Source organism: Pagrus major, chromosome 11, assembly GCF_040436345.1.
Source record: "Pagrus major chromosome 11, Pma_NU_1.0".
Classification (NCBI taxonomy): domain Eukaryota; kingdom Metazoa; phylum Chordata; class Actinopteri; order Spariformes; family Sparidae; genus Pagrus; species Pagrus major.
In genome coordinates, this window is record NC_133225.1 from 24,770,572 (window position 1) to 24,899,039 (window position 128,468).

Genomic DNA, 128,468 nt, shown 5'->3' on the forward strand with positions numbered 1-128,468 from the left:
CTCCTCATTCATCTGTTTCAATGTGTAGATACAGTTTTAAAAGATCAATCTTTACCCAGTATATATATGACTGTCAGCATGACAATGTCTCACTTTAACCTTTCTGGTACTGCACAGTCATCACAGCACGAGAGCAGTTATTCAGAGCAAATTAAGTGTAAGAAGGAATTTTATGTTCTCACTCAAGAACCCTTCAACAGCACAGAGGACTGTAAAAATAATTCTGTTGATTCACACTTAAGATGCATAAAAGCAACTCTGCTTTCTCTCTCTGCATACATAATTATAGCAGCTGACATACATCTCAAGCTGAACACACAAAATACTGATTTTGTTCAGAGATTCGTTATCAGAAATTCAACCCTGGTATATCACTATGTGGGTCTGCATAATGTTTAAGCAGAACATGATGTATTATTGAATAACAGTTAACTAACACACAGTAAAAATTCATTTTGCTTCTAACCACCAGAGTGTGGACACAGTGAAGGTCAGACTCAGTGATCACAGGAGCCACCTAGTGGTTTAAACGTGGCTTCAGTGTCCACAGTGGAAAGAAAGACAAAACAGATGTTCAGATAATGTATAATCATGTGAGCCAGGTTTATTTAAAATTTTACATAACATAATAACGGATGACACTCTGATCTAATGGTCATAACAGCTTGAGAGTTTGGTATTGTAAAGGAGAAACAATGCATGTGGCTATTTGAATAAAGATGAATTATAACGCTTAAATCTGACAGAAGCTCAAACCTTGTGCGTAACAAGCTTACATGTTTTTCCTGTTACAGAAACAGGCTCAGATGTTACTATTGAGCTAAAGGAGCAGACAAACTGACCACTGCTATGTTTGGTTTAAAATAAGCAGCAGTGCACTGAGTATAAATTACAACAATGAGTTTATTGAGTTCCTGCAGCTCTACATGGAGGAGGAGCAGCGCTCCAAATGAAACCAGAAATACATTTACATACCAGATACACACACATATAACACATTCACTTCCGATACCAGATTGTCATCTTCTTCTCACGCTTGATTTTCCTCTGTAGCTGTAAAGTGCCGTAGAGGAGAGCCTCTGCAGTCGGGGGACAACCTGAGGACAGGAACGACTCTTTTATGTTTGGTGAAGACTTGAATTCACAGAGACATGGTGGGAAAAAAAGCTCAGCCTGACTTGGCTGCTACTGTCACACACTGATCCTATCAGTCTGTAAAACACAGCTGAATGATGACTAATTTACTAAGTACTATATGCAGCATGAAGGTTGCAGGCAGTAAGACAACCATACAATGCTTTCATCATGTTATTCCACTATTTCCCACAATAAAACTATAAACACTATTATAACCAGTATTTGGTAATAATCCAAGTATTCAGTAATATATCTACTACTGGTTCATTACAGCTGCTGTAACAACAATAATAATAATTTCAACTGAGAAATTTAGATGTGGTTTCTATCAGGCTCCAAAATGACAATAGGCTATTATTTGCACATGGAAGAGGATGAAAAATGTCTCCATTGCAATTACTACATCTACGTATAGACCACATTTTGCCTACAGTGCAATATGACTTTAGAGAAATACCTTCACACTTATCAATATTGTCTATTTTTAAGCCTGAAACTGAACAAATGATCAAAATGACTATAAAAATGTGTGTTTTTTTGATACGATGTTGTAACCACATTTCAGCTGATTGAAAAAAAAAAGTGAAAACAGCCAGTTTTCAACTAGAAACCCATGTTGAAATCCTGGTTAGTGCCTACTGGTTAATAATATAATAAGTCGTACTGATAGATAGACCACCACTGTTAATTTAATCCTAAGAGATGGCTTCATTCAGCACATGGCCAAAAGTATGAGGACATCCGTGCATTACACCCATTTGATTGTTGACCATCTTGTTTTAAAACCATGGCTTTTAATCTGCTGCTGTAACAGCCTCCCCTGTGCTGTGAAGGCTTTCCCACAAGATTTTAGAAACTGTCTGCAAGGATTTGCTCTTATTCAGCCACAAGAGCATCATTGAGGTTGGCAACTCATGTAGGGCGATGAGGCCTGATTTGCAGTCAGAATTTTATTTTTTCGTAAAGGTGTTTGATGGGGTTTAGGTCACGGCTCTGTGCAGACCACTTAAGTTCTTCCTCACCAAATTGGGAAACCATTTCTTCATGGACCAGGGCTTTGTGCACAGGAGCATTGAAACAGAAAACAATCAAACTTGCTACAAAGTTGGGAGCACACTTAAAATATCCGTTGTTACAGTAGATCTCGAGTCACCCCTGTCCAGGTGGCACTAGATCAGCTCTTCATCCAAAGGGTCAGGTATACTGTAGGATTTCTCTTATTGGAAATAAACTACTAGGACCTAGTATCCAAAAGATGTCCACATACTTTTTGCCATAACATGCATGTACACAATTCCTTAAATTGAATGTACAGTACTTTCCATTTCCATTTATAAGGATTGTACGGTTCCAATATTGTGCAGCAAAGTTTACCTGGAACATAAATGTCCACTGGTACGATTCGGTCACAACCTCTAACAACGGCGTAGGAGTAGTGGTAGTAGCCTCCTCCGTTAGCACAGCTGGAAGAGGAAAATTACAAGTTGACTTATTGAGACATTTAATGAGAAGGTTACACTCTTAAACCTAAACCCACACAGAGTTAGACAACTATAAAAGTGCAAAAAACATTCCACTTGCAGCGCAGGATGACTACAATTTAAGACACAATGACTCAAGCAGTACTGACTGAAACTCTTAAATACAACAATGTGAGGTGTTACACTTCATGTAAATGCTTGTGGCTAGCAAAATGAGGCTTGTGGCCATAGACAGGGAAGGAGAACTTTAGACAAAAGCAGGAATAAACAAAATCACAGCAAAAATGAATATTAAGAAACACAGAAAACATTAATATCAGATCAGTTGTGGTAATATAATTAACTCACCTTCCCATGGAAATGACGTATCTGGGCTCAGGCATCTGGTCGTACACCTGTTGGGAAGAAGTCACACTTATATAATGTCTGACTAAGAGTTAATCTGTCTTTTCAGCTGGAGGAAGGCTTTGTGCCAGTCTCCGAATCCACTGACAGGCTGGTCATAATCCAGCCAGCGTTTAAACAGCTATACTGTTCTCAGCGCTCACATCCCGCAGACAGAGAAGTCTGACAGAGAGAGAGAAGTTGCAACTGACAATGTCTATGAGCAGGGCAGAAAAACTGTTTTTTCTACATTACACTGAATCAAACTAAAGACATGATGCAAGATGCTACCGTTACATCTCACCCTTTCCCTCCCTCACCTTCCGCAGAGCTGGAGCCATCTTATTGGTCAGCGTTCCTGCCACGATCATGACATCAGCCTGTCGGGGACTGGCTCTGAACACCACTCCGAAGCGGTCCATGTCGTAACGAGGCGCCGCCATGTGCATCATCTCCACCGCGCAGCATGCCAGGCCGAAGGTCATGGGCCACAGAGAGCTCTGAGGAGGAAGCGGAGAAGAGATAAATCAATAAAAAACACAACCAGAGCAAAAACATTAACACAGACACAAAGCTTTCTTCTAGGGCTGGGTAAAAATTCGATTCAAATCTTCATTTGACTGATCTGATATCAGTTCATAAAATCCAGAGATCCATCTTTTATATATGCCTTTTCCTGTGGATGCCTGTCAGGGTCAGAAATTGGGTAGATTTTCTGCTTAACAAATAAACCATTTAGTATATTAAGGCATTAGTTTTCTTCGAATCTCCTTCATATCCAAGTAAAATTGGTATTGTAACTGACACATTTCTAACTCAATCGATTCCAAATGGAAATCTAATTAATTTTGCACCTTGTCATTTGGACTTGGATTGATTAAGAAAATCAGTGGTGATACCAGACCAGCAACATATGAAGACTTGAGATGCACCAATATATCCGCTTTAAAAGCAATGTCAGTACATGTTGACATTAATCTCTCTGCTATTTGGCTGATTCTGTAATGAATTATTTTGTTTAATTAGTTCCCATATGGAATGGAACAAATACACCTGAAAATGCCACAGCCCAGCAAAAAGAAGTCAAGCTCTTTTATTGAAACTGAGGTCACAGTTTGTGGGGTTTTTAAGTAAGTGCCACATAACTATCAGTCCTACCAGTCAGTGTTTGTGAGTTTGGCTTGTTGTCAAACTGTCTGAGGTTTTCATTTTTGCTACATGACATGTGCTGTGTTTGCATCTACAGTCACAGAAATTCATGCAACAGCTCTCTATCTGACTGTCAGACCTCTAGTACAACTGGTACATACTGTTCAGTGGTATGTGCCAGCTCAACTCAATGACTCACAAGGTAAGCTGCCTTTGTAATTATCGCCTTAATTGCTTGTGTGAGTGTCAAACGGTGCCAGCGTGCAATTCATTTATGAAATCATTTTTCTATAATTGCAAAACAGAGGCAGCTGAGCAGTTAAAAGGTTTGGATACTTGACAAGCTCAGAAAGATGAACCTTCACATGACTAAGAGATGGAACAAGTGAAACTACACCATCTACACAAGACAAAACCACCAAACTTGCAATATTTTAGACCAACAACAGGTACTCATTACATGTTTCATCACACATCTCTAGATAGAGGACTCCAATACCAAGAGGACTTTTATTTCCATGTGTGAACCTGAGATTAGTCTTATTCTCAGTTGAACAAATGAGGGAGTAACACTGCAGAATTTAATTAATCCACACCACATTAGTGCGTATTAACACAGCCAGCATCTTCTCATCTACTCACCCTGCGTGCCCAGTTAACCAAGTCGTCCAGTTTAGTGATAACATACTCCCCCTTGCTGCTGGCTACAGCTGCTGGTTTGGCTGCTGCCACTGCCGTGCTCTTCTCTCTGACAGGAATCACACTAGAACAGAAGGATGGAGGGGATCGTGACCATGCGCACAGTGTTTACCGAGTGTCTGTTCTGAGTATTTTTGGCAAACTCACGTCGTGGAGGCATTCTCGCTTTTTGCACTGCTGTGCAGACTCTTCTGTTGAACTGCAAACACTGAAATAGGCCTGTTACATGGAGACACAACAGTAAACGCAAAAAAGGTTGGCAATAAATAAATGAATTGAATGAATTAAAAGGACATGAATAAAGTGGATGTATGACTATTTGATAAATTATGCACATGTTGAAACAGTCAATTCCACAAGAGGGAAATAGTGAAATACTACAGTGTGAAATTGAATCTCCACATTGTATGCGATGGACAGATGGGAAGATTTTTTGTGGGATACGATGAGTTTGTCTGAGCTTCCTAAACTTGGTGACGCTTTAAAGGATTAACTCGACTGTGCCTCTGAACAGCATACAGGCTGAGGGCTCCCGCTGCCAAAAGCAAGCCGCACAGCCTGTCAAGCTCAGCAAATATTTCAGCACTTGCTTTTGAGTGAGGACCCTTTCTTTTCTTTGCTGAAGAAGATAAACTGAAATCAAAAATTTATCAAACTTAACAATATAAAAACTGGGTAGGTTGGAAGCCAGTTGTTAGAAAAAAAGAGGCTATATGTACTTACCAGTGTAAATGACCTACTGTGATGTGGTAAAGAAATCTATATTTTTAGTGGATATTCCACCCTGCATTTACTGCCTAGTGAAGTTGAATTCAATTAGTTGGACCTTTACAATAGCCCATTAACAAATGCGCTACTCCACATCTCTGAGGGGTATTATACTTGGACAGCTGTTGGATCAGCTGGACCAGGCTGGAGTAAATTACGTTTCGAAACAATGAACAGCATTATAAAGGTTCTTACCTTGTTGAAAATGAGCCAAAATAGGCCAGGCGAGGCGCTGCAAAAGACAACCCATTTTATTATACTGACATACAGTGTAAGTACTTCACATATTTTAAACGTTGTATTGTCTCATCACTGAGCAAGAGGTGATCATACTGAATGCTATGTGATACCCCGTTTAGCTTAGTATTGTGCAGTTGTAAAATGTTATTTTTTTTACTAAATTAAGTTTTGCTTGGTGTCATTAATGCATGCCGAAATGGTGAGTAACCCCTGGCGATTTCTAAAAGCTCTTAGATGACTATACACGGAACAACTTTCGCAAATGCAGAGGAGAACCCCAAATCTGCAGTTTTCAAGGGGAGTTTTGTTTGACTGCATCATTAATAGCGGGCGACACGCACTGGGGCCAACGACATGTTTGCTATGATCTCTAGTCGAGATTAATAAAACACAAGAGTGACACACTCGTCGGTTAGTTAAAAGGTGGCATGTGTTTACGTGTATTAGCTAATGCTTGCCTGCGCTTTGCTCATGTAAGCGCTACCGTTAGCTAACCTGGTTAGCCTCCGTGCTAACGCAGACAGAGCAAGGTCAGTGTGCGCAGTCAGTAAAAGTTACAAATCCGACTACCGACACAGTAAAACCACATGGCGGTGCACTTTTACGTGCTTAATTTTGTAGATATTCTGACTCACACAAGTCTGAAAACACTGTGCTGTTTGTTAAAAGCGAATCATTTTAGTCAAAACATCACTTACCAACCAACGCCGCCATCTTTGAGATTCTGGTTACGTCAGACTGCTTCCTGTGCCTGTGTGAGCTCGTGCTGCAGAGGGAGCTGCTGTAACGTTGAATAACCGGAATAACCCAAACAGAGAAGAAGAAGGTCAAAACAATGTTTCTTTACTCATCATAAAGAATGTTTTAGGTTAAAAGGCAGTATGAGGTTTTATAAAGTAAATGTCAAATAGCCACATGAGGAGTTGAGGACAGTGACCAGACCAGAGCAGATGACCAGGCTGCCACTAAGCTTATTCAATGACAAGGCAGTCCAAAAACACCATGACAACATTGTTAAGAGAAAGTTAAACTCAGGTCATGAGTTCAAATGCCCTCAATCAACTAATCTCAGATCAATCTGACCGGTTAGGATACCACAAAATTACAAATATTTCATTTTTCATTTGTCATATTTACTGTAAGATTTTTTGTTCTTTTTTTTTTTTGTAGGTCTTATTTCCAAACATGAAGAACTAAATGTGTTTCAGTACAGTTCTTTATTTTTGTGTTGGATTACAGTTAGACTTAATAGACGTGTTAAAATTGCAGAATGTAAATTCCCAGACAGATTCCAGAGGACAGGTCCTCGGCGTCAGAAAGGTATCTACAGTCCTGCATGTTTGGTTTCTTGGTTTGCAGAAAGGAGCCTCCTTCATATGAGAGGTGGTGGGGCTGTAGTCAAGATTTTAGAAATACTGATGTTTGCAGTGCAGTGGGACCAAGACCCACTTAGACATTTGACCCAAAAATAAAAAATAAGCCAAAATAAGATCTATATAATGTCCAAATCAAACATTTTGACTACTTTGGGGTATTTAGCTGTTAAAATAAAGGTTACTTTCTCTAAATGTTATCTCATACATGAAGATTTAAATGCTGCTTCAAAAATTTCTCAACAAGTCCATAAAATACTAAATGCAAGTTGCATATACCTGTAGAAGATGAACATTTTCTCAGGTTGTTAAAACTGTACGGCCCACTGACACTGATAACTGGTATATAATATTTATCATACAATGTAATGGCAAACAGATGCACCAAATAGATGGATAGATACTCTTCTGGTTATATGGCTCCCTCCAGTGGAGTGACTTTCATGGTCCACATTTTATTTTTCACATTTTTTATTTTTCAAGCAGATGTTTAAAAGTTCTCTATGATGACAACAAAAAAGATTAAACTAAACAAGACTGCCAGGTGCTACAATTTTATGGAGGTTATGTTTATATAGTGTCTGCAGAGGTGTGCAGGAAGCTACTGAAGTATTGGCAGCCGGATATCAGGATTTATTATTTTTAAAAAATGAAACATGTTTGCAGGATGTAACAAAAAAACAAAAAACAAAACATAAAATGACTCCATTTAGCTTGTCCAGCGTCATCCAAGTCAACAGACGCCCTGGGATCCCAAATCTATTTGAAAAGATGTCATTTACAGCCCCTTTTTAAGCAGAAATCTTCACTGTATCTGCTAAGCTAAAACCAATTGCTTGCACCCTGTCTGTGGGAGCGAGAGCTTGAGCCTGTCGAGGGTGTAAATAACATCTTCTTCAAATCAATTTGGGATCCCCGGGCTGACGAGTTGAACAAAGCCATTTAATTTTTTTATTTTGGTTGCTTTTCTCACATTTTAGTCCCCATCTACTTCAGTTGTTGAGGAGAATGCTGGAACACTGTTTTGCTGTGAGGCTTCAGAAATGTTTTGTAGACTACATACATTCACATGACTTTCCATCAGCATGAGCGTGAGTAGATAATAACAGAATTTTCATTGATGAACTTATCCTTTAAGATGGCACTAGAGTGGTTCATGTGCTGTGCTGCCCTCCAGTGACCAAAAGCAGGAACACCGAGAGAAACATAAACCCTGCTGAACACTCCACACCTCTCCTGTTTTCAGTTTATTTATTGTTGTGCACTGCACTTGATCATTATGTACATCCTGTAACGGTCAACATAACTGAAAAGGAGCACATGAACAGAACTTTTACACAATTTAGTAATACTTGAACAGCAGACAGGCAAACACATAACGTACAGTAGTCTGTATCCAAATCGGACCACTTCCATACATACCACGACTTCAAACAACACACATCCATTGACTACGATATAGAGGTTAGCTTTTTAACATAGCCGTAAGATTGCGGATAGAGAACTCGGTCAGCGAGGGAGCTAATGGAGGTTATTTCACATGTAAGTCCTCAGTGTAAATAGAGAAGCAGGTACTACACACCTCCTGTGTCTGTAAGTCACCAAAGAAAGCCTTTAGATCAGACGTTTTCAGGCCCAGTGTCTTATTCAGGGATGTGATCCAGCTGAAGAAACGGACATACTCTTTTTATCCACTCATCAGTATTCAGTTCTTAATGTAGATAAACAAACTGGTGATCCTGGGCGATAATGAAGTCCAGCAAAGGGGGGAAACATGATGGTTAACATGGATTAAATGCAAAAAAATCATCCAATTCTTCATCTAAATCTCCAAATTAGAGAGATAAAGACTGAAATCAGTAAAGAAATAAAGAACAATCACATGAAGGCAACAATTCTGCTGAATTTGCATGTGTTAAAACTGATTATTAACACATTTTTGAAGTGATAACAGCTGTCAAACATCAGGATAAAACAGCTCAAGAAGGTTTTTCACTAGAGATCTGTCAGTAACACAAAGCTGGAAGTTGAGGATGTTGTGAGATCGAATCAGTGTCCTTCCCTCAGTTTCCGCTTTCTAACAGGTAAATACATACATTTTGTTGTTGCATATGTTTGTCATTGGCCCACGGACCTAATCCTAGGACTATTCAATACTTTTCCACACAAGAAGATAATGTCAGAAGTCAATTTCCATCATACGGAGGATCACATCAGTCAGCTTATAAGTGAAATTACATGGAGAACAGCACCTGCAACACTCACAGCTGATGCTTTAAGACTGTGGGTTGTACCTCACTGTTGATATGTCAGTATTATTCATCCAGAGAGAAAGCTGCATGATAATTATAAATAAAAGTGTCAGTGGTGTGACAGAGATGTCAAACAAACTTAAATAAATTACATGAAGTGATACAAAAAACTTTCAATGGGTGCAAATCAGTGTTGCAATGACAGTAGAGATACAGTATGTAGGATATGAGTGAAATTAGAGATATGAAGCAGTGAGATACAGTAAAGCACATTAATTCAATCATCAGTCTTACAGTTTACATATCATCTTATGAGATACAGTTCTGCAAAGAGAAAAATCAAAGGTGCAGCATTGCAGTGTTAAACCCTCAAAGACCTGAACAATTTCTGGGGTGCCTGACTGTTTTTTCTAACAGCCAGCATCAAGTGCCGAACATCATTCGATTCAGGAGAACCTTAAGTTTTTGTCTTACTCATTTAACGTCCCAATTTTACATCTGCTTTGTCTGAGAAGGGATGGCTTTACTGGAATTTTTAAAAAACACCATTAAAAATGGGATGTTTTCTTCACTGTGAGCTCAGACAGAACGTCAGGAAGTTCAGTTTTTTGAAAAAAAAAAATGTGTAGATGGTCGTTACAAAAGTATCTTGAAACTTGTGTAATTCTATATTTTGAATTTACAGATCATGTAGATGTTCAAAGAGAGTAAATAGAAAGGTTTAAAATTAAAACAGAGGACACTGAAGCAGAAGTGACTTTTTTCAGAGCAATATATTATTCATTAAACATAAACAACAAAAGTAGCTCGGCTGCTGGTGGGTGTTCTTGACGAGTCAATGCTCAGAACGTGATGCGTATTCAGGTTCACTATGGTGCCCTGGAATGCCAAAACAAGAAGTGTGTCACCACGCAAAAGCTGAGAATCTCTCATTTCAGAGCAATAGCTACTTTTAGTCGTCGATGGCTGTCTCGGTCTTTGAGGGTTAAACACATTCGTGCAATTTCAGTCAGATGGAAACAAAAATTGTAAATGTTAATGGCCTGAGACACTGAAAATGTCCTTTACATACATTAGCTGATGATATGTGCAGTTGCTTTCAACCAAAATGCAGCAGGTCTATCACACAAAGCAACAAAATGAAGATGAACAAAACAAACTAATAATAAATAAATAACAATGGCATTCCTTCAAAGCTGCACCAGGTAAAGTTTGTGCTTTCAGCGCTACCTTACAAAAACACACATATGAGTGAGTACGCATGAGGCTTTGATGTGCTTCATGTTCGAAACTGTAAACGTGCTAATCCTGAAATACAGCGTACAATCCCCAGTTCCCCAGAAACACACACGGCTTGATTACATCACACACACCGGTCAAAGATCTTTTTGTTAATCTGTCGCATGAATATTAAGTCAGGAATTTAAACTGCAGCAGCCTTCTGACCTGTGTTTTTTTAATTTTTTATTTAAGTTTAATTTTCATTTATCTTTAGCGACTAAATTCGAAAGTTAATGATGATGAAACCAACCTGTAATCAGAGTTACAGTCAGAAACAGTAACAGCACTTTGCTTCCCATCTCTTTGCACTTTCATAACACTTCTAAATAACACAATAACAGGGACAGACTGATTATCAGCCTGGCCCATTATCAGGGCTGATATTCTGCATTTTTTTGCTAATTAGTAACGTTGTTTTTGGTGTCCGATTGCTGATAATTGCTCTGTGGTCTCAGTCAGTAGCTATGTTTACATGGACAATATGTCTTCAATCCGATTGAAGATTTTGGGTCAACTGTTTACGTAGGATTGGATCAACAGGTCTGGTGTTTACATGCAGCAACCGATTTAATAGGAACAGCTGTATGACATGCTCAAGAGATATGTTATGTCATGCATTCCTTTTCCTCATTCGATATTTGACCTCTTTCGGCACATGTCTTTATCAGCTTCCTGTCCTGAAGGTGAATATCTATTGTCTAGATGTATTTAGAGTTCTTAAGTATTATCTTAAGTTTGTATTAAAAACAAACTCGCTGCAGTCCAATTCACCTTAGAAGCCACCATCTCTGTAAGTGGAGAAACGTATGTCACTACGCATTTACGTCAAGATGATGGTCATGAGCAGAAAGAACGCAGCCAGAGAATATTCTGCTTATATCATTTACATGGGACAGTTTTCATTTTGATCAGTTTATGAAAAAGCTATGTAATGTACAATGTAATTTTGGGGAAGAAATTTTAATCAGAAGACAAAGATCTTTATTGGCTGATTTTTCTGTGCCTGTTTAGGCTTTTAAACCGATTATAATCAGAATACATGGCTACTGTCTCACCCACAGCACTATCTGATTGGTTACATGTCACAAGTAATAGCCAATCAACACTGAATAATCTGAATCTGTAAAGTAACTAATACCTAAAGTTATCAAAACAATGTAGTGGTATGGAAGTACAAAGTAGCAGAAAATGGAAATATTCAAGTAAAGTACCTCAAATTTATAGTTAGTTACATTCAATTTTGACACAAAGAGTTTTTTCTCTTCTTTACTAATAATCTTTATCAGTCGATCTCTAATTAGTTCTTTCTTTTGTGCTTGATTTTGACTGAGAACAGGTCTGGTTTTAGTTCACTTCCACTCCAATCAGTGAAAAACATTTAATAAATTAATGCTGCTGTTGTTTCGTGTATTTCTCACATGTTATTGCATTAAAATATGTATGACAGAACTGATCACGGACCCAATTTTCACTCAAAGTACAAATCAAAATCTATCTCCCTAAAAGAACGTGGATTGATTGCTGTTAAATGGTTTTTGTGCCTTACAGACTATCTGGCGCTCTGAATCCCGTCTTTCCAGCAGTCTGTGAAAAGCTTCTTCAGTTTTCTCCCTGATGTGTTTTTCTCTTATCATCGTCTTCTCTCTCTGTTTGATCTGACTCCTCTGAATCAAGCCTGTCTCTGTTTCTCTAGACATCCCGGTGACATCTGCTTTGATCGGAGGGTTGGTTCAGAGCTAAGGACACTCAACAAGGAAGGACAATGTTGCACCACATACATACAGTAGGTTGGTACATCTGAGCTACAGGGAGTCATCAGTTCAGTTACACTGTTAGTCTGGAGTTCTGTAGTCTGTTGCCGTCTTTGCAGATCAACTGGATGTTATGTGTGTGTGTGTGTGTGTGTGTGTGAGAAGTACGGGTCAAAGCACAGGTATGAAGGCAGATGTTGTAGGGTTTGGTTGTGGTATGTTGACCAGAAGTGGTGACACGTTTTTTAGGATTAGATGACAGAATCAGCAGGGACGTCCTCTCCTCGCTCACGTCTTCTCACTGTTTGTTCAGTAGAGGGGTTTTTGTCCTTGGCTTTCAAATTCTGACCAGGCGTCATTTAGTTCCATGAAAATCATCTTGGCATATTGTTCATAGGGCTGTCCTGTCGCCTGGGCGGGAGAAACATAGAAGGAAATCAAATTAAAATATGTTGCACTTCAAACGAGTCATGCAAAGCAGGTGTTTTACCTCTGGCAAATCACTTGGATATAAAACACCTGCTTTGACATATCATCAAGCTGCATGTGACGTGAAAAAAAAGAGGAACCTGACATACAATCACCCACAATATCAATGTATTCTCACACAGGTGAGGAACCACTGAGGGAAAAAAGTAGGTGACAAATAACTGTGGCTTAATACAAACAATTCAGAGAGGGTGAAAACAACCAACAGGTTTAAATAACAGACTAAATAATGGACAAAAACCTACAAAAGATTCTCAAAGAAAGCTCACAGTTAAAACTACAAAATGCTCAAAATTGTCTTCAATTAAAAGTTTGAAGAACCTCCTGTTCTTGGCTCATTCCATGAAGTTATGAATGAAAAAAAAAGTCTCTAGTAATTTGTAATAATTTCGGGGGTAGACTCTGATGGATGCAGGAGGATGCAGAGGTTGTGTGATAATATTAGTCATGTGCAAATCAAAACGCCGGTGGTTCAGGGTTATTTCTTTTTAAACATCTGTTGTCAAAAATACTTTGCATATCTGTGTGAATATGGGACATGAAATCACATGAGGTCCCCTGTGGATATTAGTCCTGTGTGACGAGGGCACAGGTCACCATTATTTTCTTATACCTGTTTTGTTTATTACTTTTTTATTGTGTTTCTATTTTATGCCTTACTTTTTAATGTGAAGCTGCTGATGACTTATTTAAGTCTTCATGTTCTACATTTTCCTCTTGCCAATAATCAACGTGTGTGTGTGTTTAAATGCTGGGAGTATAACTATAAATGTACCGTTTGTTGCCTGTAAGTCTGAGTGAAATCCTGTTTGCTTGTAATGATTGATTAGCAGGTGTTTATCTTGTGATTCACTCACTGGACACCTCTGGATTGGGTGCATTTTGGGTGCTTGTTCTGATAAAGAGGGGATGAATAGAGGAGTGAGAAGTCCTATATTTTCTCCTCGCATTCATGCTGGTGATGTCTACCTGCCATGAGCTCACGACAGATCCTCGAGACATAACCTGAATCCCCAGAAAGTAAAAAAAAAAAGGCTGCTCTGAAGACTGAAACCACAGGTGAGGTTATTTTACGGGCTGCTGTTATGATGTCTTTCTGTTGCCATTTGTAAGAACTTAGGTTTTCTGAGCTGTTGTGAGTGATTCTCTGTTCTCTGTATTCTTTCCACAGGTACAAACTGCCTTCAAGATGATGTTGATGGTGCTGGTTTTCTGCTAGAGCCTCTACATGACGCAAACACATCCATAAAAGTGCTCTAGCTTCCTCCTCTAACTGTGAAGATCCAGAGCCTTTGACTCCTATTGCAAGGATGCCCCTGATCATACCTGTCCTAACACTGATCTTGGTGGAGTCCATCCTGGGAGCTCCACAGGCGATAAAAGCACCAGACGTACGTGTAGACGATATCAATATTTTCCTGACTATGGCATGGCAAGTAGCCAACCACATAAACCCAAATTCCAGCTGTTATGTCTGCGGCCTAATGCCCAACACAGCTGGAGAAGGCTTACCTCTGATGGCCTTACCTGCCTCTGACTGTGACACCTGCCGCCTCATGCATATTCCCTCGCCTCAGTCTTATTCTCACCCTGATTGTACCCGAGTCTCCAAAATGAGACCACTTAACTGTTCTGGACGACACACAAACTGCAACAGATGTCTCAAATCCCCAAAACCCGTTCCCATAAATATGATGCCTCAGCCGTTCCCGTGGTGTCTCGAGAATGATGGCAAGACACCCGTCGGACAATCCGACTGCCTGCGTACATTCAAATGGCAACCCAAACACACCAATATGGGCTTTAAGTCTCTGGATTCTGCACCTGAGCGCTGCTTGGCGGCAGCAGGCCAGGCTCGCCTCAGCGCTCTAGCTCACCGCACTGCTACCTGCTCCATCTCCTCTCCTGTGGGAATGTACTGGGTATGTGGAAACCTCGCATACCCGTATCTTCCTGTGGATTACAAAGGACGCTGTGGCTTGGCATACATCATCCCGGCTATGAGAGTGGCTCACACCCTGCCTCACAAAAGTCCTCCTAAACGAGCACGACGTGGAGTTTCAGACATCTTTGGGACTCATCATCAATCGGCTTTCAAGAATGCTCTCGGCCCCCTTCTTCCTTTTTACGGAGTTATGTCTGCGTTGGATCAAATCGCAGATCTGTCTCATGCAATTGAAGTCATAGCTAATGAAACCGGTAAGGCTCTCATGCTGATATCGAGTGAACTTGCCTCTGTTAGACTTCTAGCTTTGCAGAACAGAGCAGCTTTGGATTTTCTTTTGGCAGCTCAGGGAGGAACTTGTGCTGTTATCGGTTCTGAATGTTGTACCTTTGTGCCTGACTATAATGCTACGATTGGTGATATAGTAAATCATCTTCATTCAACTGCTAACTCCGTTCACCAGGAGAGTAGTTCTTTATTTGATTGGTTGAAAACCACTTTTGGATCACTGAGATATCCCCTTACTGAAGTGATAGTTATTTTTGTTGTTATCATTGTTTTACTGTCTTTGTTTATATCATGTGTGAAAAAGTTCATATTCAACTGTTAACTTTGACAACATTAATGATCGTTGGATGTTAAATGTCTCTTTGATCACAGTTAAATCAGCCTGAGACTTCATGACTTTTCCTAATTTTATGAGAATTGCTTATAAACATGATTTTAAACCAAAAATAAGATGTCTGCCACCTTTTTCTGTTTGGGTTCTCAGAAACCAAAGGTGTAAACATAATAAAACATAAATACACTGGGTGTTCATTTGCTCTGTATCTATGAATGGTGTTGAAAGAACTTTTTGGGCCACACAACCCCTCGGTTTTGCAACAGTTTGAAGTCTAACCTCTCAGGCGTCTAATTGAAACCAAAACATAAGTAATGTGCGTTGGCCCTGGAGCTCAGCGCACTGCAACTTAATAAAAACTATAGGTAGGTATAATGGTATACTATGAAGGTTATTCGGTTATTGACTGTGAGAAATATGTGTGAAATGATTTTGTGTCTTGTTAATGCATTCTTTCATTCATTCATTCATTCATTCATTCCAGGAAACCATTGATAAGTAATACTATGCCAGAATGTTTGACTGGTCCTGGGTTTGATACTATTTCTGTAATAAATCATCTGAAAGTAAAAACCCTATTAAATCAGGGTCTGTGGTTTAATTTGCGTCAGTTTGGGGCTCCTTGACCTTTGACAACCACTGCCCCATATAACATATAAACATTTCAAACTTTTCTATTTCCTTATTTGGTATAATAGCACCGCTTTATTATTAAGGGTAGAAGAAAAGAAAAGAGTGTCTGTTGGACCCTGGACAACGAGGAAGTAAAACCAACATCTACAAAACATGAGGGTTAATAAAAGAGAACTTGTTCGGACAGAGACGCATTGTTTTCTCTCCCTTTATGCATACAGTTAAAGATCCTCACTTTCAGTCGACTAGTCTTTATCTGTCTCACCTTATCTGGGTGGACGACCAGGACTGCTTTGCGGTAGACCTTCTTGACCTGCTCTGGAGTAACCAGGTCAGCCATGCCTACAGGCTTCCAGCGCGTCTCCCCCTCCCACAGAACAGTATGCATGGTGGACAGCAGAGCACGGATGTTACGCTCCTTCCCCTCGATCCAGTCCAGAATCTGGGTCACAAACAGGAGAGGGAGAGAAGCCATTAGCTGTTGATGACCAGATTTGGAACAATAATTAGCAGAAATGCTGTCAGTGATTTTGGCGGGTCTGGTGAAATGCTTTTAAAGGAGCAATTAGAGCAACCAAGTTTGGTCATGGGAGACCTACATTGACCGCTTCGTTAATTCTGGAATAAACAGAAAGGCTTTTACAGCCAAAGGTTTTTGAGTGCACCACCCTACTTTTGGGGATCACTGAATCACTTCTATTGTGCAACACAGGTTCAACAGATGACAAAAAACCCACTGAACTGAAGTCAAACTGTAATTCTGCTCTGATGTCGTGACACAAGTGTCATGGGACTTTATGTTGTTTTTACAGAAAGTTCAACAGCAAACACAGATGTTACTCAGTATCCCATCAGAAACACAAGCCCCTACCTTTATTTTCTCAGGGTCCATCTCTTTGGCCATCTCCTCCTTCCTCATCTCTGCTATAGTCCTGGGCCCTTTCTTCTCTTTGGTGCCTGCAAAACCCTGACCGGACAGCAGGTCGTCAAAGTTGGCATCCGAGGCCTTGGGTTTAGTACCTGACAGAGAGGAATACAAACAGAAATACAGAAAACATTTATTTAAACTACTCATCAACTTTTAACCTTGAACTATTAGATGAAAGATCCTCTGAACGACTGACTGAGTGGGTCTACAGTTAATGTGTATTACAACTATCTCTCTGCTCTCTGTCCTCAATATATCTATTGTTATCTATTGCAGCTTATGTGACGTCGGGTTGAATTTATTTAAACTGTAAACTCTCATTCCTACAAAAATGTAACAACTTCACAACCTGACAACATTTGCATCATCACAGACAATATGAAATCTAATCTCCTGCTCACCCATGCTAGCCTGTGCTTTGACTCCTGCGCTGGGCGAGCCCCCTCCCATTGCGGAGAAGCTGACGTTGTAGTTGGGTCGGTTCTGGGGCGATGTGTGAGGCATGGGGGTGTGGCTGGGGCTGGGCTTTGGCTGCGGGGCGGGTCCCTGTCCTTGGGGTTGCCATCCTCCAGCACCTCCAGCACCTCCAGCACCTGGCTGCCAAGAGGGGAAGCCGTGCTGGGGAGACGGAGGAGGTCTCGATGGGGAGCCCATGGGAGGGATGAAAGGGGTAGATCCAGTGGGAGTGGTGGGTTTGCTGGAGAAGCCAGAACCTGAAGAGAGAAAGGAGATTATGAAATAAAACATGTCATGGAAATAATAAAGATATCAGTTCATGTACTTCAGTATATCTTCAGTGACTGACCTCCAAGGCTTCCTCCAAGGTTGCCTATGTCAGCGAACGGGTCCAAGGTGTTTGGCTTGGTTTGGTGGGTGGGGGTGCTGTGGACTGAGCTTGTGGGACTGGTAGTGGCTGACCGACTGCCCATACCAAAGCCTGCTCCTGGATAAATCAACAGTGACAAGAGAAAACACTTGAATTTTAGTTCTTTTGATTTTTAGCATCCAGTTCCAAAAGCTTGCACTCATGTGAATACATACTTCAGTGTTGTTTAAGTGTATGTGTGTGTGTGTGTGTATGTGTGTATGGTTGGGTTACAGGTTTCACCTGTGCTTGTGGTAGCGGTTCTGTTCCAGTCCCATCCTCCCATGGGGTTTTGCTGCTGAATGTTTACGGTCGGGGTGGTGGGTGGGACGGGGGAACCCCGGCCTATTGAAGCAAATAAAGGTTTGTCACAGACTGAGCGCACAGTGAATGGGAGCTGAGCAGTGTGAACCCACACAGCCGGAGAAAATAATAGCAGGACTGGGTCTCATGTGAGGCGTCAGAGAGGCTGTCGGATGTCTAAACAGATCCAGTTGGTAGTTCTTGAAAATAAATATTTCTATGGATAATTTCTTGCTTGCCGTAAATAGCAACCTTTAATTTCACATTTAAAACATAATTGTCTCATCTGTATACTCTCTTTGTTTATCTAGCTTTTGTTTTTGCTTTTATGTTTGTTTTTTGTCTGCTGATACTAGATTTTCTTCCTCAGGTTCTCCGTCTTGTTACTTTTCTTTTCCTTTTTTCAGAATACAAATATGTATATATATATACTCACTGCAAACAAATGTAAAGGCCTACTGGGGTGGGCCTTGTTGGGTATTAATTGGGTTTTTTGTTGCCACTGGTCTGTGGAAAAATGTGTTGCCACCAATAAAAAAAGAAGAAGGATATTTCCTTGCTTAAAAAACAGCAAAACTATATATACATACAAGTTTTAGGCCCAATCCACACTTGTTTTAGAAGCTTTACTGTGAGCTTAAGGTAGGTTCAGGCCAGCAATAAACATTAAAGGTGCAATATTTAAGTTATTAACTTAAAATTTACAAAAATTATCACCAAAATGAGAAGAAATTTTGATATTATGACATTTATGTATTGTGCTGCAGAGATCCACTGATGTTAACATGCCAACCAGCTAGCCCCAGCCTATCCTGGTCCAAAGCTCCTGAGCTAGCAGTATAAACATCTACATGTCCCCAGTGCTCCAAGCCACCAGTCCGGACCTGAGCTAACAAGCTAATGCCAGCTACAGTTAGCAGCAGTTAGCGGTTACTTGAGTGATATGCTGCCCGTTATTTGTCTTGGGTTGTGGCCAAGTTTTACACATTGAACCTTTAAATGTTACTGTCAATTTTACAATCCTACACTGATTGAAAAGCCCACTGATAATTTTTGCTTCATCGTGCACACACTGCTCTGTAACAAAGTGAAGTCTAAAGAAATGTCGACATCTAATGTAGAAGAATTGTCCTGCCATGTATGAACTTACAATAATGGCTGTGTGAGGAGTTCAGGCTGATGGGGAATTATTCATGCTGGAAGTGAAATATGCAAGCTATGCTAACAATGCTAATCAGACAGGCTGACATACATCATGCAAACCCATTCATTGCCAAACATACAGCAGCAGTATAAAAAAGACTATCTCTAGCAAAGCTGGTGTGTGAGTAAGCTTATCAAAATGAAAAACTACATTAAAAACAGTGCAGTTAAATGATTCTTTGGACAACAACAAATAATAAAATGTGTTTCATGAGCGGAGATGATCACGATGCATGAGGCATTGCAGCAGATACTGTACAGTATAATGTGCCTCACCCTGATGTGGACTCCTTAAGGTTTTATTGCATTCATAATGCTGTGAGAGAGTGCAGCAGAGCAGCAGAAGCATGCCTTACCCAAGCTTGTAGGCTGGAGGGTGGGTGATGGAGAGCGAGCAGCATGCAGGAAGGGGTCTGGCTGCCCCACGTTACCTGGTCCAAGGAATGAACCCATCATGTCCTGAGGTTTGGGCATGGGACCGGCCCCGAAGGGATCAAACGCTGAGGGAAACAAATATAATCACCTTTGTTATTGTCTTACTTGTTTGATTTTATTTTCTTTGCATTTGCATTACAGAATGTGTCGCGTTTCTTAGTGTATTTTCAAATACTCTAGTTTTCCAAATGAAACAAGCAAAAAGAAAATATGTTAGTAGCGTGGGATCATGGGAGTTGCTGTCCTCATTTTTAAACAACCACCACTGCCGATGAAAATCTCTCTATGTGACTCAGGCAGAAATGTTCACAGACGAGTTCATGTCTGAAAGTTTTATTGATGTTACTTTTAGTCACGTTTGCTGACTACCTTCCTCACTCTCTGACTTTCTTCAGCAAGTTATAGTGACAGGTGCCCAAATCAAACACACCATTGCCCTGAATAAAATATGATATCTATACCTATAAAAAATGTTTAAGGTCCTCTCTAGAGTCCGTGTTTAGTTTTTCCTTTCTGGGCTACTGTAAAAACATAACACACACACTGGACCTTTAAGATCCACTTCAGCTCTCATGAAGACCTGATTGAAAGCACCAGAAAAATCCAGTTGGTGGACCTTGACTTAAGATCACTTCGTCAGGCTCTTTTTTTTAATTTCACGAATGATCTTTCATGCTTCATGAACTTATTTAGTCTCACCTGGCGGCGCAGGAGATGGACAAGGCGAGGCAGTGTTTGGGGCTACTTTATGTGGTGTGGACTGGGCCGACGACGGCCCACTGGTTGGCTGCGGTGGCCCCCCGAACAAGTCCCCCAGGAGGTCAGTGGCTGTGGCTGCAGCCTGCGGGGGCTGAGATGAAGGACACCGGGGGTTGATGTCCTCCCCATCGAGGCCAAGAAGATCCACTTCCTCAGCGGGTGCAGGGGCGGCCTGCGCTGCAGCAGGAGGGTCGGGTTTCTGGGGGGCCGCGCTGGCGTTGCTTCGCTGGCTGGAGAGAGAGAGCATCTCGTCGTCGGAGGGCTCGCTCTCCTCGCAATGGCCGCGACCATCTGGACCTCCGCCGGGCCGACTCGGCTCTGCAGAAAGAAAATGAAAGAGGCAACGAAAGAAGGAGACAGAATTGAGACAGAAGCATTCAAAGTGGAGATAGTAGAGCATGGAAGAAATAACAAAGCAGGAAATTAACTGGAAAGTCGACATAAATACAAACTAGTAGCTACATACGTTACCTCCACCTCCTATTCTCCTACAGTCGTGTGAGCACATATTTCCAAAACAACCTTAAAAAATCTCTATTCACAAGAATCCAATCAGTAAAACATACAGTATGCGTTAAAAGAAGGGATGGGATGTACAATATGACTATAAACCTCAGCTAGTAGCAATCTAGAGCGATATCTCACTTTGGTAGAATATTTTAAAGTTGTCTTCCTTCAGCTTTTAAAGCCCCCCCCCCCCCAGTTCTTTGTATCCACAAGGTTTCTTAGAAACTTTTCTCTGGATACTGAGTTGAGAAATCCACTGGTCTGCTTTCGTCGGATATCAAGAGACGTGTTTAAGGGGAATTATTTACAGTAGTAATTTATATATGCCCCCACAGAATAAAGATAGAGAAGAGAAGAGAAGAGAAGAGAAGAGAATAAAATCATCCACCAAAGTGATATATCACTCTGTAACAAGGATGGGGTTCTTTTCAATTCAATCGATACCGATTGTAAACGGACACAGCCAAGTGATTTTCCAATAACAGACGATGTATTCGTCAATAGAGTCAATCAGTATGATTGAATTGAGCCAAACCTGGTTAACTACTGTCACTGTACTGATCAGCTTCTCTAACAGGTCTGTGGTCTCCTCTACCGTCTTACCCTCCAGATCCAATCCCTCCATCTCATCTTGTAGGAACAAAAGTGAGAGTTGGTTCATTAGTTTGTTCATGTGTCTACATGTAAACATATGGCAGTGTGTTTTTGCATGTTAGTACTTTACTTGAGTATGTCTATTTCATGCTACCTTATAATATAATATTGCACCATATATTTTACTTTACATCTCACTTTTAAGATTGATGTTTTACACAAAAATGATATAATCAGTTTATAAAATATGATGGATTATTATAGATTAAACTACCCAACAGTATATGAAGTAGCCTAGTTCAAATTAGCTCCATATTGACCCACTTAGTCAGAACATTAAGGTAGCGATTACATATTGATTCATCAATAATGATCCAATAATATAATATAACACTGATGGGTGGCATTCTGCATAATTTGCACTTTTACTTTGACACTCTGAATAACCTACTTTTTTTTTAAATAGTATTTCTACTTTTACTTAGGTGATTTCAATACTTCTTCCACCACTAACTATCTTACAAATTCATGCATAGAAATGTGTGGCTGTGTATTGTTCACTTCTTTCTATCCTGGTGAGAACAAGTCTATTTTTAGGCTGAGTGATAAAATCAATTATCACGATATTTCTGACCAAAATGCCTCGATGTTGGTACTTTCACAAAATATTAACACAATGAGATTTCTGACCAATAATCATCAGTAATGAGGATATAATGACTAAGTAGGTAAAAGCACAAGGCTTTTACAGCACTTTTGTGTCAGAACCAAGTAAGATCTTTTAATTAAATATCAACAATATAATCACTGTTATATTTTTGTTTAAATTCCAAGCATTTAGTAGCCACTGTGGACGTGGATACTTAACGAGCTCCCTGTATCATGATTGAGCTTTTCAGAAAGGCAGATGACAGAGAAAAACACACAAACGCTAATGACTCAAGTGTGTGTACAGCATGTTGTTGATTAAACATTATGTGAGCAGAGGCAGTTTGTATAGTATTGTACCAGCGATTGCCAGTGCATCCTGATGCTCCTGGTGGCAGGAGAAGAGCACGTTGGGGCTGAGGTCTTTACAGGGGAACTGCTCCCATGGCGGCGTCAGGTCTTTTTGTTTGTCCACCCCCTCCACCTCTATATCCAGTATCACGTGGAAAAGCTGAGGATACTTCTCAGGAGAGTCGCACGCATCCAGCTCCGGTCTGAGAGGAAAGATGGATGAGAGAGAAAATGGAACGGGCAGTGTTGTTTTCAAAATATGTTTCTCTGAAAATTATGATTTTAGTTTTTCCTGCCATTTTCACACAAAACTGTGATTAAATAGAAGAAATGTCCTCACTTGTTAAACTTTAACATGGTGGTACCAGGAGCAATGAAGCCAGTGTGGAACTGGATCTGGAAGATCTGGGTGTTGGACACCTGACAACAGGAGAACAAATGTATTTAATATGTCTGCTGTTTCTCCCAGTGTTTCTGTTGGAGGAAAGCCACATCTTTCCATGAATTCAGGATGAACAAGTTCACTCTCACTTCTTTCCTCCTGACAGTTTGTGGGTTTGTGTTTGGATTCAAGATGCACAAATATTCAAATAAGTTGCAACCACATCCTGAGACAGTTTGATGGCTGATACATCAGCTTCTGGTGCCAATTAGATTATTTTCCCCACCATTGTCATGTTGTTTTTGTCAAGTCTGATCAAGATGTTGACTTAATCAGTACACAGACATGTTTTGTAGAACACTGTTTCTAAACAAATGGGACGGGACGCTGTATAAAATTCATTTTCAAACAAACTGTTGGCTGACAATGACATTCAGTCTTTTGTTGCCCCTGTCTCGACTTGTTTAAAACAGTTTGCTGATATCAAATTCAGAATAAGCATATATTAACAGAAACCAAATGATGTTGATGAGGAAAAACATTAAATATATTGTCTTTGTACTGTTTTTAATTGTGTAAATGTCAAAAAGGATTTGCAGATCACATTCTCGTTTATTTATGTTTTACAAAGCGTCCTAACTTGGAATTAGGGTTCTAGTTTTGTCCCTCCATGGATGCTGCTACTTGCAGTCAAAATACTCAGTAGGATGCAGAGTAGAGCACATGAAGTTTACCTTGGCTTGAAGACGCCCTCCAATGGTCGACCTCATGTGGTAGACTGAAACGACGACGTCTCCTTGCACACTCACACCCAGTTGGAAAACGACCTTACCCTCCTGGACCCTGTGCTCTCTGGACATGCAGGGTGTGTAGGAGGGAGGAACATGGATGTTACTGTAACAATATCAGATATGAATGTGTGTTTGTTCGCAACAACATGAGCAATCCTCATCCTACCTCATCCTCTCGTACTCCTGCGCCGTGGTGAAGATCTTTGTCTCTCCGATAAGGACGTCGCAGAAGGGCCGACAGCCGCTGCGCTGCTTGTTGAAGCAGGGGACCGGAGTCATGGTGAGGCCCTTGATCAGCAGGGGCTTGGAGTGTGGTAGACTGGGCTTCTCTGATACCATGCTACAAACATAACCTATGTACCTGCATGGAGAGGAGAAAATATTATCATCTTTTATCCTGTTTTCGTTGTCACTGTCCAGTGCATCCCTCACTTTGTGTCCACATGTAAGTTGTTCTTGTGATATGTACCAATCATTCACAAACTGACAGATGTTATACATACAGTAGCTGTTTCAAGACAACAAGCAGAAGCACAACCCAGTCAGAGGAAGATGATAACACACTGATAAGTGCAGACAAATCCATTAAGGACTTGGAACAAAGTCCAGAATTATGTTACTACTTCCGTTTACATAAACCTTCGGTCAACTTGCACTAAAACTCTGGCTCAGGATGGAGCTCCTGCTGATAAATACTACAGCTACTGTCTGGGAGGGTAATAAAATGTGTGTCCTTGAAGGTCTGCCAGCTCTGCAGCCTAAGATTCATGCTTAGGTTGAGGAAACTGAAGAGTGGTGGCTGCACTGTTTGGCGATCACGTTTTCTACCTATTCTGACCAACCTATAACAGCAAACATCGCTAGTTTATGAGACTAGAAATTATGTTCTTATGCTAGAATTAAAAAAAACAGGCATTTCCTCATCAGAAGTCAACTGACGTAGATATGTTAGGGTTTAAGTGTGTTTCTCCATGCATCTCCCATCGACTCCAATACAGCTGACACCACAGTCTGGCACCAAAGCAAGATTCAGTGACGTAATGACTCTTCCTTCTTTTTTAGGTTCCTGGATTGCTGCTCAGCCTCCACACCTGCTCACAGCCACTCATCTGCAACTCATCAGCGCTGCAGTATATCCACCCAGGTCCTCCAGGCATTGGATTGTTCAGTTTGCCTGTGTTGTACTAACGCTTCAGCCGACTTAATCTCTAGTTCTTTGATTCCACATGTCTGTGTTTTACCTGTGTCTAATGCTCATAATCTTCCCATGATCTCTGTCTGCTTGCCTCGCCCTGCACCTCGCCCTGTCTCTCTTTCAGCCGACAGCTCATCTGATTAATTTCTCAGTAAAACAACACTTCTTTTAGGTCCAAAATCAACACAACCTGACAATATTTACTGTATGTTTCAGTGCAACAACCTCCATCAGTCATTTCAACAGCAAAGAAATCAAATCTGCTTCGAGGTAATCGACTATGTCCACTCCCAACACACACATAAACCAATGACTTGTAACTGACCATAAATCTTATATGATAGGTCTCTTTCCTCTGAAATCTATCAAAGCACTTTCCTTTTTGTTTCTGCCTGACTTTACCCACTGAGCACAAACACGTCCAGAAGACGTCAATTCAACATCTTTGAAGACGTTGAAAAGTTGTCCATCTTTTCAATTTCAGTTACAGACATCTGAAGAACTTCTTGTGGTTAAAAAGTACAGTTTTAATGATGGCCAAATTTTTTTATTTTTCCATGCACCTCAGTAGCCTGCATGAGGCATGCACTTTGAGAGAGCCATGTATCAGCTTCATTAAATACCATGTTTTGGTCTTTCAACCTTCATCAGGTGGGCTAATGTTCCAAGGTTGGATCGTCAAATCAAACATCACAAAAACTTTCATTCTGGCTGTCCACTGGACGTCTTTTCACAGTCATCAATGAATTGACGTATTTTGCTAAGGGGGTAATTTTGCTCTCATGTCAAATGATTGTAGGAAGGAAAACGTGTAATAGGTGTTACAAAGACATCTTCAGCAAAAATGTAAGTCTTGTGTGTATCTTCTATAGATGCCAGTTTCCTGACCTTTCTTCCTCTCACTTCCCCTCTTCTCTTTCTCTGTCAAACCCACATGCACACTTGTTCAGGGATGCAAACCTGCGGTGTGAGGGCCAGAGGCCAGAACCTGGTCTCTTGGCGCTGAGCAGCTGCATAGCAGGAATCGGGTTGTTGAAGAGGTGGCAGAAGCAGAACATGGCACAAACCAAAACACCCGAGGGAGCACGACCATCCTGAAACACACACAGGTAAGGAGACACTGAGACACTTTGTATTTTAAAGTTTCACTATTTGGCAATGCATGTTAACCCCTGCACTGTTTATATTACATCTTAGCATCACAGCAATGACAATATCAAGTGTGAGCATGCACAAAGCCACTGAACACAGCAACTCATAGCGTCTGAAAGCTTGCTGCAGATTTGCACTGTAGCTCCAACTCCGACTGTTAAAGTAGCAAAAATCTATTTAATTTACTAAAAGTTAGAGCTCAAAGAAGTTAATATAAAATATACAAGTCCAAGGATATCTGATGATAAACTCGTGTGCACAAATAGGTCATCACAAAATGCAAATGTTAGTAGAGATTTTTGCTCACTGAATGTAGTCACTGTTATAATTTTACTCTGAGTTCATTTCAGGTTACAGGCAGACAAAAACATTCTTGTGATCTGAGGCAGAGAAAACAGTTTTTAGAAAGGAGTCGTTTGGTGGAGGAGGTTATGCAAGATGGAGCAATTTGCCAAGCCACAGCCGAACCGCACTGACTTGGCAATAACACGCCCTACCACATGCCAGTGTACAGTATTGCTGTCACTGAATCAGAGCACACAGCGAGGCCGGTTTCAGTGAATACTTCAGTAGTAATTGTACTGCAAAACGTAAGTGTTGAAGAGCATTTAGTGTTTTAGCTATGCTTCAAATGCTGCTGACATAATTAAAGCCTTATGTGCCGTTATATTCACACTCAAGGTGCAGCTGGTTGATGAGGAAACATGCTGAGTTTTCCAAACTGATCTCTGCCAATCAAAATACATGTGTTTTGTGTTAGAAAACGTCTTTATCTATTTCTTTAACTGTCTCTTTTACCAAACACAGACACATAAATAAGACATTCAAGAACATATCACAGTGTGCCATCTATCCTTTCCAACTGACCAACATACCAAACATGACTCACATCCACTAACTGAATTTCTACATCCAAGGCCAACACACTGGACTAAAGCTCTGTTCTCTTCTACTTTTGTTTCCTTGTTAAGAATTCTTGTCTGTGTGAGATCAAACTCTTCATTTGATGGACACAAGAAAAACAAGAAGTTGAAAGTTGTGTTACTTGAAGGTTTGTTTGAAACTGTCGATGTAAAATCACAAAGTTTCATTCTGTTAAAACACTTTATATAATGCATGCTGACAAATTAACCGTTTCAGCGATTAAATGTGCATTAAAATTCATTCTTGTGCCTTGGTGTCCCTCGTAGCGCAGAGACTTTAAGTGTGTTAAAAATTAGTCTTTTGCAGCATTTTAGGAGTGTTGTGCATAGTGCTGATTGTTGAGTCTCATCCCCAGGTTGTCAAATACTGACGCTTTGGTATGGCAGCTTGGATTGGCATCAGTATTTGGCGACAATTGACTGTCTTTCTCAAGGGAGTTACGTTTTGCTTTAAAAGACACCTCAGAAAACTTGGAGATGTGTTGTGGGACAATCAAAAGAAGTCCCTGCTCAATAAATGTATCTGTACTTCGTATTAAACTGATGGAATCATGGCAAAGCACGATGTTAGCAGAGTAAAAGCTAGGCTGCCAGTAAATCCAAAATTGATTTGGGTAACTTGGCAGAACTTATGTGGACAAGAATCCAGACAATTTATTAAAAAAATGAATGTTGGACAGGGATGAATATGATGAAGCTTGTTTCTGTGAGCGTCTTCTTACCGAGCAGGTGATGACACACACATTCTTGGGATTCTGTTTGAGCCAGTTGTGCATGTTCTTACACACAGCAAACAAGTTGTGAAGGCTGGGAGCCTGGCGAGAAGGCCAATTACACTCTGAAACCTGCGAAAGGAGTTGGCAGAAGAAATAAGAGAGGAAGGACGAATGAGGAGAACAGGGAGAGACATAGAACCAGATATAGAAAAAAGGCAGATTGCAAATGAAAAAGAGCAAAGACGAGCAGAGAGAGAAGCGAGGGAAGAAGAAAGGTTAGGAAATAAAAAAGAAAATCAGGAGGGGAGGAGAAAGGAGAGGTGGAGGTTAGCAACAGCACTGCAGCAGCAGAGCAACACAACACACCAGTTACCACGATGAGTCATCTGCTAGAGATACAGCGACCTCCACATGCAGACAGGGGGCCATCTTGGCTAAGTTAACTCCACAGCTTGACTCCTCAGCTTTTCTTGGGTGTTTCTGCTGGAGGGTGGCAGTCTTTTATCTGCCTTCACTTGTATTATGGTTTTTGAATGGTAGTTCAGCTTTAATCAGTGACCCCTCAATTCTATTTTTAATTTAGAAACATCTCTGGTCACAAGTGTTATTGCTGTCGTGATGAATGTAGACAATACACTGCATGTTGACTCACTGCTCTGTTACGTTACGCTATTAAAAATAGCAGAAATACAATAAGTGTATAAGCATGAAAGGCTATATGGGATTATTTGACTCTACATTAGGTAGTAGAAGCAGTAATGAGTTTGAAGTCGCAGTAACAAGCTGTAAACACAACATGAAATAGTAGTTCATATTAACATTAAAGTAAGTAAAGTAGTAAACACAACATTGACAAAATTTTAATTATAAAGTTGATGTTATATTGGAGACTAACATTAGTTAAACAATACCAATTCAGCTAAATGTAGTTTATATATATATATATATATTTAGGAAATTATGTGAATGTGTGTAGATTTATGTGTTTGCTCTTTCAATAGGCTGTTTTTCCACTTTTTTTGACTATTGTATATGTGTAAATTAGTGTAAATAAGGAAATTAAGAACTATAATGAGTTTTTTAAGGTCACAAAATGGCATTATTTTGCCAGACGCCTGGATATTTCCTTCGAAAAACACATGTTAAGTGTTCATTTTCAGTGATATTGTTATCTAATTATACTTTGGACCATGTAAGACTATATGATGTGGACCTTTCCAGCTAAAAGATAGCTTTAGATAGATAGATAGATAGATAGATAGATAGATAGATAGATAGATAGATAGATAGATAGATAGATAGATAGATAGATAGATAGTTAGATAGATAGATAGATAGATAGATAGATAGATAGATAGATAGATAGATAGATAACTTTAATAATCCCCGAAGGGAAATTAGGTTATTGTAGCAGCGGGTACATTCAAATACAAATACAATCAAACAAGGGCAAATATAGAAACAATAACATACTATATACAATATAAAAAACAATAAAATACTATTTACAATAAAATGCTTAAGTAGCTATAAAATAAAATAGAGGAACATAAGGTGCGAGAGGTTAAGGTGCAGTGGCAGTTGCAGGTCATCTGCAGGCTTATTTTTGCATTAAAAAATGTAGGCAAGAAAAATAAAGAAATAATTCACTCCTGTTCAAACTCCTATAGATTAATGTCAGAAGCACTTACAGAACTTCTGACAGCTTATAACCTTTCAAAAGAGCCCAACACCATGCCTGTACTCCGAATGGTTCAACAACAGCTTTGAATTGACTTTGGGCTGGACTGGGAATGACGTTTTAGGATCATTTTACATACATTTCCAGGAATAAGAACAGATTTGCTGCTAAATGCTCCACTGCATTCACCAGCTAGTTGCCAACTTTATCTACCTGCTGTTTGGTGCTGGATGGTAGTTTTCAGCAGGTTTAACAAAACTAAGCTTCAGCCCATAAAACTAAAACAATAAGAACGATACTAAAATGCTCTGTAGAGCTAGAGTCAGGTTATAATTATCTGTGGATTTGCTTGCTTGCTCCCCAGTTGACAAAATGTACTTACTGTAGCTTTAATGACAGAGGAGTGGCAAACAATGAAACGTCCAATCAGGGAAATCTAATTAGAGGCTTCACACTGGGTGCTGCCATAGTTTATGAGCACGTGGCAATGGTCTCTACTTAAAACGCTGTGAAGTGTAAGTAAATCCTCAAATCTCACTCTAATCTGGGGAGTGAAGATGGTGCAGCAACCGCAAACAACTGTGTACAAACTAATAATTCTGCCTCATCTGTAGCTTCATGAGGCAGTATCACACTCACCCTGTTGGAGAATTTGGCGCCGCGGTAGTTGCGCTGTGATAGGTTGAAGACAGTGTAATGGTCGGCATGGCGACTGTCAAGGAAGGAGCGAATGTCCTCTACGTGGTTCTGGTAGCCAATCTGCACTGACTCCGCCGGGTAAGTCATCACTGGAAAAAATTATTCAATATTTAGTTGCAGGATGAGACATTTTGAAGTTAAGCTGGTAGATATTTGCTCACACTCTGAGAACGTCCTTCAACTTTCACCCTGTTCTAGTATTCGTCTGCAATATGTGAATTGAAATTTGGAGAGTAGAGTAGGCTCTCATTCAAGCATGACTATCAGCAGTTTCACACAAAGCATAATGGGATTGAAAGCCCTCAGGTGACAAATGTCCAGCTGACTGTGTTCTCTAAATGGCAAACTGCTTTAAGCAATTTGAGAATGAGAGGCGAGGACAGAGGGAAAGCTGAGGGTGCAGGTGTCTTTTAATACAGTCTTCAGATTCATTCTCTTACATTGTGAGGATATAACACAAGTTAAACTTCTTATTTGTAGAGTTTTCTACATTGTAAGTAGTGCTGCACAACTGATTTTTTTTCTTTTTTTTGCCATATCGTGCAGTCCAAACTCTAAGTTTAAAGTCCCTGAAAGCTATTTTCCCAGTCAGCTTCTTACTCTGAGAATAAGGATCTTCCCATGGTTTTCCCATGCACCAATCAGAATTCAGCAACATTTTAATTTTAATATTAACCATTAAGCAAACTGCCAAAATACTTGGCGATTTATTTACTTTCTATCTAATCGACTAAGTGATTAATTGACTAATCTTTGCAGCAACAAACTTTTCAGTGGTTTTAAAATGAACCCATTTTTTAACTCTTAGTTTTGTGCACCAGACAGATGTTTCCCATGTTTATTATTTTTTGGTGACTATGTTAGCATACATCTATACACACAGCTCACACAGTATGCACACAAGGTCCATTAGCTACAACAAAATGCGTTTACCTATGATCCGTGATGTGATGTAGGCGATGTCCAGCTCCCCTTTAGTGTACCTGTGAGACAGAAGAAGAAGATTTGAAGATGACTTTCAAATATTTGTCCATCAAATCCTCATGGCACTGACAAAGAAAGAGCAATACAAAGAGGAGAAGGTTACGAGCAAAATCTCTGGCGACCTTCAGCAGTATTTCAGCCACCTGACACCCAAAAAATCTTTAAGATTTGCTCAATATTTCTGAAATGTGTTGTATTACAGGCATACAGCAGGCACGTGTGTTGATTGTTTTCTGACAAACATTCGGTCAGGACGGTGAAAAGATTCCCTTTCCTTGAAAAATATCAACTCGTTAAAAAGAGATCAATACATGACTGTCTAGCATCCAAAAGGTTGATGCACTTCTCTGCCTCTCGCTGCAGCAGGCTGTATGTCATGCATATCCAAGTAATCAAACTCAACAGGCTTTTCAGCAGCAGCTTCCACATGTCTGGCTGTGGGGAAGTTGTCTTTTTCAGGCTCACCACATTAGGAGCTGAACTGCTCGAGATCAAAGGAATACCATATGTGAATTCTTCATTTGAGCACCATTGCCTTTCATTGCCAAATTTAGCTATTCCATATGGAGATTTTTTTTCACAAAAAACTCTGAGAGCAGCTGCAGTGCACACACATACAAGCAATCCACTACTGCTGCACCATGGAAGTGATGGAAAACATGAAACAGTAGGAAGCAGGTGCAGGGTGAGGTTTGGGGTTGGAGTAGGATTTATTTTAATGAGCTACAAATTCATTTATTTCCTCTAGTTTTCAATCTCGTTTTCTCTCAATAGACATCCAGAGTATGAGTATGACTAGTATGTAATCCAGGCTTTCAACTTCTTTCTTGTCAGTTGTCCAGTAGCTGAATAAAAGATAAATAAATATCTTTATAACTATAAAGCAGTTACCTTGAAACATATTTATTGAGAAATTCATCCTGAATCAAAGTTAGCGGAAAAATGTTTTTCCAACAAAGACAGTCAGAGAAAATGTTGGTGCATGAGTTGACATCATGTGACACTGAAACATGGCAGACGAAAGTAGACATTGAGTTGATGGTGTGAAACTTTTAATAAAGTCACGTACTATATGGTCACTGTATCATTGCTTTGCTCTTCCTCATCACTCAATTACTGAAAACATTAGAAATTCCAGAAACTCTGGAGGAATGAATGCCCAGAGTCACATTGGATTCTGCTATGATCTGGAGCCAATTGCTGACGGGAGGAGAGCTCAGAGATTATTTCTTAACTTTTAGGCTTAAAAGTGGATTTATCTTCACTCCTGTTTATCAACCTGACTGTAGCAGCGATCCACGAAGGTAACCATCATTGTTGGGTGTTTATGTTCTGTAATGCTGACTGCTGAGTGGAGCCGGAGGGAAAATGTACTTTACTTCATGATTGTAACATTAAAGGAAGGAGAGGGGAGAAGGAGAGAGAGAACCGGAGTCTCGAACACACAGACACACACATCCTGGTCTGTGCCATTGCCCGCAAGCTAAAGGCCTTTGTACTTAAGGCAACAAAATGAAACGCACCATTACCTTGGGCAAACTTGTGCATTTGTCTGAGTTTGAACTGGTGAAAACGTTTGGAATAATGTGAAAATATGTCTCAACAAAGTATATAACAAAGTTCTAGTTGCTTTTAATGTAGATATCTGACACATTATATCTTCCGAAAGTTATTCACAAAAAAAATGTTTTCACCCAGCAGCAAGCAGCAGGAGGCTCGACTACCCACTGCAACACAATTATCATGTAAAACACATTAGCAGGCTAATGTGCATCAGATTGAGTTGAGTTGCTGCCTACTGTGAAAATCCCTCAAGCAGAGCTGATCTGGGGCAGTGAAGTCTGTGTGGTCATGGAGGAGTGCCATATGGCCCTGATGCAATCCTAGACCTGGTTATGTAACACAGTGCTACTCAACTAGTCTGCTTTGGAGTGAGAGAAGGCTAAAGTGTGTCTTGAGATTGTCGGGGCTATATATTCTGAAATATCAGCATCAAACATGGAAATTCCCCCAAAATACCTAAATGTTGAGAAAGTAGGCAACTGCTAATATAACACACACAAACACCTAGAGTTAAATCCATCAGAGAGAAAAGAGGGAGGAGGCTGCTGCTGCGTCTGTAAGCCCTGGATAATGAAGTAATTGGACCACAGTTCGCGTTTCTATTTTCATCCAATTGTGTGTGTTTAACCCAGAGTCTAAATGCAGAGGGCAGGTTTCACAGTGACACTAAAGCTAATTGCATGCTTCTCCTGAAGCCAGTATACAGATTATTTCATGTTAATGTGAGGTTGCGAGGGCACAAATTGCTTTTATACCTTGAAAAAAAAGAGGAATATTTCAAAAAATTCTTAAGGAACTGAGAAAAAAACACATTCATTTCTACAATTTCAGCCATGAGATTTCTACAGGGTTTCTTTGCTTTTACCTGCTTCTTTCCTTAAATAGCTGGGTGGCTTTTAGAGGAGAGAAGCAGGTCAGGTGTCAGGTTTAAATGGCCATGGCCAACAGCCACTGAGTATGCAAATGAGCAGTCTCCCCGACCTGTTGAGGTTAGAGGTGCAGCCAATTAAAAAAGTACTGCAAGGCACAGAGAATGAACTGAGGGGAAGGACACGGCTGGAAAAGAAGAGCAAAGCTGACACTTGGGAGTTTTCTTCCTTTTTTGTGGAAATTGTTCAGTAAATGGTGTCCTCCTTCAATATGATGAACAAGATATAGTATTATGACTAAGATTTAATACTAGAGTGGCTTTCTATGAGCTGTGTATCTGTTATATTTATCAAACCATTTTTCATGAATGTGAAAATAAGCATGATAGTTGAAATCACTTTTCTGCTTGACGGAAGAACACAAAACAAGAAAAAACACTGACAAACAACTGACACTGACTTTGACAGAGCAAAGCAAAGTTGTTGCACTTGGTCTCTATATTTCCAGCTTCCTGGCAGACTAACAGCCAGATACTTTGCAGGTGACATGTTGTGACATAATTAAACATTTTCTTTAGAGAAAAACTGGAAAAAAAAGTGAAAAAGTACGCAAGCAAGTAATCTATGTACCAAAATTAAGCGTGCTTGTGTGTTTGTATAGTTGTCTGCCTATTCTGTCAACAGCAGTCGGGTTCAGTCAGAACATCCTGTTGCTTATATTTCATAAATAAAGTTGAGTCGAGTTGCTATAGCAACCTCTACTGGCACAGTTCAAGAGAACGAATCAAAGTGTTTGTTTACATTAACTTTTGGTTAGAAAACCCCTGTATCATGCATGAATTTACACACAATTCAGTTGTCTTTTTAATCATGTTATTTCAAAGTGTATACATGTAATTCATCTTAAATGCACGTTTACTGCTGTCATATCTTATTGTATAAAAACAACACTTTCATTAATGTTAGTTTGTAGACACCCCTCCCACCCTCTCCACACATTCTCTGAACTGCTCCCATCAGGAAAACGGTTCTGGAGTCTAAAAGGCCGAACAAAAGACTAATCAACAGCTTCCTTCCACAAGCTGTTAGATTGTTGAACTGCTGATCTGGAGCATGTGCACTACTGCACTTCATGAGCCAGCAACAAAAATAAAAGGTCCGGTGTGAACGCACCTTAAGTCATAGTTTTAGTTTTAAATTATTATTGTAATATATTGTGTGTATTTATTGTGTTCGTGTTGTGGGATCCCGGAGAAATGCAATCTCATTTTTACTGCACTGCTTTTGTTGGTACAGCTAAATGACAATAAAGCTTTGATTGATTGATTGATTGATTGATTGATTGATTGATCATTTACCTGTTGGGCCAGAGGCTAAAGAAAATGGCAGTTTGAGTTTGCCCATAACTAGCAGTTAGTCTGAGATGTCGCTGATGCTTAAGATGCTAAGCAAAACAATATTGAGAGCTGAAGTGACGCCTCCACTGGTGGACCTCATGGAAGTGCAGTTTGCATAAATAAAGTAGAATAACATCTAGTTTAGTGATAAACCGCTCAGTGAACTACATCGTCTTGCTCAACACACGTCACCAACACCAACATGGCCGCCGCCTCGGCACAGAAAAGGTCAAAATAAATCAGGTCATATTGACAACTGCAGTTATGTGAAAGTGTAGTCCAACAGTTCTGGGAACAGAAACATCAGAGAGGTCGGACATATGTCTTGTCCACGACATCCCTTTGATTCAGTCTATTCTGACAACAGCAGGTGGTTCCAGTTGCTATAGCAACCCCTACTGCCTCAGCTCTATGGCAGTTTAAATTCTGTCGAAATGTCCTTGGTCGACCACTTTCTGGAGATGCTCTTTTTATCACAGCACTTTGTTTTTCTTTTTTTTCAGTGGTCTGTTTACTGCTAGCCAAACTAGCTACTATATACTAGCTGTCTGAGGCTAATGTGTTGCTAAGTGGTCTACACCATTCTAAATATCAGTTGAAGCCCCCCTCCAGTCTTTTCCTGGCAATGTTGATCAGCCACACTGTTTGCCAAATAACAACTTAATTTTGTGCTCAGAGTCACTACATTTAAGCTGTTGCTATTATGGAACAATGATGTATGACTATAGTAGAATCTGGGAGTCAAGTCATCCGCCAAGGGTTATAAAAGTGTGTGAGTGGCTGGAGCAGAGGGGAAAGTTTAGCAGAGAAGTTGTCTAGTGGCAGTAAATGTACAGTACAGGTTAAAGTCTGACCAGGAATAAACTCTGTAGCTCCTCAATACACAAGAAGAACTTCTGTTTGAATGACAGCTAGCACTATCCCTGCTAATACTCATGCTGCTTGTCCATGCTAATATCGATGCTATCGCTAATCCATGCTAGTGTTGTTGATCTTGCCAGAACAGAATTCTGGTTGCGATGGTAATAACTACGTATGACTATTCACCGCACAGCCATCCTCTGTTTGAAAAAGAACATTGACGGTCAGACAGGAAGAAACACTGACTGGAGGGGAGCTTTAATACTTGGTTGATGTTGGGCTAGCTGTTATGTATTGTACTCTCTGTTCTTTTACTGCTGTTGACTCTATGGGGACTTTTACTGATGATACTTTCTCCGACTGTCTTCAACTCTTACTGGAAGTGTGTTCAGCTTGCTGTTAGCTGTATGCTGCTCACACACATCGGCCTAGTGAGGCCGGAGGAGTGACAACAAACACATACACACATGCAGATGCCCACCAGCACCACATTGCCTGTTGTTTATGTTTCCTACTGGAAAGTAAACATCTGGAACACAAAAGCCATTTCAGGCCAGATTGTATCAGTGGTGGGTTCTCTAACAAAATCTCCAGTGACTATAAACACACACTCACACACAGACACACACAGTCAAACAAACACAGTGTAAGTGGGTTAGATCCCGATGGATGGAAGATTTGGCTTTTCTGCATTCCCTCCATGCTTCTCTCCAAAATTCACTCTTTTGACAGAATTGTTGTCTTTTTGAGGGCCATTCTTATAGCATATCTGCTTCATAATGGATAATTTAACGTTGAGAATGATGGCCGATATAATAGACAACAGAAAGGCACGGGTCGTATAATGTCTTCATGACAATCTTCTAACCCGAGGGACTGATTTAACATCTGCCACTCTTAACAAAAAATGCTGCCAAAACTTAACACTGCACCAGATTTTTTTTCCCTAGTTGATGCTGATTTACTTCATCTCAGTTCTCTAAAGCAAGAAAAGCCCAGACAGGACAACTGTTACAGAGACAATAAGAGAGGTGTCTGCCTGCCGGGTTCAGTGTTAATGAAATGGGGACAAATGAGAAACAAAAATGAAAATAAATGAGAAAGGATGGATGGAAACCAGTCAAAGGGAGAGAGGCTGAGCAGAAAGGAGAGAGAGATGAATGTGTGTCTGGTGGGGAGGGTGGTGGGAGGTTGGGGGGGGGGGGGGGGGGGGGGGGGCGGTCTGGGTGCAGACCAAGGACACTGTGCCTTTCACAAACCCAGATCAGCCACCCAGACTCCATGGCCGTTGTGTTTCTCTCAGACGGAGCAGCACACAGTTGAGCGTTGTTGCCAGATTGGTTTCCCTGCAAAATTTCTCTCCAGCCAGGTAAACAAACAAGCAGGCTGCTTTAAATAATTCAGCAACTGCCTTTTGCCTTGAATATAGATTAGACAGAAGCAGAGAAGGAAGCCAATTGAGGCTGTTAAAAGAGGGCCTGGTTAACAACTGTACCCGCTAGGGTTTACCCTCATATCAAGCATGTTCAGAGAGTCGGGGGAATTTCTACTGAAGTGTTCCAGCAGTCAATAAACTGGAATGAAGAAGTCACGCATACTCAACCGCTGGCAGAATTTATGCTTCTTCCTCTCCTAGAAAACCTTCAAGCTGCAAAAAAATCCCCTTATATTTAAAGCAGAGACATTTCTGCCAAAGGGGTAAACAAAAAAACAGAAAGTCTTATTGACACTAGAATAAAAATCAAGTCACTACAAAGCAAAGCCTGACACTTACACATTTTATTATATATTACTCCTGTAAAGTTAGTAAACAGTTCCCTATTTACACATTCAGTGTAACCATTTATCTTGAATCTTTTTCCAAAATTAACTCTTCAGTTTGGTTTTGGTCTCCACTGACTCCAAAGGGTACTACCAGGCTTTTTAGCTGTTAGACGCCCCACCATGTTCACCAGCTAGTTGCTAATTTTGCTGTTTGGCACTGGGCAGATGAGTGTCTGCTGCAGCTGGAAACACGGTTGATAAGAGCAGTGAGAGTCAATCAAAAGAGTAAAGTTTCAGACTGTGAAACAATGAGGTGAAAGACATTAAATGCTCCTTGGAGCTGAGGGGAATGACAGATAACAATTCTCTGTGAGTTCATCACTATGAGCAACCCCCTTTCTCAATAGACGTAGTCATTTTATCCGTTGTTATTATAAAATTATTAAATGAGAGCAGTTTTAAGCAATTCAACAAAAAAACAGTAATCTAGTGTTCTCTCAATAGACAGTTATGGAAACCACACTTTAGTCAATTTTCTTGTCAGCTCTGGCTGAAAAAAGAAGATTGAATATCTTATGAAGAAAAATCAAGTGCAGTTGTCTTTGAGAGGTTTAATGATGGGTTAACCCAGAGGTGACAAACATTTTCCCTTCGAGGGCCCAAACTGAAACTTAGTGGTGGACTGTGGGTCAAAAGAAAGCACCTACTGTATTGTATTTTTAAGATACAAAATTGCTAGATGCACTGATCAATCGTCCAGAAACCAAGGGGTTATGAATGCAAAATAACAGCCCAGAATCATAATTGTTAGAAGCAGGCAGCACTTTTAACTGCAGCACATTAGAGACTCCTTCCATATTTACCTTTCACAATAAGAGTCTCTACACACTGTGTAAATGCTTATCAGGGGAACTTTGAGACCATTTTACAAACAGGCCACTAAATAAACTTACAACATGCTAGATAATGTGGGATATAATGTAATTCATTTTAAATTGGATGTTAATTGTGTCCAGTAACAGAGCCCTTTGCTTTGAGACTTGTTTGCGTGAGAGAAGGTCCTGTCACGGGTTAAACAAAAAGGGACCCAAACGTAAGACACACATGCAGGCAGGTAATGAAACAAAAAGTGAGCTTTATTAAATAAAGCTGAAAACCAACATCTAATAAATCCAAAATCCAGAATCCAAAAAAGAAGCAACAACACAAGACAGGCAAAAAGCAGAAAAAAAACAAAACCAGAGAAATCCAAGAAAGAAAAGAAAAAAGCAAAGTACAAAGCTGGAATCAAAAGCCAGAAACACACCATGGGGAGATGGGACAGGGAGACACGGGAAGAGACAACTGACAGAGAGAGCAGGCAGCACACAGACTATATACACCAGGGAGGTATGGATTATTGGACACAGGTGAAACACACCAGGTAGGTGCAGACAATCCCAGAAGCGGGAAAACAGACAAAGGGAGGAAGTAGAAAGTGAGACATGACACAGGAGGACGTAACTTCAAAATAAAACAGGAAATAACAAAACCATAAAATAACAAAACCACAAACTCAAACTATGACAGGTCCTGTAACCTAGTGCAGTTTTGTAGGTTAATAGTCTGTGTTGTATTTTAAATGTGCTAATGTTTGTGCATGTTGTCAGTTATAGTTCGTTGAAAGAAAATCTGAATCAGCATGTCAGAATTTTAAAAAATTGGAATCGGCCAAGAAAATTACAATCAGTGAATGTCTACAGCGAGCCGTAGTTTGGGCAGCCCTGGTCTAAAGCAAAAGCAATGGGGCATGAGAAGATTATCTATTTCTGATAATAAAAATGATTTCATAATTCTAAAATAAGATTTTATGACTTCCTTGAGAGGAGTAGACCTCTCGGGAGCACATCATTAGATCCTGCAGCTCTTTATTATATCTCTCTAATTAGCTGCTGACTTTGTCTCCAAGTTTCTCCCTCATGGGGACAAACAGGGAAACCACCAATGAAGGTCAACAAGCAGGACCCAGAAAAACATCATATATAATCTTATCATCATGCTTCAAACAGCTCTATAGATCTAGCATGATGGATAGTCAGGCGTGTAGCTCAGTTCGCAAGATGTTTATTTATTTATGAGAGCAATAAACCACAGAGTACACACTCAACCTTGGGAAATCACTTGTGTTGTCATCGTTTCTGTCCTTCCCTTTTTTAAATGAATCTATTAAATGTTACACAGCAAAATCAAATCGTCAATGTGCCGGCTCACAGCAGGATGGCTAATGCTGTCACAGAATCAACACAGAAACCTTCCTGAGCAGTTTTAAAGTGAACTAAACTGTGGCACATTATTTCACCTCTGCCCATCTACCTTTCCTTTCTGAGGCTTTCAGCCGGTTGCCACAGCAGCCTGCCTCCCACCGCCCCATTATCCCAACCACCCACTCACACATTCATATACAGTCCACACAAACACACACCAACCAACACACACAGGGCCCTAATGAAATGAATCCTTCTGTATCAGCAGTGCACTGGCCATTTGGCACAATGAACTGCTATGAATAATTCAGCCAGGAGAGGAGACAGCAAAGAGAGGAGAGGGAAGGTGGAGATGAGAGAGGGGAGAGTCGACCGAGAAACACGAGGGAACCACAGGACAGGAGAGGTGGGAGCTTGCCAAGATGTGAGCTGCAGAGGAGGGGAGACACAAGAGATGAACAATCACGATCGAACTTGCTGAGTCAATAGTGAGAGAGGAGCTAGCGAGTGTTTCTGACAATACAGAGGCCCCTTTGTGCTGCCCTGTGCAGATGCCTGTGAACAAACACACTGGGACGACCGAGCCGTGCCAGACTCTGCTACCTCCCCCTTTCCTCCCTCCCTCTGCAGTCCACACTGCTCTGTTTCACTTGTAATCAACAGCTGAAATAACATTCAAGTAATCATTACACGATAGTAATCAGGTGAAAATGTGCAAAATCCAACTATGTCACTATGTGAACCAAGAGTTAATTGCTCATCATTATCATAATTATTAATTATGGTGATCTCATGTTAGGGATATTAAAAAAAAACCCACAGGAGATAAAATATAGTGCAGAAATTCCCTCAAGGTGTTCCTCAGATATTCACAAGAATGGGACAAACAGACAGATGGACTACCCAAAGACACAATGCCTCCGGCCATGGTTTTTGCCGGTGGGGAGGCATAAAAATCTATGATGAAGAGTAGGAGAGTGTGGAAATGTTTCTCAGCAGTAGCATTACACCAGCTCACCAGTGTATTCTGGTCATTTCCTGTCTTATTCTGATTGTTTGGTTTGTAGATGTGGGATTGTCTTTGGTCAGTGAAGCTCCAAATTAGAAGTCTGTGTACGCTATAATCTAAGACCATCCTTTCTTATTAAAACACCAAAGGTTTTACAACATTTCCAGGCCCAAAAATATCATCCAGTGGCACAGCTGTTGCAAACATCTGGACCTGTATGTACTCTCCAACCTGTGCCATACAGCCAAGCAGACAGCAGGTGACAGCAACAGTTTAAATTGCAAATTAAGCAATTGTGCCACTTGTGCCATCAGCAGGCAACGAGTGTCAACCTGTGTCCTTTGTCCTCTCACACTGCCCTGATGAGGAGAGGAGAGACAGAAAGGAAGGAGCTTGTGAGCGGACTTTATTTATCTGAGAAAAAAAAGGGGACAGGTGGTCAGAAACTGAAAGAAACGAAAAAATAGAAGAGGATGCATTGTGTGCTGTGTACAGAAACCTAAACACACTTTATCTTCAGCTTCTGCCTTTGCAACATCTAGTTATCCAATTTTTCTTACCTTGCAGATGACACACACACACACACACACACACACACACACACACACACACACACACACACACACACACACACACACACACACACACACACACACAAAAAGGCCTTAAGGTTGCTGGACAAGAGCAGCACACTGTGTACAACTTATACTGTACAACAAAGAGGAGAGCTACTGAAACACCTGGAACAATTTCTGGAAATATTGGATTAAATGCAGGAACCCACTCAGACAAATAGCCTCAATTATCTTGTATTATGCCAAACGTCTCCAAACCTCTTTTGGACAAACCAGAAGTAAAGATATGTGCCATGTATACAAAAACAGGATCCAAATGCAGACGCGGAAGCAGGCAGATTGACAACAAAAAGCAAGCTTTAATAAAAGCTGAAACCAGTCCAAAGATACCAAAATCCAGAATGAGTGAAAACAAAAAGGCAGGTAAAAAAAAGCTAGCAATGAAGAGAATCCAGATAACATAACCATAAAACTGAAATAGAACAAACAATGAATCCAAAGGGAACAAATGCAGAACGCAAGATGACAACAGCAGTGACGTGAGGATGAGAACTGAACAGATGAACCAACAGTGAGGGAACAACACAGGCTTGAATACACACTAAACTAACAAGGGGATGAGGTGCAGGTGGAGAGACACTGGGAACAGGGTGGTATTAATGAGACTGATGTGAGACAGGTGCGGGGGATCAGTTAGTGTGGGGAGAGTAACACAGGAGAGAAACAGAACAGTGGGAACACAGCTGGGAAAGAAGCAGTGTAAGTAACAACAAGGCACGAGGAGAAAACTGCAAAATAAAACAGGAAATCAACAAATCATAAGTGTGGTTTGATTAAAACAAAAGTCGATATTGTACGATTGAATATAATTTTTGTTGGTAACTTACGTGGAAACCTGGTGCATGACCTTGGTGGACGTGTCTTTCAGCGTGTCCTTCAGGTTGTCCTTGAAGTTGCTGAAGAACTTCCCGGCTCCTCCCTTCACCATATCCAACAGTCCGCCGCCATAATTGGCATCCATATCTGTGGATAGAGGACCGTTAGCCAATCACAGTCCAGAGGGAAACAAACAGTACACACACTGAGGATGCCGACAGAGATACACATGTCCAAGAAACGTCCTTGTAACTTTGTCGGCAGAAAACACATTTCTGTTTTCCATGCAGATGATTTGTTTATATGATACCTGCAGAATAAATGTGATGCTTCAGTTCCAGACTGGAGTTAAGAGGTTTTCATCTGACATCAGTGATCAACATACAGTATGAGTCACAGCACAACGCGCCAAGTACACACGTGTGTAGGTGTAAAGGAATGATGGACAGGGACACAAGAGACGCAAAATAAAATGCATACCATCTGGACCAGTGTGTGTGTGTGTGTGTGTGTGTGTGTGTGTGTGTGTGTGTGTGTGTGTGTGTGTGTGCTCTGTAAAGAGAGAGCAAATGTTGGAACAGACTCAAGTGTCATATCTTAGTCAGCAGCCCTCTGGTGATTTTCTCTCCCTCTCCCTCTCTTCCCTTCATACATCCACAGTGGCATCACATGAGATGTACTGTGGCAGTGCTGACAATTTCAAAGACAAAAGGGATTTTTCAGCATTTCCAGCTCGAGTCTCCTCTGAACACCTTAATACATAAAAAACTTCTTGTACTCTTGTCCACGGGAAACCACGGACAAACACACGATCCATCATTTCGTGTTCTCGTTTATCATCTGACAGGAATACATGGCTCTGTGAAGCTGCGGTTCTCATAGTGTGTGAGTCCTACCTGACAACAGCAGATCCCTAGAAGGAATCAAGTTTTAGTTCACGCTTGGACTGTTTAGTTGTCAAGAGCCTTTTGATTATTTTCAAATATAAAACATGCAATACTGAATTATTACTTTCTGGGTAGTCTGCACATAGAATAACATACATAACATACATAAAGAAACGCTCTGGCTTGTTTGCATTTCTTTAAACCGAAAACAATGGTCCTTGGACGGTGCAAAGCCCATGCTGCTGCGACTGTGCTCCTGCAAAATAGCGTTCAGGGGGACTCAGGTGAGCCCTGACGTGAAAATATCTTACTCCCTTCGTTAGAAAAGGTAACAGCTGCTAGCTTGTTTACGTTCCTACTGTTAGCAACCAGGTTTTGTCATGTCTCGCCTGCTCTAAGGTCATGTTTTTGTTTTTCAGTTCTGTTTCCTGTTTTATTTTGGTGTCTAACTCTCCTCTCATTTCAGATCCCTTTCCTGCCCTTGTGTATTTCCCTTGTGATTGTCTGCCCCTCCCTGATGCGTTTCACTTGTGTCTAATTTTCCCCACCTCCCTTGTGTATTGTGTCTGCATGCTCCCGGTCTTCCCTGCCAGCTCTTCTTCGCCCCTTGTTGCAAGTGTTCCAGCATTTTCCTATTGATAGCTTTTGACGTGTTTTGGACCCTGTTTTTGGACCTGACTTCTGCCTCTGTCTGACCCCTTTTGTGTATGTTAGCCATATGTAGCCCATGTGCTGCATTAGCCTGTAGAGCTAAAGCCAGATTCAGCATAACAGAGGGAAAGATTGTTAGAAATCCACAAATCTTGGCTGAATTTCAGCAGCCACATTAAGACAATTACAGGCTACTGTCACCTTAAGAATGTATCGAGGATTAAAGGACTTATGTCTCAGCAGGATTTGGAAAAACTTGTCCATGCATTTATCTTCAGTAGACTCAACTTGGGTCCAACCAAAACCTCACACCTGTCTGTCAAAGAAAAGATTTCAAAATCCAAAGTACATTTCTGATCTGCTGCTTTGTTATGAACCATCCAGACCTCAGAGGTCGTCGGGTACAGGTCTGCTTTCAGTCCCTAGAGACAACAGGGAGAAGCAGCGTTCAGCTATTATGCACCACATATCTGGAACAAACTCCTAGAAAACTGCCGGTCTGCTCCAACTCTCACCTCTTTTAAATCAAAGCTGAAGACCTTTTTGTTGGCTGCTGCCTTTTATTGAATCAGTTTGTCCAGTAATCTCTTGCAGTTATGTTATCTGTGTGAGTGTGTGTGTGTGACTGATGACTGAGTGTGTAGGTTATCCCTGGGCGCTGACTGTTTCCAGCTTCTCCCACTTCCTGTGTGCTCTCCTCTCCACTTCCAGTCAGACTGGCAGCACTCCATTTCTTTGTCAAATGTATTTTAACTTAACCTTTAAAATGACCTAATACTTTGTTGCTGGTGGTTCGTGGGAGCTGGGAAGAAGGGCGTCTCACTTTTCAGAGCATGATATCAAATCATAACAGATGGTTCTTCCAGAGCTTTTTCAGAATTTAAAATGAAGTGTTGGGTCAAGCTCAGGTCTGACAGATGTGGGTGCACGCTGGCTTCATGCTCATGCCACACTGAGTATCTCCTCAAATGCAGTGCTAATGTTATCAGCTAGATTGATAACTAACAGCAGACTTTCACACTTACACACAAAGACATTACAAACACTGTCTCAGAGGAAATCTATCTAGATCCTGGCTGCTGCTGCTGCTGCTGCTGCTGCTGGGACAAACTTTCCTCATTAATCATAAACAATAACTCCTTTATATTCGTTCGCTGTGTTTTCTCTCTCCACTCACTCCTTCACAGACTTTACTCGTCTACTTCTGATCCCTTCATTCCTCTCTTTCCCCATCTGCTTCACTCCATCCTGTCATCGTCGTCGTCCTCCTCCTCCCTGATGGTTGTTCACTAAATTCCAAATTTAGACTTCTCATCTCCAACTGCACAGGCCTGAAATGTGTGACAGGGATTTATTTTTTCTGAAGAATAAAGCTCCTGCTTGTTGAGCTCATATGATCCCCAAATATTTCCCAAAACTCAAATAGAACTTTGCCCACGGCAGTCGAAACAGATGCTGGTGTCTGTTTAAACAAACTGAATCACACAAAGTTTTCTCAACTAATTGTTCACTCATACAGTGACTGGAGTGTAGTAATGCTATAAAAAAATACACCATCTCAAAATAAATGTGATCAGGGTTATCTCAGATTGGGCTTTAGACTTAGACATTTTAAAAGAAAACCTGTGTTATGAACTTGGGATGTGGCGTTCATTCATTCATTCACAGATGCCAGTTGCAAATATCACACGTGTTTTGAAAATATTCATGAGCACGACTGTATCAGAACATGTGCTTTATGTTTTTATCTGCCAGTCTTTCAGTACCAACTGACCCAGACTAGAATACAGCTGGTGCAACCTGATCTCATCAATCACTACAACATTGCTGCACCTGATATGAATGGCTGAAAACTAATCCCATTGAAGTTTCTGGGTTTTAAATGAAAGCACGAGCATGGAAACACAATATAAAAGGGACAAAAATAGAATAAAAATCCAAATACTGCACCACAGACATTATCACATTTATGGCCTTAAACCTTAAGACCTGACAGCTGGCCTTGTTTTCTACATCCTGATGTCCTGACGTCCTCAGCTATTTCAGGTGAAATTTTGGAGCGTGCTCAGGTCATTTCATCTTTATTTATCTCTACAGCAGAGAATGTCAACACTTGGTAAGAGAAAAAGGGAAGACAACATGCAGCAAACACTGAGCAGCTGCCTGATATACAGAGAGTAACCCAGTTAACGCTGCTGCTGACTGAATTAACTTCTGAATCATTTAATTTGTTGGCTGTTTCCTGGTCTAATGCCACACAATCACCATTTGACCTTCATCTGAAGGAATAGTTCTACACATAAGGAAATGTGCTTTTCCTTTCCTCCGAAGGGTAATATTAGAGGAGTGTTTGCCAAAGTGAACTTGTCATTGTGATCTTTGTGACCCTTACAGAATTCTGTATAAAAATTAGCTCCAAAGACAGAACCAGGCTAGCTGCTATTCCCCGTTTCTGAGATCAATCTTAGCAATCCCAACTCTCAGCAAACAAGAAAGTATTTCTTAAAATGTTGAACAATCCCTTTAATATGGCAGACATATCAAAAATGTCCCTACTGACGACACAATCTGAAATGCTCCTCTTGCATCGTTCAGGAAACTCTGGTCTAAAGTTCTGGTCTATTTTTAACCTCCTTGCGATGCAAATTTCCCAGCCGGTGAGCATGACAGGACGTATTAGGAAAACCTGGATCCTGTCCTGGCTTGAAATCAGGAGTTATATGAGACCTGCCAGGCATGTTCAGATGTCTGCACAGGTAAAGAGGCATCTGTGATGATGAAGGAAAAAATATGCTCCAGAGAAATCTCACTACAGGGAGAGCTGCTCCACGAAAACAGGACCAGGCAAATAACTCCCCCCCTCCTCCCTCCCTTCTATCGCTTTCATAGAGTCGACCAATAGAAACAGAGAGAGAGAGAGAGGGAGAGAGAGAGAGAGAGATGACTGTAGGTAAGAGAAAGACAGCTCTAGTTATGTCCACAGCGATCAGTGGGCTGTCTGAATATGTCTCCCTCCTCCTACAGCTCCAAACCTATCTCCCACAATAACCGGCTTGCTGTGAATGACACACAACAATAAAGCAAAAACCCTGCGCTGCACTCGAGGTGGTCCTTGTCATTTCCTGAACCTAAATGACTGTGGCGTAATTCCGGACTCTAATCTGCTTAATTATGGATGCTGCTGATGAGACAACGGGCATGTGATTAATCATCGACTACTACACGGCTTAACCAGATTTTTTCCTGTGCGACCAATCCTCTTCCAGTTCAGCACGGTGAGGTGGTCGTGTGGCTACAGCTATCTGGAGATATTATCTGTGTTTGCAAGCTACCACATGATGACATTTAGGAAGTTGATATAAAGTCTGGACCAATGGTTCGCCTTTTGGCCGGTGGCCCCTTGAAATGAGATGGTTTGAGAGGTTGACTGTCTATTTTTCTCACTGGAACACATTGTATTTTTGAGGTCTGTTGTTGAATGCATGTCATTTCTTATAAAACATCTGCAAAGTTTGTTTGCAGGAAGCAGGGCCAAGCTTGGATGCCAATTTGACACAGTGGCCAAACTGTGTAATTACAACATCAGGTGATCCACACTGGCCCAAAAATAGTTTCCCCACCGGCTAACAGCGGGAAAGAAACAGGGACACAATGAAATGACTTATTTCATTATCATGATGTTCGATAAACATTTAGAAAGCCAAGAAGAGCTGCACCATTAGATTATTTTCTTCCCATTTAAGTTAGCAGAGGCCTGAACCAGAAGTTAGCTAGTGTGCACGCTCTATTGGACGCACAATGTGGAAACTACACAGAAGATCTGAAAATGTTACAGTGTGGTCAAACCATGTAATTATGTCACGTGATGTACTGGGGCCCAAAAAGACTTTTTCACAGAAGCTATCATTTTGACCAAACCAGATATAAAACTTCACAACCCATCACAACCCCAACAACATATCTCATTACACTATCATAATTTTTGGTTGAATAACATTCGGAAAGTCTGGAAGAGCCACACAATCAAATATTTTTTATCCCATTCAAGTTAGCCAGGGGCTAAACTAGAAACATGCTCAATGGGCCCCACAGCGCACAGGATCCGGGTTATTTTATACACGGGAAGTTGAAGTTTTTTGGCTTCATGTGTCACCAAGCAGCTTTCATAGGAATGAACAGGGATCCACTTGTGATGGTGTATCCAGATTTTCCTTGTTACATCTCCAGAGTAAGACCAGCTTCTTTGGAGACCAATACAAAATAGCTAACTGCTAACTTGCTAGCATTACACATATAAGCAAAAATCAGGTCATACAGTGAACATTATCAGTCTTGTTGCCAAAGCGATGGATTTAAACCGTCTTGTCAAACTGTGTTTGTCTAAATGGTACTGTGCAAACCCACTAAATTTCAGTTTCTGTCCTCCTTTTCTCATATGCTTTGTCTCAGTGTGATGTTGTATCTATTTCTCTGCATATCTGAGTGAATCTGCTTGCCTATCTGTCTGTAGGCTGGTCCCTGTGCCTCTGTGTCTGTGGCCAGATGGATGTGGGAGTGTGCAGACTGGTGAGCCAGTTACAGTGACAAACCTCACTAATACCGACACCAGGGGAGGCTTTGACATAGGCTCCATCAGGTAACTACAGCAGCAGAGAGCCGAGCCACTCACAGAAAGAGAGTGGGACATCAACAGAACAGAGAGCCCTTGGCTTTGCCAGAAAGATCAATGGTTTGTTTGAATGTGTCTCCCTCCTTCTGGAGTGCCAACCTTTACCCCTCAGTATCAGGCTGTGTGTGTGAATGGGACACACACAGACAGGGGCAAGCACACATACACACATGAAAGAGAGCATCCATAAGGCCTGGCAAACCAGACAGACATCTGACACTGGAGCCCATCCCCCCACCCTACCAATCACCAACCCCAATCCCCTGCTTCCCTCACTGACCCCGCCACTCTCCTCATCCAGCTTCTTTTGTTTCACACAAGTGCTCATCCCTGGAGGCTGGCTGACTCCACAGAGCACCATAGTGAGGTGAACACAGACTCCACAGACTTAACTGACTTTAAACACCTAAAGTAACATATATACAAATAATACACAAATAATTTATGTAATACTGTAGAAGCACCAATTGTGATAATAGAAATTGTATTGAACATCGGTATCTGAAATTTTGTCCTTATTGAATGCTATCAGCCTCTTCGAGAAAAACATGACATTCTTTTACAAGATATGGCAACACTTTTTGGATTATTTGGAAAACCTCCCATTAAATCAGATTGATTGAACGCCTGTTTAAGCTTGATTTATGCCTCTGTGTTAAATCGACGCCCCACTGATGGCATAGCCTCTGCGTAGGTGCTTGCCCTTCATCGTAGCCTACATCTTAGCCTGATGTGCACCTCCCCAGAAATGTAAATGCACAGTCGCAGCAATACGGGCCACAATGACTGTGATTGGTCCACTTGACAGCATCACATTTCCTGCTTCTCCTCTGGTGCTTAGCAGCGGTGCTAATAACGGGGATTGTGACCTGTAGTTTCCCCAGTAAACAAAACGCCCTCTTCGGCTGTTGCAGTCCCTCCTGACCGACTGGCTCCATCCATCCAAAAATCCATCCATACATCCATCCATCCATACATACATACATACTGATAAGAATAAGAAGAATATAAATTATTTGTGATCATGATGTTTGATAGATAGATAGTGGTGTCTCTTGTAATCCCAGACAGGACAGGCCAAATGTTTGGCATGATACAAAAATAAAAAATTAACAGTATGAGGAGTTAAAGTTAAGCAGTAGTATTTATAAAGGCAGCAGGAATTGTGGCAGTAGTGGTCATAACATTAACTCTCATCATACAACTTTATTCTTCTCCTGCGGCTCTGTTACAGAGGACAGAATTGATCTCATCAAGGATAAAGTGTCAGAACAAATGACTTATTATGACTGAATTCAATAATGCATGTAGAGGATTTGTCATCAGATTAATTATAAACAGATGGATTGTAGCTTCCGTGCCCCTTTATCATCATTGAAATCAAGTTTTTTGGTTTTAATTTGATACATTAGGCTTATAATCCATCATTCATGGCCAGTTGATTAAATCTCTAGAGATCTATGTGCTTTTGTTGACTAAAACTGAAGCAGGATTTATTCTAATGACCACAGAAGAAGTAAATAGGCTATGAAATGTGGTTATCGTGGCAGATTTCATTGAAGATTTTTCCTTTCTTCTATTTTTTATATAGTTTAAAACCTCATGGATACAACAATAGAGTATTATATGCAGTTACACATGTGTATATTATCTCAGATGTTATGCACATTTGAAATGTATCTCACCCGAATGTCTACACATATTTCTTTATTCATCAGACATCTAAAACAAACCTTTAAAGGATCAGTTCACCCAAAAATTCAAATTCAGTCATAATCTACTCAGCCCCGTGCTGATGGCCAGTAGGGTGAAGTTATGAAGTCTATTTAGTATTAATGGAGCTTTACAGTAAAACAGCGATGCAGCATTCTCCCAAACAATTGACGTGAATGGGGACTTGTTTTAAAATGTAAAAAAAAAAAATTTAAAAAATAACAAAACAACTAAAATAGCATGAAATGGCTCCATAGAGCTCGTCTGGCGTTATCAAGGTCTCCAGTAGCCCTCGATGCATGGTCAAGCCTGACCTGACCTGAAACCTGACTCTTCCTCGGCATTGGGGTTAGTGGATAATAGTAGCTTTTTGAACTTTTCCTTTAAGTCTAGTAGTTTCCTGATGGCACCTTATTTTAGTTTACACTCATATGACAAAATAAGCTGTGTTTTGTGTCAAATTAGAAATAACATGTTCTTTATTAGACAATAAACAAACACAGTTACACAGCAAGTTCACAAATTTACTACCAACACAGACCTATGATGGTCTAATAAGGCAGTATATGTGGTTTCTAATTATAGCATGGTTAAGGTGTATAAATGAAGGTATAACTGTGTTTGTTTACTGTCTAATAAAGAACATAATATACCCAGTTTTTGTCTAATCTGACACAAGTTCATCTTATTATATCTTATCAGTGAACTTAGGGTATAACTGTTTGTTTACTCTCTGATAAAGAACACATTACGTCTAGTTTTGTCTCACAGTTTGTTACTAATGGATGTATCTTTATGATATCCAAATATATGTAATATATATAACTGGGTTTGTTTACTGTCTTATAAAGAACATATTATTTCTAGTTTTTGTCTAATTTTATACAAAATTCAACTTTATTTGTCTTATTAGTGTACTTAGTTTATGACTGTGTTTGTTTACTGTTAAACAAAGAACATGTTTGTCCAATTTAATGTCATGTTTGGCTTGTTATGTCTTATTGGTTTAATAGTATTAAATATAATAGTATAATTGTGTTTGTTTATTGTCTAATAAAGAACATAGGCCTATTATTTCTAGTTTTTGTCTTATTTGATACAAAGTTAAACTTTATGCCTCTTATTAGTAAACTTAGTTCATAACTGTGTTTGTTTACTGATGAATAGAAAACATGTTATGTGTTTTTGTCTAACTTAATGCAATGTTCCCCTTTTTATGTCTCATTAGTGGACTTAAGGTATAATTGTGTTTGTTTATTATCCAATAAAGAGTATGATATTTCACATATTTGTCAAATTTGATACAAAATTCGGCTTATTGCGTGTTATTAGTGTAGGCCTACTTAGGATACAACTGTGTCTGTTTATGGTGAAATAAAGAACATATTATTTGTAGTTGTCTTAATTTCATACAAAGTAAGGCTGAAACGTCCTATTAGTGTACTCTAGAATAAAGTGGGACCAGTTTCTCTGATATGAAGATGGCAGCACCTCACACATTATTGTACACAGAGCAGCCTGCTGTGAATGAAGCAGCCCAGTGTTAGTGGTTTAGGTGCGGTCTGGAGCCACTGTGAGCCCTGCACGGGACTCCTGGAGGTGCGCAGCCTCATCATACTTCCACTATTGTTAGCCATTGTGTTACAGGCCACGTTACTCGTACCTAAAGTCGTCGCATCTTCCTCAAGCTCTCTCCACCTCAGCCTACAACCACCACCCGAGCAGCCGGAGGCGGAGGAGTCTTACCTGAGCTGTCCATGGTGCTGCAGTCCTCCTCTCTCAGCGGGCCTGCCTTCGGTCCGAGCGTGGCCGCTATGGAGCCTGCGAGTGTGCCTCCGCCGCCGCCGCCGCTGCTCCCTCTGCCGACACTGAAGCTGCTGTCTCCGCCGCTATCGACCAACTGCAAAGATTCATAGCCATCGTAACTGGTCTTTTTCTTGTAGGCCCCCAGTAAGCTCATTACACACACACAAAAAAGAAGGAATTAAAGACAAAAGAAGCCCCGAAAGACGGAGTAGGCTACGCCGCGCCACCACCGCCACAGCCACCGCCGCCGCCGCTCCCGCTGCTGCTGCTAGTCCTGCTACCACTGCTGGGTGCACCACATGTCCGAGGAGGAGAGGACGAGCGGTCTCCTCTGCTTTCTGCTGAAGGAGATATTCTACCGGGAGGTCCCTCTCTCTTTCTCTCTCCCTCTTCCTCTCTCTGTGTTTCTATCGCCTCCTCTTTTCTCAGCAGCACCGCATTTTACTACGACGCTGCTGCTGCTGCTGCTGTCGCTGTCGTCCCCGACTGAGTCCAACACACAGCCCTGGAGGTGATGTTAGTGCTGCATCTATTATTCACATACTGTAATCTGTACTGTGAGCACGCCTATACGACTACGTCTCCTTAAAGCTGCTCATTAAAGGACAGCTTCGTGTCAAAGCTACAAAAATAGTGTCCTATAGAAGTATTTTCATGCATCCATATAATGTGTTTGCAGATTAATGATGCGTTTTCTGCAACTTTGTGATGTATTAACATTATTTAAGTGAAGGCCTTCAGATAAGCCCACCTGGTTTTCTGCCTCTTGTTATTGTGTATGTGTGTATGGATGCATGGATGGATGGATAAGTTAAAAAATGTAACAGTGAACTCAATATGAAGTACTTTTACTCAAGTATAGTTTTAAAGCACTGATTTGTTATTGCTGTATCTGTTTACATACTGTAAACTGTAGTGTGAATACACCTAAAGGACGATTTTTCCTGAAATCTGGACAACAAAGGACTATTTTGTGTAAAAAAAAAAAACTAAAATAGTGTCCTATGAAAGTATTCTTATGCATTTATATAGTTAATTATGTGTTTTTTCTGTAAGTTTGTGAGATCTTAACAATATTTAAAGGTGCAGTATGTGGTTTGGGGGAAGAAATTTTAGTCAGAAGAGAAAGAACTTCGTTGACTGATTTTGTTTTTATGCCTAAACAAACACAATATGAATTTGTATATAACTGACCTTAAAGGACAACACAATGTCATACTTTGTTTATATGTGGTGGACCCTGCCACCTTTCTAGCTTCAAACAATGTTCTGGGACCTTATTTTCCTCTGAGAACAGCTTGTTTATTCAGTTATGGAAAAGATAAATATTTCTCAGTTTGTATCATTACCTCATTAATATTCTGAGAAAATTGAATTTCAGTGTTGACACTGTTCCTTCTCAATAAGCCGTTGATTGGCATATTCATGCTACTTTATTCTACTCCACTACATTTTTTGAGGAGGCAAACATTGCTTTTTACTCCACTACATCTATTACTCTTTCCGGACTAATATCATTAATTCAAAACATAAATCAACTAATAAAATATTAGACATTATTAAGTTACAGATCGAGACACCCAGCAGTAAGATAATATATATGATTCTGAAATGGGTCATTCTGTATTATGAGTACTTAACGTTTGGTACTTTAATTCAACAACAGTAATAATGCCTCATCTACATATATTCCCTAGTAAATTATAGGAATATCACAGTAATACCAATATGAACATGCCTCAAAATAGTACCAACACAGACAAATTAAAATCTGAATATCATAGGAATATTAAAGTTCTCTTTAGTTGTGACGCCAAGAATCTCACATGTGATGCTATTAAAGACGCTCACATTCCCCTGGGTAAAATGAGTGGGCTCCCAGTTTTGTGAATAATGTCACAGTTCCTATTTTGTCTGGATTTCCACTTTAAAGGCACTTTTCTAAAATGTCTGTGGGCTGCTAGTCACTTATGATCATCCTATGAGGAGGTGGTGGCTGGCAATTCTTCCATCCTGCATCTCATTAGTTATTTTCAGTGAATATCCTTTTGCAGGATTAAATAGGCTTTACAAATATTTTCGTTATCAGTTGATTGATCATTTTCTTGATTAATCGTTCTGTCTATAAAATGTCAAATAATTGTGAAGAATGCCCCTCACAAAGTCCAAGTCTTTAAATTGTTCATTTTGTGCAAACATCAATCAAAAATGATATTAAATGAACACTAATGTGAGACAGATTAAAGCACAAATTACTCAGTGGTACCAGCAAATGATTAACATTTTAACTATAAAAATGACTAAAAAGAGTCAACAGTGGATCTTCTGTCAACAAATAATTTCATTTTTACTATTGACTAAAGTTACTTCTCCTCTTAAATGCAAGACAGACGTATCTGAGATGTGTGATGGAGTCTGCTGTGACCACAACACTGCCTGGTGAAGAGACACGGGTGTTTATGGCTTAAAGAGTTCTAAAAACTAAAATCTGCAGCATCATCCATTACAAATGTCCTCAGGGATGAGCGTAGAGAGATAAAAGAAACTTTGAGTTAATTTAATAAACCTCTACTTCTATGACCTGCTTTCTTGGGTATAAATAAGGAGCTTATTATGAGTCTGACCCATAATAGAGCAAATTTCTTGCACCGAAAATTAATGGGACCCCTGGCCTCATCAAAGATTCAAATGAGAGGAGTCTTGCAGTCAGGATTGCAAGACAACAGCACCATGCGTTGTCAGAAAAAGGAAACTCACTCTACATCACAGGGAGTTTCTCAGCCTGAACAGCATGAATGTTAATAAGCTCTTTGTAATATAATTAAAATCCAACAGATATTTTAATTTTAGCTCCAATTTGGTAATTTTAGCTCCAGTTTTTGGGCAATGACCCTGGATCCATGCAGGACAAAACAGTGACCACTGATGGCATACTTCCTTCCTTGGCCTTGTCCCCTGGCAACAGAAACCCTGCATGGTTCTGAAAAGAGGACATGAGCCTGGGAAACTCTTTTAGGAGAGCAGACGGGAGCTCAAAGCCCAGCGGGAACGGAATGTCCAAAAGAGAGGAACGACACCCCCGCCATAACCGGACGCAGAGCGCTGCCGCTCCATTGTAACAACGGAGCTTCCTGTCTTGTTCCTGACCGTGCCGACCATTATTTGCCCCTTGATGCCCCTCTGAGCGTGACTGTTCAGGATACAGCAGGTGCACGATCAAGGAAGGACATAATCAAAGGTTTACACAGGAAGACACGAGCCCAATCAAATATTTAAATAGAGCTTCTTTAAAGGATAAATTCAACAAAAAAATGAAAATTCAGCTCGAGCTCATGCACCCGCAGTGATGGACTCAGGATATTTGAGGGGCAGGGGCGACAAAAACATAAAAGGGCACCAGCTGTATGCAGTGGGGCACCCTAGAGGGCACTTTATCATATTTGATCTATCATAGGTGCATCCAAAGGGCACTTTTGCAGCGTTTTTTTCCCGAACATTTTTGCCTCTCTGCACCTCCCCTGAGTCCACCAGGGTGCACCCTCTTCATACGGGGTGCATGCTAACACTTTTAGCTTAGCAGCTACTGTGATGATTTCATCTGATATAACAAGTCTTTTTAAAATGAATTTGGGATTTCGGGCCTCCTTGGGAGAGCTGCATGGAGCCATTTTTTTTTTCTGGTTGTTTTTTCTTGTTTTACATTTTAAAACAAGTCCCAATCTACCTCAGTCGTTTAGGAGAATGCTGCAGCGCTGTTTTGCTGTGAAGTTCCACAGATGTATTGTGGACTATTAAATTTCACATGACTTTCCATTGGCATGGGGGAGAGAAGATAATGACTCAAATGAACTATTTTGTTAGCCAATTAATCATTTCAGTCATCGTTATATAGTAAATATTGATTGCACAGTGTAATGGCTAAAGAATAACCATCACCATCTGTGTTTCGATTGGTTCCCTGAATCTTACTTTCACTGTGCAATTCTGTCCGCACAGCATGAAATCTCCTGGGAAAATAAAGGCTGACCGGGGATCATGGCATGTTTACACTTTAATCAATGATGAAAATTATTGTTAGTTACAGAACTGAAAGACATTACTTCCAACTTGCACAACATTGCAGACTATACATAAAAAAGCTTATAGAATAATATACTGAGGCCAACATCAGACCTCTGATATTAGAAGGATTTCCAGGCATTGTGTCACAGTGTGTCACAGTTTCACCTTAATGGGTGTAGTCAACCGTTGCATAATATGTGCAACTGGCTCACAACAAAAAGTAGAGGCACATAATAAAGCTAGTGTACCACTTGCCTGTAATGATATCAGAGACACTTGATGAACAGGTTTTCTAAGTCTAAGAAGAGACTTTAAGATGACTTTTGAGGCTTTCCTTTTCATCCCTCTTATAATAATTCCTGAAAGTCTTTAAATGCAATCCAAAGTGCCATTTTTACAGTTTTATGACACTGCTGTTATCTGACACTGACTGACTTTACAGAAGCTGTGTCACTGGTTTTTACTACCATTCTCCAGGATAGATTGAGGATTAATGATTATCCCCATAACGGTTAGAGCAGAATCCAGGAATCTGCTGGATCAGCTGAAGGGCTCGCTTCACGACACAGACGGTGGACTTGAATCTGTTAGACTTTAGATCCTGTAATCCAAGGATTCTTGTTCTCTGTAGTAAAAGCTGAAACATCACAGAAACACATTGGCTGCCATGTGTCTGCGTAGAAAAACGATGGCATCCATGTTGTCCTGGTTTGTTTCCTCCTCTGAGCTGGCAGGTGGCCTACTTCAGTGACTGAAAACCATCCTATCTATCCTGGTGAAGTGCCGAGCATGACCCAGATTCTCTACCTGTTTACTGCCTTCTACCCCTTGTGCACCAGCTCATTTAAATGCACCATAAACCAAGGCATTACAAATAGAATAATCTTTTCATTTAGAAGTAAGTTCTGAGTCTCATTCTACAGAAGCCCTAAAGGGCCATGCATTCATACATTTTATTTCCTCCGTTTTCCCGTGATAACGAGTTAATTTCATTTGTTTTCTCGAGATCTCGAGTTATTATCTCGAAATAACAACTGCCGTTTTCCCGAGATGACGGGATAATTTTCTCGAGATCTCGAGATAACAAAACTTTGTTTTCCCGAGATAACGATATAATTTTCTCGAGATCTCGAGATAACGAAATAATTAATTTGAGATCTCGAGATAATGACTGTGATATGATAGGCCTGAGATTATGGAGACGCCCGGGACCTCGTAGCTGGTCAGCTATGTAGTTAACGACGACATCAGGCTCACTTAGATTGCGCCGCCGATATAGCTGAAGCCTTGCTAACCGTCTTTTTAGATTACGCACACTAATGTGTATATTATCTGTAATAGCAAGGCATAATGCTATTTCAGCCTGTGTCAGGCCTTGATTGAAAAGATATGTGACGTGGTGAACGATATGCTCCTGTTCCTCTGACATTGCTACACTGAATGACATTTCCTGCAATGATTTAATATACTACACTATCGTTTTGTTTTCCCAAGATCTCGAATTAATTATATCGTTATCTCGGGAAAACAAAGTTTTGTTATCTCGAGATCTCGAGAAAATTATCCCGTCATCTCGGGAAAACGGCAGTTGTTATTTCGAGATAATAACTCGAGATCTCGAGAAAACAAATGAAATTAACTCGTTATCACGGGAAAACGGAGGAAATAAAATGTATGAATGCATGGCCCTTTAGGGCTTCGGTACATTCCCAACTCGTCAAATAATGACACTTTGGGATTGGGGCCAACCTGTTCTACCATGCAAGAGTGTCAGTTTTTGACAAGCATGTTTATATTTAAATCTTTCTCTTTTTTCTCCTTGTAAAACATTGATGATTCATCTTGAACTCGGGCGGTTTTATAAATGTATCCAGTCAAATATGATTTGGGGTGACTTGCTAACTCTGTCCATCATATAAAACCAGTGGGCTAGTGGAAAGTAACTAAGTAGATCTGCTCAGGTGCAATTTTGAAGTAGCTGTACTTACATTTTCTGCTACTTTGTAATTCTATTCCACTATAATTCAGAAGCAGATACTGCTTTTTAATCCACTACCTGTATTTGATAACTTTAGTTACTTGTTACTTGCAGATTCAGATAAAAAAAATAAATAAATAAAATTCAGTGTAGCAATGTCAGAGGAGCAGGAGCATATCGATCATAACGATATAATTTTCTCGAGATCTCGAGATAACGAAATAATTAATTTGAGATCTCGAGATAATGACTGTGATATGATAGGCCTGAGATTATTGCTATGTAGTTAACGACGACATCAGGCTCACTTAGATTGCGCCGCCGATATAGCTGAAGCCTTGCTAACCGTCTTTTTAGATTACGCACACTAATGTGTATATTATCTGTAATAGCAAGGCATAATGCTATTTCAGCCTGTGTCAGGCCTTGATTGAAAAGATATGTGACGTGGACATCGATATGCTCCTGCTCCTCTGACATTGCTACACAGAATGATGTTTCCTGCAATGATTTAATATACTACACTATCGTTTTGTTTTCTCAAAATCTCGAGAAAATTATCCCGTTATCTTGGGAAAACGGCAGTTGTTATTTCGAGATAATAACTCGAGATCTCGAGAAAACAAATGAAATTAACTCGTTATCACGGGAAAACGGAGGAAATAAAATGTATGAATGCATGGCCCTTTAGGGCTTCCGTAGAAAATGAAAATACTCAAATTAAGTAAAATTACTTAAGTAAAGTGCAGTACTCGAGTAAATGTACTCAGTTATTCCATCACTGCATTCGTGTGTAGATGTTTAACACTGCAACTGGTAAAGGCTGGTAAAATGTTCTGCTCACTTTAATATTTAGGCTATGTTTTCATCTAAATCTGTGAAGTAACCTAAAGTCATCAAGTAAATGTAGTGCAGTAAAAAGTACAATATAGTACAGTACTTGAGTAAATGTACTTAGTTACAGTCCGTCCCTGCTGATAAGGCAGGTGTGTGGCTGACAGTGAACAGTGCTGCAGCTCCAAAACATGGAGGATTAACTAAACCCCGCCCACATCAGACTACGTCACATTACGGAAACAAACAGCCCTGACTTCTGTCTAACTGCACCTTTAATTCATATGCCTGTGTGAGTTTTTTAATGCAGAGCAGCCTGATGCAGCAGAAAGTCCCTCAGAGGCTGAGGATGATGATCACCACATGAAACCACACCAAGCTGTTTAACAGCTCACGTGACGTGCGTGACATGCGTGACGCTGGCGGTGATGTGACGATCCCTATTGGACGATGCGAGAGAGGAGCTCTCCTCTGAGCCCTGCATGATGAAGATGGTGATTCTGATCAAACTGATGATGAAGATTAAAGACACATCCATCACGTCCTAATGCCATATTTAGAATAAAACCTGCCATCTTGGGGGGAAAAAACCTGCTGCGTCTATTTTCGGACAAGAGTGCTGTGCGCCTTTAACTGGTGTCCTGAGATGCCGTTAACGAAATCATCAGCTGACAGAAAAATCCAGCTGAAGGGGCCACCTTTCTACTGCTATTTCAGTCTGATCCTGGAGGTGTCATTTGTCATAAGAGTAAAGAAACAGCAGCATTCATTCTCAGGACACAGGAGGGAAAAAACATCTGCCATTACGCGTGAAAAAAAAAAAATCGACACCTGCTGAACAAAAATAACCCAAATGATGTCATTCATGATGCTCGCGTGCGCATCCAGCCACACGCAGGCCCCGAGCACACACACAAGTTTGTTATCATCAAGAATTATTAAGAATTTGTCTCCTGATTTTTCGTATTCCCCCGCTGGAACAAGACGATCACCTCTCCGTCCACCGTGCAGAGACGCACTATGAGGGGGGGAAGTGGATTTCCAGAGGTAGCCTGAGATTATGTAACATCCACACACAGATCGCGATGCTCTCAATACGCCAGTAAAACACGTCAAATGAATCACAACACACTGAGTAGAAGGGCGAAAAATCAGCGGGTGGTTTTTACCTTTCGGAGCGGTTTCTAGCATTCTCCTCCCGAGAGCGCCGTCCTGTGCCGCGCTGGAGATGCGCTCTGAAGCCCGGCTCCGCTCTCACACACCGACCTTTGATTTGTCATTCGCTGACAGTCAAAGGTCAAAGCGCTAAACGTCCTGTGAGACTCTTTCCTGCGAGGAATCCCCCCGGTGGTTAACCTGTCTGTGAATTTACAGCTCCAGCTACGGCACCATCATATAATCACATTTTGGCATATATGAGCAACAAACAAGATCCCGCGATGGCGATCCGTAGATGTGTAGAAGATGTGGGTGAGCCTGAACGTGACTACCACAGAGAGTGGATGTTTGTGGATCTGTGGAGTGGAAACTGCGCCGCTCAGCGCATCCTGCTGTCAGTGACACCAGCGGGTAAATCCTGGGATGGACTTCAGAAACAGGCTGAAAGTGGATTTTGCTGCAGAAAATCTCTTTACTCACCAAAAGAAAAAGCTGCAGAGAAATCAACGCTGGTGATTTTCAGCAGGTGAAAAAGAAATATACTTAAGTTGTATTTTATCATTTATCATATTTTAATTGTACCTGTAGTGGCCATTTGTCAAAAAACCTAAATCAAACTTTAAAATGCAAATCAAACAGCCACTGCTGCACCATGGGATTGTGTTGTATGCAGGCAAAATAAGTAAAATATGACTTTCTTAAAATGACTGAGACAAGTAAATCTGGCACAGATTGTTGAATTAAAAAAAAACATAGGCCCACAAAACTAAACAAGAAAATGATGAAACTGAACAAATAACCAGCAAAAGAAAATGCTATCAAACTCTAAATAAACTAAACATCCAGAATAATCATAAACAAGAAATGAAAAAGTTATCATCAGCAAAAAATAATGACAACAACAAACAAATAGCTCCAACAGTAGATTATATGTGTATTTTTTCAAGTTTTATTTATTGTCACTCCGGTTGTACAAGGATACTTTGGAAAATCTTTGCCTCGAAACTCAGCTACAGAAATGGTAAATAGTAATTAGTAAATAAAATGTATATAACAATATTAATAATAATACAATGATAAATAAAGAAAAACAAAAACAGAGTATGCAGAATAAATATATGGACAGCAGGGATAAGGTAGATGTGTAATATGGAATGTGGTACAACTTAAAGTATATTTAGTGCTCCAGTTCAAACTGAAGGCGATCACAGTTTATTTTATTAATTGTGTTAAAATGGAACAACTTTAAGAACATTTAGTGTAATTCAAATGCATTACTTTATATTACATTTAAAAATCTCTTTCTACTCTTTCTTTGAAGTACTCTCTGAGTATATCTTAAATGTCATATAAATTTGTCTCCAGGATACTTCCAGTAAGATTTCACTTCACTGGTAATTTATAATCAGTATACTCCAAGAGCCACTTTAAATAGCACACTTTAAGTGCATTACTAATAATATTATTTATACATATAGTATATATGAAGTATACTTAATTTTCTAAGTTCATTTTAATTCAATTAGTCTACTTCCCAATGCTAAATGTACTAAAAATACCTTTCAATATAATTACATTTCCACTAGTACATTACAAATATAAAAACAAAGACTCGTACCATCTGTAAATGAATAAAAAGTTTACCAACATGATGCTTTTAACAAACTTTAAAGTAACTACTATAGTACATCCACTTTAAGGCCTGTAGTTATTATGGAGAATGAATATATTTTTTGAGCACCACTTTCCAACAGTAGAGGTCCCCATAAGAACAGAGATCATGCTGCGATTACAACACACCAACTGTGCTGCATTCAAGGTTTTAGATGCACAGAGTTCTTTGATATGTAATTGAGAATACTGTAAATCTGCATTATGTCTCAGGCATGCTCAAACTGCAGCTCTGCACCTCCTGTCAGAGGTAAACACAGTAGATGAGTCAGTAATCCCTGACAGAGGAGCAGGAGATCCAACCAGCTCTCCGGCACATGGGGTGTATTTACAGATCTGAGAGGATTAGACAAGAAGAGGGGAGGAGATATAGATGAGGTCCTATTTACGTGCATGCCGTGTGTGTTGGTGTGAAATATCCACCATAGCTTTTGTGTTTAGTGCCAGTTAGCAGCACACATCCTGCTGCTTCCTGTTTCTCTCACATGATAGGAAAGCTGAAAGAGCAAAGGAGGGAGGAGCATAGCCTGTCTATTATTTTTATGTTCGCTGGAAAGCATGAAAGAAAAGAAACATATGGACTCTCGATAGATTGGTGAATAGAAATAGAAATAGATAAATAATAAATATTAAAAGCATCAATGCAGGAATCTGTCCACACCCAAGCTAAGTATATTGATTTAGCTGGTAGCCTCCCACAAACAATGAGGGGAGAAGCACTCACAAGCAATTCAAGAGCAGCAACACTACAGTGCAGAAATACACTGCCACTAGTAGAAGTCCTGCGGTCAAAACCTTACAGAGGCTATGAACAAAAGTATCAGCTGTAATATACTTAAAGTACAAAAAGTAAAAGTACTGATTATACAGATTGGCCCATTTCAGAATCATATTTGTTATATTTCTGGATTATAATTAGTGATGCATTCATGCAGTGTTACTTGAGCAAGACATTGTGTATTACTTTGGTAGAATTACAGTACTTAAATACTTGAGTAAAAGTCTTAAAGTGGGCTATCTGATATTAAATTTATTCATGTAGCAAAAGTACAGTAAAGGTGAATTATATATGTATTTACATCAGTGTGTACTCGACGTTAAAGTATTATCCGTCTGCATGTTCTGATTATTGGAATCAATGTTTTTTCACTGATTGAATGTTACTAAGTACATTTTTTCAAGTACCGTACTTCAGTGAAGTTTTGAGGTACTTGTACTTTACTTGGTATTTCTATTATCTGCTACTTTGTACTTCGACGCAGTTACATTTTAGACGTAAATATTTACTCCACTACAGTTATTTGGTAACTTTAGTTACCAGGCACGTAGGTGATTACATGCTGAGCCGAAGCAGCTGATTCTGCTGAATATCTGATCTGATAATCAACCAGGCAGATAATCAGCCGCACCATAGTATTTAGTACATTTAAATTTACTTGTACTTTTTATACTTAAGTACATTTATTGCCAGGAAAATTACTTTGATGCTAAAGTACATTTAACATCAGATTTTTACTCTTTCACTAATTGTTCGGGTGAATTTCACGTTTGCCTAACTAACATTTTAACACAATTTGTAATTTTACTCAATTATGACTTTTGGGTACTGACATGAGCTACTCTGATGTAGCATGTAACTTGCAAAGTAACTATTAACTTTAGATATAAAATAAATGTAGTGGAGTAAAAAGTGCAATATTTGAGAAGAAGCATAAAGTAGCAGAAAATGAGAACGCTCGAGTAATGCACAAGTACCTCAAAATTGTACTTAAGTACAGCATATGAATAAATGTAATTAGTCACATTCCATCTCTGCAGTCATGTGTACATCTTGAATATTGCAGCTGGTAAAGGTGGGGCTAAATTTAACAAACTAAATCTGCAAAATAACTAGTAACTAAAGTTACCAGATGTAGTGCGGTAACATTTTGGCTTCCAAAATGGAGCAGAAGTAGCATAAAGTGTTCAAAATTGTACTTAAGTACAGTACTTGAGTAATAGTACTTTCCACCACCACCCACAAAATATAATTTTGATCTTCAGACACACAGTCACTGAATAATACAGGTGTGTGCATGTACAGCAGACTCTTTAATCCCACACAAAGTCAGTAAACACAGTCATAGAAACTAGTTTTATTGTTCTTGGTTTGCAACATGTTTGGACAGCACGGTTTAAAAATAGGGAAGAAAGAATCCAATGTGGTGTTTCATAACAGCACAACTTAACCTTGACTCACACCACGCCCATTCATTCAGCAACACTCACTAAGTATACAGCCAAACTGTGCTCCCCAACATGAAACTAAAGACTAACTCAGAGGCAGCTCCTGCAGACACATCTCATCTTCATCAAACCTCCAGCTGAGGACACTGCAGACCTTTTGCATAAAACGACATTTTATCCTCTTGTCACTAAAGCAGAAAATATTATTGCGTATCTTTGGTCTACCATTGTCTCAAAGCTCATTCTATACAACACACAACACCCACTATCCTTCAATAAGGAAAACAAAAACTCCATCTGAAAACTCTACAAGGCAGTTTTGACCTCATTAAAGCAATTATATAAAAAGTACATTTTGCAGCCGATTGGTTACTTGCGCCCAATCCCTGACTTAGTGTGCATTGCTATTTCGAGGCTTCATAATCATTTTCATGCGATAACATTTGACTATGAAGTTTGAAATGTGAAGAGGCAGCATGGACAGAGCTAGACAATACAATTACCTATTGTTTGTTTTTATTGCACTGTTTAGTCACTAGTGTGCTTACTGCAAAAGGTAAACTCACATGTTGGGCCTTTCAGTGAAAATATATGGAAGAGGCTACTCTGGTGAGTGTGAAAGTGTGACAAAAACTTTACATTTACACATTGTTCACTCTGCAACAGACACATTTCGTTTACATTACAAAATCTACTAAAGTTATATCCAGCAAGATTGTTAAAGTTGGACGAAGCCTGCAAAACATAACATTTTATAAACAATCATCTCTGACATTTTGATGATTTGAAATCTCAAGGCAATGGTTTATATTTAAAGGAGCAATTTGTGCAATATGGCCAGAATTTTGGTTTAAAAAAAATCCCCCCAAAAATTAACAAACATCATCAAGTGTAAAGAAACAACAGTGTTGACATAATGTCAAAGATGTCTATGTTCTAACTGAAGTTAGCATGCTAGCCAGCTAGCCCTGTCCTCTCCTGTAGTACCACTTTGTTCCACAAGAGGCGCGTTTCAACTGTGTGATATGTGCAAGTTGCAGTCGCTATGTTGTTCAAGCTCTCTTAGCTCTTAGTGCGATAAATGAACAAAATAAAGTCACAAAATGCCAAGAATGAAATACTCTCACTTCTATCTTCCTCAATAAACAGAAACATACAACCGCACACCTTCTGAACTCAAGTTTCTTTCTTTTACTGATCTATTACGAGCTTAACTGCCTGATTAACTCAACGTGAAACACATTTCATTTAACATTCTCAACACAGTCCGTCTGTTTTTCCACAATCACCTCTGGTTCGGTCAAAATAAATCCTCAATTCACAGAGTAAGATGTGAAAATATTCCAGTTCTACATGCAGTTTTTGCTCGCTGATGCCCGGCTTTTTCTCGCTCCTCTCTTGCCACACACTTTTCTATGCTTCCTGCCATGACCTGTCATCCTGGTCAGAGTTGCTGTAAATCACCTCTGTACTGTATTCCCTTTCTTCAAACTGACTTCAGTCGGTCTTGGAGGCTGTGTTTGGACCCAGTTCGGAGTCCAGCACTCTCAGGCTGCTAAACTCGGCTGAACTGTGCATCGCTGCTTGTGGTGACTCCCCCTGTGATCGGACGTCTTCAGGCAAACTCTAGGGCCAATGGCTCCACAACTAAATGAGTCTTAAGTGGATTGGCTAACAATCATGGATGCAGGAACTACTGGTGCGGCAGGGGCTGCAGCACTCCCTAAAAACTACAGTAGGCTGTAACATATGCTGAATTTACAAGAAGGCCCAAATAATTGAGAATTTGTCAGAAACAGCACTTCACAGAGTTTAGAAAGTTTATCCAAACTCAACAACTTACAAAATTGACTGATTTCATAAGGGAGTCTGGGGAACTTGTCTCCCTCTTCATGTCCTTGCTGTTGTTGACTGCAGTTGATGTGGCTGCTTCGACCTATAGTATGTTTGTTTTCAAGTTTGCCATCTGCTGTCACGCAAAACATTCTCAAATTGATGTGAATTACTGTTAATAATGATTAGATACATTCTATCCAGGCAATTCAAATTAATACAAAAAAACATTTACAATGATGTCATTATATAGACTGAAGCCTCAGCACCCCCAACTGTGTCTGACTTCCTGCTTCCCTGCTAATGATAGCTAGCTACAGCCAAGGATAGCTGGCAGCGGTTGCCTGTTACTCTGGTGATATAGTGCCATCTATATTTTTAGAGCTACCTTTGAATTCTAGCCATATTTTACAAATTGCTCCTTCAAAGGAATGTAACAATATTGAATGTGGTCTGCATTCTGTGCATTGGTCTTCATCCCGGCCACAGAGCGTGCTGTAGAATCATCTTCACCAACCAACACCAGCCTATAGGTTCTCCTGCATGTTAACATCAGCAGAATGCAGAAAACATTCTGCGGCATTTCAGCACAAAGATAAAGAGTAGAAGAGTAAACAGTGCACATTTTTGTTTTTTTGATGGATAAATTCTACAAACACTGAGCTTATAAAAAAACAGGCTCTGCAGAACAGGCACATGTAACAGCTGACTTGTAGGCATTATATACAGCATATTACATGGCACACACGTTTGCATAACTTTCAGCTTTTTAGAAGAAATGGGCCTAAATAATGTCTACAATGCATCATGAATCTGTCAGTTAAGGCTGTGGTGAGATTGAATGTAATAAAATATATTTTGTTATCATGCTCAATGATAAACTATAAATCCTCTGTTAATTGTTTCACTCCAAACTTTGTGTATTTATATTGACAACAATGTGAAATTATTTGCTTGAATTTAGAAGTAGAATTGAAAGTGCAATTAATCGAATATGTTATGAAAGATTGGTATCAAATATCTAATATTGGAGTGAGACCTTTGTTATTTTGTTTTTGGTTTAATATGTTTTGGAGTGCCTGTGTAAAATTATGATATGCAAAAATGATCAGTTTGAATATTCCTGAAGGACGTGAACATTTCACTATGATAAAGCAGAAATCAACACACTCAACAAAGCTTGAAAACAAACAAAACAACAAGTGATTGAATCACAAACATATTGGACGACTACCGTTTGGATCAGTGTCTGTGTCCGTCACTCTAAACCTCACTGTTAATGAGGAAACTGAAAGCTGAGGCCAGCAGGAGGAAACATCAAACCACTTCTTCTGGCAGCTTCCTGATGTTTCCCTGTGCTTTTTTCATTTGGAGGAGTGTCAGGGTGTCTGAGTCTGGAAGGCGTCTGATGGCTGTGTGTGCATCTTTGTGCTGAGGAGGGAGTTGATATAAGGCCAAATCCGGTCCGTCTCCGTGCCGGAAAATGAGTGCATGATTCCCTGTGACCTGAGCGAAGAAACAGGGGCACAAGAAGGGAAGCTAGTTAGAATTAAAATGGGACACCACAGGTAAAGAGGTTGAAGAGGTCCATTAATATGATGATTATTTTTGGTATTACAAGGTTTCTGAAATGTCATGTCTAAATGTGCAAATGAGACATTATCTAATGAAATGTGCACTAATTTAAACATTTCTAGAACAGAAATCTGAATATTGGATGAAGGCAGGTTCTTTTTGTTGAAATATTAAAGACACAGGGTTTTATGGAGGGAATTTTGTATGTCTTTCATTATCACTTCATGAATCAGCAAATACAACAACAGCCATAAAAATTTTTAAAGAAAATAATGTTGTATAAAACACACTACAATATATCATGCTCAGAATATAGATAGTGTGAGTATGAGAAAAAAAAGCCTTTCAACATGTGCATTTTTTTTAATATTGCCTACATTTTTAGACAAAAAAGGTGAATAGGGTAAAAGTTTAAAATAACTGATATCACCATATACCACCACACCAAATTTTCTGATAGTTTAAGTTTACATATGCAGTGAGGCATGATATAATTTAATAAACACTCATTTGCGTACATTCCCAGAGCAGATATCAGAACTGAAATAAACACTGTGTGTATATATTTTGGAAGTTTATTTTCCACTAGTCCGACAGAAGTTATGGGAGCAAAAAAGCCCAAAATCTCAAAATTGACCTGTGCATAAAACAATGTTTTCACCTGTAGTGTCTCACATTGATTGATCAGTTGATTGAATGGAAGAATGAGGCTAATTAGTCTATTAATGTTAAGGAAATATTCCACTAATGTAGCATTACACTTCACGATCAAAACTGATGCATCAGAAACAAAGATATCATCTTTTTGTTGCAAACATTCTTCTTCCATGTCAAAAACTCACAACTACATTACCCACAGTGCAGTCGGAGAGTTGGGTTTGTTATTGCTAGTAGCGGCTAATATAACCTCGCTAGCCTTGAGCAGCGATGAGGAGCGGGCTACAGAGGTCAAGTAAACTGACTTTTTTTTCACATATGCATTCTTCAAGATCTGTGACATCACTTTGACGTATTAGATTGGTGGAGTTCCCCTTTAAGTACAGCTATCTTCATACAGTCTAAAGTGTAGTCATAATACACAGATGTCAGCTAGCTCAGCATCTACAGAAGTGTAATAACATCCAAGAAAAGGGAGTGTTGTGCTGAATATTTTGGGTTTTTTTCAGTTATAAAATGTTAAACTATCGATCACAAAAAACATCTAAGACTTGGAAAAGAACATTTCTACTGCAAGAAACTACCAAATTCACATGATCTCATTTATGACGTCCATGTTTTGTTATTGTTTGATATCTAGGTGGATTTGTCCAATCTCAATTCCCTTATAATAATGATACTATGACACTGATCAGGTTTTTATATGTTCACAACAAGAACTGTCACATTATCTGCCTGTCGGAAAATCATTGCTCAAATGTGCAGACACGAGAGGGAGGCATTTACTGACTTGTATAAGTCTATGACAGGCTTGGCCACATCTTTGTAGTGTCTCAGTCGGGCCATCAGGGCTTCTGGTTTGTCATCATCGTGTTGAATCAGCGGCTCCCCAGTGATGTCATCCTTACCCTGAGGAAGGTAACACAAGGTCACATGTGCAGCATCACAACACAGTCCAGCTAGAGACAATGCACTGAAATAACCCGAGCACAGAGGATTACAGCACAACACAGTCAAATAAAAATGGTCCAGTTGATGCCTGAACATTCATTCCATTGTTAATGGTTAATTGTTCCATTGATGGTGATGGTCGTATCTTGGTTTTATGTCTCCTTTGTCACATAAGATGTCCTCCATTTCTTCTTTTTGGGATTCTGTTATAAAGAAAATTGCTGCAAAACAACTGTATTGTGTGACTGACTTCTAGTGAGGCCATGTAAGCTGATGCAGATGGTACACATAGTCAAGTAACAAATAAGTGGTATACTGGAGCGAGAGTGTTGACTGTCAGTCAGTATTAGGTGAGCAATAATACATTTAATTTCTTTGTTTATTTTTATTCATCTAAATATTTCCTCCAGACACAACCTTTAAAAACACTGCATTGTATAATTATTTGAGTCTGATTTGGTTTTTGCATGACAATTACAATTCATCTTTGTGAAAAATCAAGAATCTGTAAGGACGAAAAATACAGGACACAAGTTGTCTCCCACTGCATGTTGAACTTGTAAATGTTTATGTTTATTGTGAAGACACTTCCACCTGTAGGCAAGGTGGCAACTCCAGGTGTCTCTCCTGGCTGCTCTGCTTGTTTTTGTGTTGTCGGTGGCAGATCGAGGTAGCCAACTCCCTTGCCAGCTTGTCTTTGTCATGGTGTTTGAGCCAGGCTGTGACATTATTTTATTTATTTAATATACTTGTACATATGTTTGTTGTTTACTTAGTCCTTCTGCCTGTGAGGTGCTTTGTAACGTTGTGTTTGAAGAGTGCTTTTAAAAAGGATAATACGTGTTTACTACACATTTTGGTTAAGAAAGATAACACTATTAAATAGTCAATGAAGTTAGTGTTACAACAAGGACCTTTAAAGCAAAATAAAAAACAGCAGGAGTGTTGTTGCTGTGCAGGAGGGCGGGGTAGTGGGTCAAAAGATTGTCATTCATCTGGTTGCAATCTCACATTCTGACAAACTTCCACCCTCCTGAAGCCAGACATTAAATCCCTCCCAGCTACAGAAGACTCAAATCCTGCGGGGAAGGGATGTGAAAGGATATAATTTCCTCCAGAAAATCAATAAAGTGCCACAGAAAATATATAAAGAGAAGCAGAAGCTATACTGAGACCTTGACTCGAGGTGGGTTGAAGCCCATGTTGTAGACTCTACCGCTGGCTGGATGGATCCAGCGGTCGCTCAGTCTCTCCCTCAGAGTCTCATAGGGGATGTTGAGACTGATGACCAGGTCGAGCTGACACAAATTGTTCAGGGCTTGGGCCTGCGACAGAGTCCGGGGAAAACCTAGACAACCAGCGGAGGGAGAAATAGGAATGTGTGATCCATCGTGAACCAGGAACAGGTGTTATACAAAGATTTACGAACTTCATTTTTTCCACAAACTACATTTAAACACACAGTATGTCATTTCTGCTGCTAGGGGTCCCTCAATCAAAACAAAAGATGTGAGTAGCATGAGATCATGGGAAGTTTTTTTCAAGTAATGTGTAGTCACGTTCACCTTCTTCACTCTCTGACTCTCTTCTGGAAGTTGGAAGACAGTTTAAGCTTCAATAAAATTACAAATTTCTCTCAGTTTGAACATTGTTGGAAACATTTGGGATAATATAAGTATACAGCTTGATAAAATATACAACAAAGGTCTAGTCATTTTTAGACATCTAATCGATATCAGTCATGAAAAGCAGGAAGTTCTCGCTATCGGCTGAAAAAAATCCATATCATGCATCTCGAGTAATATGCCGTTTTTATACAGTTTCTCACACAGCTTATTTTCTGTTCATATGTTTGCTACTATCAGTAACTGACAGCAAGTAAACTTGGATTCAGACTGTTTCAGTTTGTCAGTCTCTGTAGCCGTGACATAATAACAAGATTATGAACATGTGAATGAACTTGAATGAAAAACCCAATGCTCTCAGTTACATGAACTGAATGAACCAGCAGTTATAACAAGACAAGACAATCTTCAGTCACGCTAGCAGCTCTGTGAGGCACTACTCATTCACTGTGCTGCTATGAGTTAAATGCTAAAAATCAGCACGCTAACCTGCTCACAGTGATGGTGCTAATGTGCTGATGTTAAGCAGGTAATGTGTACTACGGTCACGTCTTGGTTTAGCTTGTTAGCATGCCAAAATCTGCTAATTAGCACTTAATACAACCCACAGCTGAGGCTGATGGGAATGCCATTGGTTTTAAACGTATCTCATCATAAACCGAAGTCCTGACATGTTGAAATTTTGACCTGATGATGGTTTTTTGAGAAAAAGTCTCATGATCACGAAAGTTATAACAATTCTGGGCCTGAATGTTTGGACCAAAGTTCATGTAAATGACTCATCCAATAGTTTATTATTTCACCAAACCACAAATGTGAGGCTTTTGGTGGCACAAGAGATAGAGTCACAGAATTACCAAAGTCATGAGGAGTCATGAGCTGGGAATCGTTCTTACCAATCCATTTAGATATTGAGATCTTTACTGGATAAGTGAAAACTTTGACCTGATAATGGCGTTTGATGAAAATTTAGGAGATCACCAACGACAGCAGAAATGATCCTCTGAGGACAATCGACATCTATCATAACTTTAATGGCAGTAATCAGCATGTTCACTGTTTAGATATTTCACAGAAACTAAAATCTCAACCTGATGCTGACACTTGATTCACCGCAATCCATCCTATTAGCATTACAGATGTCGCTGTTTTGGTTCCTTGGAGCCAGAAGTGACCATATTTGGACGAGAGGGTTGTGCTGATATCCTGATTGGATCTGACTGAGAACCCGAGGACATGCCTTGTAGCGACTTGCCAATCACAAGGTGGCCGTGCCCTGAAGCATACCCTGCTTTATTGTCTATTGTACTCTAAATGTGACCATAACTTACAAAATGAACATCATGCTGTGTTGAAGCAGACTTTAAACTAACTATCGAGAAAATGAACTCATCAAGAAACTGTTTACTGAGGTTAAATATCAAGTGAGAAGAAGAGTAATTTTCTCATAGGCTTACACACAATCAGACTTCTTTTGAAACCAGTGACGTCGCCCCCCACTGGTGATTAGAAAGAATGCAGGTCTATTGCACATTCGCATTGGCTTTTCAGACCTGGAGGCTCCACCGACCTTCCCATTCTACTGGAAAATCAAAGGTCAAGTGACCAACAGTAAAGAAAAACACCAGTATAGTGGGGTTGATAGGTATTCAGTGCCCTGCTCAAGGACACTACAGCATGACGGGTGTTCACATGGCAAGCTTGTAGCGTAGTTCCTTGAGGTTTAAGGCCATTGTCTCTGGCAAACTACAAAATTCTCTCTCTTGCTTTTGTCAGTGTGCTTTGGTATACAAACATTCAGGCTTGTCTTCAGTTTATTGCTTCCTTATGTGTTAGAGCGGAAACTGGCAACCACTCTGTACGCTCCTTTGTTAAGAGCTGCTAAATCTCTCCAACCACCACAGTGTCATGCTGCCCACAAATGAGTGATGTGAGGGTGCCAATCAGAGGTTACAAGAAGGATTGAGCAGGAAAAGAGTTACATCTATATATTACGGTATATTTTGGGGGGATATTTGAGTCTGGGCTCGAAAATGTGAAGAAAACCATATTAATCAATATACTGTGCACACAAATAACTCAGCCTATGAGAGACATGAGATAAACATGACAAACTGAGGTGAATGCAAGCACGTGTGTGTGTGTGTGTGTGTGTGTGTGTGTGTGTGTGTGTAACCTCGGCTGCCCTTTTCTCTTGCTAAACCAGAATTATTTGTTTAGTGTTTTTGTTTCAAGGTTTAAGCATGTAATGTTCCAGTACCAGTTTGTCTCATCAATGTTTGTCATCTCTCTTGGGCATAGTGGATAATATTTAACTTGAAAAGGGACATTTCATACGTTACTAATGACTCAAACTATATATGTTACCAGATAACAAAACACGCAGTTTTGTATTTCATAACTGCAACTCTCACTATTGACTTTGTCTCTTGTGTACTGTTTTTGCAGTTTTATATTCCTCTTGTTCATATCTTGCTTTTTACTTGTTAATTATTATCTATTCTTTTGTTTTTATTGACATTCATCTCTATTTTGCTGCTGTAACAATGCAAATTTCCACGTTGTGGAGCAAATAAAAGATTTTCTCTTTATCTTATCTCTTATCACATCTGATGCCATTTCCATCCAGTACTTTTACTTTTTATGAATGCAGGGCAAAAATGTGAATTGTTATCATTACATACACAAAAATAACTCTTGTTTATTATACTTTCTGAAATCCTTCTTTTGTGTCTGTGGCAACTGTCAAGCAAAAATGACCACAACATTCAACATTTAAGTGGCTCACATCCTCACCAACAATGCAGAATATATATTCCGAAAATGCAAGTGACACCTGATGTCACAAGGATTTGTTTAACAGAGCTGTACTGGAAGGTATGAAGGATCTTTGGGCACGTGAAGTCCACAAAGTTGGAACCCTGTACTTCCATCCTGATGGTAACAACTCATATTCACCATAGAGAGTTTGTGATACAGCACTGAGGATGGTCGCTCCTTTCTCTGCTCCCACAAAGCAGTGACATACTGGGTTGACCTGAAATCTTGCTAAAAACCAAACTATCTATTCAGTCTGGCTTTTATGTCTTACAGTTTTATGGTTTAAGTGTTTGAGTGTACTTATTTGAATTCATTTATTGGTCTTTTAATCATAACAATTTATTTTTGAGTGTAGTATTTTATCATTTTATTTTTATTGCTTGTTTTATCTTTTTTTCATCATCTTTTATTCTTTCCATTATCATATTTCATTACTGTCTTTGTGTGTATTAGTCTCTAAATCCATTTTTGTTTTGTTAATATCCCATATTTTATTTGAGTCACAGCACTTTGAATTGTTTGGAAGGGGGTAAAGATTGATTGGTTGATTGATTAACATTTTAACAATTTTACTGAGTTTGTTGTTGTTAACATCACAGAAAGTTAAATCTCTCTCTACAAAACAGTGTGATGTCACAAAGTCACGAAATTAAAGGCGGGACTACTGATGAGGAGCTTCTGTTGTTGCGGACTTTGATCCTTTTAACTTTCAAGATATTTTACATGCACAAGAACCGATAAAACACGCTGGAGGAAAGGAAAAAATGAAAACGCACAACAGGTCCCCTTTAATAAATAGTTTATAAAGCATTTCATTGTCAAAATAGCTATTAGAAAAGTTCATTTCGCTATAAATTTACCATTTATTGATCATGATTATCTGGATATCTTTGACATATCTTTGATTTTTTTTATCTTCGATGTTGAATATGATGCTGATCCTCTATGTCTAATCTAAGTTGAGTCACACGCTAGAGCTTGTACAGACCTGCAGTACTGGATTCAGAGCAGTAATTACCCACAGATGTAGGATAATGTAGAGCGCTTAATTACTACACTTAATTACTCCTCAGACTCAGTAAAGGAGGCATCACAAATGAAACCTTTCAGGCCATGTTAGACATATAGAAGTCTTTCCTGATGTCCCTTCCTTTAACATGAGTCTGGAGATTTTGGGGGGAGGGGTGGGTGGGTGGGCGTGGGGGTGGGGGGGTGTCACCGGGGGTGACCAATCAGATTCGAGGGGTGGCTGGCAGTTCCCACCACTGGCCATGACGCTGCATTATGAAGAACATATTCCCTCCGAGATCAAGACAATGGAGGGAGGCTGTGAATGCAAAGCTGGTGTACCAGTAAAGCACAGACCATGTACAGTGTTTTCATACCGTCCAGCAGCCAGCTGTGGCCGCTCAGCTGCTCTAGTCTGGGCAGCATCAGTCTGGTCATCACATGGTCCGGCACCAACATGCTTCTTTCTACGTAGGTCCTGACCATCACACCTGCCTCTGATACACAACAGACAGGTAGAGAGTCAGTGCATGTATGTTCAAAAATTCAAAAACTCTTCAGTGTACCCAGGGCTTGATTAAAATAGAGATATAAGAGATAGTGAATGAGTACAACTGTTACTGCAAACTGCTGCCTTTAATCATTTCAAAGAACACTGGGAACTCTGGGTCCTAGTGTGGAGAGTCATGAATGATTTGTCACTGAACAAACACACTGAGTGGACTCACAGGTTTTAAAAAAATCCTCTTAACTTGTTTTAAAAGCAGAAAGAAAAGGAGGTCTTATCCAGCAAGTTCCAACTGTACAGAAATCTTTCAAGCACACATGTTTTTACTTATGCTCTCCGCTGTCAACTGCAATTTTATTATCAGTACACATGAAGTTGGCACATGCTGGGAATTAAATTGATTCCAGTTGGGCAGCAGCAATGAGGAAGTTTAAAAAAAGACACACAATCGATGGTTTAAATGTTTGAGAGAGTAATTATGATAAAAACCTTGATAAGGGTTTTTTAACTGGAGTAACACTTCTACAACTTGTGCAAAACTGATATAAAATAAAGAAAAATCAACATTTCTGTCAAATGAGCTTCTTAGAAAAGGCACATATCATATTATACTTCCTTCTGCAAACTTCCCATCTTTTTTGGCAGCATTTTTGTGACTACATTAAAAATATGAGGGGAAAGAAAATTGAGCAATCGTCAAATTCAGACATTCTTCTCTGCACTCTGACTCATTCTGTTTTTGGCACCACAGTATTGACATTTGGGCAGATGTTTCCTACCTGTATTCGCTGCTATGCAATCCCGGAGAAAGTGGCCACTGGACAGATATTGCAGGCCAAATCGTTCTGCAATCCTCTTAGATATCGTTCCTTTCCCTGATCCTGGTGGACCCATGATAGCAGCTCGGAATAACTTGGCCATGTCTTCCTGAAACGCAGGCTCCGACTGTAAAACCTCTGGGATGCACAACAGTTGTTCCTGTTTGTGCGCAAAGAGTCTCTCTCTTAATTCAACTCCTACCCAGTCATATGCGATCAAACAGCCTGGATAGCTTTTAAACTTGTCTCAAATCTGAGTTTGTCTCTGGAGTCTGCAGGTCTTTACGCAGAACCCACTCACAGTGGGGCTTTCCTGCTCTATCACTCGGGTCAGCTCAGTACGCCTTTCCCGTTTTCTTTTTTCTTTTTTCTTTCCTCTCGGCTCTCGTGTTGATACTTTACGCTCGCCTACGTCTTTAAGGACACAGATTTTCTCTGCGAATGAATGACGGAGACGCCACAACGCCCTATTTTTCTGCGCACATCATCCAGAAAAAATGCGGATGACGGATTCGCACGCATCTTGCGGGGCAAACTGGTCACTGTAGTTTTTATACACAAGTGATGAACAACAACAATGACTGTAGTCTGTTACTGTCGGTGACTGGCTATAGTTTCCCTCAAGAGACGGAAAACTGTGGAAACGTCTAATGAAAGGAGGAGGGGGAGGAGGAGGAGGAGGAGCAGAAGTTTTGAAAATTGGAAAATCAAACAAAAACACTAAAATAATACAATTACATGGAATTGCACAGCCAATTCAATCTACCGTAACATATTAATAGTTTAAAATAGTGAGGAAAAACCTTTCTGTAAGCCTACAGAGGGACAGAAGCAACACAAACGATATAAATCTATATTATTTTGATCAACAGCAGCAAAGACTGTCGTTGGAAATCAGATAATCCTTCCTTCAGTACGCGTCGAGGCTTGTTCTTGTGTCACTTCAGCCAAATTATGTGTCACTCTTTCTGCCTTCTACACAGCTCTAGATCACTTCCCAGATGTTCTTTTTTCATTCACAGCTAAACTCACTACCTCAATCACTTAAGTTCACCAATAACAGAAAATGTAATCAATGTATGAGGCATTTTAAAACGTTACAGCCAGAAACCTCTGTCTGATGTCTATGTTGATCCATATATGTACCCATCTGTCTGTCTACTTACTTTATTTAATTTTCATCTTGTGTTTTCTACTCATTTTATTTGTATTCTCCTTGTTTGGTGTCCTTATGTAGCTTTATTTCCGCGTATATCTGTTGTGTGTGTGCTCCTCTTTGATTTAATTCTTTGTAAACTATTCTCTTTTGAATAAATGAAAAAAAACAGAGCTGTGGCTCTTCCGCTTGGAGGAAATGTCGTACACAGTTAAAACCACAGGGTGGAGCAGTTGACCTACACTTACACTAAGACGCCCTCTCACAGCTTGTTGCGAAGGTTTCCAGGTGATAGTGTCATGCCACTGATTTATTATGAGCCAAAAAAAGGCGTGTCTGGCAGTTTAATGTCACCGGACCCCTTAAAAATATTAATTCGCGTTTTGTAATTTGTAAGTATCCCTCTAGAGTAACTAACTTTTCTAATTATTTAAGAAAAGTTGGAGATTTTGCAGCAAATAAAATATTATGAGGGTTACTGCGTATCAAGCGTGCTCTTTCACTAATTTATCAATCTTGGATTCCTCCACTTGTTGACAGCATTTGTTATATCCGGTTAACATTTCTTACGTTTCATGAGCTCGTGTCTTCTGTTTTGTTTTTTTTCACTGCTGGCATCAGGCGCAGAAAAAGCGCATGAGTCGCTGTCATTCCGCGCAACGTTTGCGGACGGGAGGAATCGGGCGAGTACTTGTTGCGAGCCATACGGCGGCGGCAGCGTCCCGGAGCTGTCAAACATTGCGCACAGCCTTCAGTCTTCAGTCAGTGGAGAGTGACCAGACTAATCCATCAGACAAACAACTCGGAAGATTAACCTTGTTTAGCCTCGCGAAACTACTTCTACTCTCCGCACCCGGAAGCCTGTTTTTAAAAACCATTATCAATTTGTCACATGGCTTTGGAGAATTCAATAACAACAAAAAATGGCGACAATCACGTTGCTCTGTGTGGTCTTGCTGCGTCATTAAAAATATTCATGTAAACACGGGGGATTAAACGGGAAAATTGCAGGTAAGTGACACGAATGCTTGGTTTTTATTCACTGCGGACTGAATGTAATTAAGAATAAATGGTTATATTTGGATCGAACAGCATGCTGTTTGTTTCTGCGTTGGAAAGGGGTGTGTATGCAATGCTGGGCGTTAACATTTGGCTGCACAATATTCAATACGAACATTGCATTTATGTTTTTGCCTTCAGTCGCTTTTTAAAGAGCACAATTCGCCGTTTTAAAGCAGCTACGCGTGTTATTGTGTAGTGACATAAATAACTACGTTGGTTAGATTTGGGCAACTTTTGTTTATTTGTAGAAAATAGCTAAACACGCGTTGGCACAGTTGTGGCTGCTGTGCGTAATGATCAGAGCCATAGATGTACTGTTACCCTCACTGTTTGTATGTTACAGGCTCAGCCAGTCTCCAGATATTTACATTGAGGGTTTTGCAATATGGACGCGCTCTCTCCACTGGCTCTCCTTTTTTTTACACGCGCTCATGACAACAAACGCACCGTCGAGCCTCGACAGTGTGTTTGTTTGTCCTCTGCCCTGTTTGGTGATCACACATGTTGCTTTTGCTTTTCACGTCCGACACGGACATTTTTGGCCGGAGCCCGAGCAGCGGGGCTAATGGAGTTGTTTACATGAAGAGTGGAGGGCGGACTGACGAGGAGGAGCCAGCGACGTCACCGGACTGCTCGCGCCGAGAGGGGCGGAGCCGGCGGGGAGAATCATAACAAGTCTGACGTCACTCGGCCTTGTGGTTGGTATGAATAATATACAGGAGTTTGTCTCGACTAGGTCCGAGCAGGAAAGTGTTGTGTGTGTGTGTGTGGGGGGGTCTTTGTACCTGTTGTTGTTTTTGTGGGATGAAACATTAACGAGCTCTCTGCGCAGGAGGAGACAACGAGATCATGGAAAACTGATTACTTTTAAGAGATTAAAATACAGAAGACTGCCAAGCAAGCATCCTCCTCCCATTTCCAAGAATTGTGCCATTTTGTTTGAGTTCAAATTACACTTACAAAGTGGTGCGTTATTATCTTCCCTCCCTACAGACACAGGTAGATGTTTCATCATATAACGGACAACAGATTCTGACTATTGCAGGACAGAATCAACCACTTTAGCTCAAATAGCTACAATACCCCAAAAGCAATTGTACAAATGCATCACAGTTATAAACCTGACATTTGCATATTCCTCTTGATGTTTACCCTTTATTCATTGACGCTTTGGATCCATTAATTCATTATTCTTTACCAGTGTATGGGCTATAATCCTTTATAGCTAAAACTAATAACTAAAATAAGGTATAGTTTATACAATTTAAAGACGAACTTCACATTACAAAGACGCTGACAGACATTAATAAAGAAATAATTACATATGTACAATAAGGTATACTTTTTCATTGGATAATCAAGATAAGGCAGAAGGACTGACATCCTTTTTTAAGAATTGTGTGTGTTTATTTATCATCCCCTAATCAGACTGTTCAATATAATTTATGGGTAACACTTTATAATAATAAATAATCATTAATAAATGGTAAGTTTATAGTTAATTCAACTTTTGTTCATTGTTAGTTTACTTTTAAAAATGCTTTATGGATCATTTGTCAGGCAATTGTTTGTTATAAAGATGATGTTACACAGGCCAACTCAAAGTGCTTTTACAGTGACATAAAATTACATTTAATGACATTAAATACAAGTGGGAAGAAATTAAAAAACAAGTTAAAAAATTAAAGCTAAAAATAGAAAAATAAGCTAAAATAGAGAAGGTTTAATGTTTGTAAATAGACATTATTTTGATGTCCATTACAACGTTGGAAATGATTTCCATAAACCTTTACAATTGCTTAATGTTTATAAGGCATTTTATTATTGTTAACAGTGAAATAACTATAAAGTTTTATTACCAGTTTAATTTACCGTTTATTAATGATGGTTATAATAAAGTGTTACCGATTTATGTTTTGTATCTTTTTCACTCTGCTTTTGTTAGTTCATGTTCTGGTTGTCTTATTATATTTTCCCAAAATGTTTTGGAGTTTTGAAGGTTTCATAGTTTTGATCCAGCAACATCTTTCTGATGACCAAGTTGTAGCCACATTGCAGAGATAATATGGTGATTTTTATCGTTATTTTTCTCTTTTTATGGCCTGATCATTGGAGCCTTTGATGGATGGATTCTTTTATCGTGTTTGTCTGTTGTCTGTGTTTCCGTGTGTCCTGCAAACCAAAAAAAACTTTGTTGTCGTTGCACCTCTTGACCGAGAGCACAGATATTATGGGTGGGTGACGAATGGAGCAACGCCCCAGACCGGACTGCTAGATTTGACAGGCTGCCCTGGTTCAGTTATCACAGTGCTGATGCTGTCCCCATCGAAGGTACAGTACTGTGATAACTGAAGGATGGCTGCCAACTTGACACGAGTGCAGTGAATCAAAGCCTGTCGTCTGAGCTAAACGAGCCAGAGGACCAAAGAGAAGAAAGAAATTGTATTAGTCGGCATTTAAGTGTAAGAAACATTCAACTCAAAGTCAGTAAATTTATATTATCCTCACTACTGATGTAACTTCTGCCTAACTGAAATAAATAAAGGGAATTTTATTTTATTTAAATGCCTGTGCTCCTTTGTGTCCATTTTTTGCTACTTGATACTTCCACTCCACTACATTTATTTGATAACTTAAGTCTGAAGATAACATGCTGCGTTCGAGCCAAAGCAGCACATTTTAATTTGTTTTGATGGCAATAGGATTTTAAAAAAACAAAGCATTGATTGTGATGATCAGAAAATGCTAAATATTGGATCTGATACTCAGTCGGCAGCTAGGATACATGTAAATATGTGTATAATTCACTTTTACTTGTACTTTGGTACAAAAGTACATTTATTACCAGATACTTCAAGACTTTGACTGAAGGACTTTCACTTTTACCAAAGTAATATTGTAACATGAGAGCTTTACTTTTACTCAAGTATGATTTTTGGTACTGTTTACAACACTGCGTAGGCCTATTTGAAAAAAGAGACAAAACACAAGATACATTTGATTGGTAGCACTATCTTTTGCTTCAAATTGTCCTTTTATTGTCAGTTTTTTGGTCACAACAATTATGTAGTAAATATTGACACTGAATACTGATATTGAATACTTACACCCTACATAATACCTTATAATAAAAAAAAAAACATGCATTTTTTCTGGACTGCACTATTAGGAATAAGGATCAACACAAGACATAAACTTGCCCTTATTGGGAGTGCTGGTGTACCAGTCAGCCTGTCAGGGCATGTTTGCTGTATGCACAGTCTGCATTTGTAATTTCAATTAGCATTTAATTAATATCATCCAGAGAAATAATTATTCCTGCATTGTTTTTTTACTGTTGCAATACCTGCACTGCTATTCACCCCAGAGTTGAAGTGCCAAGAGACTTTTACATTCCCTCTGTGTGACCCGTAAAGCTCAGGTTCTAAAAAGAAACGAAACATGTTCAAAAGTACAGAACAAAATGCAGCTTTTTAATCTTAGAAGTATGCTGTTCATTTGGTTCTCATAACCTTTTAATTAACTCTATCTATCTATCTATCTATCTATCTATCTATCTATCTATCTATCTATCTATCTATCTATCTATCTATCTATCTATCTATCTGATGTGGTTGTTTTGGTCCACATTGTTGTCAACAGGGGGAGCTAAAGATCTATTATTGATGTGCACTGTGGGCTACATGACATCGCCTACAGCTCTATCCCTGTATGTAAGCTGTTTATGAAACATTAATAATCCACACGTTGATGTTAAAGTTGTGAAAACTATTGAAGTGCTCATTTGTTATCATTCATGTTGAACATAGTCTTGATAACACTAAAGAGAAGCTCTAATTATTTGTGCCATTACTATGTGAATTAGGCTTTTTCAAAATAAAACAGTTGATCCAAGACACCTACAGTTTGTACGACAGATACAGTCTCCACTTTGTTATAAATTGCTAAGTCACTGTTATGTAACGTTCAATATATAATATCAATCAATCAAAGCCCTACTGTGATCTGTGATGTCAATACGCAGAAATGAATCATATTTCTCAGAACACTGTTTTGAATAATATATGCACTGTTTGAGTCATTGTCTGATAAACCACAGGTCACTCTGCACCTGTCCCTACTGCTTCGTTTAAAGGGTACATACTGTAGCTGCTGTGGAAATCCCCAAAGAGTCACGATACATATTTTGTTTTTGTCTCACTCTAACCTCAATCTGCTCATCTCGCCTTGTGTTTTTCTGACTCACTGTGTGATATCTAGATACTTTGTTGTGAAGCACATTTTTGATAACAAGATACAAAAAGTCAAGTGAGGTTCACATTTATTCAAAGAGGCAGTTTTTAATAATAACATACATTCAAAACCACTCAATTTAAGGATGTAACTGTTTTTGCAAACACCCAAAACCCCACTTGCCACTGACGGTCATGATTATGGGGAATTTCTGCCACACTTCCTTTAATTCGAGACCATAAGCAATATCTGGGACGTGGCATGGGAGGTCCCTTCCTTAAAATGAACCACCCATTTTTTTTTTTACTGCGTTCTAGTCCATGTTCTTTCATTGGAGGAAGTAAGAAGTTTTCCATTTCATCAACAGAGGTCCCTGTCCGTTCTCTGAACTGTTGAAACAACAGACCAAGTGACTAACAATTGATAACTGCAGCAGTAAGTTGGTGCGGAAGGCAGAACTGTTGTTTGATACTGACCAATGCAAGCTGGGGCTGCTGTGAGGAAACTGGGCAAGAAAATACAAAAACACCAAACTCAGTAACACTTATAGTAAGGTCCTCGTGATTGTGTTTGTTAGTAGGTATTAAGGCCTTTATAAGCCCCTTTAAGATTATAAGATGTTTATTAATATTATCACATGTAAATAAGTGTTAATAAACAGTTTATTATAAGATTATAAGACATGTATGAGTACTTAACACTAAGAGCTTGTAGACTGATAAGAATGTTATTCGTATGTTCATCTTATAAGGCACTGTTTTAACTGTAGATCCATAAAAAATCATAGTTAACTGTTAATAATTGCATAGTTAAAGTAACATTATGTAACTTTTTACCTAAAAAAATCACCTTCAAAATCATGCTGATGGCACAGTGTCTTGTAATAGAGTGAATGGTGTCTCTGTCTCTGTCTCAGCCACTCCACCCCCCATCACTTGTTTCTGCACTATGTAACTTCAGTGAGAGGGTAGGATCCCAGTGTTACATACATGTTTACTTCAACATACAAGTTTTCAAGACATAACATTGTTATGAAGTAATGAGTTTTGTTTGTAGTTAGCACCTACATTACATCTGACAAACTGTTACAGTCCTGGGATTTGTTTTTAAGACAGCGGTGTCCCACTCAGAAACATTATTCTGCATAATGTTGCTTTAACTGCAAAGAGATGCATAATTAAGTATGTATTAATCTTGATAAGGCAATAAAAATGCTCTGTAAACGTTTAATAATGACATACAAGTTAAATCAGTTATACTCAATAAATGTGTTTGTAATGCCATTAAAATTTTATTAGCGTTCTTAAACAATCTATAAACTGTTAACAAGTTCCCTAAACTTTGAAATGTCTTAAAGTCTACCAATAAATATGTTTATATATATATATATATATATATATATATATATATATATATATATATATATATATATATATATATATATATATATATAAGTGGAGGCTGGTGTTGTAAACAGTTAATTAATGACACTGAAAACTGTTCTGCAAAATGTCTCTACATTGGAGATGTTATGCTGTAACTGCTGACCAACACTGTGCATTGATTAACACCATGGTGACTTCTAAATCATTTTTGTATTCTACATATAAATTCCAAATAAGGTCACTTCAATCAAAGTGTTAACCTAAACTATTGTTATAGGATTATAAGTAACTGGTCATTTAATACAGTATTTACAAATCATGAAACACGTCAATATCTACACCTGTGGTCTGTGTATGTGATATTTTTTCTGTGAAGTCAGTAGGGAAACTCCATCCTTCATTTTGTGGTGACATCATCCAGAGGGTTTGCTGACTTCTAGTTTCTGCCACATTTTTACAGTCTTCCTTGACTGACAGTAAAGTGAATCCTGATTTCCCTTTTGATACAAAATCCTCTGATATATGAATCTCTCAGTATTTAATATAAACTGTGGGATGGCCAAATACATTTAGTGATATTGGCACTGTTTGAGTTTCCAGTAAATAATGGCATCCAAAAGGGCAGTTATGCAAATTTGCAAGAGATGAGCCAGTGGCAATCACACACAAAGGCTGCTTGGAAACACAATCACAAAGATGTTTTAGATAGCTCAAACAAAGGCTAGGGAGGGACTACCTACATCGTTGCCACCTACATAATGGCAAAGATGAACGATAACTCTTCCTGCTACAGTGTTCAGAAGGTGCACACAACTGTGATGTCCAATGAGAGTGCAAAGTCCTTATTTGTTTCCCTGTCTTTATATCTTCTATTTGTCACTCAGAATACACTTTCCTGAATCTAAGTCCCTCTACACTCAAAAGTGTGTGCCGCTGATTGTTACTTCACTTGGACGTTTGAGCATCAAATTGTAAAATGATCTAAATGCTAAAGAAATGATAAAGATTTGTTTTTATTAACAGACGCTCACATCACATCACAACGCAACAAAAATGCATTATGTTTCCATTCATACATTAGAAAATGTTATTGTAAAAGTAAAATTAAAAATACACATACTTGTAGGAAAAACCCGAAACAAAATAAAACAAAAAGGAAAAGGAAAAAAATAGGATACCTCAACTTGAATGTGTATACAAGTAAGATATTACTGTTACCAAACATAAGGCACATTTTGAAGATACATTGTATAAACACACAACACATCAGATGTGATCAGGGTAGGAAAAAAATCAAAGAAATTGTAAAGCGTCAGGGTCCTCCCATCCCCTCCCCCACTCACCTCCCTTGTTTTCCATTTCCTGTCATTTATGTGCATATATAGTCTACTTACGCACCCATACACATATGTGCATATAGCCATACACAGTGCAAGAAGGCAGAATGTTGATAAAGGGACCCCAAATTTCCTGAAAGGTTGAAGGTTTCTTTCTTACATAATAAAATATCTTTGCATGTGTGCAGTAAGAAACAAGCTGATTAATCCAATTCCTTGGAGATGGATAAATGCAGAGTTTGATACCAAACGGTTGCTTTCAAGTTCATCAGGAACATCTGAAAGTGTAAAACGCAACACAAAAGCATCATTTTGTAATATCACATCCGGTTCAAATTGTGTTCCATTATGCAACATATAGTAAGTGTGTACGTCAATTAAACATTTGGGTCATATAATCTGTTTTTCTTTGTAAAGCAGAAGGAGTAGTTGTGATTCTTAACAAGTTAATTAGTTTAACTTTTTAGTGGAAAAACCATATCAGACACAAATTATTATTTATAGCACATTATTTTAGGTCTTCAAACATGTCTACCAAAAATGTCTAACCTTAAGCATAATCACTTCATGATTTAGCCCAATCCCAACCTTGACCCAAAACACAATTACATTGAAAGTTAATATATGTATTATTATAAAAACAATCTTACAAGACGGTCCATACAGATGATCTGGAGCTTTTGATCATATCTCAGAGTCATAATGAGTTGAAATTGAAATTTCTTTCCTTTTTTTGTGGCTGGTTTAACCACCTAAATTTGATTAAAAGTTTAAATTGAATGATCATCATTGACCTTGGAATCAGCATTTGACAAAAAAAAAAGTTTTAAAAAACCCTTAAATTTTAAGATTAATCATATGGACCACTCTATTGTCTCTAAATGGGAGGTAAACAGCTTTTCCATTTCATTTTATATGGCCACAGAATGCAAATACAAGTTTGTGAAAATTAAAATGCAAATTGAATTATTACATTTTCATTTTAATGTTTTACTCAAATAACACAGACACGTGGGAAATGATCAGGCTTTTGTTGAATTTCATCTCCATGTTTACATTAACGATTCTAATAAAGTCCCCTGTGGACTTCCATAATTATCAAAACAAGTAAGAAAGGGCAGAGTCTAGCCAATAACAACTAAGGGTTAATGTCGTCATCTTGACTGACGGGCTAAGCAGCCAATCAGCTGTCTCGTTCTACAGGAGGCCACTGCGTTGTTTTCGGGAAGGGGCTGTAACTTGTCAGTAAGGGTTAGCAGGAACAGAGGTGGGCTGCGTCTCAGCTCAAGCCACCAAATATCATCAAATTCCGTGGAATTTATCCGATATTTCTTTCCTTCTGGATACTGGATACTTTTCGGGGAAGTTTTGGGATCAAATAGCCGGCAAGCGACACTTGAAATTCCTCGAGCGAGGAGCTCTAACTTGGTTGAAGCGTCTAATGTACTAAACGAAACGGAAGTAACTTGCCAGCTGCCTGGCTAAGCTTGCTAGGTGAGTAAATGTCCGCTATTTAAATGCTATATTTGATCAAAAATGTCTGTCTTCTGGTCCATTGAGTGAACCCACTTGTTTGTAATCTTTCTCCGCTGTTGTCAAGCGGGGAAAATATCCAGCTGCCGTTTGCTTTGACCGTCCGAGTTAATTTGCTAAGAAGCTAATGTCACCAAACGATACTCCTCTTGGCATAATAGCAGTGAGACTCCATCCATGTTCAGTGGCACAATAAAGGCAGATAGATGTGTGAATAATTAACCTAAATTGGAATTCATTTAGGAATATACCGAATTATTGTGAATAGAGTGAGGACAAAATATTAGGAAGATGCTACGATATGATGCAACAACGCCATCACAAACTTGGGCCTATGATTAAATAGAAAAACTTTGACTCCATTTAAGGACAGATGCTCAAAGTAGACTACAGGAATCACTAGGACAGCTTGTGTATCAAGGACATTGTATTGTACTGTAATTTTGTCCACGTTAACCACATTGTCCCCACAGACTGCAAAACTGAAAGTGATGGAGAAAGCGAAAATATCTGGGATGTGAAAGAAAACCATTGTTAGTTTTAACCAATGTATCTTAGACCTGCCCCAACACAGTAAAATGCATTTAAGTAAAATTGTTAGATTTATTATTATTCTGTTAACTGGAATTTAACACATTAGCAGAACAGGGAGACACTGGATCATTATATCACTTTGCTATAGCTCTTGTTACAGATGAGGAAGGGGAATTAGTCAATGAATCCATTAGTATGTACACAGGAAATCAATTGGCAATGACTTTAATAAGTGATTTTAATATTTTAGTAATTTTTCATGCAAACACGGTAAAAGATTCACTGGGTCCATCTTCTCAAACGTGAACATTTTCTGTGGTTTTCCTCCTCTGTGATGTTAAACTGAATATCTACTTTTATTGAGTTTTTTATAGACCGAGCAAGTAATTGATTAATTGAGAAAATGGTCAAAGATTTACTGATAGTGAAAATAAGAGCTCTACCTTTAATACAGATATTGTAGTAAATAGTACAAAATCCTGACAACGAAGTGGCTTCACACGTATGAGGTTGAAAAAATAGTGCTTCCTCCTTCCACCCAGCACACACACACACACACGCACACACACACACACACAGGCACACACACACACACACACACACACACACAGGCACACACACACACACACAGGCACACACACTTTCTGGCTTTACCACTTCTCACTAAAATTTCATGTCAGACAATGAAAGGACGTGGTTTCTTGCTGCTGAGTGTACCCTTGACAGAAACTTGAACTGTCAGACTTTAAACGATCAAAGCACTTGAAGTACAGCTACGTTTGATCAGCGTTTTATTGATACCAGAATGAATAAGTGGCAGTCTTAATTTCAGAGCTATTTTATTTCTAACATTAAAAGTAATGTGTTTACATACTCCAACTACTGAGGAGTAATTTTTCACCTAAATGTAGTTTGTGGCTAATGTAAAATTTTGATGTTCCCAGTTTTTAAGCTTTGAGGTTTGTTTCAGCTGAAGAAAAGAAATGGGCTCACCTTGTGATATTCACTGTGATAACCTGACATTTAACATCAAAGAGCACTGGATTATGATTTACTTGACATTTTCCAGTAATAACCAAGTGGCCTCTGTGACGTTGTTGCTTCAACCAGCCTAATGTCTGCCCACTGTATTTTCATTTCAGGCACATTGGTTTTGCAACTTTCAACACGAGACGTGGTGTAGCAGATTTTGCTGAAATTAAACAAAATGGACATTTAAAAAAAAAAAAAGTAATTTCCTATCCAAATTACAGCATTGTAGTTTTTAGTCCCCTTTCCACAACTTTTATTGTAGCTGGTAAAATTCAGTGGCATGATTTATTGAAGTAATGAATACCTGCTGAATTGACTACATAAGTTAAAGACTCTGTTACTGCCTTACAAAATGTAATTTTACTCACCAATTTAACTGATTAATTTCAGCTTTACTAGTTTGAAGTCTGTTGCTCTATCAAACTACTTGCTGATGGTGTCACAATACTAGAATTTCCAGTATTCTAGAAATTCTAGTATTAAATTCTCACAAAGCAAAGTAAATATTGAAATTCTTGTTATGAGGAAATTAAATGACATGTGGTTTAAATATCTTAAGTGTAGGGAGTCAGTAATGAAGATCAATTAAGTTTGAATCCCTGAACATAAAAGCACTTCTTCTTGCTTTCATTTCCTTTGCTACAATAGAGCCAATTTCATGAACATCCTGTTTAAATAATTTCATGTTTTCAGTGGATGTGAAAGGTCTACTAATAATGTAGTGTCCATATGCTTAGATAGGTGCTGAGTCAAGAAAAAACAGGTACAGGAAAAACCCTAGTGCACTAATTAAATCATTTATTACTGCTGAGAAGTTTTAGGGGATGTCCTAAGTCAGCATACAGCCTCGCAACAGTGTTTAAACCAAGCACTGATACATTTTATTGCCCTATTTAAGCCAAGCAATGTAACCATATTAAAGACAAACATCATTGAAACTGATGGAAAGGCTGGAGAAAACATAAGCTCAAGAATGAGACTGATTGTAATAGGCTCCAAATAATAATAAAATAATCATCCTGTATCGCAGCCGACAGTGTCTCACAAAAACACATCAATGACATTTGGTGCTAAAGTACTAAGATAATAAGTCCAAACATTCTGTTTGTGTCTGAAAGCAAACGGACACAAAAGTCCATCATTCAGTGTAACTACAGCCAAGTTAAGGATCTGTTTATTCAGTGTTTGAACTACACTCATTATTCAACATGAGCGCTGGGTGTGAAGGCTCAAAATGTTTAATGAGGAATAACAGCCCTTATTATCTACAGCTTTTTTAATTGATGTCAAAAATTGGCAGGAGCAAGAGCAGCTATTCTGAGTGTGCTTTTTTAAAAAAAAGGAAATTAATTAACAGTTGGCATCAATGGTTGGATGTACTTTAACTTGACGATAAAAGACATTTTTGGATCACACTCAGCATCAGTTATGGGTGTGGTCTTTTTTCAAAAAAGTGAAAAATAATTATTTCTGCCACAAGACCTGACATGGCACTGGAGCTCTACTTTGTTCTCTTAATCTTTAATTCAGTAGAACTGAATTTTATCCAAAGCTTCAATTACACATCGTCAATAATTGGCAAGGTTTACCTTGGACACTCTTGAACAGTTTTTCCAAGAGGTTAAAATGTCAGGAAGAAAATGAAATGTTGACAGTAAACACAGCAGATACACTGCCCATCAAAAGCAAAAATGATTATTAATGAGGGTGTAATTGGGGATAATAAGCTGTCAACCAGTGCTTCCCAAGGACACAAAAGCCTTTACTGGAAGTGTTTTACTATAAAAAGTAGCCACAGAAAGGGTGTTTTGAATCTGTTAGAGCAGGTTCTGATGCGAAAAGGTGGCTCTCGTTCAATTTCACTTTCTGGTTCTTCAGGGCTTTCTCATCATGATGCTTGTGTCAGTTATTTTATAACTTATAAGAGGCATTGTTTCATTTACCCATAGTACAAATTACATCTATATGAGAAATTCAGAAGTAATAAGTTCCACTGAAGCAGAAAGAGGAAGAGTGAGGGGAAATGAACACACTGACAGATTAACTAACTCATTGTAAAAGGCAGACTGATGACTCATTGAAAACCTCTTCTCAAGAAATTTAGCTGAAGAAAATGAGACATGATGACTGGTGGTTGGTAGCTACTCACTGTCAAAGGCTTCCAGCTGGACTTAATGCTATACTGAAGTCCATCTCATCTACAAAAAATAGTAATATTAGTCCTTGTGACAGAGCTTAAAACGTGTGGGCATATTTCAATGACATCTGCCTAACATCTGCTTGCCGCTTTGATACTGTCCATTCGGTAAACACAGATAAAATAAACAAAGTTCTGTCTTATGTCAACAACCAGTTAAGATTTTCTGTGTCAATAACCCCTCTGTTCTTCTCAAAAGTTTGTTCATCATAACAAACCAGAGGAAGCCAATGATCTTGGGCTGATGTTGAGCTCTGCATCACAATCTTTTAACATTTCACTTATACCCCTTACACACTGGACAAGAAAACCCCACTAACACCCACTAACATCTGGCTTTGTGTGTACAATTGGCATTGTCACCCAGGTCAAATGACTCTGCAGTGGTCACAGCATTTATCGGCTTTAGCTCTGATCAGCCACAATACCTGGATGGACACGGTAATTTTCGTCCTTTGTCAGGCATGATGTTATGATGTCTTAAAGTTATGGATGCTGACTTAATATTTTTCCATCCGTCTCTGTTCAAGCAGCACTCAAATCTCGTTTAGTTGGCGCTGAGTTTTAAATAGAGACTGAAGTTAAAGATATTTAAAAAACAACTACCATTGCCTTGCCACTGTCTTCCATGTCATTGCCAGCTGCCTGATTGGTAATGCGCATGTTGGACTCACAAGACAGATGAGAAAGAAGCAAGAAGTCTCACTCCCTAGCTACTTCCATCATCAGGTCTGGAAAAAAATGGATGTATCTAATTGATGTAAGACTGACAAATGTGACTCACAAAGACAAAGAAACAGAAAGGCAAACCCGCCTCTTGGCAATGTGAAAGGAGTCAGTCGCCTATTCTTAGCAGGTTAAGTGGCATTTAAAAAAAACTGTATATACATTCTAATTTTGGTGGTATTAGTCAATTTTTCTTAAATTCGATAAACACGGCATTCATATTATCATTGTATAGCATGTCACTTTTTTCCCCTACATATGTATGCAACATATCTTTTAAATGTCTTCAGTACCATCCTAATCTGTTGAGGCTTTTAGGCTCAGGGGAAGTTGTCTGAATTATTGCTCAGCTGTGATTGGAGCGTTGAGGAAAAGAGGTGGCGCTTAGGAACAGTCAGTTGTATAACAATTAAAAAAATATGATTACAATTACAATTCATTCTCAGTATAAATTAAAACTAAAAAGCTTGCACTTGTTATCACAACTAGTTTTTAGTTTATATTCCCACACCGTCTATAAGCTCCTCCAGCATTAGTCCAGCCTCAGTAAATAGTGCAGTCCTGTTTTCTAACAAAACTTAACCATCTACATCAGACTTAAGCTTTAATAAAGAAGTCTTTGGTAGTATTTACTAAGTAGTGTAAAGCATAGTTTTTATCTGTTGTGTACACAGGACGCATTCTTCACCTTTGTGTTTTTAAATAAATGTTTTATTGAACAGATCCAGTAGAGAGGCTTAGCATTACCATCAATGCAGCTGTCTACTCTGGTCCTAACAGCTTGTATTCAGATGCATATCTGCTACTTTACGCGACTTGTTAGGAATTTCTTTTTCTCCAATGTGTCTAACTAACTACATACTGTATTTAGCTGCAAGTGCTGTCAACACACCATTGAGTTCAAAACGGTACTGCGGCTGATGGAGCCAGTGTAAACGCTGATGAAGGACTCACTGCTGCTGCTGCTGACATTCTGCTTTGCTATGCAGCTGGTGTAGACAGGCTATTAGACTCATTGGGTAGTAAAGCAAAAAGTCCTTGCACCTCCTCTGCAGCAATGATCTGTCTTCCCTGTTGATGTTATCAGCTCATTTGAGAGGCTGACGTCATTTTATAGTGAGACATCGCTGTATTCTGTGTTACAGCTCTGAACGATATTAATATGAGTCATCAGGTTAATGAACATTGAACTTAAAATCTCTGCAGTTGTTTGCTGAGCTCACCACACAATCAATACTTTGGCCTTACTGTAACACACACAAAGACACACTCACACACACACACTACACAGTGGTCACCCATTTCCTCTGAAAATGTTGATTATATAATAATATAAGGGTGGGACAGGATAACATAAGTACGCTAATTGTAGTGAACTTATTATCAGAAGCTCTTCTAAGCTTTGAAAACACCCACGAATTTGTGGGTAAGAATTGTGATTCAGGTTGTTTCCCATGTGTGCTTTCTTATGTGTCTCATCTTTCCTGAATTGAATTAAATTTGAAGCCGACATTGATGCAACAATATAAAAGCCACAAACTTGCTCCATCTTAGGGCTGCAACTGCAGCTCAACGATCATTTTTTATTGTCAATTAATCTGTTGATTATTTTCTGGATTCCTTGTGAACTGTGATCACAAGGCAAACGTTTAATGTAACATTCCCACTTCCCCCATTTCTCTTTTTCACTTCTGTTATCCAGTGTCTGAATGCCAACTCTGTGGGTGATGGAGTTGAGCAGGCAACTCTGTGGGAAGATGAGGAGGTCCACTAAGAAGGCCCAGTTCACCTCTTCTGCTTCCACTCGTGGCCTGGAGATCCACTTTTACATGCCAGACCTGCACCAGCTGGAGTACCTCAGCGGCTGTCACACTGCCGAGGACCTCTGTGTAGAAGCTGCCAAGAAATGCTGTGAGTAACTGAGCTGTTGACTAATGACTAATGTCAGAATCAATAATTCCCTGCTCTGCTTATTGATATTATCTTTGTTTATTGCCAGTAATGAAGGGTGTGTTGTAGATTTTACTGTGAATATAATGTGTGACAAATTGCTGCCAATTCAGTTGGGGATAACAAAATCACCAGATTTTTCTTTATATCCAATTTTGAAATAACTTTACATTAGGCTTAAAACCAGGAGAGACATCACTTCTCGATATATCGATATCCACAATCTAAGACAATAGCTACTCTCATATCAGTAATGTTACCATATGGCCTTGCCCTATAAGAGAGATTGTAAACTACAGGCACTAATGCAAAAATACAAGAGTACAGCTGGCTCGAGCCAAAGGCACATTATCCTGATTACAACACATTCAAAGTTGGTCATTTGGTGATAACGTATACCTGATAATAACACCCTGGGTTTTTATTTTAAAGTTTCTGCAGAGATGACATAGTGAAAACAAGATTTTCTTTAAAGGTTATACATAGATTGATTTTGATTGATAATAGGCAATCAGCCTATTAGCCTATTTATCAGATTTATCTCCACTACTAGCCACACTGACAGGTAATGAGCTATCATTTGGATGTCCTGTAACATTTGGGCGAAATCTTTAAGCTCTTTGTTAGGTCATTCTTCAGCCTCTGTGGCCATAAAGTTAAGTGGTTCCTGATTCTCTCCAATTAACTTCATGAAACGTGGCAGTGCAAAGTAAACTTTCAGTGAGGGATAAATGCCAGAATATTAAACTATACTCTGACAGATGAGATCTTCTCCCTGTCCCTCTCAAATCCAGATAAATTTGTGTTACTGCCTCACCTCTAAGTGCTACCATTGAGCTGTCAACATGTGAAATAAAAATGCATTAGATTACAAGAAAGATGGACATCATGGTTGCTCAGGAATTAATGACTCCTTAGTAGTGTAATAATATTACATCATGCTACTGCAAATCAATTGCAACCACGTTTCAAAAGCAATGAATCAGTTATTGTAAAACTAATGTAAGCGCTACTCAAGGGGATCTTAGAATAATTTTCTCTCTCCCTCTCTGACCACCATTTTAACTGTCTGGTTATCTGACTCTCTTTAGCTGGACTAAGATTTAAAAATTGAAAAAGCATTTGAAGTCCTACATTTAACAAAGAAATGTGAAAGTGTTCTCTAAAACCACAGTCTTACATTTCATCTATGGTTAAATATAATATCATATAATGTAACCGAGTGAGATTAAAAATGGTGGAGCATGTAGATCTTTCTGTTTACCTTGTTTTATAAGTAAATTGTTTGACTTTGCTCTGAAACCTTCTCTTTGGTGCCTCTGTCCCAATCCAATAATTGGTCTGAGTATTGATCTTTTTTCCTTTTTCCTCTTTCCTTTCTCAGCGATCTCTCCCTTGTGCCATAACCTATTTGCCCTATACAATGAGACAACTGGCACATGGTATCCCCCCAACTATGAGTTCAAGGTCACAGATGAAACCAGTGTCAAGTTGCACTATCGCATGAGGTAAGACTGGCATCACAGCAGTGGCTGACTACATTGAAAATGAATATTATCATTTGCTAGCTGCCATTTATTTCCATAAAACAATTTCTTAAATTGAACCACTTCAAATTTAGAGTAGCCTTTGAGATAATGGAAATAATTGTTTATTATTAGAAAAATATTGAGAGATGAGCGTTCAGAGTAAGACCTATATGTAAGCCCTACCTCAGAGAGAGCAACCTTGTCCAGACTTTCGATTCTGTTGTTGTGTCTTCTGTACATCTCTCCCTCTTTCTTCTTGACATGTATTATAATGTTTTCATTTGGTATCTAAAATGTGAGAAAGGATTACTGAATCGCAGCTCTCTCATCCCTTTTTCGCCCCTCCAAGCATCGATAACATAACACAGGGCTTAAAGTACTCTGGCGTGTTGCCAGATTTCCGGTGTGTGACTATTTTAGAAAGAAAAGAAAAAAAATCCACATGGGATTTGTTTTTGACGTGGTTTAACCAATCATCTTCAGCGAAGCAAAGGGTAGTTCCACCTACCAATGGTGTGAGGCCGACCACCGAGTGCTAACCAATCAGAGGCAGAGTAGGTCTGGCCAAGAAATGTGAGTGCGATGTGGTAGCCCTGCAACTCAACTCAAATGGATTTAAACCTGGCAAAGACACAGCCTTACTTGAGAGAGGAGTTCAGAACAAATGGCGCTGGGCATGAACAGAGGAAAATGATGGAGATGGGAAGTCGTTCAGCACTTGATACCACAAATTGAGGAAGCCAGGTGCTTGCTTCTACAGCGTGTGTTCGAAAAAGCTACTGTTCAGCAGCAGCAGGAAGAAAGTGCTCGCTCAATCATGAATTAGATGCCAGTCACAAAGCTTCGGTCCTTGCACTCTGTCATACGAGTACATTACCGTGTCAGCTATAGCTGCCAATGCGCCTTCAATGACCGACCGTGCGACCAAAAAATATGTGGCTACACCCTGGCTGTGAGTGAGTTTGGGCTTTCATTAAAATTTAATTGATCATCAACCTGCCACATCAGGTGTAGGTTAGGTATAGGGAAATGGGCACTGAAGACAAAGGTAGGAACCTCGGCATGATGACTCCTGGCTATGAATCTTAGCTCCTGGGATGAGGAATGTCTCTTTTTGGTGGGAAGGAGCAGGAGGTGGAGACCAAACATGCTTTAACTTTTTTTTTTCTTTTTTTAAAAAATGCTTTTACTGTAATTGTATGCGCCTGTAAAGCACTTTGAGTTGCCTTGTGGCTGAATTGTGCTATACAAATAAATTTGCCTGCCTTGCCTTTAACGGTTTTTACCTGTGTGCTATAAAAGAATTTCCCAGTAACTGGCCTTTCTGGATTATGAAGTAGGTTCCTGGAGATGGTGTTTCCTGGGAACACCATTGTTCTGCCTGGCGACTTAAATTGTCACGTGTATGATGTCAAAAAAACTAGTGGGTTATTTGGGAGGAACAGCCTCCCTGATATAGATTTTTGGGTTGTAGTGCATGATGTAGTTCTGTGAGATCCAGTGGGCACTGTAGTTGTTTGAACCCAAACTGGGATGACAGCCAGGCCCTCCTAGGCAATTGCCATGACGGTCTATCAGGAATCTATGGGTGTAGGTGAGTGTCTCGGCAAGCTGAGACACATTCCAAGTCCCCACATCTTGATTCTCACTTCGGCTCAATAAGAGGAAAGAGAAGGGAAAACCTCCAGTGTTATCTCAAACAATGTCTGGAATTAGGCAGAAGATGAAGTTTAGCAGTACTTAAAGGAGAGCTGTTTTAATTCCATGGTCGTAGACTAATATAATCTCAGAATAAGCATAGAAACCAGTTAGAATAGGAATAGAAGGAAGTAGATCACTGACATCTTACAACTTTTACAAGTGATGCCAATAGTAGAGTCTTACTCCATACTTGATCCAATGATAAGACACTAAGTTGTTTTTATAGGACTTGTGACGAGTGGAGTACTTTGGAGAGAGTTACATCCCTCTTGAGAATCCATTCTACAAGTTAGGTAGCATTTCATGCAAAGAGGAAAGAAAACACTACTGTGGTGTCAAATGAACTTCCTCTTTCTCTGTGCTCTGCTTTGACAGTAGCAAGGGTAGAGAAAAGCAAGTGTGCACAGAGTGTAACTGTGGTGTGTTGTGTCTGTATTTGTGTGTGCTTGTGTGTATGTGTCTTTTGCTGCTGCCTGCTTTGTGTACTGTAGTGCAGTCTGCCAAACAAGCAGGGTATTGTGGTCACACAGGCTTTAGCATAAACACATGTTCAATGCAAACACACACAGGGGTTGAAGTGACACCAGGATGTACTGCCATAAGTTCAAATAACAAGACCAACAGACAGACCAACATTAAGTGGGGCTTAAAAAGAAAAACAGACTGTAAGGTGATTCCTTATGGGTAACACTGTTGTTGCCACAAAAAGGTCCTGGCTTCTGGTTGGCTGAGATGTGGAGTTAGTATATTTTCCCTGTGCCATTTGGGTTTCCTCCAACAGCACTCACTGTTCCTTAGTGACATGGTCAGTGAGTGTCTCTCTCTGGCCAATACAGTTTTAGCATTTGTGTCATTAGTATGTGTGTGCCCGTTAGCTGAAAATGTTTCTGATCTTTATCTGTTTCTTATTTGTTTTTGAGGATTTTTTTTTCTTCAAATGTTGGATTATCAGGTTCACCATCTATTGCCACATGTCTAGACAGATGTCTGTGGCACAGAGATGATGTATTTCCTCGAAAATACATCACAGGCTAGCTGAAATATTGCTTCATTTCAGAGAAAACAGGAAAACGGGTCAAAACTTAACGACAAAAAAAAAAAATTAAATGTTGCCCAGTACTTAAATTCTAATTGGCTGCATGAAAAGTGAGATGACAAAATGGGGAAAAATGGGCAATTTGAGTGTTTGTCATGGACATTCACACTTAAGTCACTACATATAATACAGGAGACAGTAGAGCACTTCCTGTTTCATTGTTTCTCTGCATGACAAAGTTAATATATGATTCAGGTTGTTTTTGCTCTTTTATCTTCACTGCTTTCATCCTCATATGATTCTTTGTTTAGTGTATACAAGACGATCAACAGTATGCATACAATAATCCAGAGTTCAGCTCATTTCTTCATTTTAAATTCAGACATGGCAGACATCTCTCTATCAACAGGCCAGATAAATTCCCATAAATGCAAACTTGAGGATCCCCTTGTAATCTATCAAACATCCTCCTTCCTTTCAGTCAGTAATCTCAAAACCTATTATTGAGTTCCTGGATCTAAATCAGAGCATTCAAGAATAAAACAGACTTCTGGAATTCACTGAGCACAAACAACCCTGTATCGTGTAATGCTACTGTGTTTTCTGAGTGCTTTCTTGCATTCACACCCTGTATTAAATCTGTAAACTTGTTTTCTTTCTGTCTCCTGGCAGGTTTTATTTCAAAAACTGGCATGGCACCACTGACGGAGAGTCTCCAGTTTGGAGACACTGCATCAGTAAACTCAGAGGGGGACTTAGCCCGCAGAAAACACCAGAAGGGACCCCCCTACTGGATGCCGCTTCTCTTGATTACCTGTTTTCCCAGGTGAAAAAATAATCACTAATGAGTCTCTTTATAGTGTCATGAAAGCAGTTGGACATTACTAATGTCCAAATGCTACATAATAGTCATTGTGTTTATTATTTCGTTCTCTGAAATACCATTGAAAGTAAGTTCTCATTAGTGGCTCAATCATCAACACAGTTCAGAGTTGAGTTTCAAAACATCAACAGCTGGGAGGAAGTGTAACAATACCAGGAAGTGCAGCTTGATGCTCAGCAAAAGGCAGCAACATGCCCCTTCTGTGTAAATGAGAGTCACTGTTAATTCTTTTAGTCCTGTAGGAATTAATGTTTTCTAACCCCTAACCCCAATTGTTAGTAATCCAAAATCTAAGAAATCCGTCTGAATTTCTTGTAAATAAGGCCATCTTGACAGGATCTTACAATGTCTCCTATTGTATGGAATTCTTCATTGGTGTCTCTGTTTGTCTTTTCAACTAAATATAAATCTCTGTTTGTTGCGCAGGGCCAGCATGACTTTCAGAAGGGCTTCGTTCCACTGAGGATGCCCCAGTCAGAGGCAGAGCAACATGAGATAGAAAATGAATGTTTGGGCATGGCTGTGCTTGCTATTACTCACCACGCCAAAGACATGGAAATGCCCACTTCCAATGAAATCAGGTAAAACACACACACCCACTCTCAAAACATCATGTCCTTGATATGCGACTGCATCAGACTTTTCATTTAAGATCTAAAAATAACACCACATAAAAGAGTGATGTGACTGAACCCTTCCAATGCCTTCCTGGGAATTTCAATGACATCTACTTGACTGCTCCAAGTGTCTCTTTTCAAGGGCGGATAAGTGCTCAGCCCAGTCGCACATGTTGTCTTAGAAAACAGGCATGAGCACATTCAAAGGGTGTGGCACCAACAAGTTATTTCCATTCAGTGGAGTATATTCACCCACTGCCATTTCATGTACAGCATCGTCAGATTTTCTTTTAGAGTGTCAAGAGTAGTGATAATGTTTTGTTTATAGTTGTGTTGTCCATCTCGGTGGCTCTGTGTCATGTAGCTTCAGTGGTGGCCATTTTGAATTTGGTTGCAGAAACAGGAATGCTCTGTTTTCAAATTTTGAGAATAGATGATATGTGTAATGTTCTGCTCCTGTGACAGTGAGCTACATCCATACATCCAACATCTATTTGAGTGGGGGCAACTTTATTTTGATTGGTTTCCAGCGCAATCCCTCGCATATTTGAATCTTAGAGAGCCTGTAGAAAATCAGTTGTACATACCAAAGGATGTAGCTTAAGAATGATAGCTACTAATTAATGGCCACTCTTTAATCCATAGTTTCCCGACATTCAAAATACTTTGACTAAGCATCAAAAGTAAAAAAAAAAAATGAAATAGATTGCTCATCTATCTTTCTATCTCAATCCCTCCAGCTACAAACGTTTCATCCCTGAGTCACTTAACCGCAACATTAAGCAGCGCAACATTCTGACCCGCATCCGCATCAACAACGTCTTCAAGAAATTCCTCAGTGAATTCAACCGCCGCACAGTCAAGGACAGCAACATCACCCAGTACGACCTGAAGATCAAGTACTTGGCCACACTGGAGGGCCTGACCAGCGGACTTGGCAGCGAACTGCTTGATCCCATCTTGCTCAGTGTGCAGGAGGGAGAGAATAGCAATGGAGGTTACTTTGGTAAGAATTGAGGAAGATGATGTTAAGTTCTAAGACGCGATGTAAAAACAGGAAATGTGAGATGGTGGTACTTAAAGCCAACAGAGAGCAGTCAATTAAAAATAAAATGAACGATAAGACAAAACTTATTTTATACTCTACCAACATACTATGATACTTTTAGTTTGTTTTTATGATCCTATTGCAATGTTCTCATCAACTATATTGGATTATAGTGGTTATGTGGCAGTGGTTAGTTTGGTGTGTTTACATGCAGAGAACGTGTGGTGTACCACCTACAGTTCTTTTTAAAACAAAAAGAGAAGGTTGAACTTTGTTGACATCCAAATATACCCTAAGACATTGTGTGTGTTTGTGCAGATGTTAAAAACCAAAAGTGAAAGGAATGAGATATTTACATGTCACATTAACCCACTTATCACAGAGTACCGTGATGATTCTAACCAATGTGTGAAGTTTTTAAGCACTGATGCAGAACTTGATGGTTTGAGTAACCTGCTTAAGATCCGATTTTTGTTTCGATGTAAACATACAGCAGCCACAGCCAATAAGACATTTCACTGGCTTCACTTGTCTCTACATAATCACTGCACGTTTTACCCAAAACAATATTGGTAAACTTATTACAATAAATATTTTTCTAACCATTAAGGTGTCTACAGTCTGTGTGTGCTGTAACTGCAGCATTCAAATATTCTGGCTACATCTGTGACTACTTTGTTTGTTTGCCGTTTCAAGGGTACTACAACCAGTGCCAAGGGCAGAGCCAGAGTCAGAACATGGAGACAAGCCATGACATGCAGGTCCTGGTTACAGGCACCACTGGCATTTCCTGGAGGAAGAAGCCTCCTACAGTAAGTGGAACTGCATGTGAAGAAGTTTTTAATAGCTTCAGCTAAAGTGACATTGAAGTAGCTGTCAGCGAAATCTGTCATCGTCATTTGGGGAGCTTTTCAACAAAATTACTCAACCGTCAAATACAAAAAGAAATGTACTTCCTGTTGAGTAGCTGGATAAAGAGTTGGATAAAGAGAAACTTTTTTAGTTGTTTTAGTGCTTGTTTGTGTCCCATCTGCATACTGCTTGCATTTTCTGTACAATCCGGCTGAATATAACGGATGACCTGCTGCATTTGCAATAAATATTTGGCTTATTCAATAACAAGCATCAAGTAACATGTGAAAGTCTCAATAAAACCTCTTAAAAAATGAGGTACGGAAACAGCTTAGTAGACACATTTCCTTATATTTTGATGATGGAAGAACAGTTATCTTTATTTTGTTCTCCATTATCACTTGAGGTAACTAGCCCAAATGTGACGGCACTGTATATTATCTCGGACAAACCTTTCAAAGATCATTGTAGTATTTTGAAATTGGTAACATTTGACACTATTTGAAAATACTGACAGTTTATTTTATTGATGGTATATCTGCTTTGTGTGTCTTTTAAACAGGCACCTGTGATCTGTAAAGAAAAGGGTAAGTCAAAGAAGAACAAGCAAGATGGAAAACAGAAAAATGACAAGAATAAAGAGGCAACTGAAGGCTGGGTGAACTTTTGTGACTTCCATGAGATCACCCACACTGTCATCAAAGAGGCAACAGTCACCATCTATAGACAGGACAACAAGAGGATGGTGAGATAACATACAAACCAGTCAAAGAGCATGGTGTTTCTTATGGGAACAACCTTCGTATTTGTTCTGAAACCTGGTTATGATATTCAAGATCAAATGCCAGTTTCTTTTATCTCATTTGTTTGGATAACATCATGCTGAAACAAAGCCTAAATGCTAATGCTATTAGCCATGACTAATGTTGACATTATGCTCCATCATGTAAATGGATTTTGATTTTGTAACAAGCCATCACTCTTTGAGATGGCCCTCTCGAGTATTGTGGCTTTATAAGAGCTTCCCCCTGCCCCCTGTTTCTTCTCCTTACAGGAGTTACAAATGGCTTCCAAGTCTGCGGCTCTGTCCTTTGCAGCCCTTGTGGATGGGTACTTCAGGCTGACAGTGGATGCCCACCACTTCCTTTGCAAGGAGGTGGCCCCTGCTTCAGTGGTGCACAACATCGAAAATGGCTGCCACGGACCCATCTGGTTTGTACTGACAGATTTATCAGTGGAATGTGTCTAAGCCTGTTTCCTCACTGGAGACGCACAGTTTTTTCTATTACACACATTCATTACAAACCATCGGTTACTGGTCTTAATTTGTATTTGCATCTCACTCCTACCTGCACAGAGATCACACACTCCTTTAAGTGTTAGCCTAAATTAACATTTTTTAATAAAGACCATTGTCATGCTCATTAACCTATCAACAATTTTATAATTGCCGTTAAAGGATTGTCAAAATATTTGTTTTTGATCCTGACAAGTCAGGGCATGATCAGCCTCTGTTGTGCTATCTGTCATTGTATTATTTTGTTGTTCTATCGCTCAATAGTTTTCAAAAGGTTTTAGTCACAAAATGGATCAATAACAGGTAGACGGATAACTGTATTAAATCGCAGAAGGAATGCTGGTTTGGTCACGGATGTTAAGGGAAAAAAAAATAAAAACAATTAAGACAGGTCACAAGAAGCACATACAGTATAAAACCTTGAATCTACTTTTGATAAAACCATTTTACTGCCTCCATTTATTGTGTTTTCTGCTCCCCAGTACGGACTATGCCATCTACAAGTTGCGTCAGGAGGGCAACGAGGAGGGCACCTACATCCTGCGCTGGAGCTGCACTGACTACCAGTACATCATTATCACTGTGGTCTGTACTGAGGTAGTGTAAAATAATTATCGTTAGGTGTTTGGTGTGTCAGGAGAGAGTCTACAAATAAGACCCACAAACTATTGCTTCTTGTTGTACTCTGGAAAGCTTTTATTATAGTTGTTTCATGCTTTAATGGTGTAATCAGCAAAGTGCAATATGGCCATAAAATAATATTGCAATAATTTTGTTATTTGAATATTTCAAAATCTTCTCAAAACACTTCCCAAATGCTAATGAGTAGGTGGGTAAAGGCAAATATAAGAATAAGTTTAACAGTCTGGTAAGTTCAGAAAAAGACAACACTTTACTGTAATGCGGCCTTCAATACCACGAAAAGACAATACTCTGACCATTTCATGATATAACAATATCCAAAATCTAAGACGATAACAACAAAATAATGATTTTTACAAGTCACCAAAAACTTACTGACTGTTGTCTCTCAACCTATTGATTTTACAAGGATGGTATAAACTAAAAATAAGTTTAAGAAATTAGATATAAGTGATCTGAAATATTGGTTCAGTAACTGGAGGAAACCAAAAAATCATAAGGTGGACTGTTAAGAAAATAAAAATAAAAAGATAAAAGTTGCACCTATACAAGATATCAGTTTTGAAGACTGGAATCATAACCAAACTCTTTTAGGGATAAACTGATGTAAACTCATATCCTGTTATGCAATCACTCTTTGTCCTCATAGAGTCAGAGATAGATATCAGCAAACAAATGTTATCAGTTTATCTTATATTGGATTACAGGATACATAGAACAAGACAGGTCACTACAGTTGATAACAGCTTTATGATCCTGCAAGGGAGGAAATGCCCCCACTCTCTCTCTCTCACACACACACACACACACACACACACACACACACACACACACACACACACACACACACACACACACAATGAGATTAACAACACTGTTTACACACTTATGTGGTGACTGAATAAATGTTAAGGTCGCATAGCTGACACACTTACGTTGTGTTTGCATTTGTCTATAGAGCTTTATAAATCTTTCTTGAAAAAACAATACAGTTTGAAATATAAATATAATTTCTTTAGAAACCTTTAAGACTTATGTTTTGTTTATTTTTCAAGGTGATGATACTCGCTTTACTTGAGTTTATTAGACGTCCTTGCACATTACCACTCTCTGTTCTTCCTTGTTCCTCGTTCTGTAATGTTCATTTTAAATGTTTTTCTTTCATCTAAAATTGTCCTTTTCACTGCCGTTGCTTAGATGACCTCTTCTTCAGTCTCACTTTCTCCTTCTCTTTTTCTGAATCCAGCTCGACCTAAGGGAGTCCCGTCCTGTGCGTCAGTATAAAAACTTCCAGATCGAAGTGGCCTCCGATGGGTTCCGCCTGCATGGCACTGAGACGCTTCGGTCCACTCTCGGGGAGCTACTAGAGCACCTGGAGGGCCAAAGTCTTCGCACCGACAACGTCCACTTCCAGCTGCTGCGCTGCTGCCCTCCACAGCCCAGAGGTAAGCTTAAATCCCCTGACAAATGTTTAGGGTAAAGTTAATAAAGTATTTCTGTAAAACATACATTATGCATTCCTGTTTAGTCTGATTTGTTTATTCAGCTACAATAATTACAGCAAATACTATACCAGCCACATCAAAACAAAATTGTAGAAAGCCTAGTTGTGTTTGAAATGAAAATCTATCACACAATTTACAAGGCATGTGAAGGATACTGCAGAGCAACAGCTGTAAAAGAATTTAAAGAAGATAAGACAGAGGAAGTGGAAGTGTTGACAACTGAGATGGAAAGTGGAAGACCATTTTGAATCCAAGGAGAAAACATTTTAGATGACTGCAGTTTGACTTTTTCTTTTTGCAACACTTTCAGATAAAGAAGCTATTTAAAGCAGTTGTGGCAAGTATCACAAGAAGTGTGATAGATGTGATAACAGACTGGTTTCTGAGCCACATCTTCATGAGATGGGGAACAGAAAACCAAAGCAGAGTAATTAAGAACCTATGATCAAAGGCAGGCATAAATTTCATTTATGTTTCCTGTATGTTGGTGGCTTTTGTACTGTGTCATGTTAGCTAGCCAGAGCTAACATATGTCATTATAGTGAAAATGTCCATATAAATCAGGTCAGTGTGGCAATGTGTTTTGTATTCATTTACAGCGTATGCACCCTTTATTTATTATAGAGGGGAAATCCATTATGAAAACATATTCCTGAAAACCACTTGCACCACGTGGCTAAGGTTACTTTGATTCTTGCAAGAAGTAACAACAAATGCTTTAGAAAAATCCATTGACGAGTCTGCAGCACTTAACACATTTTGAAACAGATTGCACAGCAGATTGAAAATCCTGCTTGCTCTGGCTTGTAGTCTGCTACCTTGGTCCAATCCTTGTGCAGTACAACACCTCTCTGTGCACCTCTTTGTGCAGTGCTACATCACAGCAGGTTGTGGTAACAAGCACAACACCACACCTAGCTGTGATGTTTAGTGGGGTCAGAAGTACAACAGACTTGAACCTTAGCGGTCCGTGAAGAAAAGCTCTACCCCCATAAAAGATTTAAAGTAGAGTTGCTCTTTACTCTAAGTGTATGTGTGTGTGTTTGTGTCTCTCACTAACTGGGGGTAAGAGAGGCCGGCATTGAACAACGTGTGTGTCTGTGTGAAATGGTGTCAGGGAGGAAGAGAGTTGTAAATGTGGGTTTCCGGAGCCAAACTAGCACTCTTGTGTTTACTTCGCTCAGGGAAAGGTGGAGCCATCTATGCATGTGTGCATGGATGTGTTGAGATGTTTTTGTTTGTTTGGGGTTCTGTGGTGTTGATTATTATCAGAAGGCATTACTGTTTTTGGCTTTGTCTGCTTTAGAGGAAGATAAAAGACTGGAGTGTTGTGTTGTTGTGCCTGTTAAAATATTTATAATTCTTATACAACCGCCTTGCATCAATGATAACACACTGGCATGCCCACATCCAGACGATAAGATGCATTTTACTTTTACTCAGTATGGTTTTGGGTCTCTGCCATTATTTTTTATAAAGTAAATGTATGATGACAGAAAGATGACAGAAGGATTGCATGGTTTGAAAGTGGGAGTGTTTGTGTGCCTGATTCAGACTCAGAGTAAATGACACAGGCTAGGCTTGGATAAAGTGAAGGGTTAAAGGGACAGTCCCACCTAAAATCAAGAATACATATTTTTCCTCTCACCTGTAGTGCTATTTCTCCACTTAGATTGTTTTGGTTTGAGTTGCGAAGGTTTGGAAATCAACCATAGAGATGTCTAATGGAACTAGATTGCATACAACAGCTATGTCTGTTTCCAGAAATCATGACCTGGTTACTAAAGATAATCCACAGTCCACAATCCACTGCTCAGGAGAGGGTGGGATGTAAACATTAATCCTTGGCTGAGCTGTAACGTTAGCTAAGTTAGCTATCTTAGTTAGCTAGCCTCTTGTCCAGGAGTAGATGCATGCTTCCTTTTGCACGATGATACAGAAAGAAAATAGTTTCTACATAAAAATGCTCACAACAAGGTCTGTGGATTGTCTTGAGTAACCGGGTCATGATTTCTGGAAAGAGACTTTGCAGTCAAGTTTTTCAAATGTACTTTTTTGGCGCACCACAAGCCAAGTACCATCTAGTTCCATTATATTCCAGAGAAGGCAGACTCTTTGGCCGGTATATCCTCATCCTCCTCATAACTCAGCAACTCTCACCAAAACAATCTAGGTGGATAAATGGCACTACAGGTAAGAGGAAAAATATGTAATTTGATTTTTAGGTGAACTTTCCCTTTGGACAGGAGTGAGTGTGCTGCAGTATGTAATACTCAGTGGTAGGTGTGGTTACATGTATTTAGGTTTTGTATGAAAACACAGATGGCATGGTACTGAGCAGTGCTCTTAACACTCTTTGACGGTGAATGTAGGGTAATGCTGATGGAGTGCAGATACTTTTTTACCCCCTTAAACCACAGTGCGCTGGTTTTGTCACAACATTAGACACCCACACACACACACACACTCACACACAGAGAGAGAGACACACACACACACACACACACAGTACGGGCACAGAGACACAATTTCGACTCCATCCTCCCACACACAGCTCTGTATATACAAAAAATAGACTGAATCAGTATGGTAACCCGACCTGAATAGCTGTTCACATCATTGCCACATTGACGTAATTGTTGAGCGCTTGTTTCACCACGTGTAAACGTAGTTCTGCTTTCATGCGGAACACCAGTGCATACATGAGCTTCTATACATTTGTAGCATTCTGCTGTAAATGACAATTCAACCCAAGTTTACCTCGCTGTGAACATCATTTCTGCTTTTATTGTTGTCGACTTCACTGTTGTTGTGTGAACACAGTGCAGACTTGTCAAAACAATCCAAAGTCCTGACAGTGTTACAATAACATGACCATGACAACAACACAAGGAGACAAAACATCCTGGGATTATCTAACAAAGGTAATTGTCAGCCCTGCAGCTTGATTTTGATGAAGAAGAATATAAGACTCCATCAGACTTTTCAAACAGTCAGCTGTGGTGTAAATAATATACACTTTGTGGTATCCACAAACTCATACAAACAACCTAGTAAGGCCCTATTTAAAAGTGTGCTTGATTGTGTGTGTTTGTGTCTGTTTGTTGCAGAGATCTCCAACCTGCTGGTGGTCACTAAAGAGAGAGCACCGGCCCCACAGACACCAATTCAGGAGAGTCAGCTCAGCTTCATTCGCATTCTCAAGGAGGAGATTGAACAGGTACAGCCTTCTCACCTTTATGTCTGTTTTCCATGTTATGATGTTACTGCAGTTCTCATGATGCCGTTACATTATGTCAGCAGATGTGAAGATGTCAGACGCTTTAAAAATATAATGAAAACAAACGTTAAAGCATCAATGTGCTGCTATATACGTATGTAAACGAAAGTGAGAAAATTACAAAATATAAATATAATGCAGCCTTACACCAGACCACGGCAAAGTCCAACCTGTAAACACACCACAGTTTAGTCAACACACACACAACTAAAGCTGGGACATTAACGCAGCCGATTGCATTTGCATTTTCTATGATAGAAACCTTGATAATGTAAATGTGAGGAATGTAACTGAAATTCTCTCTCAAGTTCTTCACATTTGCATTAATCCACGCTGTTGAACTTACACATTTAGTAACTGATTTAATCTTTTCTTTCTTGCTGTAATTTTCAGTTATAGTATCTAAGAGAAAAGGGAAATCATTGAATGTGAAGACACCTAAATTAAACCTATGCAGGCATTATCTATATATATCTCAGATTACATATTTGCATATCTACCCTGCAGAGCGCACAGTTGAACTTAGTTTTGTCTACCTATAATTGCATGTCTTTTTTGGAAGATTGATGCACAAGCAGATGTTGTTAATCCTCGAGCACAAATAGATCACACACACTGAAAACATGTATTTAAAAATAATTTGTTAATATATATCTTATCTGTGTTCAGATAAAAATGTGTCTTCAGTCTTCAGTTTGGCTGTTATGGCCATGTTCTTTTTATAATTAGTATTTTTATACAAACATTGTCAAATTCTACTCAACAAATCAAATCACTCTTATCTATTTAATGGATATATAATAGGGATGTTCTCACATTACCACACATGTATATTCCATAATCTAACCTAATTCACAAGCAACAGTTTAATGCTCAGACAAGATTGTAAATGTAACTCTTATATGTGCTTTACTTCAAGGTCTGTCCACATTAACATATATTCCCCTCTTAGCCACATATTTCTCTGTCCTTTTCTCTGAGCTGACAGAAATGTATTCATTTGCCAACTCTGTGAACCATTTCTGGAGGGGTCCACCTGGGTTCCCCCTGTTTCTCATTATAATTTGCTTTTAACCATTGTACTAGTCTTGTACATTTGTAGATCACTGAGAGCATATTGCCTCAGGGAGGGAAGAGCTCAAAGTTGGTCCAGGTAATGTTTTTAATGCATTCATGAACCTTTAGCAAAAAGTTCTTAATCATAGGTAGGTAAATACGAGTTGCCTCAGAGATACAGCACTTCCTTTCCTAAGCTTAAGCCTAAACAGTCCGAAGGTGGTTGCAGTTAGCCAGTTTTTGTAGTACCAACAGTTTTGATACTGAATATAACGGTTTTATTAATGCTCTGTCATCTCTGCTCCCTGCTGTGTTAACCAGGAGGAGCACCTTGGCCGGGGCACAAGAACCAACATTTACTCAGGCACACTGAGGGTGAAGAATGAGGAGGTGGAGGAGGATGCAGGTTACTCATCCTTCCAGGAGGTTAAGGTGGTTCTGAAGGTGCTGGGTTCTGGACACAGGGACATCTCCTTGGTAAGAGACACTCACAGTTCTGTAAAGGGCTGCACTCAAACCAAATAATTAATATTTAAAATAGTTGGTAAATAATTTAATAGTTGACAACAGACTTTGGTGACGTCCATTTTGTAACATGTAACCACACAGAATACTAATACTTCCTAGAAGCAACTTGTTTCAAAATAATCAGACCATGACAGTTTCTGTAATGAGTCATCTTTGTCTTTCTGTTGACAGGCCTTCTTCGAAACAGCCAGTATGATGCGACAAGTGTCCCACAAACACATAGTGCTGCTGTATGGAGTGTGTGTCCGCCAACAGGAGAGTAAGTGCATGCTGATAGCTCTGTGTGTGCACATTCATGTGAGTTTGGGGCCGTTTTTTTTGTTTTTTTTACATATTTGACGCTGTGGTGTTCTCTTTGTGTTGAACAGATATCATGGTTGAGGAGTTTGTCCAGCTGGGACCGCTGGACTTATTTATGAGGAGGCAGCAGATCCCACTCAGCACACCTTGGAAGTTCCAGGTGGCCAAGCAGCTGGCCGCAGCCCTTAGCTACTTGGTGAGACAGGAAAACACACACACATACACACAAACTATAGAAATTACCTGCACCATGTTAGGTCAATTTTAACAATATAATCTGCCCTCTTGATTGTGAACTAATAGACTTGTTTTATCACATGTGTGTTTGTAGGAAGACAAAAAGCTGGTCCATGGCTTCGTGTGCGCTAAAAACATCCTATTGGCCAGGGACGGACTGGGCACTGATGAAGGAGGGCCCTTCATAAAGCTCAGCGACCCAGGAATACCGATCACAGTGCTCACCAGAGAGGGTGTGTATAAAATGCAGCAAAACATGTTCCCTCTCATGGTTACTAAAAGTGAAACCTAACTGGTGAAAAAATAAGTACCATGGTAAATTTCACAGTAACTTCCACTTTCTTTTCCAGTCAGCTGTAAATGAGAGTGAAACCAAAGTGAAAACGCCTGAAATGGCCCAACTACAGCCACTCACTGACATTGGAAATTAATCACCAACTATTTTGATAATTAATTGAGCAAATATGTTAAACATTTTCTGGTTCCAGCTTCTTATATGTAAGGATGTGCTGCTGTTCTTTGTCTTTTATGATTGTAAATGAAGAGACTTTTGGTTTTGGAGTGTTGGTTGGCCAAAAGAAGTAATCTGAAGACATCACGTTGGGCTTTGAGAGACTGTGATGACCAGTTTTCACAATTGTTTTGACATTTTTATAAGACTAAATGATTAATTGATAATCGATAATTGAGATTAATCAATAGTGAAAATAATCATTATTTGCAGCCCTCATCAAAGTCGTTTTTAAATATGCTTCTTGCTTGTGTCCTAACACTTTTAACTTGCATATAAATCAATAAAATGCTTGTTATGGCTTTTTCATGTACTGCCATGTCTGCTTAGAAGTCGCCCTCCCCTCACCTCTTCCCACAAAAAGCAGGAAAAAAACAATAAAAAAGGAGAGCAGTTCCGATCAAGCAGAGGTTGTCAGTAACAGGAGTCATATTTGTCACATAATCAATACACATTGGGCACATTTCCCTCTCAGACTAATTTGTTTTATAAAAGCTAGATCTGAGTTCAGGGAAGATGGCCCAACAAGGACATTTCTCGGATTGCACAATTCCCCTCAAATGGCCGCCTCATGTTTCTTTTTGTCTATTAGAGCTAGAAGTTGTGTGATATAACACAGTGCGGCTGTACAGATGGATCGGCAAACCACAGCACGGACTGGAAATGTTTCTTCGCAAATGTCTATCGCCACACGCCCCTGGGCATGCTCCTCCCTTCCTCTTTCTTCCCAGAACTCTTAACATTTCTTCTTCTGTCTCCACCACTTTGCAAAACAATCAGTCTTCCAGTTACACATTGATGTCCTTGTACATAGATTTGATTGAACACACAATATAGTGGATAAAGTGCTGAGAAACCCACTGGGAGTTTCCTTTTCTTCCCAGCAATCTCCGATCACTTTACTCTAACCCTCAAGTCCATTCATCATTTCCTCACTTTCTTTCTTTTTTCTCTTTATTTTGTCTTTACACTCAATTATCTCCTTCCCTGCTCTCCATCTTCAGCCTTTCAGCCCCTCCACTGCTTCTTACTCTCTCTACTCCTCCTCTTCCAGTAGGAGCTACATGTCTTACTAACATAAAGCCTTCGCCTGATGTTATGGATTTGTGGAGCCAAAATGCTAACAGCGAAGGTCATCCAATCAGTTAGCCGTTTTCCAGTCAGTCATATATTTCAGCTAGCAGGTGTCAGACTTCTACATTCGGTGGATGCAGTCAGGCAATGTTTGAAGCCAGTTATACTGTATTTTACTCGCGGTTCTTAGGGTTATGGTGATAAAAGGCATAAAATGATAGTTTTTTATTAAAAGATAAATATAACAAGGTTCTATAAAGACAACAAAATACAAGCAGACAACCGTTGAATGTGAATATGAATTTTAAAAAAAACATTTTCTCTAATATTAATAATGTGTGTGGGTCAACCTGCTGTCAGAGAGAGGAGAGAGTGAGAAAGCGCTGCTGGTACCAATGTAACAATACTACAGAAAATGAGTGTTGAAAACTTATATGGATGAATACATTGATATTTTTGACAACATCCAAATAGAGTTATGTTTTAGCATGGAGGTTTTGTTTTAATCATATACTTACTCTTTAAAGATAACATTTTAGGTAGCTAATTTCTTAAAATAACAGAACTTGTTTAATGATGCACTACTGATTTATGTGATATCTGGAGGAAAATATAAATATGGATTGTCAAGACGGTTTCATTTAGGTAGTACAAAATCACAAGTCTTCCTGAAAGTGCTTTACAATCTGCACGACATACATTGCCCTCTAGCCTTCGACCCAGGACGTGGACAGTCAGGGAAAAGGACAAAACACTGACAATACACACTAGAGGGACCCCTCTTTTAGGGCAAACTGACATGATATTGATACCATATATGAAGTTAAATAACAGTATTACATAACAAAAGTACAATATATAGAAAAAGTAGACATTATTAGGAAAATTAAAAGCAAACCCAATGAAGAATGTGGATCAAAGAAGATGTTGATCTACTTCAGGTGCCATCAAGCGCTTGTAGGACTTGACCTGGACCACAAAACTAATATGTAATACTAATATGAACAGCCTGATGAGGACAGGGTTGGTATGGTTTTAATTAGAGCAGCAATAGAGCAGCTATTAATTATTCACCAACTATTTTGATGATCCATTAAGCGGTTTGAGTAATAAAAAAAAAAGAAAAGGTTAAAATTCTCTGATTTTAGCTTCTTTTCTGTTTTCACTCCTCTTTGAGAGTGAACTGAATGTCTTTGGGAAACTTGAGGACGTTATCTTGGGCTTTGGGGAAACACTGGTGGACATTTTTCACAATTTCTGACATTTTATAGACCAAAGAATTAATTGATTAATCAAGAAAATAATCAACAAATGAATCAATCTGTTGTAGACCTATGTGTCTAAGAAAGTAAAAAGATTCTTAATGCGCTTTAGTCAGTATGTCACACATGGAGAAGACGTTACTTCTAAGACGGCGCGGCTTGCCTCTGAGTGTCTCATCACTCCACGTATCATTCATCTACACATTGGTCAAATTACTTTCTGTGTTTTGTATTTCACACATCTTCAGTAATCATCTGTGCTTAATTGATTTAATGTTGCTAAAGCTGAATTTGTTTGCCTCCGCAGAGTGTGTGCATCGTATCCCATGGATCGCTCCGGAGTGTGTGAAGAACGTGTCCTCCCTGAGCGTGGCAGCTGACAAGTGGGGCTTTGGTACCACCCTGTGGGAGATCTGCTACGATGGAGAGGTCCCCCTCAAAGAGAAGAAACTCACAGAGGTAGGGGCTCACACAGGAACCTTTTCACCTCCTCTTTGCACCATCACACACTAATGTTCACATTAACTCTGTTTCCCTGCACCTCCTCATTCATATGTATGTGTTTGTGCTGAGCAGAAGGAGAGGTTTTATGAAACGGAGTGCCAACTGGCCACCCCAGACTGCAGAGAGCTGGCTGAACTGATGACCCACTGCATGAACTATGACCCCAAGAAGAGACCTTTCTTCAGGGCTATCGTCAGAGACATAGACATGCTTGAGGAAAAGAGTACGTATAAGGGGAATGTGTGCACTGTACATGATATGCTTGGTATTTTCTTTTTTTAAAAGTAAAACCTCATTTTGTTTCTGCAGTATAAGCAGTTTTATTGCAACTGCGTCAGGCTTTCCTGCATTTTGGTTGTTAAGGTTGAACAGACTTAAGTGTACCCTGCAGAACAGGCTGGAAAAGCAGGTACAGGTTGAAAAACTCGAGGAAGTTGATAACAGTTGGAATATGATCTGTATGTTTTGCATGTTTAGTATCTCACCTAGGTGCAGCTTAGAGCACAGTGCAAAGAGAGAGAGAGTTGTTTACTCAACTCAGACGTGCATGAGGAAGTTCACTAGGTGCATTATCACTGATCTGCCCCTCAGCTGGGCCCCATGGCAACATAATAGACTCTGCTCTTCCACCTGCTGGCCAGAAAGGGATACTGCACTGCACTCAGCTTATTAAAGCTAAAGCTTGTTACGCCCCTCAAGTGTCTTTTATTAAAATCCAAAGACGGCTTCAAAATCCCCTTAATTTAAGATATCACTTTTCTATATGTTGAATCTATTAAGGCTTAAAAGATCAGATTAAAAACACTATTTTGATTATATAAACTACTTTATAATTATTGAAAATGGTGATACAAAATGAGTCTTGCTTGAATGATGAATTGTCCCTCTATAAGTAGCCATTTGTGTGGAAACCAGTGCAAGCGAACAGTTGCATAACCACAGAAAATTCTAGTGAAAACTTCAACACTGTCAACCACAATAGACTTCCTATGACGCAAGGTTGCTTATGTCAAAGAAAAGATGTTGTACACATGTTTCATGTTTCTTTTTATCATCTCTCAGACCCTTCTATCAAACCCAAGCCCACACCAGAGGTGGACCCAACTGTGTTTGAAAAGAGATTCCTGAAGAAGGTCCGAGATCTTGGAGAGGTAAACTAATCCTACTGTTTTTATGCTGGTTTTTGTGCAGATTATCAGCATTTATAAGGATGATCAATGAAGGGACAGTTTCCAAATGCAGTTGTTTCTTCTTATGTGGGTCAACTCCATTAACTACAATACCACCAGTATTTTAACCTAAATCAAGCTGAAGTCATTTAACAACATCCATTCAATATAATATAGAGACCAACAATATACAAGAGCAGATGCAGAACTGAAGTAATTTATGCAATGGGAAGAAGACTAGAACTTGTTCATGATTGTTCGAATAACTCAAATACATTTCTCCCATGTTCTTCGTGCAGGGCCACTTTGGTAAGGTCGAGCTGTGTCGCTATGATCCTCGGGGAGATAAAACGGGTGAGCTGGTGGCTGTGAAGTCTCTGAAGCCTGAGAACCGGGAGGAGCAGAGCACCAACCTGTCACGTGAGATCGACATCCTGAAGGCACTCTACCATGAGAACATCGTCAAATACAAGGGCATTTGTCAGGAGGAAGGTAGGATGGAAAGACTGCAGACATATAAAAAAACACAAACACTAACAAATGTATACTCAGTTCTTGACAAATCGAAACCTGCATGTGTTGTAGTGCACAGGTAGGTTATTTGTTGTTAATTCAGGTGTAGTGGACGTGTAGTGTTGACATCATGCTCTTTGTGGCACATGTGCTTAAAGACACATGCATTTAACCATCTGTATTCATAAACCAGTGCTTTGTGCTCTCAGCAAGCGGTGGTTGGTGGTTGGTGGTTTAGCTTAAAAATAAAAGTATGGTAAACAAATGTTTGTGTATAAAAAAAATGGGTGCTGGCAGATTCTAGTAGCAGACACGAGCTACTAGCTTCTAGTAAAACTGCTCCCATCTTGTCCTGTTCCCCCGTCATAAAACTATTAATGTTCATTGTAGATTTTCTTACATAGATACATGCAAGTGAAGCCTTTAAGGGCAGGTGTCACGTAATGTGCAGCTTGGTGTCCTTAAGTAAAATCTGCAAATTGTAGACATCTCAGTGATTGGAGTACATTTTACCAGGTATCCAGTTTAATATGTGCAGACCCAAATAAACAAACATGTATCTAGCTAATATTTCCAGAATCCTTAAAGACTCGCAGAAACATCTGGATTAAAAAATATTCCATCTGTAGCACAAAAGGGAAACGTTGTTTAACAACAAGTAGTGACACTATTTTCCATCTGGGAACATGGAAATAGTTCCTTGTTTTATTAAGAAAAAGAGGAATAACTCTTTTAATGGTGCAGTGAACTGAATATTTTTTCATCAAGATGTTTAGAAGAGATGATTGTGAAAATACCGTCAAAACAGCGCTAAGTGATGTTAAGCGGCCTTGTGTGCTTTTCAAAGATCCATTAAATAATTTTTGGGAAAAGCGAATATTTAGCTCTGAGACTTGAATGTAGTGGTATTACATGAGAAGCACAAACTGGGGTTGCATTTATACACACGCACAAGTACACACAACATCTATATATATTAAAGAAGCACAATTTGTGTCTGTCTCTGATTGTGTTTATGTGTATATGCGTTTGTAGGCGGTCAGGCCATTAAGCTGATCATGGAGTACGTACCACTGGGCAGTTTGAAGGAGTATCTACCCAGACGCAAAAAAGACACCGACCTCAGCACCCTGCTCAGCTACTCCATCCAGATATGCAAGGTAACAGTTTGTTTTTACAGAGCTGTTTCCTTGTACCATCAGGCACTTCTCTATCATATATTGACTTTTAACTGACTAATAGTAAAATAGCAGCCATCAGCCTTCATCACCTAACCAATATGTAGTTAAATAAGATGATAATTTAGCAACCACGGTCAAGCAGTTTTTAAATGTTTAACTTTTTTCCTTCTTTTAAGGGAATGGACTATCTGGGATCCAAAAATTACATCCACCGGGACCTGGCTGCCCGAAATGTGCTGGTGGAGAACGAGAGGACGGTGAAGATCGGAGATTTCGGCCTCACCAAGAGCATCAAGGATAATGAGGGATATTACACCGTCAAAGATGAAAACGACAGCCCTGTTTTCTGGTGAGTCGAGAGGAGGGAAGGAGATGGACGCAAATTTTACTCTCTGACTCAACTATGATAGCTGAGATCTTTTTGTTAAAAGAGACTCTGTAAAGGAAGGAGAAAAAACAAAGAGGATCGGATACTAGATGAAATAGTAAGGATCAGAGGGTCGATGTCTGCAGATAGACAGTACATGAAATAAGGAGAGAGATACTGTAAAGGGGCGCAGGGATTTCATTAAACCTTAAACCTCTTTTCACACAGCAGGTACTGTACTAAATTAAAATTATTTTTTGCAGTGATAATAATAAGCTCTCCTACAACAAGCATTAAAGCAGTATATTTCAGTAACTACATACTTACATAAGCTGTCTTTACATAGAAAACTTGCAAGTGCCGTGTAAATGGCTGATTAAGACACGGGGGAAACTTGGTCCCATTGACACAAAAACCGTACATCGTACAACAGTTTGATCAACTGATCAACAAGTATTAATGCTCGTACGCTTTGTTTTTTCAGGTACGCTCCAGAGTGTCTGACTTACTGCAAGTTCTACCGAGCTTCAGATGTTTGGTCCTTCGGAGTCACGTTGCACGAACTCATCAGCTACTGCGACCCCAAGAAGAGCCCGATGAACGTGAGTATACCACACTCTCCTTACTGTCTGTTTTGTCTTTTTCTCTCCTTGCATCCTTTTAATCATTTTTCTATTTTTTTCTCATGGATTGAGGTATGCACAGAGAGGCACAGTCACGCCCCTATGATGTTCCATCATATTTCAGAAAAAATAGTGATTGAAGAGAGACCAATAATCTTTTAATTCATTTTCTTGACCAAATCCAGTTTTCTTATGGGCGGAGGCCAGGGTATATCCCTGGACGAGTCGCCAGCTCATCGCAGGGCCCTCTGACGGCAGAGGCTGCCACACAGGGTGCCAACTGCGCGTCAGGAGCAATTTTGGGGTTCAGTATCTTGCTCAAGGATACTTCGGCATGTAGCTCAGTTCCGCCCAGGGGAGCCGGGGTTTGAACCAGTGACCTTCTGGTTGCTGGTCACCTGCTCTACCCACCGAGCTACAGCCGCCCCTTTAATCTTTTAATCATGTTTGAATTGTGCCGTCTCATTTAATGCTCACCAAACTCTTTACAGAAACCTTGTAGAGTCGGTCCTGTATGTTAGCAGCTCGTAGAACGGAGTAATTCTCCTTTCACATAACTGTAGTTGTCAGTATGGCCAGATTTATTGTGATTTTTACTTTTGGGCCATGTTTGTGCTGGTGATGTATACTGAACTAGACGGTGTAGTTTTTACTATGTTTACAACAAACTGACTTTCTTCACTTGCAAAATTATCTTTTAAATTGACAAACGTGTAATTTATGGCACAATTACAAATGGATCAAAAATGTCTCTCTCCTCATTGACTACAAATAAAAATATTTTTTTTAAATTAGGTCCTGAGCCGGGGAGGACTTAGCCTCTCTATATATTAATTTGTATCTCTTGTATGTGTAAACTAATAAGATGTGAAAGAAACTAAAAAGTAAAAGTTCTGTACTCATCACTGTCCAGCCCATTTTCACTGGAGTTGTATTTTCATGTTAGAACCATTGAATAGTGAATAGTGTTGTACTTGGTTTTCTCTTCTAACCCGTCCTTATCCTCGCCCATGCAGCTCTTCCTCGACATGATTGGCAAGACTCATGGTCAGATGACTGTCATGCGATTGATAAAGGTCTTGGCAGAAGAGAGGAGGTTACCACGTCCTGACGGCTGTCCTGAGCCTGTAAGAAACTCTTTTCTCTTTATCAACACAGCAATGACACAGACACAATCTGTATTGTCTTTATTTACAAAATGAATGCAAAGAAAACAAAAGATAAGGAGAGGAAAGCAAAACAACAGTACAACAATAGTCAGAATGTTTGAGTTCTCAGGTGAGGAAGAGAAGGGTACAATCAAGTCAGAAGACCTGCCTTTTATAAAAATGTGTTTTTTAATAAGAGGTTAAGAAGAGAAGAGCAGAGAAAAGGGGCTCTTCCAGAGTCTGGGGGCCTTAAAAGCAAAGCCCTGGTTGCCCTGAGGCCAGAAACATGATCCACGCCAGGACGTAGACGTAGACGCAGACGCAGACGCAGATGCAGACACAGGATTGATTTAACATGTTGTTACATTCTTGGATTTGTCTCCTGAAAATCGGAAAGCTACAGCATGAAACAGAGAGAAAAAGAGAGAAAGCTGACCCCTTCTGTTTTGGTTCACTTTAGTTCAAACAAAGCCGCAGCTTAACCAGTTTGACATAGCTCTAGCTGAGAACTTGCATTGACATATTTACAACATTGACGTATGCATTGACATATGCATACGTCAATGCATTGTATATGCATTGACGTATTTACATATTTGCATTGACATATTTACAACATTTCATCACCTCTTCTTGTCTCTCCCTCTTCCTTCTGTGAAGTAGTTTCACATGGTGGTCATTGCAAATCTGTAATTAGTTCTGTATCGCCCCATTCGGGGAAGACTTTTGTTTCCTTCACCTGTGCCTAAAGGCTCTGACACACCAAACTGATATCAAAGAACTAGCTGACTGCTGCGTCATCTGCTGTGACACGGCCAAAAAATTGCACTTGAACACACCGCAAAGACTACAAGTTATGATTATGCAGCATTTTATGACACGACTCTCACTAATATAGCCACTTTTGATCGAGAATATGTCTGATAAAAAGTTGCAAATGGCTAAAAATCTGGAGAAAATGCACCAAATGGGTGAAATCATGGATACTACAGCGACAGGCTGAAGGGGCTTTCTCTCTTTCTTTTCCAGTCTTCTTGTTGCGCACATGAACAGCCAATTAGAGTGGTTTCTCTCATGACAAGCGTGGCCGATCAGTCTGGTGTGTCAGAGCACATGTTTATTATGTTCACTGGGAGGCCTGTTTGCCCAGCTGGGCCAGGGGTCGTCATTTGCATTCACATCCTTGCGTGGACCATGTTTCTGGCCTTACCCACCAACCTAGGAGAAGAAGTATCAGGGAAAAGCTAACAGCACACCTGTGAGTGACTAACTGTGCCACCTGTAGGGAAGTTATAGCCACTGCAGATTATATATCTGCAGACAGACATATGTTTATGTGTCCTACTTACGGTCAAAGAAAGTCAAAGCTGCTGCAATTTTAGTGCTTGTGGTGCCTGCAGAAAATACATGTTTTACATGTTTACCGCCTGTAATTCCATCACAATTCTTGTTCGACAGGTGTACGAGCTGATGCTCAGGTGCTGGGAGCAAATGCCTGAGAAGAGGATCACCTTTAGCCAGCTGATTGACGAGCTGACAAAAATGATGCAACAGCTCCAACCACAGAACGACTTTTAAACCTCAAACTGTTTGAGGCTCTGGGAGTGAAGACGGCAAAACTGACCCCAGATCAGCATCTGCTTTGTGCAGCTTCACAGTACTGAGAGACACAGCTCCTTCATACTCACATATAAACCTTCCACAACTTTGGTATAAAGACTTGGTTATTTTAGTCCGCTATATTTTTAACATTTTTATTTGACGCTCTCATATTGGTCGTATTATTCTGAAATTTGATTATTTTGGATGAATAAAATTAATCCTGTCAAATCTTGTAGCCTTAGCCCATGTTTAATGTGACCTTATATCTTCCAAGTATAGCTGTCTGCAATGTGAGAAATATCAAACTCATGTGGACTTGTTGCTCATATAATGTGCTCTGAAGGCCTTATAATCATGTGGACCCGTGGCTGATGTCGCTCATTGAAGCTTGATAGATGGAAACCGAGCAACGGACTGATCACTTTTACAGTTTTAAATGGTTTCGTGGCGTTCTTTTTTATAACGGAAGCTGCGTGGATCACTGATGAATCATGTTGAGAAGTGCTTGAATGGATGAGATAAAGAAGATGGGACACGGGCATTAACACAGAAACTGAAGATGGTTTTTCAGCATTTTGTGCCACTGTTGTTTGCTTCATGGACTCAGTTGGAGGGAAAAATCTCCTGATTATTTCTTTAAGAGAGCCAGGGAATGATCTGTGGTGAATGTTTGGATTTTCTGTTCATCATGTGCAGATGTCAGCAACGTTCCTCTCGCTGCATTCTTTTAGAGTTAGAGAAGTAGTTCAATTGTTTCAATCACTTTTGAGCCAAAATGCCAAACATTTATTGGCTTTAGCTTCTCAATTGTGAGGAGAATCTGCTTTGTTTCACAGTTTTTAGGAAACAGGCACTGTTGTCAGGATTGAGACAGAAAGACAAAGCAGATGAATCAGAAATGATAACCGTTTACTGGCAACCAGACACCAATCACAATAGTTTCCATGTAATGTAGCTGCTTGAGCTTCATCTGCACAGAAACAGAAAATCAGACATTTCCTTTTCTGTTACGGGTTATTGCTCTCTAACCTCCTCACACCAACAAGAAGGGATCTTTTCCATAAAAACAAATCACTTCTCTTACATTGTGTGAGGTCCTTTGAATGTTTGAGATGGTCCTGTTTGTAATCTTCAGTTCATTAAGTAATGTAATGGATATCTGATTAGTCCTCACATACAGCACTTGTGTTAGTCGAGGAGTGAGATTTAAGAGAAGTACCCGTGAGAGACACTTGAGGGCAGCATCACTTCACTTTCTCTCCACTGTTTTCTTGTGGCTCCTTCACTTCAATTCAAATGCGTTAAAGCCACAAATACTTTATGACATGTTTATATACTATACATATTAAAGCAGAATAAGAGCCAATTGCCATTGATGCAGACTGTTTATGGAAGAACTTCAGATGGTAAAGAGGGTTTGAAGTGAGACAGAGAAATGATCATTCACATGGCATTTTATGTTCATTTGTTGTTCTTATAGTGACAAGAAATGTTCATAGCTATGCACAAATATGTACGTGCATTTTATTTTTTTCTTTGTATCCTTCAATATGCCAGAAAATGTATGAGTGTATAACATATAAAGTGTATTTTATGTGTGTATGTGAAATGGTTTGAGCAGAGGGATTTTTTTTTTTGTTCCTGTGTTAAATCCATCAGTACATTTGAGCCATGTAGCCATGAAATCTCTCTCAGTCAGATATGATCATAACTTCAATTTAGAAATGGTCCATTCTAATGCAACTGTCTGGCTATTTACTGTGAATGTTGGTAGAAAGGCAAAAGAAAAGGACTGTCGAGAAAACAAAGTTGCGCTTCAGTCCACATTTTATTTAGGAATGTAAAAGACAATTCCTTCTGCTCAAAATAAGAGAAAGAAAAGAAATATATATATATTTTTCAAAAAATAAGACAGAAAGTATGACTTATGGAAGGTAAAAGTATCCATAAATACACAATGAAAAAATAAATAAAATCATGTTTTGTTCATCAATGTTCTGTCTGTGTCAGTCCAAATGCAATATATTATTAACTACTGAAAACAGGTTCTTCTATATATTACAGTTGTAAGTATGCATGCTAAAATTGCTCTAGAAATACCTTATTCACAGTAAAACAATAGCAATGTCAGTGTGATATAAAATTTTGCAAAATCTACAGTATATTTCAGGTCAGAAAAATCCACATACTCAAAAAAAGCAAAAAACTGTTTACAAAGCAAGAAGCACAGCAAATCTATATATTTATCTACAGCCATTAAAACGTGTCAGAAAATCTGAAATACTTGAGTATTGCAAAGCTTTTGGATCAACACACACGCGCGCGCACACAGTCATTCACTATTGCAAAGTCCAGCCTCACCACTGACCTTGTGTAATATGCAGAATACATACTGGTACAATGGCAATGCACTGAAGCTTAGAGGAGGCTTTGTTTACACAAGAACAGAAAAAGATCTGGATTTTAACCTGAAGTGATTCAGCTGTGTTTATACTACAAACAAAAAAATCACTAGAAAATCACTATACAAGAGTACAGATAAGATTTTCTGTTCTGATGTAAATAAGCCCTCTGAAAATAAAACTGACTGCATTTTCTTCTCAATACCATCGTTTATTAACGACTCAAGACCAACAAAAAATAAGCTGAGGCTGCGTTCACACAGAAACAGAATTCATTCTGAACTCCTCGAGGTGTGAACTGCAGCTGGCTCACTAACAGGTCACCACGAGATTCAAGAACATCCTTCACTTCCTGTGTGTGTGTGAGCAGGCTCTGTTTGTGCTGTGTTAATCTCGGGGGAACGAGGCCCCCTGTGAGTACAATCATCATGAGGACGTCACGTCTAGTTGGTGGCACAGAGGCACAGAAAAATAATGAGAGACACGACCTCTTCTCCATCCGTCCAGCCACTCAAGATTTACACAACATTCCCCTATAAAACAAGGTCTGATAGTCTACAAAGGCAACCACACATTTAACATGGTTTCTTCCCCAGTTGTAGAACTATTTGAGTTCATACTGAAACTGTGGGAGGCAGTGTTAAAGATCATAATGCAACATGACCGATTCAACATTAAAAAAAACTCCAGGCTTACAAAATGAATTCTTTCTATATCCACATCTGAGGATAACAGGTTACTGAAGAAGTACTTTGTTGAATAAAACAAAACACGATGGAGATTAGAGACTATTCAAAGGTTTAAAACAAGACATGCAAAGGTACGTTAAGAAAAGCGGATAATTTAGGACTTGTAGAACAGTTGCAGGCACAGAATCACCTGGGAAACCAAACTCAGTTTACAATCTAATTGGATGGCACACAATAGCTTTGAGAAAAGATTTGAATAAATGTAGGTGAGGTGATGAAATGACAAAAGGTGCCAGGCGTTTCTTCTCTTTTTGTCTCCAGCCAGCACGAATGTATGAAGGCCGGTTGGCTCGGCCAGCACCTCCTCCCCAAATGAGGCTTTCTAGCTCCACAAAGACGGGAACCTTAGAAAGCCTACATAGTAACTGAATAATTTCAAAGTTTTCAAACCCAACTTTACTACAGCATAAAATGAATCATAACTCTGCAACTACTGTACAAGGTCTATATGAGTAATCTCAGTGTCGCAATAAAGATAACACTCGTGAGACTTCAGCAGACGTTACTGGGTCTGAGTGGAACACAGAATAAATTAAAAATGTTATTTCTGCCTATCAGAATCTGACACTTATAGAGTAAATAGCTCCTTTGGAAATATGCAGTTGCAGAAACCAAAGCACAACCTCAGAAGATGACAGATCATTTTCTGTGCCAAAACTCATGCTAATAAAGTGAAGCAGAGCAAAGTTAAAGAGGTTTTAGTAGAAATACGTTTAGGCTCTTTCAGAAAAGTACAGGACCTTTGGGGCTGTGGAACGTCTGGGGGAAGATAACAGAGGACACCAGAGACACAAATACCATCAAACTGCTATTTCTATGGTGAAGCATGAACATAGAAGCTCAACTATGTCAATATGATTTTTATGTATATGTCTCTTCCTGTGTAGAGAACAAGTCCAGGCTGCGAACAACAACACATTTATATGTGGCTTTTAATATTTACATCTTGGGGCTGAAAACCACAGACAGGTCATAAAAGTCAGAGAGTATTAAGATGTGAACTAACACTTGATTGTTTTGGTCTGAACAATAACAATATCATCAGCCTCATCCTTGAAATGTGATTGGGGCAAATTTAACAGGATTATTCCGCACAAAGCCGCCACATTTGCACGTCTCATGACTGACAGGTTTGGAGGCTCGATGCCAACTGTGACCTTATGTGTCCGACTACAATTAGACTGCTGTCAGATATCTGTTGAACAGCGAGGGAGGAATGGTGTTTGTCAGTCGGCCCGCGGCAGAAATGCAACCTGTGATCGAAGAGGCTGGACGAAGAGACAAAGCATAAAAACAGGAGGGTGATAATAAATTCATATGGACTCAGATCACACTAGGAGAGCTGTGTGAGGGCGTAGGGGGAGAAATGCTCTGCGACAGTCCCACTAATACAAACAGCAGAGCAGAGAGGAGACGCTTCCAGCGTGTTGAAGTGTGTGTGTGACAGCTCTACAGGTACGTGCAACATGCAGGAGTCTGGCAGACATAACCAACAGTCTTCACCGAGCCAATAGAGCCAAGAGGAGAGAACTTAAAAAAAGAAAAAAGAAATCCCAGCAGGCTGAGCGGCTGAAGGCAGCTGGAGTTGTTTTTCCATTCCTCTCTCTCTCTCTTTCTTTCCTTCTTTCTTTCAACCTGTCTCTCCTCACCCCCATTACCTGCCAAGAGCACATTTTTAGAGAGCTACACCCACAGAGAAACACTCCTACAGCTCCTACAATTACTGGTTCCAGCACACACAGTGGAGGAAAACACCAGTTCGACTCTCGTTATCCGCAATCTGGCAACATTATGGAAACTGGGAAATGATGCAACTATTGTGAGTGATTTTTAGATTTTTATTTTGTGTATAATCACATCTCCAACCAGCAGTTTCTGGCGAGCAGGCATCAGCAGGACACGCTCACCACTGGCTGTCATACCCTCCTAACAGTTAAAGGTAAAAACAAAAAACGTCAAATAACAGCGAAAAACCACCAGAAAGCACAAGGATGGTGTTTCTATAAGTTGCAAACACAATCAAGAAGACTGGGAGAAATGTAAACAACCTCAAGGACGCACACGACAGCAAATCCACACGTCTTACTGGAGGTTGTTATGGCGATACATGAACACTGTGACATTGAGAGTACAACGAAGGAATTCCACTATGGTTCGAACACACAGGTGCTGCACCCTGATGATGATGTTTGTTGGTTTTGATGGTGCCAACAAGCTGTTTAATGTTAGCTACAGCTGTAACACTGAAGTATAAGTTTAGACCTTCTCCGTCTCTCTTGGTTGCCGATGCCAGCCTGTGGACGATTTGTTTAATGCTGCTGGACTGTTGATTTCTTTGTGAAGGACTCAGGTCAGCTTTGCCTTGACAGTCTAAAGGATGTGACTTAATGCACGTTCAAGTGCCTCATCTCAGTGCTTCTCTCTGCTCCACTAACAGCAAGTTAACATTGGTTTAGAAATGGTGTCTGCCAACATAAACTAGAGACCGGCGTCCAGCACAACGCAGAAGTTCCACCAGAGCCCCTTTAATACTGAGACTGGAAAAATTGATTTTGAATATTACGTTCCGCAAAAGTGGAAAATGTTGCAGAAGCGGGCAAAATTAGATGGACTGGTACCTTTTGCCCAATTTGGAGTCCCTTCTGACCGGCCTGGCGCAGGTGAAAACAGGTGTTCCCTTTGACTGTTTGTGTCGACCTTAAAAAAGGGAGCTTGCTCTCAATGGCCCCTCCCTGTTTGAAATAAAAGATGATGATAGAGATATTTTGCGAGGTGTTTCTTGTTTATCAGCTCAGTTTGTTTGTTGTGTGTGCAGTTCTGAAATTCATACCAACATCCTTCTTCTTCTTCCTCACTTTCTATTCTAATTGCTTGAAAGTTTCAGCCAGATGTGCTTTTGTAACAGCCACTCTCTTTCGACATTAACTTGACGATTATACTTATGACCTGTCGACAGCACGTGAAAGGTAGAGGAGCCATTAACAGTTAATTAGCGTTATTTCTAAGACCTGTTGGCAACGCAATTAACACCTATTTAGTTAGCAGTTTTTGAGCTTCCTGTATCTTAAAATGACTGAATAATGTAGTGTGGATGGACTACACTGAAAAGGGGAAGACAGGCGGACACTTCACTTCTTGTTTAAGTCCAACACAGTCATTTCTGCTCCAGTCTGTTTTGTGAACGGCCAAAACTGAATGTGTGAAATCAGAGGAAGCTCTGTCAAGTCTGGTGACAATGAAACATTTACACTCCGGGTTCTGTCCTCACAGACTCTCAAAACTTCTTCTCTGTAAACTTTATCGAGACATAATGCAGAGAAAAAGCTGATGTAGCTGTTCTAGTACCACTAAAATACATTCAGGCCTGACTGACTTTGGTGGCAGACAGTCGGACTGGGAAACAGACAGTCAAGAAGACAGACAGGGAGGCAGAGAGACAGACAGGGAAACAGTCAAGCAGACAGCGCTGTCTAAAATCTGCTGCCTCAGCAGTTCAAATCCACAAACACAGAGGCCCCCGTCTCTGGTCCGAACACACATATCTGCCTCTATCTCGCTTATAGCGAGGTGGAAGTGAGAGCAAAACGAGACCACTGGAGTCCAGCTGACTACTTTTCATCCACTCACATCATTTAAACTTTGGCTCAGAGCCAGACCATAAAGCCAAGCGGTCCAGAGGAACATGCTGTTTCTGTTTCTGAGCAGTTATGGTTGATTCAAGTGGGGGGTTAAGTTGATGACAAAGTGGTAGAGTATGGGGAAAAACATCTAAATAACTGATTAAGAGGAGAAAATGCAAAACAGCTTCTATAAACAGCCACAGATGGAGAGAGAGAGGCAGGAAAGTAGACTTGATGACAGACATAGACTCACAAACTTTTATTTTAACAGAAACTCACTGGATCTGCCATTTCTACAAAATGAGTTTTGTTCGGTATTTCCAGACAGAATTATACACAAACCAGATTGAGCAACAATGCTTAAAGTACACACCTATACAACCACTACTAAAATATGCTGAGTCTGAGCTGTTATGGTTGAATCAAGGGGGGTTACGTTGATGAAAGAGTGGCACAGAATGGGAAAAAAATCATTTAAAGGAACTGATTTAGGGAAGAAAACGAAGTGCAAAACGGCTTCTACAAACAGCCACAGATGGAGAAGGAGATGTGAAAGGAGATTTGACAACAGACACAGACTCCCAAGCTTTTATTTTTAACAGAAACTCCCTGTGTTAGAGGGCCGATCAGCTGGATCTCCTGCCATTTCTCTGAAATGAGTTTTGTTTGCAATTTCAAGGCAGAAAAATTCACAAAGCACACTGAGCAAACAGAGAGAGCAGGTGAGGAGAGGGCTCAGAGAAGAAGAAGTTCAGATCTACACAACTTCTACAACGTATTGAAGTTTTATCCTTGTGTGACACTAATAACTTAAAATAAACTGCTGAAAGTAGAAATGTCTACTCAAGTGACAAACAGAACTAAAGCATACAATCCCAGCTGCATTTTAAATGATTGATTTTTTTTAATCCTGAACCGTGAGGATAACTGTATTAATTCAGTCATATATACTTCAGTAATATGCTGAACCTACAGTAAGCAGACACCTGCTATGAAACCAAATCAGACTTGATGGGAAAAATGTTAATTTGGAGTCACATTTAGAAAAAAACTCCCACACACTGTCTAACTTGCAAAATTACATTTATTTGCAACGTTTTGGTACTGGACCTTCACTTTTTTCACTTGATGAAGGTCTATTGCAGACACGTTGCAAATTAATGTAATTTTGAAAGCTAGACAGTGTGCCTGCAACCTTTGTTCTACTCGTCCCTCGCCTCTGCACCTGGCTCAGGAAATTGCATTAGCAAATAGCTAATGCAATATTCATTTATAATAGGTTCAATATTTGCAATAGCAAAGCATAGCATCACTTTGTGATCTAACTTTAATAGTACTGAGCAGGTCTAAAAGACGATTCACCAAAATAAAAGCATTTTAAACTGCCACACCAGCAATCATACTGGAAACAGACAGGACATAAGCCACAAAAGTGCAAAGACAAGGTAGTAAAATTCAAAACAATGGACATTGGAAATAGAAATGCGTGCTAAATAGGAGGTTTATACAGAATGATTTTCTTTTTTCCTGGTGATCCATTTTCTAAGTCTGATATAATTTAGGAGAGAAACAATCAGATAATTTCTTTTTTTCATGTGTGAAAAAAAAAAAGTTATGGCAGGAGAAAAGTTTTTGTTTGTTTTTGCAATACTCATTTTGACCACAAGAGGCTGAAGTGCACCACTGCCTCATGTTCTAAATAGGACTAAAAGCAGTCATGTGTCCTTCAGGGGAGTTTTCTCCCTGCACACGAAACACGAGATACATTTATTGTGTGTTAGCAGGATAGCACTTTTTTTTTCATGTGTGAAACCAAGTGGAAAAAAAACTTTTCTCCTCAAAATTTTCCCCCACTCAGTTTCACACTAAAATTTTCCTGTTTTTTTTTTCCACAGATGGCAAAAAAATAAGGACCTTGGATTATGTTGGCAAAACTTTATTTTCCACAAGTTCTCAAATCATAAACACAGGATAGAACTTTTGATCAGACTTAGAAAATGGATCAGCAGAAAAAAAAGTCTTCACTTCTCTCTCAGGGCTTTCGTAGCGTTTAGGATATTTTGAAGAAAAATGGGGAACAAAAAGTCAAACATGACACATTTTTTAAATGTTTACAAGATAAATATATGATTAATCTAATAATTATTAATCTGCAATATG

The 128,468-nt window shown here is 39.5% G+C and overlaps 4 protein-coding genes across 4 annotated transcripts; 1 reads left to right on the forward strand and 3 right to left on the reverse strand.

The window, feature by feature from the left end:
* Positions 1 to 579: 579 nt before the first annotated feature.
* ndufs7 (NADH:ubiquinone oxidoreductase core subunit S7) lies at positions 580 to 6,618 on the reverse strand. Its single transcript, XM_073477065.1, has 8 exons — positions 6,557 to 6,618; positions 5,814 to 5,850; positions 4,998 to 5,069; positions 4,794 to 4,914; positions 3,323 to 3,502; positions 2,967 to 3,013; positions 2,512 to 2,600; positions 580 to 1,097 (listed from the first exon to the last, which is right to left on the reverse strand). The coding sequence occupies exons 1-8, from the start codon at positions 6,570 to 6,572 to the stop codon at positions 1,000 to 1,002; spliced, it is 660 nt and encodes a 219-aa protein (XP_073333166.1). The 5' UTR covers positions 6,573 to 6,618; the 3' UTR covers positions 580 to 999.
* Positions 6,619 to 12,824: 6,206 nt separating this feature from the next.
* dnajc6 (DnaJ (Hsp40) homolog, subfamily C, member 6) lies at positions 12,825 to 52,357 on the reverse strand. The gene is made up of 18 exons (XM_073477063.1): positions 52,144 to 52,357; positions 42,489 to 42,624; positions 31,270 to 31,319; positions 30,277 to 30,425; positions 27,963 to 28,085; positions 26,126 to 26,259; positions 24,137 to 24,331; positions 23,914 to 24,031; positions 23,138 to 23,217; positions 22,807 to 23,000; positions 20,638 to 21,015; positions 19,860 to 20,003; positions 18,241 to 18,342; positions 17,938 to 18,075; positions 17,534 to 17,845; positions 17,076 to 17,224; positions 16,470 to 16,646; positions 12,825 to 12,926 (listed from the first exon to the last, which is right to left on the reverse strand). Exons 1-18 carry the CDS (start codon positions 52,355 to 52,357, stop codon positions 12,825 to 12,827), a joined length of 2,895 nt encoding a protein of 964 aa, XP_073333164.1.
* Positions 52,358 to 64,021: 11,664 nt separating this feature from the next.
* On the reverse strand, positions 64,022 to 76,247 carry ak4 (adenylate kinase 4). The gene is made up of 5 exons (XM_073475919.1): positions 75,889 to 76,247; positions 74,979 to 75,098; positions 70,324 to 70,496; positions 68,988 to 69,106; positions 64,022 to 67,471 (listed from the first exon to the last, which is right to left on the reverse strand). Exons 1-5 carry the CDS (start codon positions 76,028 to 76,030, stop codon positions 67,345 to 67,347), a joined length of 681 nt encoding a protein of 226 aa, XP_073332020.1. The 5' UTR covers positions 76,031 to 76,247; the 3' UTR covers positions 64,022 to 67,344.
* A 10,094-nt stretch (positions 76,248 to 86,341) lies between these two features.
* Positions 86,342 to 121,530, forward strand: jak1 (Janus kinase 1). Its single transcript, XM_073477222.1, has 25 exons — positions 86,342 to 86,594; positions 92,825 to 93,033; positions 94,457 to 94,580; positions 98,011 to 98,164; positions 98,648 to 98,802; positions 99,579 to 99,844; positions 100,583 to 100,698; positions 101,301 to 101,483; positions 101,793 to 101,950; positions 102,518 to 102,632; positions 103,924 to 104,122; positions 107,293 to 107,402; positions 108,840 to 108,995; positions 109,218 to 109,305; positions 109,415 to 109,542; positions 109,678 to 109,816; positions 112,738 to 112,889; positions 113,007 to 113,157; positions 113,997 to 114,085; positions 114,403 to 114,595; positions 115,652 to 115,776; positions 115,974 to 116,146; positions 116,649 to 116,766; positions 117,804 to 117,914; positions 119,394 to 121,530. Exons 2-25 carry the CDS (start codon positions 92,832 to 92,834, stop codon positions 119,511 to 119,513), a joined length of 3,525 nt encoding a protein of 1,174 aa, XP_073333323.1. The 5' UTR covers positions 86,342 to 86,594; positions 92,825 to 92,831; the 3' UTR covers positions 119,514 to 121,530.
* Positions 121,531 to 128,468: the final 6,938 nt, after the last annotated feature.

What these genes read in the sequence shown, in the direction of transcription:
- jak1 (XM_073477222.1), top strand. Translation starts at nt 92,832, where the DNA reads ATGCCAACTCTGTGGGTGATGGAGTTGAGCAGGCAACTCTGTGGGAAG. An exon ending in ACTCCATCCAGATATGCAAG is followed by an intron (nt 115,777 to 115,973) that starts GTAACAGTTTGT and finishes CCTTCTTTTAAG; the next exon opens with GGAATGGACTATCTGGGATC. An exon ending in AACGACAGCCCTGTTTTCTG is followed by an intron (nt 116,147 to 116,648) that starts GTGAGTCGAGAG and finishes TTGTTTTTTCAG; the next exon opens with GTACGCTCCAGAGTGTCTGA.
- ndufs7 (XM_073477065.1), bottom strand. An exon ending in TTTGGCTCATTTTCAACAAG is followed by an intron (nt 5,070 to 5,813) that starts GTAAGAACCTTT and finishes TCCATGTAACAG; the next exon opens with GCCTATTTCAGTGTTTGCAG. An exon ending in TGGCTCCAGCTCTGCGGAAG is followed by an intron (nt 3,014 to 3,322) that starts GTGAGGGAGGGA and finishes TCTTCCCAACAG; the next exon opens with GTGTACGACCAGATGCCTGA.
- dnajc6 (XM_073477063.1), bottom strand. Translation starts at nt 52,357, where the DNA reads ATGAGCTTACTGGGGGCCTACAAGAAAAAGACCAGTTACGATGGCTAT. An exon ending in CTCTGGCCCTCACACCGCAG is followed by an intron (nt 24,332 to 26,125) that starts GTTTGCATCCCT and finishes CTCTCCATGCAG; the next exon opens with GTACATAGGTTATGTTTGTA. An exon ending in TGGTCGTCCACCCAGATAAG is followed by an intron (nt 12,927 to 16,469) that starts GTGAGACAGATA and finishes TCTCCCGCCCAG; the next exon opens with GCGACAGGACAGCCCTATGA.
- ak4 (XM_073475919.1), bottom strand. Translation starts at nt 76,030, where the DNA reads ATGGCCAAGTTATTCCGAGCTGCTATCATGGGTCCACCAGGATCAGGG. An exon ending in TTGCATAGCAGCGAATACAG is followed by an intron (nt 75,099 to 75,888) that starts GTAGGAAACATC and finishes GTTGTGTATCAG; the next exon opens with AGGCAGGTGTGATGGTCAGG. An exon ending in CCTGTCATAGACTTATACAA is followed by an intron (nt 67,472 to 68,987) that starts GTCAGTAAATGC and finishes TTCTTCGCTCAG; the next exon opens with GTCACAGGGAATCATGCACT.